Source organism: Myodes glareolus, chromosome 9 (genome assembly GCF_982192425.1).
Source record: "Myodes glareolus chromosome 9, mMyoGla1.1, whole genome shotgun sequence".
Lineage (NCBI taxonomy): Eukaryota > Metazoa > Chordata > Mammalia > Rodentia > Cricetidae > Myodes > Myodes glareolus.
The window spans coordinates 73831247-73973186 of NC_142034.1; the positions used below are offsets into that span (position 1 = coordinate 73831247).

The 141940-nt window shown below is 45.8% G+C and overlaps 5 protein-coding genes across 13 annotated transcripts in view; 3 read left to right on the forward strand and 2 right to left on the reverse strand.

Annotated features, from left to right (window-relative positions):
- The first annotated feature begins 1860 nt into the window (after nt 1–1860).
- On the forward strand, nt 1861–30875 carry Zfp2 (ZFP2 zinc finger protein). 8 transcript variants are annotated; one of them, XM_085694902.2, is made up of 6 exons: nt 1861–2302; nt 2782–2866; nt 3462–3686; nt 4813–4939; nt 5695–5749; nt 8012–8149. In XM_085694902.2, the coding sequence occupies exons 2-5, from the start codon at nt 2834–2836 to the stop codon at nt 5736–5738; spliced, it is 429 nt and encodes a 142-aa protein (XP_085551028.1). In that variant the 5' UTR covers nt 1861–2302; nt 2782–2833; the 3' UTR covers nt 5739–5749; nt 8012–8149. The 8 variants fall into 8 exon arrangements, with proteins under 8 accessions (XP_085551028.1, XP_048307597.3, XP_048307606.3 ...); XM_048451640.3 differs by having other exon boundaries at nt 2150–2302; nt 5654–5749; nt 8012–12995; XM_087910676.1 differs by lacking the exons at nt 1861–2302; nt 3462–3686; nt 4813–4939; nt 5695–5749; nt 8012–8149 and adding exons at nt 18967–19109; nt 20701–20827; nt 21080–21172; nt 23816–23887; nt 28125–28262 and having other exon boundaries at nt 2847–2866.
- An 11610-nt stretch (nt 30876–42485) lies between these two features.
- Nucleotides 42486–57483, forward strand: Znf454 (zinc finger protein 454). Of its 2 annotated transcripts, XM_048451707.3 has the most exons (5): nt 42486–42674; nt 43605–43738; nt 45352–45478; nt 45808–45897; nt 55850–57483. In XM_048451707.3, the coding sequence occupies exons 2-5, from the start codon at nt 43706–43708 to the stop codon at nt 57181–57183; spliced, it is 1584 nt and encodes a 527-aa protein (XP_048307664.3). In that variant the 5' UTR covers nt 42486–42674; nt 43605–43705; the 3' UTR covers nt 57184–57483. The 2 variants fall into 2 exon arrangements, with proteins under 2 accessions (XP_048307664.3, XP_048307655.3); XM_048451698.3 differs by lacking the exon at nt 42486–42674 and having other exon boundaries at nt 43608–43738; nt 45150–45478.
- A 6697-nt stretch (nt 57484–64180) lies between these two features.
- On the reverse strand, nt 64181–78288 carry Grm6 (glutamate metabotropic receptor 6). The gene is made up of 10 exons (XM_048451763.3): nt 77803–78288; nt 75431–75647; nt 74755–74890; nt 73078–73232; nt 71722–71862; nt 71420–71620; nt 70199–70344; nt 69485–70108; nt 66072–66383; nt 64181–64507 (listed from the first exon to the last, which is right to left on the reverse strand). Exons 1-10 carry the CDS (start codon nt 78286–78288, stop codon nt 64310–64312), a joined length of 2616 nt encoding a protein of 871 aa, XP_048307720.1. The 3' UTR covers nt 64181–64309.
- A 7604-nt stretch (nt 78289–85892) lies between these two features.
- On the forward strand, nt 85893–108536 carry Znf879 (zinc finger protein 879). Its single transcript, XM_048451685.3, is given in 8 exon segments — nt 85893–86132; nt 87189–87252; nt 89228–89354; nt 89763–89858; nt 92634–94042; nt 103246–103253; nt 107498–108354; nt 108357–108536. Coding segments are annotated over 7 exon segments (2571 nt in total). The 5' UTR covers nt 85893–86132; nt 87189–87219; the 3' UTR covers nt 108398–108536.
- A 7152-nt stretch (nt 108537–115688) lies between these two features.
- Adamts2 (ADAM metallopeptidase with thrombospondin type 1 motif 2) overlaps nt 115689–141940 on the reverse strand; it is a 201100-nt gene continuing 174848 nt past the window's right edge. Inside the window, exons 11-22 of the mRNA XM_048451945.3 lie at nt 139770–139915; nt 137624–137799; nt 134664–134797; nt 133855–133978; nt 132889–132969; nt 132192–132358; nt 130793–130952; nt 128250–128382; nt 127337–127544; nt 124992–125121; nt 124022–124111; nt 115689–119006 (exon numbers count right to left, since the gene is read on the reverse strand). Of these exons, the coding sequence (XP_048307902.3) occupies nt 118546–119006; nt 124022–124111; nt 124992–125121; nt 127337–127544; nt 128250–128382; nt 130793–130952; nt 132192–132358; nt 132889–132969; nt 133855–133978; nt 134664–134797; nt 137624–137799; nt 139770–139915 (2010 nt within the window). The 3' untranslated portion in view covers nt 115689–118545. The remainder of the gene's footprint in view (nt 119007–124021; nt 124112–124991; nt 125122–127336; nt 127545–128249; nt 128383–130792; nt 130953–132191; nt 132359–132888; nt 132970–133854; nt 133979–134663; nt 134798–137623; nt 137800–139769; nt 139916–141940) is intronic.

Below are 141940 nucleotides of genomic sequence, written 5' to 3' on the forward strand. Positions count from 1 at the left end.
AAATAAAAACTCAAAGTCAGGTATCGATCAAGGGTGTAAACTGGAAGATCAGAGAAACAGAGCAGCCAGCCCCCAGAGACTTCTCGCCTCTATGAATCCTTAGACTTAGACCAAATGAGGGCAATTCTGTCTCTGTGAATCCTCAGACTGAAAGGGCTGAGATCCTGTCTCCACCCACTTTATATTCCTGTCTCCACCTCCCTCAACGCTGGGATTAAAAGCTTGCCTCCCAAGTACTGGAATCAAAGGCATGAGACCCCAAGTGTTGAGACCAAAGGTGTGAGCCACCATAGCTTGGCTCTGTTCTCTTTTAAATTGGTTCAATCTTGTGTAACCCAGAGTGACCCTGAACTCCTGATCTTCCTGCTTCCTCCTTGCAAGTGCTGGGGTTAAAGGTTGGCCCACCACTGCCTGGACTCTATGGCTAACTAGTGGTTCTGACCCCCAGGCAAGCTTTATTTGTCAGAACACAAACAATATATCATTAAACAAACCCCAAATGGACTTGCTCCAGGGTACTGTGACACTGAAACCCTGCTTCATTACCTATATGGAACACCCTCTAAAAACAACACTTAGACTCTCTCTGTGCAAGCCGAATGGTTCACACTTACAATCCCCAAAATTGGGAGGTCAAGGCCAATCTTGTCTGTCCAACAAATCTGAGGCTAACTACTTGAGACACTCTCTCAACTCTTATTAAAATTGGATGATGGCGGAGTTCGGATTATTACCAGAACTCAGAAGAAAATGTAGGGGATACTAGAGAATTGAAGGCAATTAAAATAATAGTTGAGGTAGAGAAAACTCAAGGTTCAGCAATAAGAAGAAAGATCCTAGAATTTAGTCTTGAGCAATGCTAGCATTTCCTGAGCAGGGAAGGGGGCCCATGGGAAGACAGTTCAGCTGCAGGAGAATTAGGAAATGCCCGTCTCTGTAGTCAATATTACAGTATGTTAGCAGTAGGGATGCAGAGTCGGGGCTAAAAATATTCACTCACACTGGCATGTGTGCATGTTTGTATGAGTGTATATGTCTAGTTACACATGAAGATATACATATGTACATGAAACATACTGTATTAGCCTGTTTTCTGATATTATGTGATAGTGGTTTCATGAGACTACATTGGAATCTAGTGTTTTCTACCCCTAGTTACGGAGCTTTTATAAACTGTAGCACATTATTCACACTTTTGTGGTAATCACGCCTGTGTTTATAGTCACACAGAAGTGTAGCACTTATAATCACAGTGTGTTCTACTGTTTAAATAAATAACCCATTTCTCAGAAATGTGCACCTGCCAGTAAGCAAAGCGTGACTGTATTCGATTCTTATCTTTGTCCTGAGTGCACTGTATCTATATCAGAAACAGAGATAAATATGTGTGTGTGTGTGTGTGTGTCAGAATCTATTGAATAAAAATCAACTTGCAACATATAGCAGTTTTATTGGCAGCAGTTTGCCAAGAAGTCCCAGTTTCCTCGATAGCCAGATGAGGCGCTCCACCACCACCCCTCTCTCTCTCTCTCTCTCTCTCTCTCTCTCTCTCTCTCTCTCTCTCTCTCTCTCTCTCTCGTGTGTGTGTGTGTGTGTGTGTGTGTGTGTGTGTGTGTGTGTGTGCTGCATTGCGCTCAGACCAACGGCCTCTTCCTCTATCATTCTCAGCTTTATTGATTGATTGACTGATTGATTGATTGTAAATCCCGGAGCTTCAGGTTTCAGCTAGCCTGCCCTTCTTTTGCTTTTAATCTTGTAAAACCCTCGGAGTCTAAAGCAATATATAACTCTTTGCACAGCCCGGTGTCTACTCTTTATCCCACTAAAAAGCACTGCAAACCAAATGATGTTCCCTTTTGTTCTCTAGTTTATTTCAAAAGCCTTACAACGCAATACGATTTCAAGTAACAGCGGGAGAAGTGGATCTTTTCAGGACAGTGTCGGCTGGCCTCACCATCATTCAAACAAATGCAATTACGATGCATTCCACATCCAAGACTCCACAGAGCTGCTGAAACTGGGGCCCTTTGCGGGGCCTCCACTGCAGCTGCGCACCAGAGTGGCAGAGCCGGTCAACTTCAAATCCCAGAAACCCTGGGTCCCGGAGTGGACTACATTTCCCAAAGGCCTGCGCGTCCTCAGTCCTCCAACCCTCCCCACCCCTAGCCCCGCCTCCCCTGTGAGTTTCAGCCGGCCGCTGGGCTTCTGTGCTTGGCTTTGAGGCTTGGGGCAGAGCTCTTCGGGGCTGAGTCTCCACGCGTGACTCGAAGCCTTCATGAGGCGTGGCGGAAGCCAGAGGGAGGTGAGCGGCGTGGCCAGGCTTGAGGACATGGAGGCCTATGGCGGCCCCAGCTTGGGCTGCCCTGAGCCACTGGTCCCCTTTCTGGGGTTTTCTCTTGGGTTCTGGAAATTGACCTTTTGACAACTGCGCTGTTGGGTGGGCAGCACGTGGAGTGGAGGAACACCGTCCTAGGACTGTGTCAGACCTGAGCAGATGGAAACGGCTGCGTCCTCACAGTGACTCTGGCCTCAGTTTCCTAACCTGAAGGGGCCGGCGGTGCCAGCTGAGCTGTGGTGAATAGTGATGCCTGGCACTTGGGGGCGCAGTGAGTCCCCTCTAGGATGGAGTCCATTGTCGCCTGAGTCTTCTCTGATGCCCATCCCCAGCTCCTGCTTCTCTCTCTGGAGGCAGGAGAGCCAGGCTCAGCTGATGCTGATGGGACACATTCGGAGATGGTGCTTCTGAGGGTGCGAAGTAGTCCGACTTTTTTCTTCCCTCAGATCACATTTTTGGAGACTGTACCCATCCTTGAGAAAAGCCCAGAAAGAGACCATGACTCCAGAGCAAAGGGAAGGGAAGCCTCAGGTGAGCGCGTTGCCATCTCAGTTCTTAGTAGAAGGTGGGTTTTGTATGGTTTTGTTTTTCCTTTCTGAGTGAAGCCCTGCATTCAGGATTTGGTCCTTCCTCGTGGGTGATTTATGTAGTGAGCACACCGCATGTCTAGCCTTGCTGTTGACTGATCCCAGTCTGCTGTGTACTTACTAAATTGACAGTGACATACAAGTGCCCTTTTGTTTTGTTTTTGTTTTTCAAGAGAGGGTTTCTCTGTAGCTTTGTCTGTCCTGGAACTAGCTCTTGTAGACCAGGCTGGCCTCGAACTCACAGAGATCCTCCTGCCTCTGCCTCCCAAGTGCTGGAATTAAAGGCGTACCACTCTGCCCGGCTGCAAGTGCCCTCTTATCACTAGGGACACATCTGGGGAAAGTTCTTCTGGTCTCCTTCCTTCGTGTAGGCTTCTCTCAGCCCTCACTAAGAGTGCTCGTCTATTTCTTTTTGCCCTTGAAAATACTTACGATGCCCCCTCAGCCTTCTCCAGCCCATAGCCCGCCCCCCACTCTTTGGAACCTAAGTTTTGATTGGAGCATTTGTGTGAAAACTAATCGTGACCTGCCATTTTAAGGTGCAGGAATTTAAAGGATGCCCCCACCTAGATGAGACATCACGTGGACAAAGGAAAGCCATGCGGCAGGGGACACAGTTTCAGGAGCATGACTCTGAAAGCAGGGAGACAATGTCTCAAGAAGCCATGAAGAAAATCAGTGAGCACAGAGGTCAGGAAATGAGATGCTCAAGACAGCTGAATTTTAACCCATCTCCTCCATTACCATTTGTGGGCCTTGGGAAAGTAAGTCTAACTCTCTGTGTCTCAGTTTCCTCACCAATAAAATAAAAATAACAACCCTTGTCCTCTTCTATAATAGGTCAGAGAATGGCATAGTTAGTTGGTGGAAAGTGTTTAGATCAGGCCAGGCTCATAGTGATGACCCAGCCTTAGATACTGTGGCACCAGACTACACTGTATTAATAATACAGGTTATCTTTGGACCCATACAGGGCTGGGATTTGGGTAGCTCCATTTCCGTAAGCCTTCACATTCCATCTAGGAGAGTCAAGTTTTGTTCATGTCCTGAACCTTCATCCCTGCGTGTGTATGTGAACCCTGTCCTACATCTTGCTTATCTTCTCCCCCTGTGTCAATACTACAGTAAAAACAAAAACAGAAATCCTCAGGGTCCAGAAGTTTAAGACCAAGGAAAGAACAGAGTAGGTTCTGTGTTCACGTCAGAAATCTTCAGTTGTGGTGCTGCTATCAGTGGTAAAGCCTGTGACATTCGGTTTTGGCAGCTGCTGACCTCACATTCTTGTTTCTGAAGTGAGGGTTGAAGCAGGAGATTGGAATGTTGAAATTATTTTATGCATGTTTCTATGCACTGATTAGAGCAGAAATTCTTTAAAAGCAAAGACCATCTTTTGTATTCTCTTCATAGTAAATTATTTTTTCTCTATAGGCATTGCAAGCATGTGGAAATTAAGAGTAAAGAATCTTGCTGGCCATGGTGGTGCATGCCTTAAACTCCAGTACTAGGAAGGCAGAGGCAAGCAGATCTCTGTGGGTTTGAGGCCAGCATGATCCTACCATATCAAGTTCCAAATTCATCCAGAGCTATATAGACCCTATCTCAAAAACAAAAACAAAATAAAAAACTCAAAAGAACCTTTATCAGAAAATCTTCTAATTACCATGATGTGCACTAATGGTCATACTCCCTGTACGCAAAGCCAGACTCCTACCCACCGCTTCTCTCTGTGTACTTGTCACTGGTTGAATTGATCATTAAATGGGTGATCCGGCCCCTTTAGAACCTTCAGTGACATCAGCAGCATTTCACGATGGCCTGTCCACCTTCCACCCTGTCATCTCCCTCATGCTGTATGAGGCTGGGCCTAGAGTTGGTGACTTTCCCTCACAGCTGTCAGTGACGTTCGAGGATGTGGCCGTGCTCTTTACTCGGGATGAGTGGAAGAAGCTGGACCACTCTCAGAGAAGCCTGTACCGGGAGGTGATGCTGGAGAACTACAGCAACCTGGCCTCCCTGGGTAAGGGCGCTCCCTGGGGGCGTAGATTCAGAATGAGACCTAGCACCGCCTTCCCTGAATGAAAGCTGTGGTTATTAAAACACCCTAACTGGGTTTTGCTGTAGGGCTATAGAGATCAGATCTCTATAAATATTGGAACTGTTTGCCACTTGCAGGTGTTTAAGTGCCCAAAATAAGAGAACAAAGGGGGCTGATACTGTCTGTAGTTTGGCAGTAGAAATCCTTTCAGGGTTGAAGCTGCATTTTCATATTATATTTATTCTGTGCTGCCTGTAAACAAAGACTTCCCTCAACCCTCCTTGCCTACCTCTTTCTTGCCTCTCCCACTTCCTCTTTTGCAGTCAGGTAAATGCTATATACTTTATCCTTTAAAAGGGATAAAATTGTGTTTTCCTACTTTAAACAGGCTACTTGACACCTAATCTTTTTCACAGATACCTGCTTATAAGTTTTTATTCTGCCTGTACACCCAACGTTCCTTTTCTAGAACTGCCTGCTTATCGTGTTTCCATAGTGTACAGTTAGTTCTGCCAGTCATGTCCTATGAGCTACTTGGCCTCTGCTCAACACATCCCATCAGATGGCAGGGAACAGCCTAAGTACCCTATAAAAGTGTTCTGTGCCATCTCCTGAGCTTCCCACACAAATATGCAATGTTTGTTCATGTTAAAACAAAACTGAGCCTTTTTTATTGTTAATTTTGTTTGTGATCAGGATTTCCATTTACCAAACCAAAAATGATCTCCGTGTTGCAGCAAGGAGAAGAACCCTGGAAAGCAGAGAAAGAAATTCATGGTGACTCCTCTCTTGGTGAGTGGGCGGGCCTGAGATACCCCAGAATCTCTACAAAATCAGAATAGAAGGTAGGCTCAGTGACTGGAGACTGCCCTAGACCAGCGGGTTCTTTAGTAACAGGGCTGTTAAGGGGGAGGACCAAGGATGAGAAGATAAAGAAGATAGGAAAAGTGGGTCAGGAATGTCTATGGCAAACAAGTTTATTAAGAAGTACAGCATCTGCTAATCTATTTGTCGTGCGAATGGGAGAGTCAGCGGAAAGCTATCAAGTGGGACGATGCCAGCAGGAAGCTAATCAAGCAATGTTACACAAAGAAAACACAGCAGCCTTGGGACTGCGAACCTCAGCTCTTTGGTGTTAGAAGAGTTGTGTTCTCGTGATCTGAAGCTGAAGCCCCCCAAAGCCCTGCCCACAGGCCATTACTAACTTTGCCAAGCATGTTCCCTCTTGGATCAGCCTATTCTCAACAGATTTCTTCAGGTACTTGATCCTCAAGGACTGAGAGGAAATGGAAATCCCAGACTCCTAGAGCCTAACTTCCCCTCCTGCCTCTGGTGACTTTTTAAATGAGTATCTCAAAATCTCTTGTTCTTCCTGAGGAGGCTGCATTTCGTGCACAGTAGTTCAGCATACTTAAGGATATATTGAAAGTAGTTCTTTCTGGCTGTGCACAGAGTATGTGTAGGAAGAGAAGACAAGGAGTGAGCTTGGAAGGCCTCACTGTGTTTTGGTACAGTTTTGAGAGATTTGGACTGTCCTCTGGATAATAGGAATATCTAAGAAGTTTAAGGAGAATTTTATGATTCCTGATGTTTTAGTGGAGAAAACAGATCTGGTGCAGAAATAAATGCACCAAATAAATACACAACTAAAGAAGCTCTGACATATCCTCACTCTGGCTTGTGTCACCCTGCTTAAGATGAAAGAACACACTGATGTGCACAGAGCCCCAAGACAGGCTGAGGAGTGAAAAGGCTGCAGAGTTCCGTGAAGATGCCACACCATCTCCGCTCAAGAAAATGTGTTGTTTGCATGAGTGATACCTGTATAGGCAGGGAGACGTGGGCACGCTGTCACTGGAAAGCAGGAGTTGCTTTGGGAATGCATCTGTAAAGAGGGACTTATTCCGATGTGTAGTTTCTTTCACAGAGACTGTTAACATTCGTGAAGTCCTTATGTGATTGGAATTCAATAAGACTGGCTATTTTGGAAACATTAGGAGGACAGATGCAAAGTGAGGCAAAGCTAGAGGTGGGAAGCCTCCTGGAGCCACTTCAGAAGACAGTAGGGGATGGAGAGGCTGCTTTGGGAGTCAGGGAGGTGAGAAGGAGTCTGCTGCGTGAGAGCGTAGGAGTTTTCTGTGGTTTCCAGTTGAAGCACTCCGATAGTTGTTCACCCATAGGTAGGTAGTTGGGACCCACATGAGACGTTAGATCCCCTCATAGACACATGAAAGTGGAATTTGTAACCTTGAGTTGACTGCCGAGGGCAGAATTCCAGGAACGCCATTGCACCATGTTTAAGAGAGAGGAATCAGAGATGAGGAGAAAGAAATGGAAGAGGTGGATGTTTTGGCAGCTGAGAGTTGAATAAAGGAGACTCCCTGACTTGAAAGCAGGACTCCCAGCTTGGCCCTATCCTCTGACCATGTCCTTATCTAAATAAGCTGGTTACAAGTAAGACAGCATCAGGCAGGATGGGACCTGGTCCTGCTCTTGTTGTGCAATCCAGTGGGGACAATGAGAGTGAAGATGCCAAGCACACACAGGACAGAGAATGACGGTCACACTAGACACAGGGAGTCTAGTGAGGACTAGGGAGCAAAGACACAAAGCGCTGTGAGAGCGTAGGCCAGGAGCTTCCTGAGCATGTGGAGTCCAGTCTAGGAATTGTCTAGTAGTGGTCAGAGGGAGCCAGTGTTGACCCAGGAGAACGGTAGCAGAAGCCAGGAGACAGCAGTCGGACTAGATCCTGCTGCGGCCCATCAAAGGATTTGATCTGAGGATTTGAGAGTCTTGTACAGGACTGAGGCGTCATAAGTAGCCTGGAGCTGGGCCCAGCCCCCCATTTCCCTTCGGAGAGCAGCCTCCTTAAATGAGTTTTGTTCATTCCAGTTGTTTAGCTCTCGTCCATTGTTTTATAAAGTGGTATTTTCCATTTTTTCCTTCTTGCTAGTATCTTTAGGCGTATAGTATTTATTTAGGTATCATTAATATTCTTTCTATAAATTTAGTCTTAGCTAATTATACCCACCACCAGCATTTTTTTTCTTCCAGGATGCAACAGCAGTCTTCAAACCACAAAATCAACTCAAACTAAAGATTCGTCATTTCAGGGATTAATGAGGAAACAACTCAAAAGAGACAAGTCCTGGGACTTCACCTCAGGAAATTTCTGCAGATCTGGCAACAGTTTTAAAAAGCAGGACAAAAATGAGAGCTTACAAATAATTCCAGTCACCCATACAAAAATCTTTACTGTAGATAAAAGCCATAAGAATTTTGAATTTGGTCCAAACGTCGACCTGAAGTCAGTTGGTAAACGAAAGATCGCTAGAGAAAAAACACAAAGAAATGGCCTCAAGGAAAATTCAAATTCACTTAATCAACCAAAAATCAAGACTGCAGAGAAACGCTATAAATGTAGTACTTGTGAAAAAGCTTTCATGCACAACTCATCCCTTCGAAAACATCTGAAAAACCATACCGGAGAGAGATTATTTCAATGTAAAGAATGTTTGAAAGCTTTCAGCCAAAGTTCTGCTCTTATTCAACATCAAAGAACTCACACTGGAGAGAAACCCTACATATGTAAAGAGTGTGGGAAAGCCTTCAGCCATAGTGCATCCCTTTGTAAGCACCTAAGAACTCATACTCTGGAGAAGTCTTATACATGCAAAGAATGTGGAAAATCCTTTAGCAGGAGGTCTGCCCTTTTTCTGCATCAAAAGATCCATGCCCGAGAAAATCCTCATAAATATAATCCAGGTAGGAAGGCATCCACTTCCCTTTCAGGATATCAGAGAATCCATTCCAGAAAGAAAACCTACTTGTGTAACGAATGTGGCAACACCTTTAAGTCTAGCTCATCCCTTCGCTATCATCAGAGAATCCACACCGGAGAGAAACCTTTCAAATGTAGCGAATGTGGCAGAGCCTTCAGTCAGAGTGCATCACTTATTCAACATGAAAGAATTCACACCGGAGAAAGGCCCTACAGGTGTAATGAATGCGGAAAAGGCTTCACTTCTATCTCAAGACTCAACAGACACCGAATAATTCACACTGGGGAGAAATTGTATAATTGTAATGAATGTGGCAAAGCCTTAAGTTCCCACTCAACCCTTATTATTCATGAGAGAATTCACACTGGAGAGAAACCATGTAAATGTAAAGTCTGTGGGAAAGCCTTCAGACAGAGTTCAGCTCTGATCCAGCATCAGAGAATGCACACTGGAGAAAGACCTTATAAATGTAATGAGTGCGGGAAGACATTCAGGTGTAATTCATCCCTCAGTAACCATCAGCGAATTCATACTGGGGAGAAACCGTACCAATGCCAGGAATGTGGGATGTCATTTGGTCAAAGTGCAGCTCTTATTCAGCATCAGAGAATTCACACAGGAGAGAAACCCTTTAAATGTAACACGTGTGGGAAGAGTTTTAGACAAAGCTCCTCCCTTATTGCACATCAGCGAATCCACACTGGAGAGAAGCCCTATGAATGCAGTGCATGTGGGAAGCTCTTCAGCCAGAGATCCTCCCTTACCAATCACTACAAAATTCATATTGAAGAAGACTCCTTGAACACAGATTTGCATGAGTAAAAGCAATTAACCAAAGTTCCTCAGAGAATATATACTTCATATTGGCTTCATAAATATAGTGAATATGAGCAAACTTTCAATTTAGTCCTATGAGATTAAAATTACAAGGATAAACCTTGGCTATATAATAATTGAGAAAGTTTTCCTACCTTTCAGTCACCTTTTAAGAACAGATACTTTAAAGTTATAAACATTAACATTGACCATTTGTAAGGTAAAAGGAACACTTTTATTTTGTCCATATAATATATAATATGTGCAATATATAAACCCTAGAAAAATCTGAGTTTAGAAGTGCTATGCTGTTGTTATTAGCAAAAGAAATATCAGCTATTAGCATATTTACTACAACTAATATTTTAATAGTAAATAACTAAAATATATGCATTTTTTAAAGCAAGGGACCAAACTTTAAAAAAAAAACTACCTCACAATGTCTGAAATTTTCCTTTTCCTATACTATTGTCAAACTGCATGAATTTTATTAAAGAGAAAGAAAAAATTTTGTGCTTCTAATTTTCTAACTTCCCTACAAACCTCGCACACTTAATATTCATATTCTAACTTTGTGCTGTGAATTATTTTCCTTCATTGCCTTGACTCATTAGTTATTAAGCCACGCCCTGAATGGTAGCAGTAAATCTTGTCACAGTTGCGTTGGAGCAAACAGCTAAACTTGCCAAAATGAGCTGTGTGAGCGATTAAGAAAGACATCTGACATAACCGGCTCTCATGCACACCACACACCTGAACCTCCAAACATGCCCGCCACACACAGACACGCAAAGGACAAAATTGCGTTTTCCAGTGCTAATAAATAGACATAATTTTTACATATGTGCCTTATTTAAGTAACCTAGTTTATTTTATGTGTGCATGCGAATTTCTAATAGTGTATTTGTAGATTCTTGGCCCTCACGATCATGCTATCTACAAATGTCATTTTTCTCTTATCAGTGTCTTGTTTTTCTTAAAATGTGCCACTACCTCTATATCATTTTAGTTTTTCTTATCTGATGACAGTGTCTTTTATTTATTTTTCTTATTTAAGCCCTGTACAACATGGTACCATACAATAAAAATAACAATACTTTCCCATTTAACATACTACTTCAGTTTGTGGATGCTTGTTCTGAAACTGACAGAACAGCTCTTGTGCTGAGTTTTATCATAAAGGAGTAGCATTTTGTTACATCCACTTCATGTATCGACTAAACATGATAGTTTTCCTCTTTATTGTTTTAAGAATAACATTGTTTCTGATTCTCACCACTACCAGGGTCTTATAACAACCCAGGCTGGCCTGGATGTCAACTATGCAGCTATCTTCCTGTTTCAGCCTCCTAAGTGTTGTATTACAGGCATGCACCACTGCACCCAGCAACTGTCCTAATTTTGATGGTGTATGAATGAAACAAATTCTTATGTGTGTTTGTGTGTAAGTCAAATTTCTTCCTTACTAAGTAGAAGCCCAACTGAAGTTACCAGGATTGTCTTTTACGAACTTAGAGCAGAAAGAAAGTAAACATTTTTATTTTATGCATGTGAGTATTTTTGCCTGCATGTATGTAAATGTACCATGTGTGCAGCTTCCAAGATCATAAGAGGACATCTGAAAACCTAGAACTAGAATTATAGTTGTGAGCTACCATGTGGGTGCTGGGAACTGTTGTGGGATAGTCTTTTTGTACAATGTACAGATGTGTCTCTGCCAAGGCACCTGTGTAAGAGGAACAGCAGGAGTCTTCTATCTATATGTTGCTTTCATTGGTTAATTAATAAAGAAAACTGCCTGGCCTGATAGGTCAGAACATAAGTAGGCGGGGAAGACAGAACTGAATTCTGGGAGGAAGAAAGCAGGGTCAAGAGAGCCACCGCTATGAAGCTGCCAGGTCAGATATGCTGAATCTCTTCCGGTAAACCATGACCTCGTGGTGATATACAGATTATTAGAAATGGGTTGAATCAATATGTAAGAGTTAGCCAATAAGAGGCTAGATATAATGGGCTAAGCAGTGTTTAAAAGAATACAGTTTCCATGTAATTATTTCGGGTAAAGCTACCAGGCGGAGGGAAGCTGCCTGCCGTTCCTTTTACACACCTGATTGGTTTAATAAAGAGCTGAATGGCCAATAGTTAGTCAAGAGAGGGTAGGCAGGGCTTCCAGAGAGAAAGAAGGATTCTGGGAGGAATCTGGGGTACAGAAAATTAATCAGTGAAACCTTAGGGAGCAGGGAGTCAGACATAGTGTGGAGGAGAGGTAATAAGCAACGTGGCAGAGACTGAGGCAACTCCCAGGAGAGGGGGCTTTGAAATGGAACTTTCCACCCAACATTCCAAAAATGGATGCCAGGGGGGTGGGGGAAAGCCTGCTAACTAAACAGTGGGACACACCTTTAATCCCAGCACTGGGACGGCAGAGAGGCTGGCAGATCCCTGTGAGTTTGAGACCAGCCTAGTCTACAGAGCAAGTTTCAGCACAGCCAAGCTTAGGCAAGGAAAGACAGAAAGCTGGTGAGGATGTGATTGAACAAATGAGTTATGTTCTAGTGTCAGCAAGCAACAGAACTTGGCAGCTGCAGCCATGTGGTTCTGGTTTTAGAGTTAAGGACAGAAGAAAGGAGTTATGGAATAAAGCCACAGAGCCCAGGCATGTGTCATGGTGTCCCTGAATGGAGGCCCAGTAGAGAGGCCATTTCATGAAGGTATGAATTAAAGCCTGGATTGCCTTAGAGAACCTACGATGTTAAAGTTGCCAGATCCGCTGGGATTCCTATCAAGGAAAGTTGCTAACAAGGAGTAAAAACAGTCCAAGAGGAAGGAGAGTGTTGCAGTCAACAAAGCTGAACAGAGTTAGAGATCTGAAGAGCATTTTTGATATCAGAGGTAGAGCTGCAGAGTTTGAAGTTTTCCCAGCTTGTTTTTGGTCTGGTTTTTGCCAAATATTTTCTCACTATGCTCCATTCCCTGCATTTGGAATGATAATGTATATGTGATCTGCTTTTTAATTTGATTTTTACCAGGGGGATTACAGTTAAGAGATTGTCATGTATCTCAGAAAAGACTTGGGACTTTGAAACAAGTTTGAGACTGTTATAGACTATGGGGACTTTTAAAGTTGAACTGAATTCATTTTTCACATTATGATACATGTATATCGCTATAAGCCTTTGGGGGCCAGGGAGTGAAATGTGGCAGCTTGAGAGAAAATGGCCCTTAAAGGGAGTGTCACTTTTAGGAGGTGTGGCCTTGCTATAGGAAGTGTGTCACTGTAGGGGCAGGCTAAGAGGTCTCAGCTCAAGTTTCCCTCAATGTGACTCTCAGTTGACCTTTTGCTGCCTTTCTGTAAAACATGTAGCCAGCACCATGCATGCCTGCATGCCCCCATGCTCCCTGTCATGATGATAATTGACTGGACCTCTGAAACTGTAAGCAAACCACCCCAATTAAATGTTTTCTTTATAAGAGTTGCCATGATTATAGTGTCTCTTCACAGCAACAAAAACCCTAACTAAGACACTGAGTAAGTGGGAGGGCAGATGTTTTAAGAATACCTCAGAGCCTCAAAGAGATCTCTGGCTTCTTTATATGTTACTACCCAAGGTGTAAGGAAGACCTTCAAGTAGATAAGGACGTCTTCCTAAAAGTGGGCCAGGTAGTATGCTCAGGACTTTCCTGGGGAAGCTTAGAAGCAGTACTCCTGGAAGAAGGCGTCAAGGATTCATAAGAAATTTTCCATAAATCCATTATCCCTAAGTTACACAACTATGTATGCATGCAACCCATGAAGATCAAAAACAAGTGGCATAGTGGTCACCATGTGGCTCAGCTTGGCTGGATCTTTGTCAAGCAGCTGTGCTGGCTTTATGACTTTTGCCATTCTCATCAGATATGTCTGCACCTTACCTCATCAAAGAATATGATCTAGAGACCAATTCTATTAAATGTGTGGCTACTTTGAAACCAGCATAAAATCATATCTATAAACCATTTCCTCCCAATCTTGGAGTAGACTGATTTATATGTGTCTATCAACTTGTTAATTTTGCTCTTCAAAGGTTGTACATTTGTGGTGATATTTTCTGGTCAGCTTTTCTATCTGTTCCTGAGCGGAGAGAATACAAGTAACTTTGGTGGAACTATGCTGGCAGTGCAGGCCTGTGACTTCAGTATTCAGGAAGCCTTGAACTTGTATCACTCCTCCTGCCTGATTCCCCAGTGCTGAAATTACAGGTGCTCACCAATCTGCCTGACTCAGGAACAGATTTTCTTTACTTGTAATTGCTTTTTGCTGGGTTACTGTAACATTTCTTGTAAACCCTCAATTTTTTTAAAAAAAAAAAGTGTTTATGTATGTATGTATTGTAGGCAGACTTTTCTTTCTCACCTGCCAGTTCCCAAATAACCAACACAAAGATGTGATATTAATTATAAGTGGTTGGCCAGTAGCTCAGGCTTGTTGTTAGTTAACTCTCACAATTTAAATTAATCCACTTATATTAATCTACATTCTACTATATGGCATTATCTCTTTCATCTTGTACATCCTGTTTTCTTTGTGCCTCACTACCGACTCCTCTGACTCCCCACTTCTTCCCAATGTCCTTAGTCTCGTTTCCCCACCTAACCTCATCCTGTCCAGCTATTACAGCTTCTTTATTAAACTGTCACAGCGTAATTTTCACAGTGTAAAGGAATGTTCTACAGAGTATGGTATGTGCATGTGAATGCAGGTGTCCGTGGAGACCAGAGGTATTAGATGCCCTGGCCATGAAGTTACAGCTGGTTGGAGTAGCCTGAAGTGGGTACCAAGAACAGAATTCCGGTTCGGTGCAAGAGAAATAAACGCTCTTAACTACTGAGCCATCTCTCAAGCCCTCAATTGGGATTTTTTTTTCATTTTCCCATATTTTTAAATAGTACAGGCAAACTATGGAGAAAGAGCCAGACACTACTACTGAAGGGCAATAAAGAGATTTCTATTCGGTATGTTGGCAATAAGGGCAGCAACTTGCATTAAACAAGAGCTCAACTCTGAACACAAAAAAAGCCAGCTAGAGATTTGTAGCCAACAAACAGAGAGCATGGTGGACATCAAGGAGGAGCTTTCTGCTAAAAGTATGTCACAGAGTTAAGACATAGAGGTGGGATTTAAAGAATCCGGTCACATATAGAGGGTGAGAGACTGAGCGAGTTTTTTGAGGTGAGTCAAAAAGTGGCCTCCAGAAGCCTCTCCAACATTTGGTTCAGGAGCCAGTCTTTGTCGAAGGAAACAGAAGATTCGCATCCTGAAGGAAAAAAGGGGATAGGGGACAATGTGTAGAAGAGGGACTATTGAGGAAGGAGGCCAAACGAAGACGCATGTGGATGGAAGAGGGTGGCCAGGGGGTGAACGTGACGCAATGCACTGTATGCACGTATGATTATGTCAAGTTTTTAAGAAAAACATTAAAAAGACACACGACCACCTTTATTTATTTATTTAGATAAGAACCAAACATTATAGTCTCTAACCTGTCTTTTTATCCTAAAATGCCACACGCTTCTCCAAGCTCCAGAGCGGCGGATGCAGCCGAAATTACCTGAGCATCCACGAGGTTGGTTTTCCACAGAGACAATCCTGCAGCCCTAAGAGCGTCTGACAGAGAGCCCCTGTCTCCGGCTCACGGTGCGCCTCGAAGTCTCTAGAACATTACATTACTAGCTTACCTCTCATGCTCCCTCATGCAAGGGGGTGTCCAGGGTCCTCTTACTTTAGGGAAGGAAAGGTTCTAAAACGGGTTTCTTTAAGGTAACATGTTTAAGGTGGTCACCGCGCACGTACATCAGAGAAACCACCCCTCGCTAGGAGCCCTCCAGCTGCGCCTGCGCCGTGGGTCACTTTGGCCAGGCCCCATGGCCTTGTGGGAAATGTAGTCCAGCGCGCCCGGCGCGGCTGCGTGAGCGGCCAGCCTCTGGTTTCTTTCGTGGCTTGGGTGAGTGCGGAGCCTCAGGCTGGTGGTCGGCGAGCGGGGAGGCGGGGGCGTTCCCACTGGGAGCCCGGGGCTGTGCCCCGAGGGCGGGGCCGGCAAGGCAGTGCGGTGCGCGGTCATCCGCGCGAACCGCGGGAGTCGCAGGTGCTCTGCTCACGCGGGCGCCAGGCCGCAGACCCCGTGACCGAGACCCCCGCTCGGCCCCTGCTGTACCCCGGAGACAGTCCCACCGGCTCGCTCGGGAGCTCTACCTAGCCGGGCAGCCCTGGCCCGGTACACGCCGCGAACGCGTAGGGGACCCGCTCTCGGAAGGCGGGGAGGACGCGGGGCCGCAGTCGGGGGTCTCCGGCCTTTGCTGCTGGGCATCCGCCCTCTGCCTGCAGGAGCAAAGGAAAGGCGCAGAGTGGGTCCTGGCTAAGAGAGAATGTGCTCTCCAGAATTCTAAATTCACTATTGGTCTACTAGAAAATCCACGAGCAAAGTCATTCGAAATCTGTTCAAAACCCACGTATTGTATTGCGTAAATATGTGTATATGTATAAATAGAGACATTTTACTTCTAAAAATAGGAATGTTAGTGACCTTCCTCCGTTCGCCTTTACAAATGGAGTTACGTACGAAATGCATCTTATAAGACGCTTGAAGTTTAATCCATGGTGCCACCACCCTGTGAAGATAGAGGATGAACTTAATACACTAATGTTTAAGGGCAGTTAATATTGTCATTTTAATGAATGGGAGGAAAAGTATGACTGAACGTCGCCAAATCTAATCCTCTCTTTGGACCTTTGTATTTTTCTATTTTAATACTGTAAATGGTACAGAGTATCTGTTTGTGTCGTTCTTTTTGGATTGCCTCTTTCCACAAGTCTTCAAGTAAAATCTCCAGGCCAATGTCACATAAAATCTTTGGGCACCTCCTGTTTTATTCTTTACAGAAAGTAGCATTATAAAAATGGTTGCAGTGTAAGAGAGACTGATGGCCCCAACCAACATGAAGTGTTAGTATTCTCTTAAGCCTTGGTGCAGGCCAGATGTGGTGGTATATGCCTTTAATCCCACAGAGCAGGGGGATTAATTTGAGACCACCCTGCTCTACATAGAGTTCTGAGCTAGCCAAGGCTACATAGTGAGGCCCTGTCTCAAAAAATATCCTAGAGCTAAACTTCAGCTTTTTTATTCAAAACTTTTACATCTGTTATGAACAAACAGGTTTCATGAATATACAAAAAGTTACGTATTCCTATAGTCATATAAACCTTCCCTCTGTGTCTTCTTTTTGCATTTTCACATGTGTGTATGCGTGTGTGTATGGGTACAGGGTATACATGTGTCCAAATCCATATGAAGACCTGAAGTCAGTGTTGGGAATCATCCTTGGTCTTCCTCCAAGCCCACAGAGATTTCATCTTCTTGCTTGTATCCTCATCCTCATGCTTGCCCAGCAAATGCCGTATCCGCTGAGCCATCCCCGGGGCCGCCTCCCTCCTCCTCCTCCGCCTCCACTGTGTTTGCAATAACTAGAGAGACCTTCTGCTTCATCACATCACAAAGATGTTCACTTATAGTTGTTTATGGTTGTGTGTGTGTGGTAGCATTTGGATTTGTTCCATTGTTCTTTCCTGTTGGTCTGTAACATCCATGAAGGTGGAGACTTTGCCTGTTGTGTTCACGGCTGTACTCCCTATGACTGACATGCTGTTCTCACAGTCAGTGTTGACAAGATACTTAATATGTCAGAGGTCCTTCAGTAACACTATTCAGCTGACTGGTTTTCTGTCACCTTGACACAGGTTGGAGTTATCCAAAAAAGAGTGAGAAAATGCCTCCATAAGACCTGACTTTAGGCAGACAGAACAAGCCATAATGAGTAAACAAATAAACAGTATTCTTCCATGAACTCTGCGTCAGCGTCACCTCCTGCGTCCAAGTTCCTGCCCTGTTTGAGTTTCTGTCTTAACTTTCTTCAATAATGAACAGTGATAAGGAAGTGTAAGCCAAATAAACCCTTTCCTCCCTAAGCTTTGGTCCTGGTGTCAGCTAACTAAGACAATTGTGTGCTTGTTAATGTCATTTAAAACTCTGGTTGGCAAGTTCTCTTTCAGGACTATAACTTTGAATTGAAATAATGTGCATATTTGTGTGTTAGTGTTATAATTTTATTATATAGTACATGGTCAAATGAGAGTAATTAGCATAATCCAAAAGCTCACATATTTGTTATTTCTTTGTGTTGGGAGCATTGACAATGCTTTCTTCAGCTGAGTAATCCCAGAACCTAGGAGCCAAAGATAGGAGTTGAAGGTCATCTTCACTTCCACAGCAAGTTCATGGACAGCCTGGGCTGTGTGAGACTCTGTCCCAAAAATGAAGGGGAGGAGGACTGAGAGTTGCTGGGTGGGTCAAAATGTCACGTGACTTCTAGTTGGTCTTAATAATAAAAATCCCAAGTCGGATATAGGGGTAAATGCTGAAAGTTCTTAGTTCTGCCTAATCCTCAGACCAAATGGGCAATCCTGTCTCTCGGAATCCTGAGACTGAATGCCATGAGCTCCTGTCTCCTCCCTCCTTATATTCTTCTCTTCCCCCAGTCATCTCTCCCTTGTCTGGGAATACACAAGCATACATGCACACCGTGAATAGACCACACGTTGTGAATGCACCACACACACACATTTGAATACACCACACACTCAAATGTGTACAAACAGCCAAAAAAAAAAAGAAAATTCCTTGCTAATTTAAGAATAAGCTAATGTAAGTTAATTATAGCTAACCTTTTGTGCTGTAGAAGGTTAAAAGGTTGTTTAACTTTATTCTTGTGCCTGATAACTATCCTCTCTCTATGCCCGGCTCCACTTCATAATGTCTGGTAGCCACTACTCCTGCTTCATTAAGATCAACTTATAGAGCTGAGAGTGTCTGGTGTTTGCCCTCACTAGGACCCTTTAAATTTGTTTTCTCTAAGGATGGAGAGGTGACTTAGCAGTGAAGAGCCCTTGCTGCTCTTGTAGAGAACCCAGGTTTGGTTCCCAGCACCCACTTGTGGTTTAAAACCGTATCTCCAGTTCCCCAGGGATCCGGTACATCTCTCACCTTCTCCACCGCAGACAGGAAATGCGGTACACAGAAAATAAATAAATCCTTTTTAAAAAAAGATGTTTTAATCACGATTAACTAATAATTTTTCTGTAATTAACTTTAAAATGTTGTCATTGTGGTGTATATACTGTCTAGGACTGTGTTAGGTGTATAGATTAAGGTCAAGGAAGTAATAGCTTAGAATCCTGAGCCAACCTACCCATGAATACAGCATGCCTCTCCATTCGTTTCTATCTGTATACCTACAAAGTAAACTTAACAAAGCATAGTTGATAGGTAAACTATTTAATTGTACTTATGTTGATGTCTCACCCTTCTTATTTATTTGTAGGTATTTTATTTTGCCGCAGGAGGGTCTCTCATGGCTTCCCTTCCCTCCCCCAGCTCTACCTCTAGAGACTGCACATTCTCTAGGAAGGCCCCACAGGAAGGAGGAAGGCAATGGCTATTTGGCCTCTACCATTGGGAGCTCAGGTGAGACATCATTGTCTGACATCTTTTATTCCCATGATGTGAATGGCCTTCATTACGAAGACAGATGTATTGGAGTATTAGAGCCTTGAGCCCCTTCAGCGTCCTTCACCTCTGTGCTGCTCATCTGACACTGGAGTTCCCAATGGTACTCAAAGGCTGGAGAAGGAGCCAAGTCCCAGGAGAGATGGATTGGTGTTTATAGGGCTTATAGGCAACCGGGAGTCAGAAAAGCCTAGGATAGGGCCAAGGGTGTGGTGAGGAGGGAGTCTGCCGTCTCAAGGCCTGGGGAAGGATGCCTCAGAGGATTTGTTGTAGTGAAGGTCCAAGTTTCCACCTGGAGTCTTGCCAGTTAAGTCACATCACTCCCTGTGTTGCTGACAGAAGTCACAGCCATTGAGTGTCTGCCATACACGTGGCATGGTTAAGTCCCATGGCACTGGCCTCTGTTTAGCTGTGGTGAAGACTGCATAGTGGATGGTATCACAGTGTCAGGAATGCAGGTGAGAGGATGATATCATGTAGGAAGGGCCAGCAGCAACTTCCCAGTAGGCCCCACCGTGTGTGTGTGTGTGTGTGTGTGTGTGTGTGTGTGTGTGTGTGTACGCTGCTGTACATGCCCATGCTTATGTTTGCAAAGGCCAGACGACACAGGTGTCTTCCTCTATCATGTAAACATTTCTATGTTTAGGCAAGGTCTCTCACTGAACCAGAAGCTTACCATTTAAGCTGTGTCAACCGTCAGAAAACTACGAGGATCTGCCATCTGTACTATCAGTGTTAGGATTACAGGCATACTGCCCTTATGTGAGTCCTCAGGGTCTGAACTCGGCTCTGCTTGTTCGCATCACTCAGCCTTAGCCACTGCTCCATCTCCCCAGCCCACCCACAACCTCTTAAACATTGTCACTTGGAGACCAGGCTTCTGACATTTGAGCCTTTGGGGTCAAACCACTTCAGGAGCCAAACCGTAGCACTCCCATGGACCTTCTTTTCCTGTCTTGTTTCCTGAGATGGTCAGTGTTAATTGTCACCGTGCCAGAATCTGGAATCCCCTGGGAGATGGGTTTTGGGGCATGCCATCTTGATTGGGTTGAGGCAAAAAGACTTTCCCATAGTGGACAGCACCATCCCCTGTCTGGGACCCTGGACTGTATACATGGTTGGGGGAGCCTGAGCCTCAGCATGCATCCCTCTCTACTTCTCAATGTGGATATCATGTGACCAGCTGAGCTCTGCCATGCTTTCATCTCTTCTCTGCTTCCTGAATGTGGATGTCATGTGGCCAACTGCTTCTTGCTCCTGCTACCTTGACTTGTAGGGTGATGGTTTGCATCCTTGAACTGTGAGCCAAAGTGAACTTTTCTCTTTTAAGTTGCTTTTGTCAGAGTATTTTACCATAGACAGAAACTGCAGCACTTCCCAGTCCACTCCCTGTGTTACTTTTTCTGGCTCTCACGTCTGCACCTATTTTGTTTTCGTCAGAATGTAGTATGTTTTCCTCACACAAACCGATGCCATGTTTCTTCCGGTACTGCTTTTTTCAAGGCTTATTGGCAAAAATCCCCTGTTAAGGAGGAATCTGTGGTTTCAGGAGTCAGTGACATTCAAGGATGTGTCTGTGGACTTCTCTTGGGCGGAGTGGATGCAGCTGGATTCTGCGCAGAGGAAGCTGTATGGCGGCCTGGTGCTGGAGAACTGCAGGAACCTGGTCTCCCTGGGTGAGAACACCCCCCCACACACACCCTTGCAACTCGACCTTTCCTCTTTAGCCATCCACCATATGGAATTCATGGGTTCGACTTGAAACCCCAGCTCCCGTGGGGCATTGTTTAGGATAGTGCCTTAGTGTCCCATCTTTCTAGGTGAAAAGTCTGTAGAGAATGGGAAAAATGGAAATGGAGGAAGTCAGAACTGTTCAGGCTGGGTGTTGACTAAGTTCAGGACCCAAACTCAGTTTCTTTCCTCCCAAGCAGGACATGAACTTTCCGAACCAGATGTGATCTCCGGGCCGGAACAAGGACTGAGCCTGAGAAAAAGAGAGCTCCCAGGTCGCATCTTTCTGGGTAAGTGTCAGGAAGCAGAGACTTGTGATGTAACATGGGGGTCTTGCTAAGAGGATGTGTGAGAGGGATCTTGGGGTCTCTGGAGGGACCCGCTCCCACAGGTGTGTACTGTATGGGGACAGTGCCACCGTGCTGTTGAGACTTGTCCTCTGTTGCCATATCTTATGTCCTGGTCTGGGGGGTGGGTGCATCGTGAGGCTTGAGTGACTACACCTGTAGCATTCGTGCATTGCCTGGAACCACTGTGCATTTGGAAATGTTTGCAACGACCATTTCCTCTCGGTCTTCATCTATGTTCAGTTACATCTGTCACAACTGAGACATCTCCTTTTACTGCCTTTGTTCCAGGCCTAACCGAATTCCTAGCTTCCTTCCTTCCTTCCTTCCTTGTTTATGTAAACATTTGAGAGCTTTCTTTTCTGGCTGCCTAAATAGGCATTTTGAATAGTTTGCATACTTTTAAAAGTGAGAAATGACTGTAGTTTTGTTTGCATTTCTAGCAGCTTTGCATCTTACATATTCCATTTATCACTCCAAAATACCCCATCTGTGTGCTCCCTCCATTCATTCCCTGCCATGCAGCTCTTAGTGCTTAATGCTTGGTCAGTCCTGTCACAGCCGCACGGTCTCTTTGGGACGTTATCACTGACTTTTCTCTGCAGAAAACACTGTTTACATCTTTTTCCATAATTCCAACCCCATTGTTTTAAAATGTACTTTTTTTTTAAGCTAAAAAGTGAGCAGGGGACCTAGAGATGGCTTAAATGGTGATGTGCTTTAAGCATGAGAACCTGAGTTCAACCCCCAGTGCCCACATAGAAACCAGACCTACAGATTACAGACTGCACCCACCTGTAATCAAGCACTAAGGTGGCAGAGACAGGCAGATCTCTGGAGCTCACTGGCCAGCAGTCTAGCCAAGTTGTTGAGCTCTAGGTTTAGTGAGAGACCCTGTCAGAAAAGAAGGTAGAGAGTAATAGCGACACCTGTCTTCTCAAAACAAAAGAATGTGTTACTATATTAATGGTGATGTTTTACCAGTGGAAGTATCATGTGATTTCTTGGAAAATGCCCTCAGGAGTAGATGCTGGGTGCCCAGGGGTAGCATGTCACACCAGTGAGCTAAGAAGTGATCTAGCCAGTATGGATATATATCACAGAGAAACAGAATAAATGTGGCCCAAGTATCTGCAGTCAGGGAATCTGGGTGAGGGTCATATGTAGTCATTGTTCTCTCATTTCTGTGAATTCAGACTTTCAAAATTAATAAAAGTACCAGGGAAGCTGAGGAGAGACTGGCTGTTATCTGACTCCCACACATGCCCCATCCTCCCTCCGGGAACCCCCTGCAGACTTACAGGCGCCTGTAATCTGACAGTTTGTCAAGGCAAGAGGAAATCAGTTGCTCTGAGTCTTGGCACGCTAGTTACCCTGAATGCACTTTCTGAAGAAAAAGGAGCTTTTATAACTTTAATAGGCACAGATAAAAGGACGTTATCAACAAACACATTCAGTGAATACCTTGGCTGGGGTTGTACATAAGTGGTTAAGACAAAGCAGGAAGGTTCTGGCTCCTGGGCTGTGTTGGTATTTCACAGTGTTCTTGGTGGGGTGATCCAGGCAGAGGTTTCTTGAGGCATTGGATGGAAATGTTTTTTGTGGTGCTAGAGATCAAGCTCCACCTCCCACCCGTAAGCAAGGGCTTCATCACTGAGCTTCATCCCCAGCCTCGTGCTTTTGGTAATGATTTCCTACCCCACTCCTTTGTCTTCTTTCAGACTTTCCATCGGGAAGGATCCAAAAGCTTCTTCACATATTTATGATTGGAATGCACACACTATTTACTTTTCTTCCTGGGTGTCTGCCTGCCTGCTGGCATGTAGGCTCACTGAACTGTCATTACTGTGCTGACATTTCATTATATGCCTACCCAACAAATGCTTGATAATATTTGTTGAGTATTGAATAATATTGGATGATATTAGTAGAACTTTTAAAGTCAGGTACAAATGTGGGGATGAGAATTGTAACCATATCTGTAGAATTCTTACCAATGGAAATTGGAGAGTTGTCAGGATAGAACCAAATGTCAAAGATGCTCTCACACAGGTTACAGATGCATGCCCGGGGTTGAGGAGGGAGCTGGCTCAAGGAAAAAAGAAAAGCAGAAAGAATACAGCAGTATTGATAAGAAAGGATAAATGCCTATGATTTTATCCTTCCTTACTTTATAAACTGAGTGATCAAGAAGCCCCTGTGACCCAGAGCTAAGGGCGTGTGCTGCGCTCTGGGAGAATGCAGAAGCAAGTACAGCCTGACATTTCATCAGGGTTAGACGGAGGGGAAGAAAGAAGAGAAGAGCACCTCCACCGTGTTCTTCATGGGACTGGATCTGTACGATCCTATAGAGGAGAAACTGGGGAGCTAGGAAGTGGAGAACAGGGTGGAGCCCAGGGAACAATGTTGCGTTGTGTAGACATTGCTCTTTCCAGATTTTCTTGCGTATCACTGTCAGTGGTTACATGGTGTCTTATTAGCAGGTAGATGTCTGACTGCACAGAGGTGTGTTTTGATTTTCTGTACATGTGTAGTGATGGCCGTGTTCAGTTCTCAAGTCACATGGGTCTTTCCTCACCTTTGCAGGCCTGGCGCATTGTCTTTTGGCATCCTGTGTCCCTGAGAGGATCTCCTAGGCCAGTTGTTAAAAGTTTGTAGGTAATCTTTTTGTTTTTCTTTTTCTTAAGAATTAAGACCTGAGAATTTGCATTTAAGTTAGGCATCTAAATTCAATAAGGAATATATTTAAACTTATCAAGTTTTGTATAGTATTAAAATAATTTGAGTTTAAGACTGTTAGCATTTTGCAGAATAGCAAATACTTTGTTCTTTTTCTCAATTGATTTTTGGAGTATATATAAACAGAAGGATTTATAAAGTATATATACTATTTTACAAAATGCCTATTCTATTAAACCTTTAATAAATTAATGCTTAACTCTTTTTCTTACATAAATAGTACATGTACCATCTAACAGATGAGGAGATTGGAACATAGAAGGGTTAAGAAACCTGCACAAGGTCACACAGCTAATAGTGATTGAAATTGGGGCTTGGAGAAATGGCTCAGAGGTTAAAAGCACTGACTACTCTTCCAGAGGTCTTGAGTTCAATTCCCAGCAGCCACATGGTGGCTCACAACCATCTGTAATGAGTTCTGGTGCCTTCTAGCATGCAGGCACACATATAGGCAGAATACTGTATACATAATAAATAAATTAAACTTAAAAAAAAGTGGTTGACTCGAGTACATCTGTAATAATTAAAACCCAAACGGATGTAGTCGAGTTGACAACCAAGATTAGCCATCACAAGGCCATCCCTTGTAATCCTGACACACAATCACATCTCCTTATGTCATGCTAATTTCCAAATGAAAGCAATAACCAGGTCATAATTCCACCTAACATGATATAACTATTCCATGTACAACTGTAAATGGACTATAGGTGGCAATGTCCCCTGAGGAATGGTTAGTCTTTTAGTGTCTCATAACTTAAATGCAGTAACCATTAATATTATCTTAGTTGATATTACATGATTAAAAAATAGGAATACAAATATCACTTAATGTGTGTGTGTATATATATATAATATATATATATTATATATATATGCACAAACTCATTCCTTTGTTTGTTTGCTTTTGTGTTTTTACATCCCAACACAAATTTGTTCTTAACACAATAAGACAGAAACACTTATGCCAGTTGGAATTTTTTTCTCTGTCACGTGGCCTTAGATGGTATTTATAGCTCTTTTCCTCTACTACCCATTCTGTGTTTCTTCTGTCCCCAGCAAGTACCTCAGAAGGTCTTGGTTATTTTCTTGGAGGAGTGACCCACACTTTCATTCCCGAGAGTCTGGACCCTTTGTCATCCTGCCTGGATTGAGCTGTTGTAGTTTCCCATTGACTTCATATGACCATGGTAGCACCAAGAGTCACCCTAAAGGATCTGCTACATTCCAGACATAATCTTCTTTACATCCATTGTGGAGAAACCATCCAATTTCTCCCTGGTGATCTGGATCAATCACTCCTCCTAACATTTATTCCTTTTTTAGACTGTTGGCCCAAAGTGGCCAGGGAGGAAACTGAACTTCCAGTTCAATAGAATATTTGTTGTCTCTCCTAGCAGGAGTGCTGCTCCATCTGGAACCAAAACCTCTAGGCCAGCAGAACTTGAGGTCATGGGAACAGGAAGCAAAAGGGGGGGCACTAGGATTGATAGAGAGTGGAATTATTCCCATTTCCATCCCCTTGATTCCTGGACCTGTGGAACCTAGCTGTGGGCGAAACTATACCACGTATTGGATGCTGATTCAATGCATATGTCATCTTCTGGAAAACCTTGTCCTAGTCATCCAGACTGCTGCCGCTTAATTGGCGCTCTAAGTGTATCTTCAAAAGGCTGTTTCATCATTCTCTAAGGCCAGCCGCTTCAGGACGATGGAGAACATAAGATCAGCGGATTTCCTGAGCGTGGGCCCACTGTTGCTCCTCTCTGGCTGTGAAATGAGTCCCTTGGTTAGAAGCAATGCTATATGGAATAACATGGCAGTGAAGAAGTGTTCTGTCAGTCTACAGATGATAGCTTTGGCAGAAGCAGTCCATGCAGGAAAGGCAAACCCATAATCAGAATAAGTTATCTATTCCAGTATCGGGTGTTCTATATTGCATGAGACATTCAATAGAATGTCATTTTAGGCTCTCTGGCAGCAGGGAGGGACAGTTTCTGGGAACCGAACCTCGAACCTCCATTCAGAAGCATATTTATTGATTGTACACAAAGGTTGTGTTTGGAGTACAGCAAGTTCCTCATACCAAAGCCCCTTCAATCTATTCTATATGTTCTCTGAAGGAAACCGTCACAGCCCGCAACCTTGGTCCTTATTATGTAGTGTTTGCAGTCCCCAATAATGCAAGACCTCCAAGTGAGCCTCAATAGTCCTGTGACTAAAGCCATGCAATGGATGGAGAAGTCTTTCAGAAAACTCTGTAAATCATAGAAAACTATCACTGTTCTCTGCTATTATTTTTCCAAGGTCTAGGTACCTCCAGCAAATACTAATACATTGTGTTGTTACCATTGATACAGTGAAAAAAGAACTATTACATTCTAATGTTTATCCTAGATACAATGACTCTACTAGATCCCCACTACAGGTAAGGACAAAGTGTTGCCCTTTGCATGAAGAAAGTAGCCTTATGTCCTAAAGTTGACAACCACATTAGCTATCGCAGCTGTCTCTCCTGGCTCTTCTTTACAGTGCTGCCCTCTGTCTGTGCTAATGGAATCACCCTCCCCTCACTTTTTGTGGATTCTGAGTAGCAATTCAAATATTCTCAAAGAATGTGAATTAGATAACTGGATGTGACCAGAGTGACCTAGGGCAAGAGACAGCTGCTAGGGACATGTATTTTGCTAGTAATTCCAGCTTAACTTACAATTTTTCTTTTTGTTAAAGCAGGTCAGCTTGGAAGGAGAAGCTCTGTTACATTTCTTGCTTCAAAGCCTTTAGTTTACTTACCCACTGTTGATCTCCGCTCTGTTGACTTTGGTCAGCCTTCCTAAAACTGACTCTCAGACTGCAGTGTCCTAGCCTCTCTCCTCACTGTGGCTCAGGCTGCAGTGTCCTAGCCTCTCTCCTCACTGTGGCTCAGGCTGCAGTGTCCTAGCCTCTCTCCTCACTGTGGCTCCTGGTCCTTTCTTCTGTGCAGTTACCTCTAGCAGCTCAGCTGACTCTCTTCATCTTGCTCTGCTCGTCACAGTTCTCAGCTTCGCAGAGAAAATGTAGGACTGTGGAAGGCACTTTAGGCCTGTTACACCTGTGAGTGGAACATTTCTTAAAGGTTAAGGAGAAAACCTTTAAGACAGCAGCCTCCTCTAAGAGTGTTCTGATCTTTGTGTTGCAGATGACGGTACTCCCCAGGGGTAGTTTACATATAGTTAGGGTCTTATTCCTTATCAGCTTATTTTATCCTCTTTTAAATCTGTGAAAGCTCAAATCCAAAGAAACCTTATGAGCCATGTTTATCTCAGTCTTGTTAGCTCCCATCAGAATGAGTTAAGCTCGGATTCCAGCCTTCAGAGACTTTTCTAGCCCAAAGTACCAAACTCTTCCACATTCTAGTCACAGATGGGTCCAAAAGCATAAGAATGACATGGTCAGGTTTACACACTAGAGGCCCCACTTCTGAGTACCAATTTCTGCTTTAGTTTTTTTCTGTTGCTGTCATAAAATACTCTGACAAAAGCAACTTAAGGGAGAAAGTATTTATTTAACTCCTAGTTCACGTTAAAGTCCATTCGTGGTGAAGAAGTCACAGTGGAAGGCGACTGAAGGAGCTATGTCTCTACAGTCAGAAGAGAACAGCGAATGCATGCAGGCTAGTGGGCAGCTTGTATCTGTCCCTCTTATGCAGGATCCCCTGCCCAAGAGAAGGCCCATATGAGCCTTCTCACATCAGTTAATGTAATCAGAATGGTCCTCCACCATTCAGCTCAATCTAGATAATCCTCACTGAGATTCCCTTCCCAGGGGTCTCTGGATTCTGTCAGTGTGGAAATTAGCACATTGTTCTGGTCTGCTTTCCCTAGCCTGTCTCTTCTGTGTATTTTCCTTAGTTCTGCATTCACTGTTTATCCATCCCTCCTGGATGAGCTCACCCCTTCTCTCTGTTTATCCAGCTAGTTGTATTAGTTCTTCTGTTTTCTGTGGACTAGTATACTATTCTTCACCTTTTGATTTCACTAAAGACTTGTAGAAATATTATCAAAATCTCTTAAAGGTCTGAAGTTATTCTACCTTTACTCTCTTATTCCCCTTTATGTAGTTTCTAGTCACTCAGCACAGAAATCAATATGCATTTGAATTATTTACTTTTTTTCAGGCTGGGAAACAAGACTTGAAACCAAAGAGTTAACTCCAAAGTCCAGCATTATTGAAAATTTGCCCTATGGGGCAATAATGGAAAAGGAAGATTTCTGGCATTCAGCTTTAGGGTCTGTCTGGGACTCCTCTTGTTGGCTAGAGAGGCAACAGGAAAGATATCTGGGCCAAGTGGCAGTGACCCAAAAGGAAACCTTTAATGAGAAGAGGGTATGTGATGGTAATAAAACTGAAAAATGTTCCATTGAGGGTTCAATGCTTAATACACCGCAAAGCATTCCTTTGACAAAAAGGCCTCACAATTGGAATTCACGTGGAAAAGATTCCAAGCAATCTTCCGAGTTAATGAAATCTCCAAGAATGTTTATAGGGAAGAAAATATATGAATGTGATGCCTGCAGGAAAACCTTCAGCCAGAGTTCCTCCCTGCTTAAGCACCAGAGGATTCACACTGGGGAGAAACCCTATAAATGCAATGTGTGTGGCAAGCACTTCATTGAACGCTCCTCCCTCACCGTCCATCAAAGGACTCACACAGGAGAAAAACCCTACAGATGTAATGAGTGTGGGAAAGCCTTCAGTCAGAGCATGAACCTCACTGTGCATCAAAGAACTCATACTGGAGAGAAACCTTATCAGTGCAAAGAGTGTGGAAAAGCTTTTCGTAAGAATTCATCCCTTGTCCAACATGAAAGGATTCATACCGGGGAGAAGCCCTACAAATGTAGCGATTGTGGGAAAGCTTTTACACAAAGCATGAATCTGACAGTGCATCAGAGAACTCACACCGGGGAAAAACCCTATGAATGTAAGGAATGTGGGAAAGCCTTCAGTCAGAGCATGCATCTCATTGTCCACCAGAGAAGCCACACCGGGGAAAAGCCCTACGAGTGCAGCGAATGTGGAAAGGCCTTTAGTAAAAGCTCGACGCTCACTCTGCACCAGCGAAATCACACTGGAGAAAAGCCCTACAAATGTAACAAATGCGGTAAATCATTTAGTCAAAGCACATACCTTATAGAACATCAGAGACTTCACTCTGGAATGAAACCTTTCGAATGTAACCAGTGTGGCAAAGCTTTTAGTAAGAATTCTTCTCTTACTCAGCACCGGAGAATTCACACTGGTGAGAAGCCTTATGAGTGCATGGTGTGTGGAAAGCATTTCACGGGGAGATCATCCCTGACTGTCCATCAGGTGATACACACTGGAGAGAAACCTTACGAGTGCACTGAATGCGGGAAGGCCTTCAGCCAAAGCGCCTACCTTATTGAACATCAAAGAATCCATACTGGTGAAAAACCCTATGAATGTGACCAGTGTGGGAAAGCTTTCATTAAGAATTCATCCCTCATAGTGCATCAGAGGATCCACACAGGAGAGAAGCCCTATCAGTGTAATGAATGTGGGAAGGCCTTCAGTAGGAGTACAAACCTTACAAGACATCAGAGGACTCATACATGAGAGTTGTCATTGGCACCCTCATCTTGAGTAATTCTTTAATAATAATCATGTCATATCAATGTAGATGCTTAATAACCATAACTAATGTGGGAACCTTTTAGTTGAAGTACAGCATAGCATATCAGATAATAAGACCATAGCAGAGTAACCATATGAAAGCTATGAACACTTTCATTCAGATGGTACAGTCTTGTTTGTATCTAATACACAAATGCTGAAGACTTTGGCTGAAGATAAGCTCTATTGTGTCATACTGGGAATTCTGATTTGGGTCTCACAGAGTTTTCACACTGGATAGAAAATGTGGTAGTACTTAACTGGATAGCCCAAAAATCTGGTATGTAGTTATAACCCCCCCATTAACTTAAACAAGTCACCCACTTTCATCCGGTCACAGTGTCCTTATGTGGTAAATGAGAGAGTTGGAATTTAGAAGGCCTGTGGGATCTGTATTAGATAAAATGTCCAAAAGCAAGATTCAGGTAAGTATTTGTGGTTAGCTTTTTTGTTGTTACTGTTTTTTGTTTTTGTTGTTGTTGTTTGGTTGGGTGGGGTTTTTTGTTTTTTGTTTTTTGTTTTTTTTTGCTGTCACATGTGCTGTGGAGATGCTTTTATTTCTTATGGTGGTTTTCTGGAATGTTCCTCTACCTCTAACTCCTATTGTCCTTTAAGTTCTTCCCTTTCCCTGAATTGATTTATCTCCTAAAATGTAGACTAGTTGCTATTGGGTGGCAGATAAACTGCATATTTTAATGATTTTAATGCCATAGCATGCTGGTTTGAATTCTCAACTAATAGTCATTAAACTGTTGTTGAATAAGCTGATTGTATTTATATGAAAATGTGACTTAAATATAATCTTTAAATTCTTAAGTATCAATGTATGTCTTTGTGTCTTACTAGACTGTCATGGAAATTCAAAGACGTGGGTTGAATACTAATTTGCTGGACAGTTTTATGTCAGTTTAACATAAACTGAAGTCATCTAAGGAGGGAACCTTAATTAATTCTTCCATAAAATCGGGCTGTAGACAAGCTTGTAGGACATTTCCTAATTAGTGATTGATGGGGCAGGACCTAACCATTATGGGTGGTACCATCCCTGGGATGATGGTCTTGGGTTCTGTAAGAAACCAGGCTGAGCAAGCCACCAGGCAGTACTTCTCCATGGCCTCTGCATTACCTCCTGCCTCCAGGTTCCTGCCCTGTTTGATTTTTCTGTCCTGACTTTCTTCAATAATGAACAGTGATATGGAAATGTAAACCAAATAAAGTCTTTCCTCTCCAAGTTGCTTTGGTCATAGTGTTTCATCACAGCAATAGAAACCCTAAGGTGCTAATAGACATAGGAATTCAGCACATTAATAAAACCTTTGCAACTCAAAACATACTTAGAACCACCACAGGAGTAGTTTATAGATCATGATAGTAGTTGTTTTATTAAATGCATATTGACTGAGTCTTAAATATGAGATAGTTATTTTGAGGGGTCACTGCAAGCTTTCTGGGTGGCAGAAAAATTGTTCATGAAGAGACACGAATGAAACTCCATTCATCTCCCTTCAACACCAGTGCTGGGCCCAAACTTCTGAGTCTGACACCAGTTCATTTATTTTAGCCGTATTTAAGTGCAGCATGATTTTGGAGGGGAAAAAAAAGGTTTTCTAATAGTAATTAACTCAGTCCTGTGAGTACAACAAAGCTTAAGACATGCTTACATAGAAGCGTGTAACGAAGTCCATAGGGCTTCTTCCATAAAGATGGGGCCTGTTGACTCAAACAGTGCTCAAGCAAAAGGTCTGTGGAGAATGACTAAGGTGGAGTGCCTGTGAGGGTCGGGATGTGGCCTGGCTTCTAAGACATAGAAGTCACTTAGGTTGTACAAATGACATCATTCATACGGATTAGTTTTATGGCCTAGAAATAATGCTCAAGGTTTGGGGATAAACCAACATCATATTTTGGGGAATATAGGTGGAGCCTGGCTCAAGAGGTTCCAAAGGATTACTCAATTGTAAACTACATTTTCCTCCCAGCATTCCAGGACAGCCAAATAGTTCCTCCCTTTGGAGAGAGAAACTGTATTCTTGGCTTCTCTAGCACTTAACTGTATGCACAAGGACCTTTTGCCCCTACAAGATATGATCAGAAAACCAAAATTAATGTTAGCATTTTTTAAGTCTCCAGAGGCTAAGAATTTGGCAATGTGGTAAAAGAATAAAGAATCAAAACCATTATAAGACAAATCCGGGGGAGAGAGGGGAATGGCAGTTAGTTAAATATGGCTCTTTGAACAAGAGTCTAGAGTGATTTGAATTTCCTGTTTGGGCAAATTGGATTTCATAATTACAAACATATAAAGTACATCAGTTTTGTGGGATAGTGATGGTCTCAGTTCCCCCTAACAATCTCCAACATCTAACTGTTAAAGGGGCTTTCATCTGGTTCTTGAACCTGAAGAAAGGTACCCTAGCAATTGATGACTCCTTAAGACATAGTTGAAGTAGTACACTTGCCTGTGTTTACACTAATTGGCATGTCTCAGTCTGTCCCCACAAACCACAGACTTGGTTTTGTCCCCCAGGCTGCAAGCTGGAAGAATGATGGGAGTGCAACACTTCCTACTCATACTTAGGTCGGCTTCATGAGTTCCAGAATGAAGAACTGGTCCCTCTGCCAAGTAACTCCTAGCTCAGGGTGTCCATGGGAATGAGCCAGCTGATGCAAAGCAACAAAAATAATGGAAAGATGGCTCTGAGAACCCAGTACATTTAGTGTGGAGGCCCAAAATTATGAATCTATTTATTTCCACATTGACCAAAGGTCAAAGAGTTGGGACTTACAAGGTTATTGTGCTTCTACCTCAAACAAAGGTCCCACCTAGACATAGTTCAGAGAGTTTTGCTCTCCCAAGGTTATTGTCAACAGGTGTGACTAATAACCAGACCCTGTACTCCAAGAAGAGGGAAGTAGATTGTTCTTACCTCAAACAGGAGTCTGAGGATCCAGCTAAGTTCCAGTTCCCTTTATGGAGATAACTTGGGATTCCACAGTGAGAAAGAAACCAGAACAGCAACAACCCCCTCCTCTCCCCTTAGGAATTTATTAGAGGGGGTGTGTATAGGCCTGGAGAATCTGTGTGCTGGGGGGGGGGCACTGTCCAGCTTTTTTTTAATTATTATTAAAAAAAATTCCACCTCCTCCCATTTCCTTCCCACTCCCCTCACTCCCCCTCCCCCTCCCTCTCCAGTCCTAAGAGAAGTTAGGGTTCCCTGCCCTGTGGGAAGTCCAAAGTCCCCCTCCATCCAGGTCTAGGAAGGTGAGCATCCAAACAGACTAGGCTCCCACAAAGCCAGTCCACCCAGTGCCATTGTCCTTGACTTCTCAGTCGGCCCTCATTGTCAGCCACATTCAGAGAGTCCTGTTTGATCACATACTTGTTCAGACCTAGTTCAGCTGGCCTTGGTGAGCTCCCATTAGATCAGTCACAAGTCTCAGTGGGTGGACGCACCCCTCACGGTCCTGACTTCCTTGCTCATGTTCTCCCTCCATCTGCTCCTCATTTAGACCTTGGGAGCTCAGTCCAGTGCTCCAATGTGGGTCTCTGTCTCTATCTCCATCCATCGCCGGATGAAGATTCTATGATGATATGCAAGATATTCAACAGTGTGGCTATAGGATAAGGCCAGTTCAGGCACCCTCTCCTCTGCTGCCCAAGGCACAAGCTGGGAACATCTCCTTGGGCACCTGGGAACCCCTCTAGAGTCAAGTCTCTTGCCAACCCTAAAATGGCTCCCTTAATTAAGATATCTACTTCCCTGCTCCCATATCCATCCTTCCTCTATCTCAACCATCCCATTCCCCCAAGCTCTCCCCAACCTCCCCTTCTCCCTTCTTTCTCCCTATCTCCCCTTTCCCCCACCCCCGTGCTCCCAACAATTTTGCCTGGCTATCTTGTCTACTTCCAATATCCAGGAGGATAACTATATGTTTTTCTTTGGGTTCACCTTCTTATTTAGCTTCTCTAGGATCATGAATTATAGGCTCAATGACCTTTATTTATGGCTAGAATTCACTTATGAGTGAGTACATACTATATTCATCTTTTTGGGTCTGGGTTATCTCACTCAGTGAAGTGTTTTCTATTTCCATTCATTTGCATGCAAAATTCAAGATGTCATTGTTTTTTACCGCTGAGTAAAACTCTTGGGGACCTAGCAATTCCACTCTTGGGAATATACCCAAGAGATGCCCAATCATACTACAAAAGCATTTGTTCAACTATGTTCATAGCAGCACTATTTGTAATAGCCAGAACCTGGAAACAACCTACGTGCCCCTCAACAGAAGAATGGATAAAGAAGGTGTGGCACACGTCCAGCTTTTTAAAAGCTACCTAGCACATGTGCACAGGGGGTTGGCATGACTAGGTCATATGCAGATGACACAGATGATGGGCTCATGCAAGGACTTAGCTGAGTCATAGTGGATATAACCATGCATTCACTCATGGGCTTAGCTCAGTCATGGTGCATGTAGCCACACATGTGCACACATGGGTCATGCTGGGCCCTTTAACATTCAGGCACTTCTGCCTGAGGGCTTGTCTGCATGTGCATGGCTCTAGAACCCAGAAGTATCAGCCTTATGTGGCTGAAATCCTTACAGGTTTGCCTACAGAATGTTTTGGTCTAGGGCATGAGTGTGACTTAGTGACTTGTTTCGTTTTAGCAACAAAATGTTTAACTATGAATGTAGCCCATAACTTTCAATTGTTATGTTCATTTCCTTGACTGCATGTTAATGCAGTCATTTGTCTTACTCCTACCTTTTGGGATTAGGGATATTTTAAGCAGTTGGAAATTAAAGGCGGTGAATTTTCAGTATTTACTGAAAAATTCCCTCTCAATACTATCCTATATATTTCTGTTTTATTATTTTCATTCACATCTTCATATTCTTTACTATATTTCTAAATCCCCACGCCTCTACAAAGGTATTTTTGTCGAGGCTGGCCCCTGGCAGTCTAAGAAATTCTGAGAGGTTGGTGATTTGAGTGTATAGCAGTCAAAGTGACAGGAGATGAAGCTAAAGGAAGATGTTGGACCCTACTACAACAAAGATCTTGTTACTGGGTTCTGCAAACCAATGCTAGGAATGAGGAAGAAGTAGCCATTCTCTTGAAGAAGTCAAATTGGTCCTACATAAGTATGCATTTGGATATCCTTAATTCACAGTGGGAGCAGGCAGGGGAACAGTTTCAGTTTCTTTCAACCCCTTTCATTCTTAGACTGGATTCAAATGACAAAAAGTTCATGTGAGAAACAGGGGTTGCCCAGGTGAAAGCTGGAAACAGTAAGTAAAGCTAGTAAGGGAGTCCTAGCTAGAGCCAGGTGGTTCGTGGATTTTATGCCAAAGGTGTCAGTACACTGTGTTTGTAGTTGTTTTAATTGTTGAGAGGGTCTCATCCAGACTGAACTTTGAACTCATTGTGTTGCCAAGGAAGACCTTTAACTTCTGGTCCTTCAGCCTCTACTTCCTGAGTGAATTACAAGTATATTGCCACCACACCCAGTTTACACAGTGCTGGGTATCAAATGCTGTTATTCATGGAAGCACTCTACCAACTACATTCTAGCCCTATTTAGAGGTATACACACACACACACACACACACACACACGGAGGAAACCCAAAAGGTATTCATTCCCTAATGACTTTCACTAGCCCCAGCAGATAAATCAGATAAATAGAAATTTCACTACTTTTATCACAAGTTTTGTTAGACATGTCTCTTCTAAGCTGGCCTGGGCAGGACAGTGTGGTTGCCTTTGCACCTCTCTTCATCAACAGGAATGACATCCTGTTTCCACCTACATCACTTACTGGGGCCATGTTCAAGGCATTTCATATGTTAATGCCTGTTTCCTCATTTGTTAGTGGTGCAAACCTAAGTGCTTTGGGTTGTGTTAGATAATAAAGGCGCTGAGGAAAGCACCTAACACAGTTAGTGCTAAAGGCTATGCAGAACCTGCAAACATCTAGAAGAACCACTAGGCTCACAAAGCAAACGTCTTAGAGGAAGGTGAAAGGAAAAGTATAGGCTCAGGAACCCAAGACCAAGTTCTCAGCATAAAAGAGATTTATTTGCTCTGGAGGGACAGAGAGCAGGGAATAAGAGACAAGGACAGGAGAAAGGGGATGAGTGAGACAGGGAAGGGGATCTATGTATGTTTCTCTTCAGGTCCTCATTGTATAGGTTCTCGGAGATTGAGAATTGTAGGCTGGTTTTTCTTTGCTATATGTCGAAAAACCACTTATGAGTGAGTATATATGATATATGTCTTTCTGGGTCTTGGTTACCTTACTCAATATGATGTTTTCTATATCCATCCATTTGTCTGCAAATCTCAAGATGTCATTATTTTTTTTTCTGCTGTGTAGTACTCCATGATGAAAATGTACCACATTTTTCTTTATCCATTCTTCAGTCGAGGGGCATTTAGGTTGTTTCCAGATTCTGGCTATGACAAACAATGCTGCCATGAACATAGTTGAGCACATGTCTGTTCAAGAGAGAGAGAAGGCCTGTCACTCTGTTGTAGGGAGCACAGGCCCTTTGGTCATCCCGGCCACCTGGCTAGCTTAACCCCCAAAATAATTACACAGAAACTGTATTCATTTAAACACTTCTCTGTTTAAGTCTGTACCCCATTTTTATTGAATTATTTGTTCTTTAATGATCAATTTCTTGAGTTTTTTGTATATTTTGGAGATCAGCCCTCTGTCCAATGTGGGGTTGGTAAAGATCTTTTCCCATTCTGTAGGCTGTCATTTTGTCTTGTTGACCTTGCTTTACAGAAGCTTTTAAGTTTTAGGAAGTCCCATTTATTAATTGTTTTTCTCATTGTCTGTGCTGCTGGGTTATATTTAGGAAGTGGTTCCCTGTGCCAATGCGTTCAAGTGTACTTCCCACTTTCTCTTCTGTGAGGTTCAGTGTGGTTAGCTTTATGTTGAGGTCTTTGATCTATTTGAACTTGAGTTTTGTGCATGGTGATAGATATGGATCTATTTTCATTCTTCTACATCTTAATATCCAGTTATGCCAGCACCATTTGTTGAATATGCTTTCTTTTTTCCATTTGACATTTTTTTTTTTTTGCTTCCTTGTTAAAAATCAGGTGTTCGAAGATGTGTGGATTGATATCCAGGCCTTCTATTCGGTTCCATTGGTCCTCCTGTCTGTTTTTATGCCAACACCAGGCTGTTTTCAGTACTGTAGCTCTGTAATAGACTTTGAAGTCAGGAACTGTGATGCCTCCAGAAGTTCCTTTATTGTACAGGATTGTTTTGGCTATCCTGGGTTTTTTGCTTTTCCATATGAAGTTGATATTGCTTTCAAGGTCTGTGAAGAATTTTGCTGGGATTTTGCTGGGCATTGCATTGAATCTGTAGATTGCTTTTGGTAAGATTGCCATTTTTACTATGTTAATTCTACCTACCCAAGAGCAAGCGAGATCTTTCCATTTTCTGATGTTTTCTTCAATTTCTTTCTTCAACGATTTAAAGTTCTTGTCACACAGGTCTTCGACTTATTTGATTAGAGTTACTCCAAGATGTTTTATGCTATTTGTGGCTATTTTGAAGGGTGATGTTTCTCTGATTTCTTTCTCAGCCCATTTATCATCTGTGTAAAGGAGGGCTACTGATTTTTTTTTTTTTGAGTTAGCCTTATATCCTGCTACATTATTAAAGGTGTTTATGAGTTGTAGAAGTTCCTTGGTAGAATTTTTGGGGTCGCTTATGTAAACTATCATATCATCAGCAAGTAGTAAGAGCCTGACTTCTTTTCCAATTTGTATCTCCTTGATCTCCTTTTGTTGTCTTATTGCTCTAGCTAGAACATCAAGAACTATATTGAATAAATATGGAGAGAGTGGACAATCTTGTCTTGTACCTGATTTTAGTGGCATTGCTTTGAGTTTTTTCTCCATTTAGTTTGATGTTAGCTGTTGACTTGCTGTATATTGCCTTTATTATGTTTAGGTATATTCCTTATATATCTGCTCTCTCCAAGACCTTTAGCATGAAGGGATGTTGTATTTTATCGAAGGCTCTTTCAGCATCTAATGAGATAATCATGTGGCTTTTTTTTTTTTAGTTTTTTTATATGGTAGATTACATTGGCAGATTTTCATATGTTGAACCATCCCTACATCTCTGGGATGAAGCCAACTTAATCATGGTGGATGATTTTTCTGATGTGTTCTTGGATTCGGTTTGCCAGTATTTTATTGGGTATTTTTGCATCAACGTCCATGAGTGAGATTGGTCTGTAATTCTCTTTCTTAGTAACGTCTTTGTGTGGTTTTTTGTATCAGGGTAATTGTATCTTCATAAAAGAAGTTTGCCAATATTTCTTCTGTTTCTATTGTGTGGAACAATTTGAAGAGTATTGGTATTAGTTCTTCTTTGAAAATCTTGTAGAATTCTGCACTGAAACCATCTGGTCCTGGACTTCCTTTGGTTGGGAGACTTTTGATGACTGTTTCTATTTCTTTAGCAGTCATAGGTCTATTTAATTAGCTTATCTGGTCTTGATTTAATTTGGTAAGTGATATTCATCCAGAAAGTTGTCCATTTCCTTTAAGTTTTCCAATTTTGTGGAGTACAGGTTTTCAAAATATGGCCTAATGATTCTCTGAATTTCCTCCATGTCTGTTGTTATGTCTTCCTTTTTATTTCTAATTTTGTTAATTTGGATATTCTCTCTCTGCCTTTTGGTAAATTTGGATAAAGGTTTGTCTATTTTGTTGATTTTCTCGAAGAACCAACTCTTTGTCGCATTGATTATTTGTGTTTTTTCTTTGTTTCTATTTTGTTGATTTCAGCTCTCAATTTGATTACTTTCTTCCATCTAGTCCTCCTGGGTGAGTTTGCTTATTTTTGTTCTAGAGTTTTCAAATGTTCTGTTAACTCACCAGTGTGGGATTCATGTAGGCATAAATCCAGCTTCTTTATGTAGGCATTTAGTGCTATGAACTTTCCTCTTAATAGTGCTTTCATAGTGTCCCATAAATTTGGGTATGTTGTGTGCTCATTGAATTTTAGGAATCTTTAATTTCTTCCTTTATTTCTTCCTTGACCTATTGATTATTCAGGTGAGCATTGTTTAATTTCCATGTGTTTGTGGGCTTTCTGGAATTAGTGTTACTGTTGATTTTAGTTTTAAGCCATGGTGATCCGATAAGATACATGGGGTTATTCCAATTTTTTTTGTATCTATTGAGGTTTGCTTTGCTACCTAGTATGTGTCAGTTTTTGAGAAGGTTCTATGAGGTGCTGAGTAGAGGTATATTCTTTTACGTTTGGATGGAATGTTCTATAGATGTCTGTTAAGTCCACTTGAGTCATAACATCTATGAATTCCCTTATTTCTCTGTTAATTTTCTGTCTGGCAGACCTGTCCAGTGATGAGAGTGTGGTGTTGACATCTCCCACTCTTAGTGTGTGTGGTTTAACGTGTGATTTAAGTTTTAGAAGTGTTTCTTTTACCAATGCGGGTGTGCTTGTATTTGGGGCATAGATGTTCGGTATTGAGAATTCCTCTTGATGGATTTTCCCTGTGACTACTATGAAATGTACTTCTTTGTCTCTTTTGATTAATTTTAGTTTGAAGCCTATTTTGGTAGACATTAGTATAGCTACACCAGCTTGTTTCTTAGATCCATTTGATTGAAAAAATTTTCCCAACCCTTTATTCTTAGGCAGTGTCTGTCTTTGAGGTTGAGGTGTGTTTCCTGTATGTAGCAGATAAATGGATTCTGTTTTCATATCCAATCTGTTAGCCTGTGTCTTTTTTTATAGGTGAGTTGAGTCCATTTATATTAAGGGATATTAATGTCCAGTGATTGTTAACTCCTGTTTTAGTTTTCATTGTTGGTGTTATTATTATGTGTGTTTTTCCCTTCTTTGGCATTTGTCGCTGTGAGAACATCAATTGTCTGTGTTTTTGTGGATGTAGCCAATTTCCTTGGGTTGGAGTTTTCCTTCTAGTACTTTGTGTAGGGCTGGGTTTGTGGCTAGGTATTGGTTAAATATGATTCTGTCATGGAATATCTTGTTTTGTCCATCTATGGTAATTGAAAGTTTTGCTGGATATAGTAGTCTGGGCTGGTATCCATGGTCTCTTAATGTCTGCATAATGCTTGACCAGGACCTTCTGGCTTTCTTTGTTACCATTGAGAAGTCAGGTGTAATTCTGATAGGTCTGCCTTTATATGTTACTTGGCCTTTTTCCTTTGCTGCTCTTAATATTCTTTCTTTATTCTGTTTGTTTAGTGTTTTGATTATTATGTGGCAAGGGGAGGGTTTTTTGTTTTGTTTTGTATTTTTTGATCCAGTCTATTTGGTGTTCTGTGAGCTTCTTTTATCTTCATATGCATATCTTTCTTTAGGTTGGGAAAGTTTCCTTCTGTGATTTTGTTAAATATATTTTCTGTGTTTTTTATTTTGTCTTCTCCTTCTTCTATATCTATTATTCTTAGGTTTGGTCTTTTCATGGTATTCCATATTTCCTGGATATTTTGTGTTAACCTTTTGTCAGATTTAATGTCTTCTTTGATTGATGGGTCTATTTCCTCTATCGTGTCTTCAGCGGTTGAGATTCTCTCTTCCATCTCCTGTATTCTGCTGTTTATGTTTGTATTTATGGTTCCTGGTCATTTTCTCATAATTTCTGCTTTCATAATTCCCTCGATTTGTGTTTTTTATTGTCTCTATTTTTTTAAATATTTATTTATTTATTATGTATACAATATTCTGTCTATGTGTATGCCTGCAGGCCAGAAGAGGGCACCAGACCCCATTACAGATGGTTGTGAGCCACCATGTGGTTGCTGGGAATTGAACTCAGGACCTTTGGAAGAGCAGGCAATGCTCTTAACCTCTGAGCCATCTCTCCAGCCCCCTCTATTTTGTTTTTTAAGTCTTGAATAGTTTCTTTCATCTGTTTGATTGCTTTTTATTGTTTTTTTAAGGGATTTGTTGATTTCTTTCATTTTTTGTTTGTCTTTTTTCTCCATTTCTTTGAGGGAATTTTTCATTTCCTCTTTAAGGGCCTCAAACATTCTCCTAAAGTTATTTTTCTTAGATCATTTTCTTCTGCTTCATCTATATTTGGTTGTTTAAGTCTTGCTGTTGTAGGGTCACTAGTTTTTATTGGTGTTGTGTTGCTCTTTGTGGTGTTGAGAGTGTTCTTACCATCTTTTCCTCTAGTTGATGCTGTTGGGGCTGTTTCTCTGGTGACCAGTCTTCCAGGTGCCAGTGGATCCAGGCTCAGATGGTTGCTCCTCATGGTGCAGTCAGGGCCATGGTTCCAGTTATCCCAGAGGTCACTTGGTGTTCCTGGAAGTCGCTCTGTGTTCCTGGAGGTCATTTAGCACTCCTGGGGGTTACTCTGCAATACCCGTGGTCGGTCCACATGCCTCCAAGGAGGTTGCTTGCTTGGGGCTGCTTCCATTGAGGTAGCTAGCTACCTTATGCCTTCTCAGGGACATAGCTGACTCATGTCTGCTCCCTAGGTGGTCGCTTCCTTATACCCGTTCCTGTGGACGTGGCTGCCTCAAGTCTGCTCCAGCAGAGGTCGCTGGCTCAGGCCTTTTATGTAGATGTCCCTGGCCTGGGCCTGCTCTCGGAGCTTCCTGCCTTGCACCTGAACCCACAGAGGTCTCTGGCTAGGGCCTGCTCCCTCAGCGGTTGTTCCCTTGTACCTGCTCCTGTGGAGGTCGCTTGATTTTTTTTTCAAAGCTAGAATTCAAGCCGGCAGATGCTATAACCCTGTGCTACCACCATCCCTAGCATCACCCTAAATCAGTTCTCCCCAAAATTGGTCAGTTTACAGATATGCGCATCTGTCCACTTCAAACTTCCAGTGCTTCCCTGTCACACACAAAATAAATCCTATGTCCCTGCCGTGGCTGTCAAGACCTCAGAATCACATGCACGTTCATTTTGAGCTGTTTTCTTTCCCTTTTCCCTAGCGATGATGCTAGTCTCGCTAAACATTAAATATACCAACTCCACTTCTTTGCAGGCAGCTCTTCCCAGGAAAGTCAAATCTGTAACTCCCTAGCAGGGCTCGACTGTCTTGTCACTCCCTGGTTCACTCTGTTTCTCCAGACCCTCTGCACAGTGCCTGGCACCATTTGCTCCCTAAGTGAGAGAAGGACACCTTGAAAGCGCCGGATAGACTCACTGACATTGCATCCTGAAGTGTGGCCAGCAGTCCCTGAATTGCCAATCCTCGGGTCATAGTTTAAAATTTAAATTTAATTGTTTTACTATTTTGCCAACAAGAACGTTGTTCTATGAATGCCTACTACATATTCAAAGGCAACTAGATGTCTCTAAAGGGAGGCTCTGGTATGTCACCCCACCCTCGCAGGCTCCACCCCGCGGCCCCAGAGAGACTTGTTGACCTCCAGAGTCTTCGCCTCCAGTCCGTTCCAACTCTCATCCCCAAGCACCTGGGTGACAGGCCGCTCCGCTACCTGAGGGGCTCCGTGCGCCCCCTGCCTGTCCGCCAGTCAGAAAGTGTGATGCTGACAGTCTTTCCAACCTTTTCCCTGCCTCTCGGTTTCTGGAACTTCCCGGGCTTTAGTCGCAGGTCGCAGAGTCGAGCTCCCTGGCGATAACAAAATCCTGGGCAGCCTCCAAAGGACCACAATGTTTCTCGCTCCGCTATCAGTGGAACTGCGGTTCAGTGCCTCCACGAAGCCTTCTGGGAACTGTAGTTCAACCCACAAAGCCGCTCTGCGCAGGCGTACAGCATCACTTTCGCCTCCCACTCTCCCTCTGGGAAAGAGTCCCAAAACCCTAGAGTTGCAGCACAGTGATTTGTGGGAATTTGGGTCCCTGGGTCCCGGAGCAACGCGCAGGCGCAATTCCGCTTTAGGCAGCAGGCTCCAGCTCATTGTGTCCTGATTGTTATGTGGCGGCTATGCTCTGTCGCCGCGATGGAGGCGCCTCGAAGGGCAGCCCCGCGGTGATCAACAACGTCCAGAGCCAAGCTACAGAGCGGTTGTCAGGTCTGGGGGAAGGGCGGAAGGGACGCCGAGCAAGGCTGAGTTGTGGTCTGTTTTAGAGGACTTGGATCCCATGCCCTTAACTTTGCAACACGCGTACTGAGATTTGACTCCACACAGAGAAAGGAGCGGCAGGATGGTCTTGTGGTGGAACTGAGGGATCCGAACATGACTACATATGTAGAAGGGTGGGTCAGGACCTCTAGCGTGTCTAGGAACAGACTCAGGAAGGCTGCTGCATCCTATTGATGAGTATATTCCCGGTGGGGCTTTGAGTCCTGTCTGAGGAACTTGAGAACCGGCAACTGCAGTGCAGCCCCTGGACTTGACAAAGCGGTGGAGGGTGACTTGTGTGAATGACCCTCTCTTCTCCCACAGCCCCCATGCACACACAGAGAGACACACCACACAAATAAACTGCCTTTGACTCCAGGTCCCTTAACCAAACCCAAAGGAGAATCCCGAGATCACACAAGAGTTTGGCCTGCAAGGTTTCTAACTGAAGATCCGACTTGCTTAGTTCCCTTCCCGTTTCAGAAGAAAGAAGTCGACTCTTTTCCCTCCTCCTTTCCTCTCAAACTGGGATCAAACTGTCCCAGGAGGAAAGAGTCTTCAGACTCCCAAGCATACCTGTAGGGGAGAGGACAGAATGAGAACTGCAGCTGGGGCAAGCTTTCTGCACGGGGGAAGTCAAAGTGTTTAAGATGCAGAATAGGCGGATTGGAGGCGCTGACCACAGGGAAGATGCGAAGGGGCAAAGGCACGGTGAGCAAGTCACCTTACAGACGAGGCCAGGACAGAGTCTCTCGAAATCAGTAGGGAACTGGAGGAAACTAACCAAAAAACTCATTGCTTGGGGTGGTACTGAGGATGCCAGGATTGGAATGTTCAGGCTCACACCCTGTGACTTTAGACCCAACCCTCTCATAACAGGTGCGCCGATGCCTCTAGTCTGAGGAACCCCACAGTTGCTAAGTTCCTCGGCTACCTTCTCAGTGCTTGGTGGTCCTCAGAGAGCTCACCGGAGAAGAAGGATGGCTGTCAGCCACCTCCCAGCCCTGGTCCAGGTGAGTGGGTTATGGGAGGACAGGAACACTCCGGAGGTGAGAAGTTAGGCGAACGACCAGTCAGTTCCTGCTTGCTGGCTGCTCACTCTCCTCTTGTTTTTATGAGCAAAGGCACTTTATTTAGAGGTTGAACGTTCAAGATTGGACAGCCATGTGTAGCAAGGGCTCTATGCTGCATTATATGTAGTAAATGGCACCACAAGACAGGAAAGAGAGGGGTGTGGGGAGAGGAAACCAGAAAGAGAGCCGGCGGTGTTGTAAGAACCTGCTCATAGCAGCCCCTGCCATCCAGAGAGACATGCCCCATTTCTCACTTCCCATATAAGCGCCACTTCTCACAGATTTCCCACCTCCCCACACATTTGCACCGACACCAGGCACACGGACACTGGAGGAGTGAATCATATCTGAGGCATAGCAGTTAAACACTGTTTATGTTGGCTGCCACTGGGCAGACATAACTTAGGGATGTAAAATGTGCCAGGTCTGTGTTAAACACCTGAGATGAATAACACTTCTCGAGGAATCAATGCCCAGGTTCACTTCAGCCAGTGTTTCTTGGCTCCCTGATGTGTACCGAGACCTTGGGCACAGGTAACAAACTTAATTAAGCTATCTTAAACTAACGGGGCGTTTTTTTAATTTCCACTTGCCCCTTCTTTCTCAGTGCACGCTAGCTCATTGTGAAGACCACACTGTGAGAGGTACTGTTTTCCACGCTAAATTTCAGATTCCCGAGAGAGAATTTCCAAGGAGGAGAGGAGTTATAATCAGAGAAGACATGGTGTCATAGCATAGAATGATCACTTCCGTGATGTGTGTGTGTGTGTGTGTGTGTACGCACGCACATTCACACTCACACAGGTGTCGGGATGGATAGATGAGCAGTCAAAGAAAAGTAAGACTTATTGAAAACAGCGGTTGTCTGCCAGCAAACGACGTGGATGCGTCCTGGGCAGTGCATTGGGAAGCTGTTTCATCTTGATGTGAACACAGAGAATATTCCTCCTGGCCTAGATGGTGTGGGTCAGTCATTCAGTCTGACCTCCTAGTGTACTCCGGAGACGTGGAAAACATGAAACACGTGAGGTGGCTGCTGGGAACACATGGCATGCTGTTCTACAGTAAAGATTTCTTGAATGTACAGGAGTATGCTCTAAAATAATGATTTAAAACAGCACAATAGGTGTATGAACGTTGTTTGCTGTCCTTATCAGGTGTTGGCTGCTGTACAATACTGTCTGCATTATGCGTCCATATTACTGCAAGTGCAGTATGCTTATCTAAACCGTCATCACCACATGGAAGTGTGTGTTGTGCCGACACTGCTCCCGCTACATTAGGGCTGTGGAGCTAGACGGGAGATGTTGTGGGCAAAGGAAACAAGTTCACAGTCTCACTATTTCTCTAGGACTGGTGTCAAAGTGGGGGACGAAGTATGCCTTCTGCACAAAACTCAACCACTAGGAGATGCTGAAGAGATAGATGCCTTGCTTGTCCCTCCCTGAACACCAGCTTCCCGCAGACGAAAGGTTCCCATGAGCTGCTGGGACAGCCAGGATCAGTTTCCCTGCCGTATCTCCTGGCCGGTAAGAAAGGGTTCTCTGTTTCAGGACTTGGTTACCTTCAAGGATGTGGCTGTGCTCTTCACCCAGGAGGAGTGGGGCCGGCTGAGCTCTGCCCAGAGGGCCCTGTACCGGGACGTGATGATGGAGAACTACAGCAACCTGGTCTCGCTGGGTAAGCCGGGCCCCCTGGACTGCCAAGGAGCAGAGTGGATTGGAGCTGGACCTGCTGATGATACTGCCTTCATGTCTACCATGTGTCTGCCCCCTTAGTGCCCCCAGAGCTCTGCTGAAGTCTTAGCTGTGATGTGTCCCAAGTAAGAGAGTGTGGGAACAGACTGTGTCAGGCCCAAACCACTCCTCCGTCCACACTTGCCAACATGCTCCCCTTCCTATCTGATCACCATTTCCAGAAAGTTCTGAGGACCAGGTCTCATCCTTACAATGACTCCTGTCTCCATTATGAACAGAGAAGGTCAATTTTTCTTCCTCCTTCAAAAACAGGACTCTCGGGATCCAACCCAGATGTGTTTTGTCACCTGGAGAAAGCAGACAAATGCGTGACAGAGGATGCTCGAGAAGGCTTTGTTCTTGGTAAGAATCATGCATGTGGGACACTGGGAGGAATGAGGTCTTCGCAAATGTGGCAGGCCTGGTCCACATTGTTCCAGCATGTGTATCCAGACTGGCATCTGTTATGGAAGTCTGTACTTCTCTGAGCCCTTCCTTCCATTGTTTCTTTTCTCTCTTTGTTTCACATGAATTAGATGTCTGGGGCTGGAGAGGTGGCTCCGCAGGTAAGAGTGCCTGCCCCCTCCAGAGGACCCGACTTCAGTCTCCAGCACCCACACTGGGCAGCTCATAGTTACCCGTAACTCCAGCTCCAGGGGGTCCAGCATCCTCATCTGGCCTCCATAGGCACACTGCACACACATCCATACACATAAATGAAAATAAATTTTTTAAAAATTAGCAGTCATCTTCCCCCACTCCTGTGTTGGAGTGACCTCTCTTAAATTCGATGTGCAGAAGCTGCCTGCACGTCTCTAGTGAGGAGTCTCCTAGGGCTCCGGAGACAGGTCTGTGCTTGTTGAAGCTCCCCTCTTTCCAGCAAAGCCCCACGCATGTCCTCACTTCCCTCTCGTTTCTCTAAGCACATGAACGTATATTCAAGTCACGTCCACCTGCCCCCTGTGCCAGGCTGTGTGCTTGGCTGCAGATGCCAGCAGGGCCAGGGCCTTCATATATTTTGCTATATTACTCACACTTAGCGCAGCGTGTGGCTGTTGGTGAGACTGGCTGCCTGGGATGGTGAGAACGTGACAGCTCGGCGACTGTCACTTGTCCTGAGGAATCACCGATGGGGATATGCCTTTCTGCTGCTTTGAAGTGTTTGACAAAGCTCCCTGCCTTGCCTACGATGCTGCAACGTTACACTTTCCTGGAGTGTGTAACATGCTGTAAAATATCTTTGGTGGGGGTAAGGGAGGCAGAGTCTCTCTCTACACAGGCCTGGCTGTCCTGAAACTTGCTATGTAGACCAGGCTAACCTTGAACTCATAGAAATCCACCTGCCTTTGCCTCCCAAGTGCTGGGATTAAAGACGTGTGCCACCACACTTGACCTATAAAGTACCTTTTAATACCTATTACTATTTTTTTCACTGCAATCCAGTGAAATAGGTAGAGGTTTATATTTTATAGTTGATTTCTATCTACCCACCTCCAATGTCTAGGACTCAATTTTTGATGGACTTTAATCAGCATAACTCAAAATTGCAGTTATTAAAAATATTTAATTTACCACTGATACAGCACAGTGGTAGAGCATACATGAAGTTCTAGGTCAATGTTTCTCAACCTAAGGGTCAAGACCCCTTTGGGGATTGAATGACCTTTCTACAGGGGTCACCTAAGACCATTGGAAAACATAGATATTTATATTATGACTCATAACAGTAGCAAAATTACAGTTATGAAGTAGCAACAAAAATAATCTCACCACAACATGAGAAACTAAAGGGTCACAGCATTAGGAAGATTGAGAAGGTTTTGTTGATTCTCACCCTCTTTTCCCCATCCCTCTGACCCCTCCCCATACCCACCTACCCTCTCCCAGCCTCCTCTGACCCCTCCCCCATACCCACCTACCCTCCCCCAACCTCTTTTCCACTTTTGTGTCGCATATGTCCTATTGCCCGCCCCTTCTCAGCATCTCTCTTCCCCTCTCACCGTCTCTTTCTTGTTTCATAGCCTATATCCATACAACACATAGAAACACTACTAGCTGGGATGAACATGTAATATTCCCTTCTGAGTCTGAGTTACCTCGCATAATATAATACTTTCTCTCTCCTTTCATGTTCCTGAAATTTGCCTTTTTCTTTATGGTTTCATAAAATTCACTATGTATAGGTGCCACATTTTCATTACCGTTACCTGTTGATGGACGTCTATGCTGGTTCCGTTCTCTGGCTATTGTGAATTAAGCACCAATAGACATGGATGAGATGTGGGATGTAGGGTGCTTTGGGTATCTCTTCTGTTCAAGCATGAGATAGCTGGGTCATATGGTAATTCTATTTTTAATTTTTTTTGAGAAATCTCCATCCTGATTTCCATATGGCTGTACTTTACACTCCCACCAGTAGGAAATAAGGCTTTTTCTCTTTGCCTGCATCTTTGCCAATTCTCATTCTTAGACAGTTATTTTTAATCAAGAAAGAAAAACATCATGATAGATGGTTTTGCTTTTAATGTTTTCTCTCCTCTGGGCCACAAGCTGACAGAGAGCGGCGAGCTAAGTGCTGCACGGGGTGGTCTGGGGTAGGCCTTTGTGCTTGCCGACACATTTAATCCTTAACGGATGCCCTCTGCAGCTGACCCCTCCCAGTGGAGATAATGGATTTGGGCTGATTTCATGCTGCTCTTGGGTGGAAGGTTGGGATTAGCACAAACCCACCTGACTCCAAAACTGTTGCGTTTTCTTCCCTTCTCCATGTTCCTTTTAACCATGCAGCATCCCAATGTAACATGAGGGCCAGCTTGTTGGGGTTTCTGTCCTGCCCAGTTCCCACAGCTGGAGAGCCCCAGAGAAAATCAACCACAGAGATCTCTCTAAGTTAGAAAAGCTGATTGACCCATTAGCTCAGGCTTCCTATTAACTAATTCTTATATCTTACAGTAGCCCATAATTCTTGTCTGTGTTAGCCATATGGCTTGGTACCTTTTTCAGCTGTCAGTTCACATGTTGCTTCTTCGGTGGTCTGGGCAGGAATGATGGAGGGAGCTTCCTGCTTTCCAGGATATTCCTGTTCTCTTTGCTCCACCTCTACTTCCTGTCTGGTTTTCCCGCCTATACTTCCTGCCTGGCCAATCAGCATTTATTTAAAATATGATTGACAGAATACAGACAATTCTCCCGCACCATCCCAAGGAAAACTACTAGACCTCAAGTGCCTCCTGGCCGTTTTTATACATCCTTCCTTGTTTATGCCTCCATGTCTCGTACCCTTTAACTCTCAATTCTTGTTTGATCTATGAATGTATTCATTTATAACCATGCAGAGTTTCACTTATAATTTTGTTTATTTGTGTGTGTGTGTGTGTGTGTGCAAGTGTGTGTGTGTGCATGTATGCAAGTGTGCATGTGTGTACAGATACCTACGTATACAGAAGCAGGAGGATGTTGAGCATCACTCTCTGCCTTATTCCCTTGAGGCAGGCTCTTTCACTGAACCTGAAGCTGGCTGTTTTTCAGCTAGTCTGGTGGCCAACAAGCTCCAGTGATTTTCCTGTCTCTGCCACTGTCCTCTCCATGGCTGGGGTTACAGCTGCTTGTGACCACACTCAGTCTTTGCACAGTGCTAGGAATACAAACTCAGGGTCTCATGGGACCTCAGCAAGCACTCTTACCCGCTGAGCCATCATCCCCACCCCCATTTATCATTTTCTTTTGTGTTTTGTCCTCTTATTCTCTGTCTTCATTGCAATTTATTAGGAATATTTTTAGAGCTGATATAATGACCTTCCACTTAGCATTATATTTTCTTTTTTGACCTTAAAATACACTTATTTTGAATCTTGTGCTCTGACTATAAAAATAGCATAACTTTTCAACATTTACGTGCTGAAATTATGTGCTACTTTGCCCAGCAAAAGTTCTACTTCTGTTTTCAATATTGGGGGTTGAACTGAGAGCCTCATACATTCTCTACCACTAACCTGTGTACCCAGCCCTAAGGAGTTTAAGCAGTGATAAAGATGCATTATTTGTATCCTGCCGCCCAGTTTAAGAAAGAGATCTATATTGGCGAATCAATCCCACACCAGTTATGTTTTAAGGGGTTATTTATTTTGGGGGGTAAAACTTACATACACCATAAACCGTCAGGAAGGGAGCCTAGTCACCGGAGCAGGAGCCGGGAGCAGGAGCCGGAACCAAGAGGGCCTGATCCGGATCTGTGTCTCTTTTTAAAAGAGAAATATACCACGCCCCAGTGGGCTGGTATTTCAGCAGCTATTGGCTAACTGTGGGCTCGTGCTTCAGCGACTATTGGCTGAGGCAGCGGAAGATACTCCCACAACAGATCTAACCCCACCATTGAAGTTCAGTATGGTTCCTCACATCTTCCTCCTAGTACACCAGAAAGCCACTAACTTGGTTTCAAATGTTGTGGTAGTAATTGGTGGTGGTGTGGGTGGTGGTTTTTTCAAGACAGGGTTTCTCTGTGTAGATCTGGCTGTCCTGGAACTTGCTCTGTAGAGCAGACTGGCCTCAAACTCAGAGTGATGTGTACCACCACATCTGGCTTTTTTTATTTTTATTTTAATGGGCAGGGTCGGGTAGCATGGCAGTGCACGTGGGTGCAGTGCTCTCAGAGACCAGAAGAGGGCATCCTGTAGCTGGAGTTACAGGCAGTTGTGAGTCCCATTCCCCGCACTACCACTGGTACCAGAAAGGGAAGTCAGGTCCCCAAGGTGCTGACTGAGCTTTCTCTTTTCAGCCACACTAGCTTTGTTTTGTGTCAGTATTTCCTGGACTTCTTTTCTGGGTCTTATTGTGTTGCTGTGGCAAAATAACTGAGAGAAATGAAGGAAGGACCTCAGAAGGAAAGTCTATTCCAGCTCAGTTTCAGAGTTTGTAGTCCATGGTGAGCTGGCTCCATTGCTTTTGGCCCCGTAGCAAGACAGAAGCACCATAGAGAAGTGGGGAGGAAACTTCCACTTCATGGTGGCCTGGAAGCTAAGGGACAAAATAGAAAGGGGTCAGGAACAAGACATACTCATAGCAACATGCCTTCTCCAGCCAAATCTTGCCTCCTCATAGCTCATTCTACTAGGAACTAAAAATTAATGAGGTTCAGACTTGGGGGTGGCTTAATGTGTAAATGCTCGCTGTGCAAACACAGGGACCTGACTTCAGAAGGCCACCTCTTGGGTAAAGCTGTACATGACATCATACATCTGTAACCCTGGCATTGGAGGGTAGAGGAAGCCACCCAGAGTTAACCTTTGACCTCTACAAGTGTTCTCGGCTACCACCCTGGCTAGATCTCTAAATTCTGCATGTGAGATGACATTGAACTTTTCATTCCCAGTGGTCTTTGAACTGCTGTCATTCTCTGCCCCCCCCTTGTAAAGGTAAATGTAAACTTTCTTTGAATAGAGCATGGTATTGAGACACAACCTTTGATATTTAAAATCACCTTTACCACTGATCCATCTCCCTGGTCCTATTCTAATTTTTTTTTAAGTAAACTGATTTTGAAGTAATGTGTAATATAGAAAAGTATGTATATTTTAACTGTATAATCCAATAAATTTTAACAACATGAACATATCTATATAACCAACATTCATATAAAGAAAAATTACTGTGACCCCAGTAACCCTTACTCCCAGTCCCTTCTCTTTCTTTTTTTTTTTTTAAAGATTTTTATTTATTTATTATGTATACAACATCCCTTCCATGTACGCTTGTATGCCAGAAGAGGGCACCAGATCTCATTACAGATGGTCGTGAGCCACCATGTGGTTGCTGGGAATTGAACTCAGGACCTGCGGAAGAGCAGTCAGTGCTCTTAACCTCTGAGCCATCTCTCCAGCCCCTCCCTTCTCTTTCTTTTGATCCAATGGTAACACATTTATTTTGTCCTTTCTTAAATTATGTAATGGGCTTGTGAGGACTTCACTCGTCTCTATCTGCCATCTCTTTCAAGTCACGTGGCATGCGGCAGCAGCTGGCTCACCCTCATGACCCTCTGTGATTTACCACAGAGACTGGTCGCAGTGTGGGGATGCTGTGTGGCGTCTGGTTTCCTTCTGCCTTGGAGGTCTTACGGAATGCTTGACAGCTGTGACCAGTTCTCCGGCTTATAGAAATCACGTGCGTGCACGTTTTTGTCCAGTGTGTCCCTAGCGAAGTAGTTTCCACAATGCTTGTGCTGACTTCTGTTCCAACCAGCAGAAAAGCGGAGCTCACGTCCTTTCACACCCTTGGAGTGTGCCGGCACTCTGGAGGGTGTGCGGAGTGTCTCAGTTGATGACGCTGAGACTCATTATAGCTTTATCTACTTAAAACGCCTAAGCATGCTACTGCTTAGAGTCTGTAAGACTTCTCTCCCTTTCTGTCTGACCTCCTCTAATGGATTTGGAGGACTGGATAGTGAGGATTTCGGTTCCCACTCTAAACAATGTTGCCGTCTGATAAACACAAGTTTTCAATGTTTATTTCAATGTTTAAGGCAGTGTGATGTATTATAGTTCTTTTTCTTTCTGTGGCTACTGCTTGTGTCTTTTTAAAACTGTATTGTGGAAGGGCAGTGGGGGAAGAGGTCAGAGGACAGCTTTTCAGGATTTGATTCCCTCCTTGGTTTTGAGGCAGGGTGTCTCCTGTTTCTGCTTTTGTATTCATACTCTAGCCTAGTTGGCCTGCGAGGTCCCGGGCAGTACTCCTGTCCCCACGTCCCATCTCCCCATAGGAGTGCTGAGACTACAGATCACTCACCTGGTCATCTCCCCACCCCTTGTGTCCCCTTTGAAGGCATCTTAACTGATGAAAGTCTATTCTCTCTCATAGCTCTATTATTTTATCTTCCATCTTTAGGCCCACAATTTGATTTTCTCTCTGGGTTTCCAACTTACCAGGATCACTTACTAAAAAGACCATATTTCCCCGAGTGTCCCTCCCCTCCCCTTGTCAGGCATACTCCGGCTGCTAATATATGGGTCAATTCCGGGTCCTGTAGTCCGTTCTGTGAGTCTGTGTATGAGCCATCATTGCACTCTGTCTAATCTCATGCTATTCTAACGCTCCCAATTACTCTGGAGTTGTAATGAGTCTTATACTCGTCAACACACGTTTTCCAGTCTTGCTGTTTATTGCATTTAGAATTTTAGCCTTGCCCATTCAGTTTCTGCAAAATTCCTGATAAGATATTGGGCAGAATTTTCCCAAATGTATAGTTTAAGTGGGGAATTTAGAGTATTCTTTTCCTTTGGCTATGGAATATTCCTACTGTTTTTAGGTTTTTGCTAATTTCTTTGAAATGTTATTGTCTGAGGAATAACAGTCCTGCTCATCTTTTGTCAACCCGTATTTACTCTACAGTGTTGATGCTTTTGATGTAAAATTCATCTTTGGGGAGTGTCATTTTTTAATTACTTTCTAATTACTTATGTATGTATTGATATACTGTAATTTTGACATTCCCTAATTAATTCTTATATGGCATTTTATAAGAATATAGGTACAGCCAGTTCTGGTGGTGCAGGCTGGTAGTTTATGCTGAAGGAGGCAGAGGATCTGGAATTCGAGGCCAGCCTGGGATACACATTAAAATAAATAAATAAATAAATAACATAATTATGTCAAATGATGACATTTTAATTTCTTCTTTTCCAAGTATTAATCTAATGGCGAATCAATCCCACACCAATTATGTTTTAAGAGGGTATTTATTTTGGGGGGTAAAACTTACATACACCATAAACCGTCAGGAAGGGTGCCTAGTCGCTGGAGCAGGAGCCGGAACCAAGAGGCCCAAGCCAAGACTTGCGGCTCTTTTTAAAAGAGAAATATACCACGCCCCAGTGGGCTACTATTTCAGTGGCTATTGGCTGACGGAGCGGAAGACGCTCCCGCAGCATTAACCAATTTTGTTTTTTATGTTTGTTTGTTTGTTTTTTGAGGTAGGATCTCATTATGTAGCCCTGGCTGTCCCAGAACTACTTCTGTAGACCAGGCTGGCCTCAAGCTCACAGAGTCTCATAAACTCACCTGCCTCTGCCTCCTGAGCCCTGGAATTAAAGGGGTGTGCCACCACTCCCCAGCTCAATTTTGATTTTTTTTTTTGAGGTAGGGTCTTGCTGTATAGCTTAAGCTGGTCTGGAACTCTTTATATAGCCCTGGTTGGCCTTGGATTTGTGATTCTCCTGCCTCTGTCTCCCCAGTGCTGAGACTCTGGGCTGGCCATCTCATCTAACTCAAGCTATTATGTGCTCATGATGAAGTTTTCCCTGTGAGGCAGTTTGTGTTGATGATTCTAAGTGTTTTGTAGATACAGGCTCGTTTAGATTTTGTTTTGTACGTTCATGTTGTTACACTCTCCTGGAAGCTTGAGCCAAACCACCATGGTTGCCATTCTGTCTCTGGTAATGTTTTTATCTTGCAAGCCTGTGTGAACTCTGTCCTGGTGCTGCGTCAACCCTTGAAGTACCGTACACTCTAAGTGGAGGAAACACAAAGAAAATCCACATAGGCACCTCACAGGAACACTGCTGGAGACTGGCATTAGTAACACAGGCTTCTTTCATGTCCTCCCTTGTCTTGTTAAAGGCATATCAGGTTTTTAAATTCTTGCTTTTTAAATCTCTTGATAGCTTGTTTTCTTTATTGTTTCCTTCTTTATTGGATTAGTTTTCTCTTTTTTTAATCTCTTGATGTTAATAGTCAGTTTATCTGTATATTTCCTGTTTGGAAGCCTTGGCTGGTATCTGTACTGACAGCTCCATTTAGTTCAAAGACTTCCCATTGTCATGGTTTCTCCTTTGACATGTCAATTCTGTAGACATGCATCACTCTCCTGCTGTTTGCTCTGGTTTGACTTTGAGTATTTTGAAGTTCTGCCCTAGGTGTACACACAGCAGGGGATTAGCTATTGTGCTCCTGGAATATCGCCCCTTGTATTTTTGTGTGCCTTCTTTGATTCATTACATTTTTTCATACAATTTATTTTGCTCATGTTGTTTTCCTCCTCCTTTTTAGATCCTCCACCCCCAAATTTATGCATGCTCTCTCTCTTTCTTTCTCTCTTTCTCTAAGTTTTGGAGACAGAATCTTCTTTCTCTCAAAAGATTTTATTATTTATTTATGTGCGTGCTCGTGTTTTCCTGTGTGTATATTTGTGTACCTGGTGCATGCAAAGGCCAGAAGGGATTAGATACCCTGAAACTGGGGTAACAGATGTATATTAGTCATTATGTGAGTGCTGGGAAATGAACCTGGATCTTCTGGAAAAGCAGCCAGCGCTCTTAACCACTAAGCCATCTCTCTATTCCCCAAATCTTTTTAAAAATTTATTTATTTATTTTACATCCTGACCATAGCCTCCCTTCCCTCCTATCCTCCCACTTCCTTCCCCTATCTGCCTTCCTCCATATTCACTAAGAAAGGGGGGATGCCTTCCGTGAGCATCAACAAAGTATGGCATATCAAGCTGCCTGTAAGATCAAGTACCTCCCCCTCTATTTAGGCTGAGCATGGCATTTCAGCCTGAGGAATAGATTTCCATGAGCCAACCAAAGCACCAGAGACAGCCCCTGCTCCCATTGCCAGGAATCCTACAAATAGACCAAGCTACACAACTGTCACATATACATAGAAGGCCCAGTTTGGTCTCATGAAGGCTTGCTGGTTGTTGGTTCAGACTTTTTGAGTTCCCATGAGCCAGGCTAGCCATTTCTGTGGGGTTTCCTGTGATGTTCCTGACCCTCCAGCTCCGACAATCCCTCCTCCCTCTCCTTATCAGGATTCCCTGAACTTGGTCCAATGTTTGGCCGTGAGTCTCTGAATGTGCCTCCATCAGTCACTGCATAAGGCTCTCTGACAACCGGGATAGTCAACAATCTGATCACAGGCATCCCCCAAACTTTACTCTTTTAACCCAGGTTAGCCTCAAACTCATCGTGGACCATCTGCCTCAACCTCTCAAATGTTGGGATTACAAGCATGAATCAAACTTGGCCTATATTAGATATTTTTGAGCTTTAAAAGATGAAATCTATTTAATGACAAAGAAATGAATACTGTTCTCAGAATTCCAACCTTTGAAATCAAGCTCCCAAACACTCCTGCCTCAGGTATAGCATTAGATAAGCCTCCACCATACTCCTGTGTTCACGCCTCTGGCTCTTTCCCTTCATATTCCCACGTTAAGTCTTCAACTGCAGTTTCTTTGTTAGCGTTATTAGCAGGCTGTTCATCTCATTCCATCAAGTTGTTTCACCAGGGAAAAAGTGACGTTTCTGTTTTCAATATCTTTCAGGGGGGATCACAATGACCACGAGTAAGAGATTTCTCAGGGCAGATACCCCTAAAAACAAATCGAATCAATGGATAATGAAGGATAGAGTCAGCAGAGGGACTCACTGGGAATGTGCTAACCTGCTAGACTGGACATTCCGGGATGGTCAGGAGGTCAGGTTGCAGCAAGTGGTCCTCACCCAGCAGGACACTCCAGCAAAGCTTTGTGGACAGAAAGTCCAGGCATCCGAGAAGGGCTGCACAGGGAACTCACTACCCATCCGAAGTCAGAGATCTCAAGCAAACAAAAAAGTGTTTGAATGCAGTGAGTGTGGAAAAGCCTTCTCTAAGAGTTCCACCTTTAAGACACACCAGAAAATTCACACTGAAAAACTCAGCACAAGTCAGGAAACGCCTATTAAAGAAAAGCGCTATGAATGTAGAGAATGTGGGAAAGCCTTTCACCAGAGTACACACCTCATCCATCACCAAAGAATTCACACTGGTGAGAAACCATATGAATGTAAGGACTGTGGCAAGGCCTTCTCAGTGAGCTCTTCGCTTACCTACCACCAGAAAATCCATACTGGAGAGAAGCCTTTTGAATGTGATGTTTGCGGGAAAGCCTTTATCCGGAACATACACCTTTCCCACCACCAGAGAATACATACTGGAGAGAAGCCTTTCCAGTGTGACGTTTGTGACAAAGCCTTTGTTTGCAGAGCGCATCTTACCAAACACCAGAACACCCACAGTGGGGACAAACCCTATAAATGTAATGAGTGCGGGAAAGCCTTCAATCAGAGCACAAGTTTTCTTCAGCACCAGAGAATACACACCGGAGAGAAACCCTTTGAATGCAATGAGTGTGGAAAGGCTTTCAGGGTGAACTCTTCCCTCACGGAACACCAGAGAATTCACACAGGGGAGAAACCATATAAGTGTAGCGAGTGTGGCAAAGCATTCAGGGATAACTCATCCTTTGCGCGACATCGGAAAATTCACACTGGAGAGAAACCTTACAAATGTGGCTTGTGTGAGAAAGCCTTCAGGGACCAGTCAGCCCTCGCACAGCATCAGAGGATTCACACGGGGGAAAAGCCTTACACGTGTCACATCTGCGAGAAAGCCTTCAGTGACCACTCAGCCCTTACCCAGCACAAGAGAATCCATACACGAGAAAAGCCGTACAAGTGTAAAACCTGCGGGAAAGCTTTTGTTCGAAGCACACACCTCACTCAGCACCAGAGGATCCACACGGGAGAGAAACCATATAAATGTGGCAAATGTGGGAAAGCCTTCAACCAGACTGCAAACCTCATCCAGCATCAGAGGCATCATCTTGAAGAAAAGTGATGTGAATGCAGCTCGTATGGATATGCTGTGGGAATGACGACATTCACTACTCAATATAAGAGAATACGTAAAGAATCGCAGTGGAGTCTTTTAATAAGATCGTTGTATTTACTGGGAGCCAAGTTTCATGATGCCATGGGTTTTGAGAATGTTAAGAATGGCAAAGTATGTTTACTCTCTTTTTAGTACTGCCTCAGTTGGAAAGTGGTATTTTTTTATTGGCCTGAATTACCAAGTATTAGAACCAAAATGAAACTTCATTAAAAGTATAAATGTCAGTTTATCAAGTGTAACATGAAAGGCTGGCTTGTTTGTTGGGGTTTTCTGTCCTTCCTGCCCCCCCAGCTATTTAGTCCCAGAGAAAAATCACCCACAGGACTCTATAAGTTATAAAGCTAATTGGCCCATTAGGTCAGGCTACTTATTAGCTAACTCTCACATCTTGATTAACCCACTTTTCTGATCTATTTTAGCCATGTGGCTCAGTACCTTTTTCAGTGGGGCAGCTCACATCCTGCTGCTTCGGTGATCTGGGCAGGAATGGGAGGAATCAGCTTCCTCCTTCCCAGAATTCTCCTGCTGTCCTTGCATCATTTCCACTTCCTGTCTGGTTTTCCCGCCTACACCTCCTGCCTGGCCAATCAGCATTTATTTAAAACATGATTGACAGAATACAGACAATTCTCCCACACCAATCAAGTTCACGGTTTGTTAAGATAATTATAAAATTATAAAAATTAAGGTTGAGAAGCAAATGAACAAAAATGTACGAAAATGGTCTATATGCATTTTATTCTAAATGTTCTTCTATAAGAAAGTTGCCATCAGTCACCCACGCTTGAGTGGAGTCATTTAAATCATTCTTCTCATGAATCTGCTTCTGTTTCAGCCACCTTTGAACCCACCTGCTCACTCGCTCCTTATCCGTGTTCTTCTGGGGAGGTTCATTTGAATCGCATGACCCTCTTCTGACTTAGTTCCAACTATTATTGCCATGTTCCTTGCTATCACCACCATGGTCATTATTCATAATGCAGATCTGAGCTGCAGAACTAGCAGTGTCCGTTATACTAGACTTTGCACTCAAATCCAGCTTCCAGAACTCAAGGTCTCTTTCTGGAGGCAGAGAGTCATCAAAGGTATGGTACAAGACCTCAGCTCACTACGATGCCAATAATACCTAAATAAGGACTTTTACCCTCTGGCCGTTCCAAGCCATTGTGAAGTTATACTGTCCACAGGAGTCAGGGGCTTGATCGACTTCACTGGGACAGTCCCTAGCATCTAGTTGTGGTTGATATGCCTGGCCACTTCCACTTTGATTCTCTCCATAACAGCTGACATGAGAGAGGGCCTCTAAGGCCAGTTTTCAGATGCTCTGGCCCATTACTTGTTCCCCATCAGTTCTTTGTACCTAACTACATTAGAATGTATCTGCCTCTCTCATATTATTGGTCTTCGTCGAGCTTTTATCTGGGTTTCTGAAGGTATTAATTCTATGGTCTATAAAAGCAACATGCCTCTAATTTCTCCTTATATGTTTGAAAGGTCATTTCTTCTCCTCTATTGGGGCATCTTACCACTTAAAGACTCCATTGTTCTGACAGTGTTGAACAAAATATCAAGCAGTTCCATGGGTCCTGAGATGAACAATAGCACCATTGACATTCTCTGGTCAGGGCCAGACCCAGGCCTAAAGGCTGTGACCGGCTAATCCTACAGGCAGGTCTTTTGCCACCATTAATCCCTCAATATTGTTTTTAGACATCACAATCACAACCATGCGTCTTCCTGTATGCAGGCCCTGGGGACAACTTCCACACCACAAGGACAAGGGATCAGTACCACTGCAAGGTGGTACGTACTCCACAATGAAGAGGGAGGAGCCAATAAACTCATTCCAGGAGGGACGTTCCGGGTTCCTGGTTTGTGCAAGTGTTTATGAAGCTGGGTTCTCTTGTCCCCTAAACTCTACCCTCAGTTAAAGAAGAGGAAATTCTATATTGTGTCAGACTCAAGGTTGTTACATAGACCTGGAAACTTTGGGCACCTCAAAACCTAAGTTCAGTTTTCAGCCATGTGGGCAGGCTTCTCATGTTAAGTGACTGAAATCACATGTCCTCCATTGTACATCTAAAGGGGCATTTCAGGAGGTTATGTGGCACTCCCAAGGGTGTGTACCCACACAGCCATCTGCAATCTCACATGACTGGACCTACAGACTGTGTATCAACCTGCAGCACCTTGTTCCCTGGTAGTGACGCCTGCTGACAGCATTCCATATGACCTTCTGGGTCCTGACTCACACAAACCCTCCCTCGCCTTTATCATGAGTCTCTGAGAGTTTGCAAGTTCCTTTTTATTTTGTATTGGTTTGTTTTGTGACAAAGGCCTTTGTAAGCCAGGCCTGTCCAAAACTCACAAAGTCCAAGACGACCTCAAATTTATGGCAATCCTCCTGCCTCAGGCTCCCAAGTATCCCGCTTGAGAGTCACATATCTCATTTTGCCGTTCATCTTTTTGCTAATAACAAAGTTGCCACCTCCAAATGGTAAGTACTGCATATATGTCAGGGAGACTGTCCCCTTTATCTTAGTGACAGCCTAGGAGAGTAGCTGCAGTCTCCTTTTCTCTGAGCTCATTTTCCTCAGGTGTCGCTCGTGAAATTATACTCATTTACTCCTCCCTTTCTGAGAAACAGAAAGGCATTAAATAACCTGATAAATATACCTGGGCCAACTTGAATGTCTTGTAGTGGTACTTGGCCGGGTGTTCTACCAGATGGTTGACTGTGTGTCATCCTGTCTTGACTAGGAGAGCCATTGCCTGGTCACTCTTCTGTTCTTTTCTAATCTGAAGTAGCATGAACTGTCAACATGGCTGATGGGACTACCCCAACGTCACCTTTGACCCTTAGTGTGCATTTTCAGGAACCTTGAGATATCTGTGTTCTCAAGCCAGGAGTGGTGGTGCAGGCTTTTAATCCCAGTGCTCAGGAGGTAGAGGCAGGCAGAGCTCTGAGTCTGAGGGCTATAGAGAGAGACCCTGTCTCAAAAAGTTTCTCCCACGTGCTCTCTTCTGATCTCCTTAGTTTTAGACAAGACATCAGGCTATTGAGGACTTTTCCCCACCCCCTGCTAGTCAGGTTAATTTCAAGGCAGTTGCTAGGAAGAGCAATTTCTTGCATCTCTAGTCTTACTGATTGGCTACTTACGTACCCTAACCATGGCAGAAGGACCAGTGCTCGGGACCTCTCAAGATTACAGTTTGAAGCTGTCCATGGCTCATCCTCCGCAGCTTTCTTCATACATCCCATTCACCCTCTGAGCTCCACACAGTGCAGAGATGACTCCCAACACTCATGATACTGTCTCCTGGCAGCCTGTCTGCCTGTGGCAGAGGAGATACTGAATTTGCTTGCAACGTCCGTCTCCTCAGTCCCTCATCTGGACTATGGTGAGTTAAAGAGCCACCTCCCTTCAGAGCTTTCCTTCTTCCTGCTGAGCTGCCCAGAGGGAAGACACATCAGAAGTGGCAGTGTCATAGTGCTCAGGGGAGGCTTGAGTGGTGTTCCTTCCAAAGCTGTTTCGTGTCTGTGGACTCCCACAAACAGCCACTGAAGCTCTCTGCCCTTTGGAGGGAAATCTCCTCTTTCAAATCTCCTTTTTTGTCAGGACTTCCTCAACTTCCCGATTTTATTCTTGGGTCCCCTCCCCCTGTTTACCTAAGATTGCCTGGCCCTGGCAATCTTAAGTTGCATGTCTCAACCTGTCACCTTCTGTATCCACTGACTGCTTTCAAGACGTGGCTGGAGGTTAGCTCAGAAGCTGCAGGCACCTGCTGCTCTTCCGGAGGACTGGAGTTAGGTTCCCAGCAACAGTTTCACATGGCTCACAGCTGCCTCTAACTCCAGCTCCAGGGGACCTGATGCCTCCCAAGAGACTGCAGTGTTGTTAACTGTGAGAAATGAGTTATCTTGGCCAAAGTCACCCATCTAGTAAGGGGTAGAATGGACCTAATCTCATGTTTTCTCTGTTTGCTATTTATGTGTATGGGTGCTTTGCTTGCATGTTTACGTGTGTATCTTGCACTTGTCTGGTACCTGTGGAAGCCAGGAGAGGGAGTTGGATCCCCCCCCCATGAAGTTACTTCATTGCCAAAGTACTAATGAAAACAATCAACATTTCATTTCTGTCCATCTAAATACTCAAAGCAGCCCCCACCTCTAAGCCCCAAGAAATGAAAACTATTTAGGAAAATTTTTACATTTAGAAATAAAAGCATTCAGAGTAATAAAGAGTATTTCATTTTTGCTGTTGATTTCCTTTGTTTGTTGAAATAGGGGTCTCGTGTAGTCCAGGTTGACCTTGAACCAACTATGTAGCTGAAGCTGACTTTGAACTCCAATTCGCCTGCCTCCAGCATGTGCCACTATGCCAAGCAGTTACAGGTGTTTCTGAGGATCATTCGTTCTAATAGACGATGGAAGAAATTTATATACGATTGAACATTTTATTATATTTTAGAAGAAATTTTGCAAACTGATAACCAAAGAAGCAACAGAAAACTGAAACCAAACATTTGGGGAGTGTTGTATTTGTTAACTAGGATTCACTCAATAAAATGAAAAAGCAATGTGTGTAATGCATTGTTGGGGGTAAGTTCCCAAGAAGCAAGCTTGTCATACATGTGACAAAACTAGAATATGTGTGACAAAAATTTCACACCGTTGAGAAAATATAAGTCTATTATTAATATAAAAAATCTCTTACATACAAGCTTCAGTTCCATGGGAGGAAAGGTTATGAACAGTGAATGAAGCTTGATCGAGGGGCAATCTTTCTCCGATTTGAGCAGCTCATGCTGGGTAGAAAAACTAATCATAATAAAGCTGGACTAGGCCTCTGATCCAGAGCGCCACATCTGCTGGACCCTACAAGATGTAGCAGGAGAATTAACTCAAGGGCAGGGGATATGATAAAGCCTTCAGATACAGTCTAGCTTTTATTCCACAGGGAGAAAAAGACCATACTAGCATAATCTCCTGTAAGATTCACAAATGTGAAGGAAAAAAAATCACAAAACTTTATTGGGGAATTCAGATTGATGGACCTGATATCTGGTCATTCAAAACTATGAAGGGAACTCTTGGGGAGTTTCCAGTCCCCCAGTGAGCTCAAAAAGGAAGAATGAAAGAACCAAGGGGAGGAATTTCAGACGAGAGGCCTCTTGTTTAAGTCACAACTTGGGTACAATGAAGGATTCAGAAAGGACAGAAACCTCACGGATGTATTAAATATGACAAGTTCTGCCACTCTACACAAAGTCAGTCATGAAATGGAGAAAACAATGACCAAACGCACATGAGAGCCCTGGGAGGAAGGTGGAACTCATCGTGAATTAAGGACTTCCCACCAGAGGGCAAGGACCAGAAGTGGGGTCTCTGGTGGGAGGCTAGGATTCTAGTCAGTAGCCTCAGCTGGCGAGGAACCCATGAAGTGCAGTCAGTGGAAAACACTAGAACTCATTCTAACTCGAAGCCTGAGGGAAACCACATGAATGGCAAAAGAAAAAAAAATGGTGGAGAAACTTTCAACTAGAAGTCAGAACTCACCACAGAGAAACACAAATCAGTCGGTACAGGACAATCTTTATTCAGACCGTGGCTCACTGAGTCCAGAAGAGATCAGTCACATGGGCAAGGCTCTCTCAAGAGGACACATTTCACAGGGACAAGGCTCTCTCAAGAGGACACATTTCACACTAGGGACTCAAACAGGACAGAAGCTTTGGTAGAAGCCTCAGAAAGACTTCTGCAGGATATGCAATACCACACTTTGAATTGTGAGAAAACTGGGAACACATGAGGCAAGGAAGGGGAATCCTATACAGCAGAAATATTCTAAAGATAAGCCTTGTCGGTGTCTTCAGAATGCTAAAGTATTGTACCTCGAGGTCAAAGCCCACTACCTTGGAGCATCTGTTTATTGAAGTGCAGCTCACTTTCAAAAATTAGTTAAATACCTTAGTTAAGTACCTTAAATACTGGAGCATTTGCAATGAGTTAAAACAGCTAACTCAACACATTTAAAAGACAGGGGAAACAAAATTCCCTAACTAAACACCAGCTCCGTAAAAGAAATATTAGTAAAAAAATGAAAGCCCATGCATGGTATTTCAATAGCTTCCTCCATATGCCTCATGCCCACCTCTCGGAGAGAGAGAGGGGCAATCCAAGAATATATACGGGAGAGCTTTTATAGCCATCCTTATAATTTAATTAAGCTGGGCATGGTTACACATACCTTTGATCCCAACACTTGGGAGGCAGAGGCAGAGGCAGAGGCAGAGGCAGATGGACCTCTGTGAGTTTGAGGTCAGCCCATTCTACAGAGTGAGCTTCAGGACAGCCAGGGCTACATAATAATAATAATCCTCGCCACAGAAACAAGACTGTTCCTGGACCCCCACCCCCAACAAAGCCCAGCTGTTCTTCATTCTCTCACACACTAATGTGTTGGCATTTCTTCTTGTTGGAACATACACAGCAAAGAAACACTGCCAAACTTCTGTAGATGACCCTGTGGAAAGAGCGAAAGGAAAACAACCTCACAGAAGTCTTCCCTGTTCCCTGTCCGCCCCCTCTCTCTGCTGCAGACCCACCCCGGCACCCAGGACTCTCACAGGTTCTAATCTTCTGTGTCAGGAAAATGAATGCAGAACCCTCAGGTTTCCTTTTGTGGTGGTTGCACCCTGGCCAGCCCCAAGGTTATGCTGTTGGATTAAGATAAATCTCACCCCAACCTGACAAGCCCTGGCTTCACCAAGGTCTTTGAATGCCTGACTAGAAGGCATTAGTTTAGTTTTTGTCTTAAGGTAGAAACCTGGAAGTGAGTATTGTGGGTAAGAAGGACCGAATGATGAGGTTGGTATGCCCAGGAAAGAGGAAGTCCAACATGGCTCAGGATTTAGCTCTTTCTGAAGGCACGTCCAGACGTGCTGGGCGTGGTCTTCACACATTTTCAGCCTCTGGTGGTCACTGTGGAGCCTTTGCAGCTTCCACTGTGAAGCCAGGAGAAGCAAAGAAAGGGCAGGGAGCTACCTGTGGCACCCACACTCCATCCTGCTACTTGGCATCCTCTGTGTTCTCACTCTTGGGCGGGGCCGCTATCGTGGACGTCGTCTTGAGGCTGCGCTTCCGCTTCTGCACATTCTGCTCTGGATGGAACAGGATGACGTAGGTTTTGGGCACGTAGAGCATGCCGAGGGACACCGACGCACTCAGGCTCAGAGACACGGTCAGTGTGGTCGTTTGGATGTAGATCTAAGCACGAAGGAGGGAACAAGAGTGAGCTTAGCCCTGTTTTCTCTAGATCCCACGGCCTGTAGACTGGAGGTGAGTTACTTCTGTTAGGTGAGCAGGAATGAAAACAATGGAAAGGTTAACACGAGAAAATCAGGCACAGTGTGGATCTGGTGTAGGCAGGAAGACGGGTGGAGTTGAAAGACCCCCCAGAGGGTGTCTTTAACACTTGGAGACCCTCGCCCAAGAACCAAGTCCAAGCCACTGGATGCAAGAGCAAAAGGCAATTTTATTGTTCACACAGGGCCTGTGGGTGCTGTAGTCACGTGGAGGACTGAGCAAGCCGGGCTGGGTTTTGGGGCAGATTATATGGGGTTGGGGTAGGCAGAAGCAGGCGTACAGAAGCAGATGCCTAGTTACAGGGGTCTCATTGGTCAATTTTAATGAGGCCATGAGGTCATGCCTGAGACAGGGGGTTGGCTCTCCCTCCGCTGGGTGCCTGGCAGCTTGGGGACTTTCCGTTCCTCCCCCTTAATCTTTCTCATGCGGGTGGCATAACTCCTGGTGTCTAACCACAGGTATCCTGTTTATACAGACTTGACAATGTCATCTGTGACCTTATTATGAGCCCCAAGACCTTAGTATGAGCCCCTAGTTCTTGGTTCAAGCCTTGCTTATAAAATGGCATTACAGCAGCTAGGCCTGGCAGGGGTCTTTCAGAGTGACACAGACTGAGTGGGCTATTAAGGAAGAGAGCCGACTTGAGAGGTGGCTTAGTGGTACAAGCACTTGCCATCCGTCAAGCCTGTAAATCCAAGTTGGATAGAAGAGAACTGATTCTCCAAAAGTTGTCCTATAATCTACGCAATTTGTACTGTGGTACATGTGCATGTGCTCATACAACACGCACACGCACACATACACACACATACAGAGAGAGAGAGAGAGAAAAAGAGAGAGAGAGAGAGAGAGAGAGAGAGAGAGAGAGAGAATAAACATTTTAAAATTCCCTTTAAAAAAGGAAGAGGGGCTAAGAGATAGCTTAGTGGTTTAGGAAGACATGCTGCTCTTGTGGAGTATATGGGTTCAGTTCAACACTAGGCAGCCTACAACCACCCATAACTCATAACCCCAGTTCTAGGGGACCCTATATCCTTTTTTGGCCTCCAAGGGTGCCTGCATGTATATGCTATACATATACACCAGCAGGCATATGCAAGAAAAAAAAAAGATTTTCGAATTCCAAAAAAAAAAAAAAAATGAAGAGGGTGGCACTTGGGCAAAGACTCCCACTCCTAAAGAGGCAGAATTTATTAATGAGCAAATGAATGAACATGTTTTCAAATATAGAAACGAGAGAATAGACAAGGGAGAGAAGAATGGATGAACAGACTCAGGCTCGTGAGTGCAGAGAGAGAAGAATGAATGGACAGACTCAGGGGCTATAAGAGAGACAAACGAGTGCATCCCACCCACAATCATTCTAATGAGGCATCAGGATGGGTGGTCCAGCTCCTGGACAGTAGAGCCCTTCAGTAGGGGGTGGAGGGATGGGCAGAAAAAGCCTGCTGGGGCACTCAGTTACCTTCTCAGCTGACTGGGCTGTGCCAAAGAAGATGGGAACAAAAGCCAGCCAGATAATACAGGTGGTATACATGGTAAAGCCGATGGGTTTGGCCTCATTGAAGGTCTCAGGCACACCTCGGGCCTTGATGGCATACACTGTACACGTGACCATGAGCAGGAGACTGTAGCCCAGGCATCCAATGAGGGATAGATCAGACATGTCACACTTGAGCACACCTCTGGCCTGTTCCGGGTCCACCGTCCTCTGCTCCTCATAGTCAATCACGCTGTGTGGAGGTTGGGCCCCCAACCATGCTATTACTCCTACTACCTGTGGGAACCAACACAGTATCAGGGACATATTATCTTCTAGTGAGGAGTCCATTGCGGGCCCTCACCTGGGTCTCTGACAGGTCAGATTCCTTATCATGTCCATGGCCTACTGAGTTGGATGCTCCGTCTTGAAAGACTAACCGTGAAAAAGGATCGCCCAGGGATGTGTTTCTACCTGTGATGGGGTGGGTGGACAGGACAGTTGTGCTCGAGGCACGTGTGGACCACATCGGGGCTGGGTGGGGGAGCAGCAACCTGACCACCCCACACTGGGCTTTACCGCATGCCACACCCCTGAGCACCTTCAACGCTCTCCAACCTCCTCCTCAGTGTCTCCATATGCAGACTGGAAACCCACAAAATCTGTCATGAGGACATGATGCCTTCTCAGAGGAACTGGTGCCACCAATGAGAACCAGTCCCCAAAGGGATGTCTGTCCTCACATCCACGCTACTCCGTAGGTGTGAAGGTACCAGCTTGCACACAACTAGCAACGTGGCAAAGCTGTTTCCAGGGACCCCCTTCCTTTCCTCTCCAAAGCGAGATAACCTTGGACAGAATGCCATGAGCTTATGGGTGAATGTGCAGTGGAGCCTAGCGTGGTCCCATCATAGGCCAGAGGCTAATGCCCGAGCCTTAACTGGGAGAAAGTGGAGCTTCAGCTGCTTCCCAGTGTCAACAGACAGATCCTAAGCCGAAGGAAACTGAGGAATGAGCATCAATATGTCTGCATAAAAGTGAGATCCTGAAGGGGGTGACCCATGTGTCAGTTCAGGCTGTTCACTAATGTAAGAGTGTCAGATGGAAGGGTACATGGGGTTGAAGTCTAGCAAGCTATCCAGGGCCATGCCCTCTGAGGAAGGGGTCTTCAACTGAAGAGTCCCCTCCATCAGATTTGCCTGTCTGCATGTCTGTGGGGGACATTTTCTTGATTGCTGATTGATGTAGGAGGGCCCAACCCACGGTGAGCGGTACCATCCCGAGGCAGGTGTACCTGGTCTCTATACCAAAGGTAGCTTAACGTGAGCCCAGGAATCAGCCAGAAAGGAGCATTCCTCCGTGGTTCCTGCCTTGACTTTGCTCAACGATGGACTATGACTTGGAAGTATTAGATGGAAAAACCTCTTTCCTCACTAAGTTACTTTTAGTCGTCGTGTTTCTCGCAGCTGCAGAAGAGAAACTGGGGCAGTGCCCCGTAGTAACTTGTGCACCCAGAAGGCACACCCTTCTCCTGTAGCCGCAGCTCAAGGAACTGGGGCCTAATGAGATAAACCTTCCCCATCCAGGCTGGCAACATTGGAAGCTTCTCCTCGGTTAGGGGAAATGTCACTCAAAAGAAGCTGGAGCCTGCGGCTGATGGTACACAGGATGACCAGCAGCCACAGCGTACTCATACTGATGGTTCAACCCACGTGCCTGCTACAGAATCAGCAGCCCATGTTGTAAAAAGCTTCTATAAAATGAACAATGACTAGAAACTGGCAGTGCAGAGAGGAGACTCCAAGGGCCCAGTCACAACAGTAGAGGAGCATTGAGACTGGGTGTGATGGCCATGCCTTTAATCCCAGCACTTCAGAGGCAGGGGCAGGTGGATCTCTGTGAGTTCCAGGCCAGCCTGGTCTACATAGTGAGTTCCAGGCCTGTAGGGTTGCATAGAGAGACCCTGTCTCAAAAAAGAAAGAAAGGAAGGAGTGAGGGAGGGAGGGAGGAAGAGAGGGAGGGAGAGAAGGAAGGAAGGAAGGAAGGAAGGAAGGAAGGAAGGAAGGAAGGAAGGAAGACCACTACATATTCACTATATTGGTAGAAGCATCCAGAAAAGCTGAAAGTGTGGAGAATCCAAATTCATGAGGCAGAACAGATGAGTGTGAAGGGGATGGGGGAACACCGAATGTTTCATAAGCATCTCCATCCAAAGGGTGAGGGTTATTGCACCTTCTCAGGATGCTTGGGGCATGGTTTCTAAAGAAAGATCCAGCATCTTCTAAGCATAGAGAATCCATTGAAGTGGAATTGAAAACAGGGGATACAAATCCAGAAAGGAGGAAGGTCATCTGCCCAGGACAGTGTGCCTTGTCAACATGGGCCAGGCTGTGTCGGCACCCAGAGAGCATGGCAGGGTATACTCTGTCATACCAGTCACGGCAACCCCGACTCAGCCCATTCGTCTTAGTCCCCTCCCCATAGAAGACACCCAGTCTGTGGAGTTCTGTCCCACTCTGTTAATAGCTGCACTTAAGGAGACACTGTGGGAACTTTGAACCCCAGTTTTTTCATCTTTGTTCCATCATGAGATGTTGGCCTCAGCAGAAAGAATGCTGCACTCCACAGCAACTGCGACCTCTGGGACACATTTTTGCCCTATTTTCACGTGGGAGCTAAGCTGTGGGAGACCCCATTTAACTTCAGCAGATAACAACATGGCCGAACAGTTGGATGCTCCATTTCCTGTACATATTTAGCAATGGAAATGGGCTGTTTAAAAGTGAGTTGTGCTCATTTTGAAGAAAAACAGTGCAGTGTTCTGCTGGTTGCTTGGACAGAGTCTCACTGTGTCATCTGGGCTGGCCTCAAACTCACAGAGATCCTCCAGCTTCTGCCTTCCAAGTTCAGGGATTAAAGGCATGGACCACCACACTTGGTCTGTCCTTCTAATTTTTTAAACACAGGGTCCCAAGTGGAAAAAGTTGACTCTATGAAGCCCACTTCTCTGAAGGCTTTATTTTTTTAAAGACAGAGTCTCACAATGTAGACCAGGCTGACCTAGAACTCTCTATGTATCTAGCACAGAGAGCTGTCTCCTGAGTACATATTTAAAGATGTGTGCTACTACACCTGGCCAGAAAATTGCTGTGGACACGAGAATGGTTTTGAACTTCTGATCCTCTTACTTTCACCTCCTGAGCACTAGGGTGACAGACGTGTGTCACCATGCTGGATTTATGCTGTGCTGGGGAATCAAACCCAGGACTTTTGCATGCTAAGAAAGCCCTCTACCAATTGAATTGTACCCCTAGTCTCTTATTTTCTAAGTTCCAAGGTGGAGGAACTTAGGCATCCCTCATGCACTCACCACGTTACTGAGAAATCTGGGGACCCACCTGCAGAGAGGTGAGGCAGAAGGTGATGACCAGCTGTGATGTAGGGCTGATGAAGGGTGGTGGCGTGACAGAACGTTTCCCTTGCTCGAAGATGCGGTAGATGCGGTTGGTCTTGGTGAGCAGGGCCGAGTAGCTGAGGGTAGTGCCCAAGCCGAGCAGGAGTCTTCGGGCAGCACAGACAGCCGCACAAGGCTCAGCCACCATGAGGAAGGTGATGGCGTAGATCAGGAAGATGCCAGTGAGCAGCACATAGCTAAGCTCGCGGCCGGAGGCGCGGACTATGGGAGTGTCATTGTGGCGCATGAAAGTGACAATGATGGTGGTGGTGGCCATGATGCCCAGTACAGCCAGGAGAAGGGGCAGCACAGCCCACGGAGAAGACCAGGTCAGGCGGACCACAGGTGTGGGGCGGCAGCCAGTGTGGTTGGGTGTGGGCCTCATGTCCCCTGGACAGGCCTCACATGTGAACTCATCCACCTGGAAGCGGTACCCATCGCAGGCTTCACAGTGCCAGCAGCAAGGGACACCCTTCACCATCTTTTTCCGTTCACCAGGCCCACAGGGGAGGCTGCATTGAGAAGGAGGCATCTCATGGGGGTCTCCTGACCACTGCAGGGCTTCCATCTGGGACAGAGAGAACACAGGCTGCTGACCACTACCACCAGGAATTCAGAGCCCTTCACCACCACCCAGAGCTTAGTCCCTGACACTTACATCCAGCCTAAGGGCCTCTGCCCATTGGCCCACAGCCTGATACCCGCCACTGCTGGCACTGCCATTGGTTGCCTGGTACTGGAAGATGTCATAGCGCCCGGGGGCATCTCCATTCTCATTGAACATCACTGGGGTTCCTGCGCTGCCTGCAGGGAGAGGCCAGTTGTCTCCAGTTGCTTTTCCAGCCCCAAAGCCGTCTTTTGGAAAGCCTCAAGGAACAGCCAGGATACAGGAAGAGCTTGACCGGCTCCTGGCAAGATGCTCAGCATCACTCATTAGCAGTGATGTAGCTTCAGACAAGGCGATGCTGCCTCCCAGCCATGAGGAGGACATGGGACAAAACATACCTCTCAGAGCTGGAAATGGCTCAGTGGGTAAGAGCCCTTGCTGCTCACGCATGAGAACTTGAGTTCAGATCTTAGCACTCACTCCCAGTGCTCAGGGGCAGAGGCAGGAGGATTGCTGGCTCTTGCTAGCCCCCACCCTAGCTCCAGTTTTAGTGAGAGACCCTGACTCAAAGGAGTAAGGTAGGGAGAGCTAGAGTAGAGCACCCGATGTTACTCCACAGACAAGCACCCAAGTGTACAAACACACACACACACACACACACACACACACACACACACACACAACTCTCGCCAATCCTAAACTGCAGGCATCCCAAATATCTGGTGGAGAGTGTACAATTTTATGCAGGATAGTAGTTGAATATAACACAATTCCTGCAAGCCCCATGCACATGGGGACTCCTTTGGGTCTGTTCAGATACATTCCTTAGAACCTGGACTTTACGCAGGTTCTGATGGTGCAGGGATATGTCAGACCTGACTGGGACTACATTTGGAAGTCTGTGACTCAGAGTGGGCTTTCCATCCACAACAGGGAGCTTGCTGGGGTCCGTACTGGACCCCGGGCCCAACACAGAGCCTGGGTCTTCTAAGCAGTGTGCAGTGGACAGGGAGTTAGTTCTATGTGACTTGTCAGGCTTGGTAGATGGGTCAAGCAGCAGTTCCCCAACATCGAATTCTGCCAATTGGCTCTGAAGATGAAGCCCCCAGAGGGTTAAAAAGCAGAGGCTTGCACTTGCATCAAACCCCCAGGAATCAGTCCTAGTGTCTTCTCTTCCATCCTGCCTTTTTTCCACTCTGAATTGTCCCGGTTGCTGCAGATCAACCTGTGGAAGCTGGCTTCCCCACCTTGTGGGGCCAGGCACCAACTCACCATTGAAGCGGACTGCTCGAATGTAGTTCAACAGTGTACGGCCATCCGTAGGCTCCATGGCTGGGCACAGACCTGTGTGGCCTGGGCAGAGTGCTTGGTGCATGCTGTGGAGTGCGTGGGCGATGGCGTACACAGCATCTATCACGAACTGCACCTTCCCCTCCTGCTCATAGGTGGAGTCTTGGCCGATGCGTTCCTCACCTGTCCTAGGAGGCCAAGAGGAAGTGTGCCTGGCCCCTAGACACCAAACCTGAACGCCCTATCCTCTCCCCGTCGTCCTCCCCATCCCGGGTAGTGCTCACCTGTGCATTTTCGGGTGGAATCGTCTGACTGACCCCCTGAGCTGGTTAGTTTGCAGTTAAAATTCTCTTCCCAGAACTCGGCAAACCAGATGTTTCTGCGGTTGTTCTCCAGGGAACGCGTCATGAAGTATTGGTCAAATCCTAAGAGGCGGGAGGGCGGTAACCTTCTGAACCAGGCGGACTTATCTCATGGTCCTTTGTCACTGGCCCACATTCTTTCCAGGAGTAGTCCTGTGATCAAGTTCTAGATTCTGAAGGTAGAGATTGGGGTGGGGATCCCCAGAGCAAGGTGCCTAGCAGGGCTAGCCATATTGGTGATCTCTGGGCTGGATTGAGTAACCCTGCCTTGGTGAATAAGGTGAAGAAATAATTGAGGATGATTCCTGACATCAACCTCAAGGCGCCACATGTACGCATACACATGTCCATCCTGTATTCACATGCACACACATACATGTGCATCATGTACACACACACACACACACACACATGAAAATGGGAGAAAAAGGTGAAGATACATGGGACTTCCAGGGTAAAATCTGCAACCTTAAAGAATTTATCACTGCCCATTCTGTCCCCATTAGGGTGTTGCTATGGCTACGTAATTAACAAGACTTCACTATGTATCTTGTGACCATGAGGCCAGAGACAGAAAAGAAACAAAGCTTTAGAAAAGAAGGGCAAGCAGACCCCAAGATTCTGAGAAGACCATTGGCTCACTGTTCCACACCTGATACCCTCCCCCGCTTCCAGACCTCTTCTGACAAAATGCCCTGATTGCTAACACTCTGCTCAGTCCAGTTTCTCCACTTGGCATTTATTTAGCATTCTAGCTAAAAGAATGGATGCGAAGGTGAACACCCCACTAAAGCTGGAAGCTTGTGGGAGACGGTGCTCTTCTTCCGGGTTCCCAAAGCCTGTCACCAATGCTGCATTTCTGGTTCAGCATTCAGAGATATGGACAAACATCTCACAAAGTGAACCTCACAGATGGAAAGGGAGCTGGTGGGCAGACAAACTAGACCTGGTCTCATCACTTTGATCAGCAGGATATATATTCCACATCCTTAGTTTCTCTCCCTCCAACATTCCCATTTAAATTACCTTTGATAAAACCCAAACTATATGCATGATGTTTAAAAGCAACAGCAGAACACCAGGGGTTCTTTGCCCTACACACTGAACTGAGTGTCCTTTCCCTCATAGGCCACATTCAAGCATGCTTGCTGGGATATAACCAGAGACTCTCAGAGTCATAGCATCTGGGACTCCTAGAAGAGAGTTGTTCCTACAAATATGGAAATGAGCATCCCAAAGAGGAAACATTTGGGAGGATGAGTGGGGTGGGGGACTTACCATCGATGGAAGCCCTTTTGGGTAGGATGGTGATGGCCCCAACAGCCACCTCCTCTAGGTTCAAGATGGGGGAGATCTTGGATCCCCAGCTGTCTGAGCCAACCCAAAGGAAGTGGCCAGTCAGGTTGGCCTGGCGTGTGGCCTCCAAGACCCTCCTAGTAAGAGCAGAGCTAGAGGTAAGTCACAACCTAGGATCTTTCTCCAGTTTGCTCTTGGACACCTCCCATCCTGTATTCCTCCATCCTACTCCACACTGATCATCACATTCCTGTTTATCAGGGCTCTACCCAATGTGTGTGTGTGTGTGTGTGTGTGTGTGTGTGTGTGTGTGTGTGTGTGTGTGCATGTGAGTATGTGTGAGTGTGTGTGAGTGCATGTGTGAGTGTGTGTGCGCATGTATGTGTGAGTGCGTGTGCATGTGAGTGTGTGTGAGTGCATGTGAGTGTGTGTGAGTGCGTGTATGTATGTGTGTCGGATTGTATTGTGTGTACACGTGTACATGTGTGTGGTGGCCAGAGATTAACTTTAGTGTCATTTCTCAGGTTCCATACACCTTATTTATCTACCTATTTATTTATTGGAGACAAGATCTCTTTAGTGGCCTTGAGCTTGCTGATTTGGGTAGGCTGACTGGCCAAGAAGCTCCAGGAATCCTCCTACCTCTGCCTCCCCAGCCTCAAATTACAAACAGAGAGCCCCTGGGGATTGATTGTGGATATCTGGACTTGTGTTGCAGGCACTTGGCTGGCTCAGCCATCTGCCTGGCCCTCTGTCCACTCTAACCCACTGTACACTGGCCCTCAGATGATGCTGTGGTTTGGATTTGGTTTGAGTGTTTCTGTCTGGTGGAAGCTTGGACCTCGGTGTAAATACTGGGAGGTGATGTAACCTTTCAGACACTGAATGTCTTGAATCTCAGCACTTGGGAGGCCAGTTTGGTCTACATAGCAAATATGTATATTTGGATATATAGTGAGGCCCTGTCTCAAATAAATAAATAAATAAATAAATAAATAGGAGGTGGGGCCTAGTGCAAGGCTATTGTAGCCCCGAGGACGTTGGCCTTGTCCTCTGAGGTAGTTCTGTCAAAGTGAGTAGTTATAAAAGAGGAGCCCAGCCCCTCTTCTTTCTTACATTCTGTCTCACCATTTGTCGAAATGCAATGCAAACTGGACCCTCAGGGGAGCTGCTTTCATGCTGCTTATATGTTGAAAACATGTCTTTCCCTAATAAATTACCCAGACTTGAAGATTTTGTTAGAATAAGGAACAATGAATTGATGCAGAGAGCTCATTTGGGGAAACCGAGCAGCCATTTCACCCACGAACGCCTCTACCAGTTTCACGCCCAACTTCCTGGTCTGGGAAAGCCCCTTAGCTGGCTTTGGACAATGTAAGTGTCAGGGTTTACTGGGAGTGTACCCTCGTGGTACCCACCAATTCCCTCTCCCACAGTGAACGGTAGAAATAGCCATGTTTTCCTGTGTTTCCCAGGCTAGGCCTGTGACATCTCCAGCCAGTCAGGCTGGATTCATACCCTGAACACAAGACAGCAACAGGAAGCGCTTGGGCAAAGGAGGGGAGTTGCTCATGGCTGGGAGTGCAGAAGGCAGAAGGATAAGGTCTCACAAAAAAAGCCTCAAGAGAGCATGGTGACTGAGTGTGCCACCAGTCCCACCTGATGTCATCCTCGTTGGCAAAAATGATGATGCCCCGAGCGTTGGGTGTTTCCATGAGTCTCCGGATCACTTTGTGGAATTCTCCCGGCTTTGGCTCCCTGGGAATCTTTATGGATTGTGCAATGCAGACACCTCCTGGATGTCGGAATGCCAAAGTCAACCTTTGTCTCACCTACCCTTGCACATACCCACCTGGCTGCCACTTCTGTGACTGATAGGGCTTAACTGAGGAGTCTGGACACTAGAGAGCTTGCCTGGACCCTACCTAGCAGGCCATCAGCGTGACCTGAATCCCTTACGGCTGTGGTTCTCAACCTGCGGGTCAGGACCCCTCTGGAGGGGCTGAACAACCCTTTCACAGGGGTTGCCTAAGGCCACCAGAAAACACAGATATTTACATTATAATTCTTAATAGCAAAATTACAGTTTTGAAGTAGAAACGAAAATATTATTATAGTTGGGGTCACCGCAACTGTATTAAAGGTTCACAACATCAGAAAGGTTTAGAACCACAACCTTACAGGGGCTCCGCCTGCCTGGGGCACCATTCTCTGGGCTGCCATGGGACCATCCCGCTGCCACCCCACCCCAGTCTGTGTCCCATCCAGCGGTTTCTGGCTCTCCCCTTCCTTAGCTGACTGTTCCCTGGGACCTCCATCCCAACTCCCTACTCACCGGCCTCTCGGGAAATCTGCACAAAGGCCTCAACCCCACTCTCGCCATAGTTGCCTTCAGAGGCCAGTGTAGATACGTAGTTCCATCCCAGCGCCCGCACAATGTCCACCATGGCCTGAGCCTGGTAGGAGTCAGGGGGCACCACTCGGGAGAAGAAGTCATAGCGTGTGGAGTCACTGAGCTCTGGGGCTGTGGAGGCATAGCTGATCTGGGGTATCTGAAGCAGGAAGGACAGACAACTAGGCTGTGGTTGGAGGCTCTATAGACCAGGGTAGCAATGGGAACACAGGACATGGGCCATAGACAAGTTGGGAATAACTCTGGGAGACAATAGGAAACTGAGACTCAGATGAGGCCAACTGGAGGGGCCACACACATAGGCTAGAAGTATGGGACTAGTGGGCAGTCTACAAATGGATGTGATGGCTGGAAGGTTAGGAAGGTTAGAAGGGCTTAGAGAAGTGTCACCAGTGAGCTTAGGGAAAGAGTGCCCTGGTCTGGGGGAAAGGGTGCTCTGTTGACCCTTTTTCCCAGAGTGGGGGGGTAGTCTTTTTCAGTAGCAGCCCCCTGCTAGGATAAGAGCAAAGCGGAGCTGGAGAGGAGGGTGGTGCCAGACCAGACAGTCTAGGGGAAAGGTTTGTGGGAAACTAGGTTTCATCTATGACCATTAGAGAGATTAGTAGCAGGGATTATGGGCTGAACCATGTGTCAGGAAAGTGGGAGCTGGGCCGGAAAAGGATGGAGCACAGAACTGAGAAGACAGGGAAAGGAGGCTGAAAGCCTGGGGAGGGGAAGCAAATGTGACCCTGAATGAGATAAAGAGGGACTAGCAATCTGCACAAGGTCTGGCAGGAAGTCTCGGAAGGAGGGGCTGATGCTGCTCTAGGGCCCTTTGAAGGAGGGTGAGGTGGCAGTGCAGGAAAGGTGAGTGGGAAAGAGAGAAGCAGAGAAGGAAGGTGGGAGGAAGAGAAGAAAGAGGGGCGAGGCTAAGAAGTATCTCTTAGACGAGGAGAGCAGACAAGGGAGACAGAAGATAAACAAGAAAATAAAAACCAGAGGAAAGAGCACAAAGAAAGGCCAACTGGTTGTGATAGAACTGACGCCCTCTTCAATGCTGTAAACCCCACCCACGATCCCCAGGATGACTGCTGTAGAGAACCCCCAAATTCTAATGCCAGAGCCCCCCACCCAGTTCCAGGGTGCTATGCCCCCCCAATCGCTGCACCTTTTCCTGCAAAGAACACAGTGCCCCCCAGCGATGAAGACGCAGAGTCTTGCTGATGAACACTATAGCAAGACAAGGGAGCTCAGGTAGTCTTTAAGAACCCCCTGCACCAGAAGGGATAAAAGGCAGGCATTTTGAAAAGGAATTTAAATGATGATCAAAAGGTTAAAAGAAAGAAAAAGGGAAAAAAGGAGCAGTGGGCACTTTACCCCTCAGAGTTCTCTACCCACTAGTGTAGCTCAGGGCAACTTCCAAGGGTGTTTGAAGAAGGGCCTAATTCCCATGAAATCTCAGGAGAGTCTGGGACAGGAGCGCCGTGAAGGGCTGTACAGGGTGTCAGCAGAACCCAAAGGAGAGGGTAACTGGAAACTGAGGTCCTATCTGCCCTTAGTCTGCTTCAGGCCTGTCATGGTCAGGTGCCAGCTCAGACCCTAAATTATTTCTCCAGGACCAGAGGGGAGGCGTGGGAATAACTGAGACAACTCACATGGCTTTATCGGGAGGGAGAGTCTCAGTGATCCCTCATGAAACCCTGAGTTCACATCCTGAAAACTCCTCTGCGTTTATTCTCCAAACAGCCTTACATACCAAAACATAAACTGAAGGGGAAATTCATTAGCATTCTGTTCCTAGGTCACCAGGTGATTGTCTCTGGTCTCGTTCATGTCCACACCTTTGACCACACCTTTCCATGCCCATTTTGTCACGTCTTCCTATCTTCCAGCTCTGTATGTCTGCTCTATCACATAGGCCTGAATTAGCATCTCTACCCCAGGCATCCTCCAAATTACAAAGAAGGAGCAGAACAACATTAGCATATCCCGACCCTTTGTTAGGGAGGTGACCACCTCCTGTGTGGCAGGTGCAAGCTATGGCCTGGGATTCTGGTCGCAACACCAGGTAGAAATATGGGCCTAAAAGGCCACAGACTGCTGGGGAAAAGGATACCCTTCACTGAAAGATACCACTTTAGGACAGCCAGGCGGCAAAGCAGACAGGTAGGCCAAGCTGGGAAAGCTGATCTGCTCCAGTGGGCAGCAGCTTTTTAATCTGGATGAGCTGGAGCGCTCAAAACAGATCCTTCCAGAAGGAAGTTAAGGCATCAGACATCTGGGAGGGAGCACGGGTGGCAGACGCGGGCCCTCACCGCAAACAGGCGCAGGACGTTGGCAACCATGATGGACACGGAGCTAGCCGAGGCACCCACTACCGCCACCACGCGCTCTGGGGGTGCGGCGCGCAGCGGGGGGACGCCCCCGGGGCAGAGCACGCTGGCCTCGTTGCCATCACCGCGGCCTCGGATGAGCGCCTGCACGAAGCTCAGAGCCTGCTCCAGCGCATAGGTGTCCCGGGAGCAGGTGTCGAGCAGCCGCGCGCCCAGCCGCACGCCGGGCAGCAGTTCTGGGTCGGCATTGACGCGGTCCAGCGCGTAGAGCATCGCCTCCAGCCGGTGCACGCCCTGCTCCTTCTTCAGGGCCCCGCACGCTCGCCCTGCAGCTCCCCGCGCGTGCACGGGGAACAGACCGCCCAGCGTCAGGCTTCCCGCCAGGCGCACTGAGCCCTCACCGCGCGCCACTCTCGCCTGCGACAGCCACCAGGCCAGCAACAGCAGCAGCACCCGGAGTCGCACCATCTGCTCACAGGATGTGGGAACCGGAGATATCAGGACGTCCCGAGCGCTGGCCGACTCAGCTGGGAATCTGGCCAGACGCAGGAAGGCAGGAAAAGTTGGTGACTCGGTGACTCGTGCTCAGGCAATTCCGCCGACTCTCCAAGGCCTCCACAGGGCTGTTGTCAGCCTCCCTGAAATTGTCACCCAAGTACCCCCAACCCCGACGGTCTTCGTGGCCGCGCCCGCCCAGTCCTCTCTCCCCATAGTTCCGGGCACCTCTTCCTCTAGACCCTCCCCAGCTCACTCTAGGATCCCTCCCCAGTGGTACTCACCTGAGGCAACATTTGACCAGTAGGACCGGTCTCCAACTGCTGTAAAACCAGGGCTTCAGCCTAGAGGATTTAAGGATTCTGGGGAGGGATAAGGGGGTGAGCAGAGATCCCCTCCAGAGCTTTCGAGTGGAGGAAGGGCTCTCTTTCCTCTCTCCCTCTCTGGTTCCCTGGGTCTGTTTCTCCCCTAGACTGTCTCTAGATTGTGTCTGACCCAGATTGGTTATCTGAGCTTCAGGGTCCAAGCCTGGATCCTGGCAACACCCATAAGCTTGACCACTCATCCTCAATGTGCCAATTAGAAAGACAGCTAATAGTAAAATTCGGAGAAAAGAGATTTACATAACGTGTCTGGCCTCACCGAGAAGAGGAGCATAGAGGTCCTGTGCCCCACCCCACCCACCCCCGCCCAAGTTGATTTTCAGAGCCTTGGGTTTAAAAAGAGAGAGATGCACAGCTAAGTGGTTCCTGTGGCTGGGATCCAGTCTCTCTTGCAAGGTGGTCTGACAAGCTATGAAACGGGGACATCTCTTCCTGGGAGGCAAGCTCCCTCCAAGCTGCTCCAGGCTTCAGTCTTTGGCTTTCCCAGCTTAAGACTCCTGGGGAGTTTTAATTCTTCAGGGTCTGATAGCAGAAGGAAGCAAACACAGGTGTCTCCAGAACACCCTCCCCTGACAAGAGTGTTGCTGACACTCTGACACTGCCCTTTCCTCTGTCTTCCTGTGATCTTGATTTTCCTACCTAACTAGCTGTTGTTCTCCACCCATCACTTAGTATACTCCCTCCCTACCGCCCCGAAATCCTCGGATTCTCCTTCTGTTTTGACCACTAGAATCTTTTTCCTTTGAAACTAATATTTTTATATAGGTATATGTATGTGTGCGCGGCACAAGTGCACACACGCACACATGCATGCACATGTGTACAGAGGTTGGTTCTCTCTTTCCACCATGTGGGTTCTGGGGACTGTGTGCAGGTTGTGAGGTCAGGCAGCAAGCACTTTCACCAGCTGAGCCAACTCACCAGCACCCAGTGGTCCTTTGGAATGCAGTTGTCTAAGAACCTCCCAGCTTTCTCCTGGCAATACTTGCCACAAACCTATAAGTGGCAGATGACAGGAGCAGAGGGTGAGTGAGTCAGAGAGTGCCAGCCCTGTGAATCTGAAGGACAGGTGCACGGTGAGGCTTGATAAAGTGGGGAGAGGAGAACAATGCTGAGCTTCCACATCACCAAACATCCAGATGCTCTACAGAGAGACTCTCCCACCCTGCAGACTGGGAAATAGATCCCTCAGGGAGTGATTGATAGCCCAAGGCCCTGCAGCTGGTTTCATCAGTAACTAAATAGACATTCATAGTAGTGTGAAGCCATCAGCCCATCCACTAGTCTTGGAGGTAGGACTGATTGACCTTGCGGGCCCCCATCTGGGTCAGGAGCCCTGAGCTGTCCTCCAGGATATTCTTAAAAGCTACCCCACTCTCTGGAGCTGACTCACACTGTGAAGCTGTTTTTATTCAACTGTTGGACCATGGTGAGGGGCTTTGGTTCAAAGATACTTTCCCATCATTGCCAACAGAGGACAGGATTGAGCTTTCTGAAGCTGGACAGCAAAGGCATCTTGGAGACAGATGCTGAGCCTCAGCTTCGGGAGATTAATGGGCTCACCGAAGAAGAGCCTGAACCAGCTTGCACTCCATTAGTCAGAGTGGATTAGGGAGGCAGAGAGGTCTGGCAAGGCTGGTGGGGAGAGCAAGCAGCAGAAAGATGCTACCATTCTCTGAATTCTCTTACCCCCACAGTGGTTCACTCTCTCCTGTGGTGAAAGCCAGCTTAGTGGGGCTAGCTAGAGGGGGTGACACTGCAAAAGACTGTCCAAGCAGAGCATTTGTGTGTGTGCATGTGTGTGTGTTCGTGCATACGTGTGTGTGTGTGTGTGTGTGTGTGTGTGTGCATGTGTGTCCACGCATGGGCATCAACCACTCCACACATTTAACAACCAGGTGGTTTTTCTTACAGAAAAAACAATACATTTGAGGGTTCAATGAATGGAGGTGGAGAGCTGATTTTCGAACTAGGAGTGCTGTTAATTGTCCACCTTCTCACTTTTAGGGAACATGTAGGCAGGAGAGTTGGTGCATCCATCGCTGTCTTCCAGCACAAGGATGCTGAAAAGCATGGCATCTGCACCTGAGGATGTCTAGTTACTCCTTGGACCAGGGTGGAGCATGTGTCACCAAACAGTCCCATATTGGTTATGTTTCTCATTGCTACGATAAAATATCTGGCAAAAACAAGTGATGCAAGAAAAGGGTTAGTCTGGCTCACAGTTTGGGGGAACACAGTCCATCGTGGCAGGAAGGTGTGCTGGAAGGAGTATGAGATGGCTGGTCACGTTGTAGCCACAGTCCGGAAGAAAAGAGATGAATTCTGGTGCTCGCAGATAGCTTACTTCCTTTCCACTTATATTTAGTCATAGTGCCATGCACATTCAGGGCCAGTCTTCCATCCTGAGCTTAACTGGAGAGCCCCTTACAGTTACACTCAGAGATGTGTCTCCCAGGTGATTCTAAGTCTTTTAAGAAGGCAGGGAGGACTAACCACCACCACATCCCTCATCCCACTGCTGCTTTGTCTGCCTGTCCTTCTACTAGGCTCTCTTATCAATCCCAAGGCAGCTTTAGACTTCTCTGTGGCAGCAGGGTGGGTGATTTAGAACAATCCCTCATCAACATTCGTTGTCACCGCCCCTCTGCAAGCTTCTTTAACTCCAGCTTTGCACCATGGAAAAAGCTCTTCAGTATAATTGCCACATGGGCGCGATGTGCAAAGACTGGACTTGTCAGGTGTGAGCAGCACTCAGGGCTGCTGCCGCAGGGTAGCCTGGTAGCAACCAGGGATAACATCTCACCAAGAGTGAAGCACCATATAAATGGAGTTTTTAAATGTAGTGTGCACACAGCAAAGTACTAGCCAGCCACAAAGGAAGAATGAAATGCATTTGCAGCAAAATGTCTGGAACCAGAAGACATCATATGTAGCAAAATCAGCCAGGTGGAGGCACACATTGCACAGTTCTCTTGCATATGGAAAACAGTCAGTCTGGAAGTGGAAAAGGCACAACCAGGGGCTGGTAGGATTCGAGATGAATGGGCAAGGCAGATTAATATACGCTGCACACATACGAAAATGTCACTGGGGTCCCATTTACTAATATTTAATAATTTTAAAAGACTGAATCATTGTGGAATGACTGCCACACTATCACTTTGTTACCTCAAACATTTAATTTTTTTGGGTGATCAAAACATTTTAAATCCACTGTCTTAGCAAACTTTGAATTTTCGGCACTCAGTATACAGCGACTTTCACTATTCTGTGCAATTGACCAAGGGTGTAAGTGTGTGTGTGTGTGCGTGTGTGTGTGATGACTATTCCTCTTATCTTACCAAGTCTGTATATGCTCTGATTGCCATCAATTCATTTTCTCAAGGGAGAAAATGTCCTATTAACAAAAGTCTAATGTGTTGATGAGAAAATTACAGGCTGGAGCTACATTTAAAAAGAGACTCTGGATGAAAGAACAGGTCCAGCCCCCAGCTTCATCTTCTAATTATACCTGGCAGATTAGTGACTTCCCAATTGGACTCCAGCAAGGGGCAATGCCTGGTGGGGACAACCCAATCATGGGCCATAGGCCCCCCTGACAGGTTCAAGCAAACTGCTTAGACTCAGTGAAGAAAAGAGTTTTACAAACCATGGGTGAAGTGTTGAAGGTCTGCCCAAAGACATCTTGATATTCTGAATGGGTGACTTGTGCCTTAGACGACTGGTCTACTTTACAAAACGGCACGGACAGGTGACCAAACAACAGAAATTTGTTTTCTCACAGTCCTGGAGGATAGAAGTCTGAAACTAGGATAGCACATGAGCCAGGTCTTCTGAGAGCTGTCCCAGGCTTGCAGAGGATTGCCTTCTTGTAGAAGATCGCCATTGTTCTGCACAGGTGCAGCAGCCATCTCTCACTTTCTCCTCTCATAGGCTAACAACTCTATGAGATGGGGGCTGCAGGTACGGAGTCTCTATGGTCAACTTGAGCTGACAGAGAGACACTGGTGATGCACACAGCTGGTGCGCCTGTGAGAGCACTCCAGAGGGACGGCCATGGGTGACCACAACTAAACCCTAAGACACTGCCTTGAACGTGGGCGGAACCAGCAGAGAGAACGTTGGCCAGCCTGCACAAGCTCCACTCGTCTCAGAAACTGTGTCTATGGTCACTGCAGCCATGGACATCAGGTCCCGGCACTTGCCATCTTCTGTTTCCCCACGGTCACTGTCCTGTGTACATGAAGTTAAAGTTCGCCGTTTCCATTTGCTTTCTCTCAGTGACCAATGGTGACGAGCATCTTTCGTGTGTGCTTGCCTATTTGTATATCTTCTCTAAAGAGATGATGACTCAGATCTGTCAAGTCTTTTTAAGTGTGACTCTCTGCCTCCTGGTTGAGTTCTCAGTCTTGGACTTGCTAGACACAGCACTTGCAAAGGATTTTGTTTCGGTTTGTAGGTCTGCTGTTTACTCTCTTCAAAATGCACAAAATTTTAATTTTGTTGAAATTCTACTTACATTTTTCTTTTATTGTTTGTATTTGGGTATCACATCTAAGATCTCACAAGAAATTTCAAGGTCATGAAGATTTTACCTGTTCTGTCTGTCTTTCTTTCTTTCTTTCTTTCTTTCCTTCCTTCCTTCCTTCCTCCCTTCCTCCTTTCTTTCTTTCTTTCTTTCTTTCTTTCTTTCTTTCTTTCTTTCTTTCTTTTTTTGTCAATTAGACACAAGTTCCACAAGTTCTGGGAAGAGGGAAACTCAGCAGAGAAAATGTCCCCACAAGATCGGCCTGTGGGACATTTTCTTGATTAATGGTTGATGTGGGAGGACCCAATCCACTACGGAAGGTACCAAGCCTGGGCAAGTGGTCCTGGGGTCTACAAGAAATCAGGCTGAGCTACCCACAAGGATTAAGTCAATAATTCTGTTTTCCCATAGTCTCTGCATCATTTTCTGCCTCAAGTTCCTGTTCTGACTTCTTTCACTGGAACTTGAGAGTTTGAAGCTGAAATCACCAGTCTCCTCCCCAAGTTGCTTTTGATTGGGGTTTAATCACAGCAACAGAAACCTTAATTAAGATATCACCTATGTTTTATTTTTAGTTTTTTTTATGGTTATAGCTCTAACATTTAGATTTTTGATCCACGTTGAGGGAATTTTTGAGTATAATATGAACGTTAAACCATTTGCATGTAAATACCCAGCTGCATACACAGGAAGCTTCCACGGTGGATAATGTTTAGGCAGAAACCTGAATGAAGAGTATGGTAAAACAATGTTCATGTCTGGCAGGTAGAAAGAACAGCAACTGGAGACCAGGCGAAAACAAATATTAAAATAACAACAACAATATCAAGAAATAAGAATAGATGTTCTTGTTGAAAAGTCATCTGTGAAACTCCAGAAGAAAAACAACTTCAAATATGAGGCAGATAAAACTAAAACAAACCACTAAGCCATAAGCAGATCCAGAAGCAGGACATTAATACAAAACAAGATCCTGATTTCAAAGAAAAACGTAGCAGGCTGGGGCTCTAGCTCAGGGGAAGATGCCTGCCTAACATGCACAAGGCCTTGGGTTCCATCTCAGCACTGCAGGGAAAAAATGAAAGGATCACAGCATTTTTCAGAGACCAGGTAGCACAGTGAGTCAATGGGGGAGAAAAGACAAAGGGATACCAAACACAGCTCTCCTTTCTCAGGTTGTCTGCTGTCTGTCTATGTCAGCTCACCACATGGACGGTCTTTCACTCAGAATAGAAAATATCCATGTGAAGCCTTCTGTGGTGATATTTTGTTTGTGCTCTATCACAGCCTTCTACAGGACACCAGACTAACCCATAGCACTCAGCAGTGTTGCAAAGGAATTTCTCTGCTCACTAAATATCACACATTTGCAGACGATGACAACACGTGTCCTGAAATTAATACATAGGTCGAATAAAAAACGAAATAAATGTTCAGGCCAAACCAAGAAGCAGAGAGACAGAAAGACCCAGTCCAACATTTACAAACTGACAGAGACAAACCTGTCGCAGCCAGTCTTGTTCGTCCCAGAGATGTACTTCAGCGGATTAATGATTTAGGAAATGTATTTCTGTAATTCACTACATTAACAGATTAAAGGCAAAAACATGATTATCTAAATGGATGCAGAAAAAGCATTTGGTACTATCTAGTAGTGTTCATTCATCATTTAAAAGTTTAACCATCTGGGCATCTTCTGCTTGACAAAATGATCTGCTAAAAACCTACAGAAAGTCCTGCACCCAGTGTGGAGTTAAAATAATCCATATGCTAAAGTGGTATGTTTGAGTATGTATGTTGGATGCTTTGTCTGTTGGTGGGTTGGTGTTTGTTTGGATTGGGGTAGCGCCATTCCTTCTGGCATACTTTGACAGGAACAGAAGTAGACAAAATCTTACAGCATTTGGTGACTTTGAATCTTTGCGGGCTTCTGAAGATGAAATTCTTCCACTTTGGTTCAGCAGAAGTCCTTCAAGCTGATTCCTTTTGTTGGCTTTCTGGCTTTCTTCCTTCCAGACACTGTTCTTATCTTAGGTATCCCTTGCTGTGGACTTCTTTAAGGAACTCTTTGTGTTAATTGCTACCTAGAGACCATAATTTGTATCTAATTGTGTGGTTGAATTGCTATTCTTCAGAATCTTTACAGTGGACAAAGACAAGGTCAAAATTTTGTAAAAAGAGCTAAAAATGTCCAACTCAAATAATGAATTAATTTTAACGCTACCTTTTTGCTTCCCTGAAAGTCTGGACTGCCAGATTATCAATAGCTAATATGACTAAACTAAGTAAAATAATAAACTACAGTTTATTTGCTTTATATTTGCTTGAAGTATGAGCCAGCAATGAAAAATGTTACATATTGTTTCTTTTGTAGGATACAAAAAGCATAATTTTCTATTAAAATATGAAAGAGGACAGTTCTCTCGCCATCTGAAACTAAGCAGCCAGCGCCTTATTCTACATTTTTAAAATTCACTCATTTTGCCCTTTTTGGTAGTGTTACCATTGTAATTATGAATGAAACGTGCATAAAAGCCTGGGAGGTGATGACTTTTAGCCTTTAGGCGCCAGTCTCCCACCGTGGCATAGTACAGAGTGTCGCGGTGCCTTCTGGGAAATGTAGTCCGTAATGGAAACCAGGGTCTGCGCGCACGCGCAGTTGAGCCCGGTATGGTTCCTTCGTTGGGTGTTGGAATTCTTTGGTTTGTAAGCAAAGCGGTCGCAGCTAGGAGCCCACGGGGTGGGGCTGTGCTGTGGGAACTTCTTCAGCCAATAACCTTTAAGATACTGGCCCACTTTGGGCGTGGTCACATGTACTATATACGCAATATGTAAAAGCGTGTGCGGGCCCTTGGCTGCTGGAGTTGGTTCCAGTGTTTCCCCACGCTGAGGACTGCTGATCTGTGAGTCTGCCCCTAATAAAGAAACCTTTATTATACTCCATTCTGGGCTAGTGTGGGACTACTTTATTATAAACTGCAACAGGGCTGCGAGCGGGTTGGAACGCGCAGAGGCCTCGGCGGCAGGTGCAGGCCTTGGCCCTGACTCCAGGTCGTTCCGGACCCGCGGCCGGAATAGCGGTCTAGGAAGCCGCTGGCTTCAGGCTTGCGAGCCAGGGCGGTTGAGCACAGAGCCTGCAGGTTTCTCGTCCCGGAGCCCAAACTTTGTTTATTCGTTCCTGTTGATCTTCGGTGTTGGATAGTGTCTTAAAAGTGAGCCCCACAGTTCGTATTCTTTTTTGGTAAAGTTCTGTTCCTTTGCTGTAAGGTTTTACTGTTAGAAAGAAGTGGAAGGATGCTGAACATGGAACCCAGGACTTAAATATCATGCGCTCTTACATGAGCTGCACCTCCAGCCAAGCCCCCTTTTCTCCAAAATTTAAATTCAGTACTAGCTAGCGATGCTGTTCCTTGAGTGTGTGTGCGCATGCGTGCGTGCGTGCATGTGTGGTGAGGGTCTGGTTAATATAAGAGACTTCGATAATTCTTTTGACCGAGGCAAACATCCACGTGGATGAGAGGACTGGTTTCTAGTTGGTGGCTTCCGAAAAGGGTAAACATTCTGCAGTCCCTTCTTTCATGTAGAGTGGCCAAGTTCAGGTGTGTCCAATATTTATACCTTCTCTTGCCTCCAGGAGTTGCGTGCCATGGTCCCTCTTACCTTGCTCATGGAATCGATAGCTGTAATTGCTCGATTCGGTTGTCTTTATTCATATTCTCTAGTGAAAAGATCGCAGGCCCAATATCAAGGGGTGCTTGTTGCTTACTTCCGTCTTTGGCAACCATATGAGGTGTGCTTTTTGCTTGCTTCTGGTTTTGGTGGTCATGCCCAGGTTCCATCTTGCTTGGGGAAGCTGGGCTGTGCAGATGCCCAGCGGGTGGTTTCTAACCTGGTTTGATCCAGTGAGGACTGAGAGCAGTCAGAATGCGTGGACCTCACAGTCTTTTTCTCTGCCTCAGGTGTCTTCTCAGGAGGAGCCACAGAGGGAGAATGGTCAAGAGGTTGCTGCCAGCCCCAGTTCAGGTGAGTAAAAGCCACTTCTTTTTGAGCTGCCTTTTGTCTGCGGAAGAGGTGAGTTCATTTCATCCTTTCTTGAGCTTCTCTGGGCTCAAGGAGGAACAGAAACTGCTGAAAGGTGAGGCCATAACTCCTGAAGGGCGATTCTTCCTGTCTCCATTAATCAGTTCCATGGCCACTGACCAGGAGTTAACTGGCATCCCTCACCCCACCTACTGAGCAGACATCAGACTGTCAGGCTCTTAGATAGTCCCCGGGTTCTTGCATTCTCTTGAAGAAGATTTCAGCAAGACATACAGAGCCTCAGAGAGTAAGGTGTTCTTAGAGCTTAGAGCAGGAACTTACTCGCTCAAGCAGAGTAGCTGTCCAAGAGATGGAATCAGCCCATAGGGTGTCAGCTACAGTTCTTAATATCTTTTTCCAGTGAACACTTCTGACTAGTGGAAAGCTTACCACCCATGCCTCCTCAGTGTATGTTAATCTGCTTGAGGTCTTCTGACCTGATCGTCAGATCAGACTAGTCTAACTCTCACTTGCCTCCTCAATGCTCATGGCTCCGATATCCTTTGGCCATAAAGCTAAGATTAAGCAATAGAGCTGTTGTTCCCACCCCAGCCCCCACCTTCATACTCATATTTAACGTCTGCCTGATGCCTAGAAGTGATTCTGGGCTATATCCAAAGGAACAGAAGGACAAGGTGACGGGCATAAATGCAGAAGCAGAGCACAGAAACCGGTAGGTTCAAGCTTTGTTTATTTAGACTTAGAGACCCTGATAATGGGTGCAAGCCATGCTCCTTCAGTGCTTGATTGGCTGAACTTGTTCTATTTTTTAAGAAGCCTAGAAATGTTTTGCTTTCCTAGTCTAAAGGCATGTTAGCGTCTGCCATGATTCATGTTAGCATCTGCCATGATTCTACTCAAAGAAAGGCGTGTGTACCAGTTTCGGGGGAAGCTTTTCTGAGTTGAGATTGACAGATGACTTAGCCATTAAGAAGATTCACAAACTGTCTGGGAAGGAGGCTCCATTAGTAATCTACTTGCTGCACGAGTCTGAGGACCTAAGTTCAATGCAATGCATCGACCACAAGCAAAAAGGCCAGAAGCAATGGCATACTGCTTGTCATCCCAGCCCTGGAGAGGCAGGTGGATCCCTGGGGCTCATGGGCCAACTGGCCTAGAGAGTCAGCAAGGTCTAGGCCACTGAGAGACCCTGTCTCACAACCAAGATGGAGAGCATACTGAGGAGTTTGACACCTGAGGTTGGCTTCTGGTTCACACACACACACACACACACACACACACACACACACACACTCACAGAGTCACATATATCTAAAAAGGACAGAGGTTTTGAAAAGGAGTAGGGGCTGGGGATGTTGCTTGTAGGTGGAGTACTTGCCTGGCGTCCTCAAGGCTCTGGATTCGATTCTCAGTGCTGCAAAGAAACAGAAGTGGTGGCACTGTCCCTTCCTTCATTTCCAGGGAGTCAAAGCACTCATATTTCACTTTTGCCCTTTCAGAGCAGGAAAGATGCTAAGCTTTGTGAGCAGCTTGGGGTCGTGGAGATGTGCCTTTGGCTTGGTAAAGAAGTGAGCTCCTAGCGGTTCCACCGCAGCAGTGCCTCGCATGTTGTGCGCAGATGCCCCGCCCACGATTTGTAGAGTATCAGAAACATGGAAGCCACCGCACCATCTCCCTTTCGATGACTCATACCTGTCTTAGTCTCAAGTTCGGTCCTGTCTTCCTGATTTTGTTTTGTGATGTCAGGAATTCTCTTGTAGGGTGCTGTATTTGAGCTCTCTTAGGGCACAGTGAGTCACTTGCTGTAGGAATGTCATAAATCCCATGCTGGCTAATGAAGCTGTTGTTCAGAGATGCTTGCTTGGCTTGAAATACTCAAAAACCCTCGCAGAGTTGCTTCTCACTCACACTGTGTGGGCGTGGTCTGGGCTGAGCAGGGATGGGTTTGCTGTTCCAGGAGCCTGTGACGTTCAGGGATGTGGCCGTGTTCTTCAGCCAGGATGAGTGGTTGCGTCTGGACTCTGCACAGAGAAGCCTGTACCGGGAGGTGATGCTGGAGAACTACAGCAACCTGGCCTCCCTGGGTAAGGGGTTTGTTGGGGTGCATAATCTGCAGTGGAAACAAGATCCCTATCCTCTACCTGGGAGGATGTGGGAAGGATTTGGTTAGGTTTGGCCTGTGGATGGGCCCAGTCATGGCTGCTTTTTCCCTCGCCGATTGACAAGTCTGAATATAGCTGAGTTAATAAAGAATATCTTCTCTTGTGTTTTTCCCGGCTCTCCAAACCCAGCTCTTTTGCTGGGTCCCCTAAGCCGTCCTACCAAGGGGAAGAGCCCTGACTCATATCCTGAGGCTAGCTCTGGACATCCTCTAGGAGCCCAGTTTTAGGTTGTTGTTTCTCCTCCTGTGCACCGTACCCCCATACCTTGGGGTCCCCTGGACCTGGACCTCCATGCCAGTACGCTACTCATGTCTTCTTGTTCATGAACAGGGATGCTGTTTTCCAAGCCAAAGATCATCTCCCAGTTAGAGCAAGCAGAAGACTTCCAGGTGGTGGAAAGTGGAATGCTTCAAGGTGTCTACCTAGGTAAGTGGCCGACGGATCAGGACTTGAACTTGGCATTTCCTCCCTTCCAGGGACAAGGGGATTATGCTCAGAAGACACTGGCCAGAGATCTCCTTTGATGTGCCAGCATATGGAGATTGCTGGGAAGGGCATGTCTCCCCTCTTTGTTTCTGGTCACCTCGTCCATCGGGTTCAGAGGGAAAGGCCAATTCTCTAAGCATAGATCACACTTCGTCAAGTGCTGCTCGTCATTGGAGAGCACGTGCTACAGTGTGATGTGCAGTAAATGTCTGCCGGTCTCGATTCTTCCACCCTTCCCTTCACGCTTACTGCACTAACAGCCTCTTTCACTTCCGTGGTTTGAATATAGCCTTCATGACTGTAGTGCATCCCCTGTTCCACCTCTCACTTAAATGCATCAGTAATAGCCTCAGTGCATCCAAAACGTGTTGGTGTCACATTAAGGAAAATAAATCAGAGCCCTTCCCCTTAGAATGGCTTTACCAAGGACAAGCCCAGTTTTAAATTCTCTACTTCTTTCTTCCCATGTGTTCCATCTCTCCTGTCTGTAATTTGTCTATTATGAGTCTAAATCTGTGCCTACCCGAATGCTGTCTTAGGAATGCTGTCCCTGTGCCCACGTGTGTTCGTACTAAAGGTCTTCTGCTCTGTATTTATTGAATGTCACAGGACTGTGGGGAAAGAATGAGGGATATTTTACAGAGATCTTTAGCAGAGTTTTACAAGGGATGAAACTTTACTGACTCAACTGACCCAGATAACAAGCAGATGCTATCAGGCAATATCTGAGTGCTGCTTTCAACATTTATGGCGATATTCATCTTATAATGTTGCTTTTCAACATAGTTTTTGCTTTCCACAAGTGACTGCCACATCGTGCATGCATACACACATGCATTATTCTCTGGGTCAAGGGCATGGAATTAGATTACAGTTATCCATTAGCTTAGGTTGTAAAAGTTGGTTACATGGAAAATCCAAGGCAAGTAAGGATGGTCATTACATTGCTCTCATAAAGGCAGGTTAAACAAACAGACTGAGTACATAGTAGGGTATCAGTCTTGAATCTTAAGTGATCTCAAGGTGTATTATTAACTTTGGCTGTGAGGTCCAACAAAAGTTCCAGACTGTTTGAATTTTCATAATAACATATCGCCACACTGTCTTGGGCTTTTGCTTTGACTTTGTAGCTCAATATCCATTGTTAAGAAAAAACAACAGAAGAATATGTACATGTGCAAATGCACGAGAGAAGCTAGGTGTGCCAATTTGGTGACAGGACTTAAACAGGTTTGCAGACAGTCATCAGGCAGTTCGTAAGCCGTCGACAGCAGGTGCTGGTTCTGCATGTCTGCTGGGTTTGTTGGTTCGGATTGCCACATGTGTCTCCTCTCTCTTCTGCTTTGGATTTTGTCTTTGTTTCTGGTACAGAGGATGATTCTCTTGGGTCCTGCTGCTTACCCAGAATCACTCCTCTCTGGCAGTAGCTGGGCATTCTGAGTCAGTTTCATCTTGGATTGCCATTCATGAACTGTCTTAGATTTTCCTTTATTTTGATGAGGATATTTTCCATGAATATTTTTTTCGGAGTTTATGTGTACGATGTACATATGTGTCTAAGTTCTTTCTTCTCTCATTTAGAAATAGGCTTTGGGGTAGAATTCTGGCCTTAGATTCCTTGCTCCCTGTCAGCAGTGTCCACACATGTCTTTACACAACAAGTGTTGAGAACAAGTCCCAGTCTGATTCTGTTTCTCCTATTTTCTGGAAACAGGTGACCTCTTTTATAATCAAGAGTGTGAAAGCGCCTTTGTAAAATAAATTCATTTCTTTCAAATCAATGATTTCATTTCGTGTAGTGTTTCCTAAGTACCTTGGCTCTTATTTAGTTTTTATGTTTTATTTATATTGATTTATTTTGTATTGTGCAGAAGGAGTCTTGGGGGATAAGCCATAGCTTGAGTGTGGAGCTCCGAGAACGGCTTTCAGGAATCAGTGCTTTCCTTCTACTGTTTGAGTCCCAGGGATTGAGCTCAAGTTGTTAGGCTCAGCAAGCGCGCATCTTTACCCACCCCACCATCTTGGGCCCTAGATTTTATCTTCAACTTCATCTTCTTATCACCCAGCTTAAAGTGTCAGGGTAGTTACCACCACCGCACAGTGCCTTTGGTTTTGTTTGTTCTTAGTTTTCATAAGGTCCTGGTTACTTCTTTGGCAGTTTGGTTGCTTGGCTATCAGTGGAAGCCTTGCTATTGCCTGTAATTCCAGAGCCTTGGCCTTTGCATTGTCTATGGGAGAATGCTCATTACAACATTATCTCTCTGCCAAGGGCCAGAGTGGCGCTGCTGAGACTGAAACTGAGAGCAGAGGCTCCTCCTTCTCCTCCCTTCCTTCTCCCCTCCCTTCTCTTCCTCTCTACAGTTTTCTTTTGGGATTTCCCTAGGTATACTGACACCTGATCCGGGTGATGAAACTGAATAGGAACACAAGCTCCTCTCAGAAACACCTGATGATCCAGGTGTTGTTGCTAAATCAAGACTGGCACCCCCTCCTACTGGGAGAGCTGCCATCTGATGTCCTCAGCCCCCTCCCCCACACACAGTATCTTCAGACCCTTCCTTTTAGGAACGTCTATACTCCTATTTCTTTTCCTTTGTCCTTGTTCCTAACCTTCCCAAAGGTTCTGAGTTTGGATTTGTTAGCTGTGTTCGTGAATTTGGTATCATTTTCCTTTATTCCCAGTGCAATAGTTCACTTGCATTTTGTTTCATTTAGGATGGAAGAGCTTGTTTGAATCCATAGTTTCCAAAGAAGAAAAGAGAGAAATCTTGAAAATTCACAGAGTTGATGATTATTTTGACCTCGTATTGGGGAAAACATATGTAAATAAGGAGCAGTTGGAGGAGCACCAAGACAACAAGGCCAAACTTTTCAGCAAAATGCTACTTTCCATTAGAAAAGACTGTGTACAAGAGAGGGCCTTTACAGGTGTGGAACGCCTGAGAAATCCTGAGATCAAGTCTCCATTTACTAGCAAACCTGGAGTTGTCTCCAGAGGAAGGAAGACCCGCTCACAGCAGCACTCAGTTCTGTTCAAACAGCCGGGAGTCAGCACAACACGCAGGTGCTATAAGTGTAACGTCTGTGGCAAAGACTTTCTCCACAGTTCTTCCCGGAGCAAACACCAGCGGATCCATACTGGAGAGAAGCTCTACAAATGTAAGGAATGCCAGAAGGCTTTCAGCCAAAGCTCGTCCCTGACACTGCACCTGAGGGTCCATACTGGAGAAAGACCGTACGTGTGTAGTGAGTGTGGAAAGGCTTTCAGATTCACCACCTCGCTCATTGGGCATCAGAGGATGCATACTGGAGAGAGACCCTATGAATGTAAGGAATGTGGCAAAGCCTTCAAAGTCAGCTCGTCCCTTAATAATCACCAACGAATCCACACTGGAGAAAAGCCTTATCAGTGTAACGAGTGCGGGAGAGCCTTTAGTCAGTGCTCGTCTCTTATTCAGCATCATAGAATTCACACGGGGGAGAAACCATATGAATGTAACCAGTGTGGGAAAGCCTTTACATCAGTATCACGGCTCAGCAGACACCGCCGTATTCATACTGGAGAGAAGCCCTTTCGCTGTAATATGTGTGGCAAAGTGTTCAGTTACCACTCAGCCCTGATTATACATCAGAGAATTCACACTGGAGAGAAGCCATATGCATGTAAGGAATGTGGGAAGACCTTCAGCCAAAGCTCAGCACTTATCCAACATCAAAGAATCCACACTGGAGAAAAGCCATACAAGTGCGATAAATGTGGGAGGGCCTTTTCCTGGGTCTCACGACTCAACGTCCATTACAGAATCCACACGGGTGAGAAGCCTTTTCAGTGTAAGGAATGTGGGAAAGCTTTCAGCTGCCACTCTGCGGTCAATACTCACCGCAAAGTCCATACTGGTGAGAAACCCTACAAGTGCACCGACTGTGGGAAGGCCTTCAACCAAAGCTCGGCCCTTATTCAGCACCAGAGAATTCATACCGGAGAGAAACCATTTAGCTGTAAAGTGTGCGGGAAAGTCTTCAGACAGAGTTCCTCACTTATGACACATATGAGAACACATACCGGAGAAAAGCCTTATAAATGCAGAACATGTGGGAAAGCCTTCAGCCAGAGCTCATCTCTTGCCAACCATCAGAAGACTCATTCCTGAGAAGAACCATCTAAGTAAGATGCACCTGGTAAATCTGCCAAAGGACACCTGTTCCATGCTGACTGCAGCAGGAGTCGTCCTGGAGAGAGAGGGATAATAGTTGGGGGTGAGCATCAAGTTAGACTTCAGCAAACACCAGGTGTTTGTGATGCAGGATAAACTTGTGCGTGAAAAACTTGAATGTTTTCCACATGTTCTTAAGTTTTACTGACTAGAGTTGGCTCTAAGATTGAAGGATTAATATTTTCTTTCTAATGATTCAGATTCAACAGCCACCAGCTTTTGTAACATCACGGGGACCTGCCGATGTAGGTCAAAGTGGAGCCATGAATCACCAGACTTCGGATGAGCCTAGGATCTGTGTTGGACAAAGCCTTTCAGTGTTAATGCAAAATAGCTGGATTAGGAAGAATGAGAAAAGAAATCTGCATAGGTAACTTGTAGCTACCTCATGGTCACTAAAGTTTGGTTTTGAATATTCTGAAATAAGTTCTTGTTTATCGCTCAAGCTTATGGTTCATTTTCCCTTCTCTGAGTCACTGACCTGAGAAGGAAATCACTGCGAGCTACGCAGGTATATACTGCCCTTTGCACTGTCTTCCCACAATTTACCTCCTCTGGTTCAGACCTAAGGGCACTTTAACTACAGAATGCATGGTGTCTCCACTTGTTTTTCTCAGAAAGTAACTACCTTTGCTGTATTAAATTGAGAAGTAAAGGCTCTTTAGACAAATGCTATTGAAATTTAATTTACACATACTCACAGTTATAAAGGAGAAATATCACTGTGTAGCCACGGAGAGCACAGCTTGTGGCCCTGGGCTGTGCCTGTTTCCTGTGCTCCCTGTAGCGACTATGCACTGCTTATCTGAACTCCTGGCGTCTGCTTCGTAAGCCTGAGAGGTTTCCAGAGGCTCCCGAGTCGTATGAGCCTCCTTTCTCTTATTTCCATTAAAAGGAAGTTCAAAGCATAGATCACTACCCCTCCCTCCATTCTGCCTCTTCTGCAATGTTCTCTGTGTCTTGGCATAATATAGATGTCTGATTATTTTCTCCCACTTATGGCTGAGCATTGGATAGAAATGCTGTGGCAACAGTCCTTATTCTCGGTACCATGCTCAGTTGTGACACCATAATAACTACCCCCCTCCCCGGGGAGGGGCCTTTCCCAGGTTAGGAGAGATTACAATCCCATGGTTAACTTTTGCAGAAGACTCTGGTTCTATTACAGCACCTATTCTGGGTGATCCATAACCTCCTGTAACTTCAGCTCCATAGGATCCAAGGCTTCTGACTTCCATGGACATCCTGTCCCATGGGCACACACACAAACACACACTTAAAAACTAAAGGTTTCCCCCTACAACCAGTGTTAACAGCAGCATAATCACAAATGTTTTGAAGGCTTGTAATACTTATTCAACAAAATAATAGCAGTAGCCTCCCCATACCAATGAGCTTATCTTCCCTGGCATACTCATGGCGTTAGCACACTCTGTCCATAGCTGAGCAAGACTGTTGGCATCAGGTCTCCCCCCAGCAGTCTGCACAGTGCTTTTCAGAACTATGAAAGTGAGTTAGCATGGGGTAGGGAGTCTTCCAGCCAGATCCAAGCCTGATTTCTTCATGTCCTGCAACTAAACTATGTAATATCTTCAGCAATAGGGACTTCCACGTAGTTTTTGGATGCAAACACCCATAGAGACAATAAAGTTTGTAGGTTATAGGATAATAGGGGCCAATAATACTCTGGCCATTAATACCGAGAGGCAACACATTCCTGGAATTAGGATTTTCACTCAACAGCCTATGGCTTCTGAGAATGTCTCACTTCAGCCATTGGGAAGAGGGTATTTAAACATGTCACTGCTGTTTTATTGTTTTCTAGATGGTTTTCCAAATCAGAAAGATGCTTGAGAGAGTTAGCATTATGTATGTCTTTAAAAAACAAAACAACAAAAAAACTAAAGGATAGGGATGGGCAATCTCTTTGAAGGTCCATTCCTATCTGTTCCAACCAAATGGCAATTAATCTTAGGATTCAGCAGCTACCTGGATTTAGATAAATACGTAAAAGGCTAAGTGTGTGTATTCAATCAAATGCTTTTACTTTTAATTATTCAGCTGTTGAAACCATCCTGGGCTGAATACCAAGGCCCTTGCCTTGTCATGAACAAAACAAGCAAAAACCCTGAAACCCATGTGCATTGTTTTCTGTGTACTGTTACACGTTAAAATGACTCAAATTATGATTAGTGGTATAGACTACACAGAGTCTTCTAGGACTTTTTGTCTGTTTTTAGACATAACTCTCGCTATCTAGCCCTGGCTGTCCATTAACTCCATGAGTAGTCAGCAGACTAGCTTGGTACTTAGGTGGGGGTGGGATCCTAACTCCCTCCCAAACACTAAATTCCGAATTTGTCTTGTCGTATCACTTTGCCCGCCAAGAGAACAGGTCTGAGGACTGACTGAGAGAGCCTGGCCGGGTCTGCAGGGGTTGCCAGGTTTGTAGTGCGCACCCCCCCCTCCCCCCAGCCCTACATTACAGCAACCTGAACACACGGGCCAAACCACAACTACACTCAGCGATTTCTTGGTCCCTGTGCCTTCTGGGAAATGTAGTCAGAGAAGCCCTGAGGCATGCCGGGAGTGGTAGTTCTCTGGGCTTTCTCCTGGTGGCGGGGCAGCTCGCGGCGTTTTGGGGGGCGCTCGTGGCCGAGGTGATCCTGACTGCAAGGAGTGCGCGTCTGGGGCAGACATCCTCGAGACCGCTCGTGCTGAGGGCGGCTGGGGCGAGCGCCGACGTCCGTGAGTGCGACGGAATGGGCGGGCGGGGCGTAGCGGGCGGTGGGCTTCGCGGCGGGCCTGGCGCGGCCTGGCTTCTGCTCTGCGGCCTTTGGGTTGGGGACCCGCCGGCTGGCTCGGCCCGTCACGGAGAGCGGCGGGCCCAGACTGCGGGGGCCGGGGACCGGTGCATCTTCTGTGGCATCTTAGCGATGCAGGTCATAAAAGCAACAGCTGATACCTAGCAGTCTAGGCCAACTTGATGAATAAGCGCATCTAATACCAAGTTATGGGCCCCATTGTGCCCGCGGTGCAGATGAAGAAACCAAAGCATAGTGTGGCTGGGGCATTTGCTTAGACTTGTCTAGAGAGTTGGACTGGAAGCAGAATTCCCTTATCTGTACGCCTTGCAATGTCTTGTCACTTTGGGCAGTCTGGGAAGCCCTTGGCTATCCACCTCAGCCACGTCGGCAGCACAGCCCCTCCTTTGCTGCACAGAGGATTGGTTCCAGGACTTCCCAAATGGCCAGCACTCAAGTCCTTTAGGTAGACTGGCATTGAATTTGCAGAGAACTTGAACACATTATCATTTGTACTTTAAATCAGGCATATCCAACCTTTTGACATTGCCAGTTTTTGTACTAGGCGCTAATAGACCTGTAGGTGGGCGTGGAGGGACGAGTGTAAATTAGAAGTGTAGTTAAGGAATGAGTTCTGACAGAATGGTCAGCATTCTTACCATTTGGTTTGCGTTGTTTATAGGGGATAGCTTTCTTGGGAATCTCATGACCATTATGGGTGTGTTTTAAAAATTAAATTATGTTTATGTGTCTATGTTTGTGTGTGTGTGTGTGTGTGTGTGTCCGTGTCCGTGAGCACAGAACCTGAGAAGGCCAGAAGAGGGTGTTGGATCCCCTGAAACTGGAGCTTTGGGTGCTGATAATCAAACTCAGGTTCTCTGCAAGAGCAGGAAGTGCTCATAATCACTGGGCCACCTCTCCAGACCTTCATTGTGGGTGGTTTTAACTTCCTTGCTCCAAGCCTTTCATTGGTACCAGAATTCTTTACCACATTTTTTTCCCCTTTCCAGGCATACTTTGTCAGCACTCAGCTCTCCTTGGCAGGAAAACTAAGAAAGGAAATGGCTGTGGATTTGCTGGCTGCTCGAGGGACAGTAAGTGAAGCTTGTCTTTGCATAAGTTGCTTTCTGACTCAAAGATGTGATTGTGTTTCCCTTCTTAGCCCCTGTTACTTTTCTCACTTGCAAAATTAGATTTTAACAGAGATATGCAAAGTCCAGTTTGAAGCTGACCCTCAAGGAAAAGGTACAAAAACCTTACACTTATCAAAGGAGTAGACCTGGGGACAGAGAATTCTGCCAGGTCCAAAACAGGTGTTGTCCTATAACCACCATCTTACAAAACCTCCCAGATGCTTTTCTAAAAGAAAATAAAAAGGTGGGGTAGGGGATCCTCTAGATGGAATGTCTATCCCATTTTCTTAGCCAAAGGAGAGGTATGGGGTCATTCATTATAATTTAAAATGCCTTCTGTTGCCAGGGAATTTGGTCCCCTCTATTGGGTTCTTAATTTCATTAATAAAAGAATTTAGAAATGTACTCAGAAGGAAGCTTGAAGAAAATGTTACTAGAGTTTGAGAAAAATAACAGGGCAGACAGGTTGTAAACTTTGACAGCTGCCAGGAGGAAGGAGATGGAAAAGAGGAAGAAAGCCATGCCCTAGAGTTAGGATCTGAGAGGCAGGTTCAGCAGCGGAGGTCACAATACTGCATAGTAGGCAAAAAGTCGTGTGGTAGGGGAAGTAGCTTCAGAGAAGTCGTGAGAAGCCCCAGAGCGCCAAGAAAAGCGTGCTTGGAATTTTGTTCAATAGTTGAAAAAAGGAAAGGGTACAAAGGAAAAGTTACAGTTTTCTGGGTAACTCTGGAAATCGGGCAAGCTCCAAAGGTTACATGATGGAAGCTTACAAGGCACTACCCAAAGGCTTCTGGGAAGGATAAATACATTATTTCATTAAGGGACAATTAGTCCTCCTTCTTCTTAGCATATCTTAAGGTGAATCAGATTTTGGTGGTGGAGGAAGCAGGGAGAGGCAAATTCCTCGCCAGGTAATTGACAGGCCCCACTTGATTAACTCTTTAAAATTTTTGAAAAATTATTATTTTTACTTTGTGTGTGTGAATGTTTTGCCTGCATGTTTGTGTGCACCATGTGTGCCAGGTGCCCATGGAGGCCGGAAGAAGTTGTCAGATGCTCTGTAACTGGAGTTACAGATGGTTGTACGACACCATGTGAGTGCTGGGAATTGAATCTGGATCCCGTGAAAGAGCAGTCAGTGCCCTTAGCCACCGAGCCATCTCTGCAGCCCCTGGATTAACTTTTAAAGGAAGGACACAGAATATGTAAAGTTCTGGCTAGTTTAGAGTGTCAGGACTCCATCCAGGGCTAGAGGTAGAATTTCTGTCCTTTTTATCCAGAGGAAAGAACTGTCTCTTAATGAGTCTTAGTAAAGCCAGAGTACTTTCCCTTTTGGATATTTTAAATCCTGAGGAATAGCAGAGCTGATGTCTACCTTTGTAGTGTTATCAGAAATAGGAGGTTGGTCCAAAGCCAGCTGAGCAGGATGGGTTCATCCTCAGTAGCCTCTGAAGCTCTGAATTCCTGTGAATCTGCTTAGCTCAACTCGTTTCTCCCTGTAAAGTCAGTGCTATGGTAGTGACAAACACCAGCAGAATACAGTGCCTAACAGTTCTTACTCTGGCCTGGGCTGTCCTCTGTCCAAAGGTGGGGATACTTCTCTGTGTGTCTATATGGACAGACATTTTTCATTTTAGGTAAGAGAAGTTATGGAAGAGTTTGTACTTGTAGTGTAGCTATTTCCTTCTGGCACCATCACGAGACACAGAGTAAAACTTGGTGACCTTCAGAAGATCTTGACCTGTGATGGCAGCAATGAACTCAGGAGAATAGTACAACAGAAAACTAGGTCTGTGGTAATGAGAATGTCATGGGAGGAGCAAGAGGGTATTCATGGCCGTAATCTGGGATTCCGATCCCCACTCGTTCCTGCCCTAGGTGTGTATGTGTTAGGGACTGGGTAGCTGGTGGTGTGAGAGTCTCTCAGAGGTGGGAGAGCGACTCTGGTTGGAGACGTTTCTGGAGTTACTCTTGCTGGGGTGGGGCATAGTACTGTAGGAAACCCCAGTCAATGCACGGGTTTGCCAAGCTGGAGGTACACAGAATTGGTGCCTGTCTGTTGGTGCCCTCTCTACCTGGGATGAATGGATGTTTCTGTATGACTCCCCTGGAAAAGTTGTGCTGCTGCTACTGCGTGACTTTCCTAGGGTTAGTCCATGGCCATCATTATAAGAAGTATGACTAAACAGACAGGAATAGCACTGGAGCAGTAGCTGAGAGCTCCGTCTGACCCACAAGATGGAGGCAGAGGGAGAGCCTAGGCCTTTCATGGGGCTTTTGAAACCTCAAGGCCCACTCTCCTAATTCTTTCTAAACAGTCTACCAACTGGGAACTTGTAGACAGATTTTTCTTTGGGCTGCCAGCTCACAAAACATAACACAGAGACTTGTTAATTATAAAAGCTCAGCCTATAGCTTAGGCTTGTCCACTAGCTGAAGCATGGTTAATAAAAACTCAGAGACAGAAATTGGGGTTCAACCTGAAGGTCAGAAAAGCAAAACAGTCAACCACTGACTCTTAATCTCTGCCTCAGTCTGAAATGGCAATCCTGCCTCCAGGTATCTCAGAATGAGACTGTGTCTGAGAGCTGTCTCCTCCCATCTCCAGCCATGTAGGGCTGGGATTAAAGGCTTGCACTGCATGGTTTCAATGGCAATCTAGTGTGGCTATTGAGATTAAAGGTGTGTGTCACCACTGCTTGGTCTGTAAAGCTGACCAGTGGGACTGTTTTACTTTCTGATCTTCAGTTTTGTTTATTAAAATATAAATGAAATATCACTATAGCTCTTATGTAGGTGGCGGTTTCCTGTCCCAACCACTTGCTCCCAAATCACGACACAGAGACTAATTATTAATTATGAAAGCTTGGCCGATAGGTTTGTTTTTAGCTCTTATACTTAAATTAACCAGTGTCTATCTCATCTACGTGCTGTCCATCCCACTTTCCCGTTTCCTCTGTACCTCCTCGCATCTCTGCCTGTCTTCTTCCCAGCATCCTCTGTGCCTGGAAATCCTGCCTCGCTATTGGCCATTCAGCTTTTTATTAAACCAATCAGAGTGATGCTTCTTCACAGTGTACAAAAGATTATTCCACAGCAACACACGTATGCATAGATAGAAATATATGCACATACATGTACACACAGAAAGTAAAGACATAAATATCCACCCACCAGGAATGTGGTTATGTAACTTACAAAATCTAAGGAGTGAAATGTATTTTGCAGTTGTAAAGGAAAATTTTGAGAGAAGGAAGTTTTCATAAGAGTCACCCATCACTGGCAGTAGTGTGTGAACCATACATGCAGTCCAAGTGTCTAAATATTAAATACAGGAGCAAGTAATCTAATGTTTTATTTAATACACTTTATACAAACATTATTTTGCATGTAACCAATATAAAATTATCAAGGTACTGAGTGTTTGTGTGTACATGCATGTGTCTTTATGCTTACATTTATATATATATATATATTTATATGTGTGTGTGTCTTTACACACACACACACACACACTTAGTGAACCAATCTGTTAAATGTTTAAATACACAGCACATATCACTTAGAGAAGCCACAGTTTGTGGTAATGGCCATTCATGACTGCTGTCCATCATATTGAACTGAGCAGTCATAGGCAAATTACAAAAAACAAAAATTTGAAAGCAGACAGAGAGAAATGGTGACCTTTGACTTTTCATCAGAAACCAGAGACCAGAAAAGATCAAATGGCTTTCATATGTAGACAGAAACTGTCACTCAGTCTGTATCCACTGAAGACTGTCTTCAAGAAGGAAGGCAAAATGAAGACATTCCCAGACACAAGGAAATTTAGCTTGCTTGTTGCCAGCAGAACAAGAAAGACTGTAGAAAGTTCTGGTAGCTAAGAGGAAGTTGTGCTAGCTGGGAATTCAGGTTAGAGCATTAGAAAGGTAACTGAGTAAGTAAGAGTTCCTCCTTTGAGGGCTCCCCAACCCAAGTCGCTTCACACAGATCCAGGGATTCTGGTGTAAGGTCTGTGTGTACTGTTAAGGAGGATTGCAGTGGAATCTTGGCCTCCTCACTCAGTCTTGCTGTGCTGTCTCTTTTGCTTCCAAGTGAAAGCTGTACAGGAGTATGATTGGTGCAGCCCTGTAAACTGGGAAAACCCCATAGCCATAACATAAAGAAGAGATGGCGATGTTCTCTATACTTTCAAGTTTCTGCTACTCTTTGAAGAATGTGTTTGCTGTAGAGAACAACTAAGAACGTCGTCATTCTCAGAGAAACCACTTCTTTTCTTGTCGCTACAACAAGATGCCTGACAGAAGCAACTTAAAAGAGGAAGAATTTATTGACTCACGGTTTTAGGGACTATAGTTCATCATGGCAGGAAAAGGAACAGCAGAGTAGATTGGTCTCCGACAGTGGTAGTGCTGAGTAGAGCTTCTTCACATCTGGATAGATCTGAAAGGAGAAACCCTAACTGGAATGAGATTTCTCCAGGGCCCACCCTAGTGACCCACTTCTGCTGGCTAGGCCACAGCTCCAAAATTCTACAGTCTCGTGAAACAGTGCCCTAGGCTGGGGACCAAGTGAGTGTTGAGACACATGAGCACGTAGAGGACATCTCACACCCAGACCATAGCAAGGCACAATAGAAAAGCTGGTTTAGAAATTCAGTTAGATTCTGGCTATTTTTGTGGTTACTGGGGACTGAACCTAGGCCCCATGTATGCCGGACAAGTAAGTACTCTGCCACTGAGCTAAATTGTATCCTGAAATAATTCAGAGGTTAAGGGTGTAGTTCAATGGTAATGCTAATCCTAAAGATGTGAGGAGAAAGACTACTGACCCAAATCATCATGACCAATTAATTAAAACAAGCAATTAATTAAAGCAAGGTGTTTTCCTCATGTACAAGGGATGCCACTCACTAAGGCAGAGTTTGAGAGGTCTGCATTGGATATGGAGAAGAATAAGCTTTTATAACTCAGGGTAGGAGGTTTCCAAATAGGTGATTTGGTGGTCAAAATAGGCGGGGTTACAGGAGCAGAACATAAATATAACAAGTTAGTCCCTCATGAACCAAAGACTTGGTTGCAAGGTGGGCAGCATAACAAGGTAGTCATGACAACAGATAGTCATAGCAAGGTGATCATATAACCTTTCGAAACAAAGACATGATTGCCATTCCTAGAACAGGCAGTACAGACCCATTGATAGTTAAGGTTACAGGTGGGGCATAGCCAAGTCCTTGAGAATAAGAGGTTAAATCATAAATAGGAATAAACCTAGTTTGCCTAAATTATAGGCAGACTGGTTCTTCAGTAGAGTGTGTATTTAAAATGAGTGAAGCCCTGAGTTTCATCTCCAGCACTGAAAACAAATTTGAAAGAAAGGTAGATACAAACATATAGAAAAAAATTGTGAGGATGTTAAGAAATTAATGAAGGACTGCTTTTCTGCCATTCTCCACAAACACCAAAAATAATTAGGGAAGTGTTCCAGGTGTTTTATGTGTACCCTGCATAGGTGTATATATGTATAGAGCTTTACAAAAGATTGCTTTGTAGCAGTAGTATATTAAGATCAAATCTAGTGTCAGGTGTCCAGATTTACCCCATTCTGCTAATGACTATCTATTTCATGTAATATGTATTATCATTTGCCTTTTTATTGCCTTATTAATAAACATGTAGGTTTCCCTTATCCTCTATGGTTTTTTTGTTTGTTTGATTTTTGCTGTGTAACATTTTACCGCTGATTCATTGTTTATAACAGCACAAGTTGATTGCCTCACAGTTCTGAAAGACAGAAGTCTTACTCTGGTTTATTGTCAAGCTGTCGGTCTACTGGGCTGGTTGTGGGCAGATACTGAAAGGGAAAATCTGTTTCCTTGTCCTTTTCACTGCCTAGAAGTTAGTTCCATCACCACCTCAGCCTTGGCTTATATTATCAGATAGGCTTCTCTTACATCTGAGTCTTTTCCTTTCTTTCTTTCTTTCTTTCTTTCTTTCTTTCTTTCTTTCTTTCTTTCTTTCCTTCTTTCTTTCTTTCTCTTTTAAAGATTTATTTATTTATTGTGTATACAGTATTCTGCCTACATGCATGCCTGCAGGTCAGAAGAAGGCACCAGATCTCATTACCGATGGTTGTGAGCCACCACGTGGTTGCTGGGAACTGAACTCAGGACCTGTAGACTAGCAGGCGGTGCTCTTAATCACTGAGCCATCTCTCCAGCCCACTTTTCTGTTTTTTTGAGACAGGGTTTCTCTGTGTAGTCCTGGCTGTCCTGGAACTCACTCTGCAGACCAGGCGTTGAACTCACAGAGATCCACCTGCCTCTGCCTCCTGGGTGCTGAGATTAAAGGTGTGTGCCACTACCGCCAGACTGAAATTACTTTCTTAATGACAGTCTGACATCTATACAGTTTTACAAATCCTATGGTTCTTTTGATTTTCACATTGAATAGAAACCTGAGAGTAGCTTAGAGGTCTGTTTGCCCGAACTCGAACCCTAGTTCTACCTTTTTTTCTAATGTTCTCTCGGGAAGGTTACTTGACCCATTTATTTATTTATTGAGTGTGTGTGTCTGAGTCACAGCACAAGTTTTGGGGTAAGAAGACAACTTGTAGATGTTGGTTCTCTTCTACCATGTGGGTTCTCAGCATCAAACTCTGGTTCTCAAGTTTGGGAGGCAAGTGCCTTTACCCACTGAGTCAATTTCCTGACCTAGGTTATTTAACCTTTTTAGATATGTTTTTCCATTTGAAAAATGCTGTAACTATAGTCTTGTCCTTAAAGGATTTTCATAAGATTTAAAGGTGATAGTGTTTACAAAATTCCTACTGTAATCCCTAACATACTCACTAAACTATGTTTTAGAAGAAGGGGTTTCTTAGTGTTTGGTTGGTATTTTCCTCAGCTTTCCTGCACTGCTCTGCATGTATTCTGATTTATACTGTTCTTTCTGTTGCTTAGATTTTGAGTGAAAGAAGGCTGCGCTTGCTTAGAAACACTATAAAATTTTAGGTTGGGGTTTTAATTCCCTACTGTCAGGGACTCTGCCCCCTCCGATCCCTAACCTCCACAGCTGGTGTCATATATCTTTGATTCTAGTGGGTTCTTAATAAATACTTGCTTAGTAAAATAGTTAATAACTATTACCCAGAAATTACATAACTAGATGATTCAGACTACTTAGTATTTTGAGATATTTTGAGATAGGTTCAGAATTTCTTGGTATGCACCCAGTGTTACCTTCATCCAGATGATGAAGATGATGGTCTATGACAGTGCTTCTCCATCTTCCTGATAATGCAACCTTTAATACAGTTCCTCATGTTGTGACCCCAATCATAAAATTATTTTTGTTGCTACTTCATAACTGTAATTTTGTACAGTTATGAATTGTAATGTAAATATCAGTTATGCAGGATATCTGATATGTGACCCCTGTGAAAGCAATTCAGCACCCACCCCCCAGGTTGTGACCCCCAGGTTGAGAACTGTTGCTCTAGGGTAAGCAAGGATGGGTTTGCTGTTCCAGGAGCCTGTGACGTTCAGGGATGTGGCCGTGTTCTTCAGCCAGGATGAGTGGTTGCGTCTGGACTCTGCACAGAGAAGCCTGTACCGGGAGGTGATGCTGGAGAACTATGGCAACCTGGCCTCCCTGGGTAAGGGGTTTGCATCTTGCTCCCAGTTTTCTGCCACAGGCCAGTGACTACATCCCAGTTTAGAGTCTGAAATTCATCTAAGACATTTAGATGTTATTGGAAACTGTACAAGCATATCCTGTCTCAGAGAAGTTCATTTCCAGAACCATGTAGTAATTTTGAATTGGCCCTTGCTTGTTGCCCCATGCCCTAATCTTCATTGCCCTTGGGAAGTGATTACACTGTGTGTCTCACCTTCCAAGACTGACCTTCCCTGCTGTTGAGTGGTATCTGAAGAGTCTCTGAGATTGCTCTTCAGGCCATTCATCCCAATTCTGTTCCCTTTCTCATGAGCAGGGATCCAGCTTTCAATACCTTGGGTGATTGGCAAACTGCAAAAAGGACAAGATCCCTGCATAGCCAGAAAAGATCGTGAAGACACCTGCCGAGGTGAGTGAGCCACTGGGAAATGGAGACACAGGGATCTGCATGAGTATGTCATGAAAGGGCAGTGCAACAGTGGCATTTTGTAAGTACTGAGCCCTAGTGTGGTGTTTAGGGCCTATTGGTTTTAAACATATGGCTTGTTGACATGCAGCCATCTAAATGCAATGATGTAACATTAATCCATTTTCAGTATGGATTGAGTAAAGAACGATGAATTTTAGTTCAGAGTTCTTAACATGAACTTAAACTAAATCTTTTCACCTAGAGTCAGAGCTGAACTTGAGGTTGCCCTCAAGTGGCATACTCAGACCTTCAGGATAAACTGACTTCACAAAACTCACAGATTTTCATTATTCTCATAAGAGTCCTACAAAGAGATTATAGTCTTCTGGCTCCAATTATAGAAGAAATGAAACTGTTGCAATTTCTAATATCCAAATACCATCTTTTTGGCAGAGTTCTTTTCCCTCTCTCAGGCTGTGATGAATGTACAGTTGAATATAAAGTCACAATTTTAAGAAAAACAGCCCAAACATTTTTAAATTATTAACTGTTTCAGAGGTAGTATGGGGGAAGAAATGCAATAATGCAAGTGACGTGTGAGTAGAAGAAAGTAAAGGGAGCTACCTGCCTGCCTCCTGTGTTTGCAGAGGAGGAAGTGAGGAAAGCCTGAGGAGTAAATTCCATGGTTGCTTACTTCAGCCTGTCACTTCACATTGGTCCATATCCTTCTCTGTTCTGTTGTGTCTTTCCCTGTCTCTAGAACTGCATTGATTGGTCCAGTTTATTCTCCTACCCTGCTTCTTAACCGTACATTTAGTTCTTGCCATCCTATTTTCCCTCCAGTTTCAAGTCCATGTTTGGCGTCAGGATGCAGCAAACCTCCTTTATGTGTGTTGCTGCCAATCTCATTGGCCTTCTCATGCATCTGTGTCTCTCTTCCAGCAAAGGAAGAATTAATTCTTCCAATTCTTTTCAGATTTCCAGATTTGGCCAGAGTTAGAAACATTGCTTCCCAAACGAGATATTTTTATTGAAGAAGCATCTCATGGACTAATAAACCATGACTCCACTGAGAGTGCTCACTGGAAAACCAACTTTGGAAAAGTTGTGAAATCTGAGAGCCTAACAACACAGGAGCAAGAAAAGAAAGTTCATGAGCAGGGGGCAGCATCACCCAAGGAAACTGTCAGTGAAGATGGAAATCCCACAGACCCTGAGCTGGGGAAACCCTTGCTTACAGATAAAGCGCTTGTCTCACAAGAGAGTGACTCCCTAGAAAGGGAACCTGATATGTATCACACTTTAGAGAAGGATTTACCACAGGATTTTGATTTAATGAGAAGCTTCCAGATTTACCCAGGACAAAAACCTTATGCCTGCAGTGAATGTGGGAAGAGGTTTACCCAGAGTCTTCATCTTCTTGAGCACAAGAGGCTTCACACTGGGGAGAAACCTTACAAGTGTAGTGAGTGTGGGAAAAACTTCAGTCATAGATCTTCCCTCCTGGCTCACCAGCGAACCCACACTGGAGAGAAGCCATACAAGTGTAGTGAGTGTGAGAAAGCATTCGGCAGCAGTTCCACACTCATTAAACACTTGAGGGTGCACACTGGAGAGAAACCTTACCGTTGCCGGGAATGTGGGAAGGCCTTCAGCCAGTGTTCAACCCTCACTGTGCACCAGAGGATTCACACCGGGGAGAAGCTCTACAAATGTGCCGAGTGTGACAAGGCCTTTAATTGCAGAGCAAAGCTTCATAGACATCAGAGAATCCACACAGGGGAAAAACCCTATAAATGTGCTGAGTGTGGGAAAGGCTACAGTCAGTTCCCATCCCTAGCTGAACATCAGAGACTCCATACTGGAGAAGAGCTTTGCCAGTGCTTACAGTGTGGGAGAACCTTTACACGCGTCTCCACCCTTATTGAACATCAGAGAATTCATACTGGACAGAAACCATATCAGTGCAATGAATGTGGGAAGACCTTCAACCAGTATTCATCCTTCAATGAGCATCGCAAGATCCATACTGGGGAGAAGCTATACACATGTGAAGAATGTGGGAAAGCCTTTGGCTGTAAGTCCAACCTTTATCGACATCAGAGGATCCATACTGGAGAGAAGCCCTATCAGTGTAATCAGTGTGGAAAGGCCTTCAGCCAGTATTCGTTCCTCACTGAACACGAGCGTATCCATACTGGAGAGAAGCTCTACAAGTGCATGGAATGTGGGAAAGCCTATAGTTATAGGTCAAACCTCTGTAGACACAAAAAAGTCCACCTGAAAGAAAGGCTCTACAAATGGAAGGAATACGGGACACCTTTTATCTATGGCTCATCCCTCACTCCATATCAGAAATTTCTGAGAGGAGACAAGCCTGAAAATTTTAATTCATCCCTCTAATCCAAGACAGCAACCAGAAGAGTAGTAACTAGAGTACAAATCAAAATGGATTTCATCTTTTTTACTTCTACAACAAATAATTACTACTAAGTCATGGACAATTGAACAGTAAAATACAAAGGATGCTGGTGTCAAACATTTAAGAACTACTACAAAAAGATTTTTAAATCTGTCATTTTTTTAAATTCATAGAAAAAGTTTGAAAGGCCTCATTTAAAAAACAAGACACATGAGTAAGTTGCTTATGTATAAGCATTGTTTCATGAGATAGTCATCTCTTTTTAAGAACTTCCATGTATGAATTTTCTTTTCAAGATAGTCTCTGAAATAGTTGGTAATGTGAATAATTACGGGGCCTTAGTCCCTAAAGTGGTGAGCTGGTATAGGGAGACCTCCTTTTCATAAAGAACCATTACAGAGGAAAAGAATAATTGTTGTGTATAAAGCTTTTATGAAGTGCCCCTTATACAACATATGTGTGTATGTGTATGTATGCATATCTATTCATATATACACATACATGACTTTTATCTGTATATGGTCATGTCACTTAACTGGGGATACAGTTTGAAAGTGCTTCATAGGCAGTTTCATATTTATAGGAACATCATTGCACTTGCACAACCCTAGAGGGTCTGGGTCAGCCAATCAGTGTGCTCTCTTAAGGTGATAAACATACCATACTTTTAAAAGATGTTTTTTTAAGATTTTAATTTAATTACAACATTTCTCCTTTCCCTTTCTCCCTCCAAACCCTCTTAATTCCTCCCTACTCTCCTTCAAATTTATGGCCTCTTTTTTTTACTTAATTGTTATGCATGCATGTATCCATGTTTTTTATAGTATTTTTTATTGGTTTATTTTAGATAGGGTCTCACTATGTAGCCTAGGATGGCCTTGAGCTCATTATGTAGCCCAGATGGGCTTTGAATTTGCAGTTTTTAGGGATTACAGTCATGAGCCATCATGCTTAGTGTAAATGTTATTAGTAGGATATGTATAAAAGTATAGTATAGCAAACGAGTAAACTAGTAATGTAGTTTGTCACCATCATCATGTGTCATGTACTGTACATAGTTGTATGTGCTGCGATGTCATCTGGCTGCCAGCAAAGCGGGTTTGTTTGCACAAGTGAGTATTACATTGTGCCTAAGGTGTTATAATGGTTATAAGGTCATGGCAGCTCTGATGTCATTAGGCAAGTGGGAATTTTCCAGGCCAGTTATAGTCTGATGAGACCACTGTGATATATGTTGTCTATCATTGACCAAAGCATCATCATAGGCAAATGACTGCATGTATATACTCACATATGCATGTGTTCATGTGTATGCTAATGTATATACATATACACACAAAGAGTTTAGGAATTTTTTTCTCCATAGTCTGTAATGATTAAAAATAATCAGTTTACTAATTTAGAATTTACTTTTTCAAATTAAATGTTTCTCCCAAGGGGAACTTTCTTTTGCTCTCCTGTATTTGTAGTGGATCTGGCTCTGTATAGCTGAATAGAGGCTTAGTACTATAGAAGTTGGCCTGAGCAGACACAGGGGGAAGACTGACATCCAAACAGTATATTATGTATTGTAGAGGCCAATGCTGACAGAGTCTCTTGCTATGAATCTGTTAGCACTTTAGGACCAGGAGGGATTTTAATTTATAGCCTTTCAAGAACCGAGGTCTTCATCTCTGATAATCTATGATACTTACAGGTTCATTTCTATCCTCAAGGCTCGAGAAGACTGTTTGTTTTGTAACCTGTTCAAATGTTATTGCTAGTGATGTAATCATTTATCTTTAGAGTTTCCTCTAGCTTTGATCTTAGTAGTGGAGTTGAGAACATACCTCCTTTTCTTCTGTCTCTGATTATACCTGCTTCTATAATAACTACTTAAATTCTGAAAGCAAACAAAGGTCCAGAAGGAGGTATTGCTTTGGTATGCTTCTATGTAAGGCTGTCTTTTTATTATACAACTTCTAATACTTTTTTCTTTGTAGTGCTGACGACTGAATCCAGGGCTTTATACATGCTCAGAAGGTGCTCTATCACTGAGCTGTATCTCCAGCCCTTAGGATTTAAGTATAAAGTTATAGATGAATATTTTATGTTAAACAATCTACTCATCACTTTAATATTTTATATCTCCCCTAGTCTAGTTCCTTACTGCATTGGTTTGTCATTTTAGAAATTGCCCTAAGAGCATTAATTAGACCCTCTGTCTGAGGAAAGAATTAGAATTAAGCAGGCATTAGCATATGTTTCTTGATTGACTTCTTTTGGCTCATCAGAGTAGTTTTATGTCTTTAAGTGTGTTTGTAAGAAAAATAAGGCTCCAGATGAACCTTGGAATTTCTTCCGTTCCCTAGTGGCCATGAGCATGCTCAGTGCCCACTTTTTGATTTGCAAATGCCATTCACCATCAAAAGGATTCAAGAGTCCTTGAAGAAATGACTGGTTGCATGTTTGGTACAAGGAGAATATAAATGCACCTATAGTATTTCCTTATAACAAAGCATCATTTTAGAATTACTGACTTGAAGATGCATCCTTTGGTCAAACTTAGGATGCTTCAAACATAAAAAAAAAAAAACAACCCAGAATTGGATGTAATATTTTCAAAAGGCTATGGAAAAAAAAACTTCATAAAATTATTTGAGGAAATCCATCTTTTAAACTATATTCAAAACCAGTAAGCTTAGAAAAGTCATTTAACAATTATTATTGTCATTAAATCTGGCAAAAAAAAGATTGATTGTAAAACCTACCTACTACATGAAAAAAATTTAAGGAACATTGCTGAACCACAAAAGAAGATCCTTTATTGATCTGTGCAGAAGAAGCACCTGCTTTCATATTGAGCTCTGGCAGGCAGAGTTCCCCTTCATGTGGGCAGCTACCATTGTGGCTTCTGCCAAGGCTGTAGAAGCACACTGTTATTTGTGATACACTGCCAAAACCAGTTAGTAGAAATCTCTTTATCTACACTTACCTTCCTGTTTACAGAGAATTGAGAGTAACAAGTTGGAGTATATAGTCATAGAACTAGAGTTTGAGACATTGGAAATGATCATTGAGCTGCTCTTTTCAAATAGACAGTATGTTAGAACAAAAGTGGGCTTTTTTTTTTTCCCCAAGACACCCAAGACAGCCACATACAAAGTGTGATCCTTTTTGAGAAATGTAGTCAGGAAAAAAAAACTGTAAAAGACATTTGGGGGATAGTTAGGAAAATACAAAAATGAAAATAGGTATTAGATAATGTGGTATGCTTATTTTTCTTAGAATAGGAAAGATTTTATGTTTCCCTATCGTGCATGCAAAAGTTTCAAGTTGTCAAGTCATCCTATCTGCGGGATATTTTAAATTGAAAGTGTAGAATTGATCAATGATTGTTGAATCTTCGTGGTGGATATAGAGTTTCTCATCACCCTTTAAACTTGTCTGTATGTGTGCTTAAATTTAATAAAAATTGAGGCAAAAAATGATTTATAAAGTGATAAATGTGAAGTTTCTGTTCCGAATCCTTTCCTGTGCTCAGAGAAACACAGGTTTGATAGTTCATCTTCCATGAGTATGTTTGTAACCTGTCGAGATGGTGAATTTGGCTTCCCTTTAAATGACGTAAGCACACCCTACCATCTCTCTCACTACATACAACTGATAACTAGGCCAGCTCTTCAGATGCCCTCAGAAATAATGGCAGTGGATTAGAGAAGGAAACGCATTGAAACAGAAATCTGGCATTCTGGGCATTTCTGTGGAACATAGCAGGAGCTGAGCAGGCCAGTCACATCTTTGTGCTCTGACCCCTCTCTCTGACCAACGGTGGTCAGCAAGGTCTTCACCAGTTTATTTCCACTGTTTCTTTCTACTAGTGCTTGATGTGGATGTGACGTGAGGCAGAGAAAAGAACCTAAAACCTTGGATTTATAGTCAGGAGATCGGGGGACCAGAGACTCTTGGGATAGAATGTCAGAAAAAGGAAGCTTAACAAAGAGATCTATAGATTTGTCCATAAAGTCTTGGTGGTCACCATGATCTCTGTATACGTTGGTCTCCAGGTATGTAGTCCATTTGTATTAGGGTTTTCCAGAAGCACAGAACCAACAGAGTCGGGTCTATATTCAAAGGGAATCATTAGACTGGCTTACATGATATCAGAATTGGAGTAGTCCAGCAATAACTGTCTCACACCAGAGAGGCTGAGAACACAGCAGTCCCATGAAACTGAGTGCCTCCACCTCCCCACCCAGGCACCAAAGGTCTAGAGGATTACTGGAGAGCCACTGGTCTTTGGTCCTCATTGGAGAATCTCAGATGCTTTCAAGCTAGCTAAGCTAGACTTACTTATACAGCAGCATCAAATGAGATGTCTCAAACAAGATGGAAGGTGGGGACGGATACCTGAGGTTGCCCTCTGACTTCTGCGTGCAGGCTGTGGCTTGCACATGTGCTCCCCTTTCCCCATATTAAAAAAAAGTACCTTAAATTCTCTTGAGATTTTGACCCATGCGTAATTTAGATGTGCATTGTTGAACCTCAAGGTATCAGAAAGACATTCCCAACTGATTTCTAGTTTAGTTCAGTTTTTGGTTTAAGAGTTTATATTATGTCTGTTCATTACTTGCTGGGCTATGCTTTGAGGTTCAGAATGGCCTGTCATGGTAAACAGTTCATTGTCAGTTTAAGAAGATATATATTTACTTATTTTCTCTTTGTCTGTCTCTCCCTCTCCACTTTCTCTTGTTTTGGGTTTTGCATCTGTCATCTTTGGGCTTTGATAATCTTCCTGTAAAATTTCAGATTTGCAGTTGCCAAGATCTGGGCTCTGATGTGAGCATTCCTTTCCCTCCTCCCATCCAAACACCAAGCAGACCTGGCCCTGTTTGTCTTCCAAGATTAGACAACATTGGCCACATTCAGGATAGCATGGCCATATACTATCCTCTTCTCATCAAAGAGAGGAGACTTGAAGAGCTGGAACTGTCTGGTGATCATATTCTGGTTAAAAGTTTCCAGTAACACCTTGCTCTTGGGGACAAGCTTTAGTTTCAGAGACCAGGTTGGGGGCATACCTCAAAGTGCTGACCTTTCTCCTCCCTGCCAGAGCACAAGGAGAATTTTCTTCTGTTTTCTCTGTGTCTTAGTTTCTTTTCCTGTAACAACTTAGTGGAGAAAGGGTTTATTTTTTCTCACAGTTCAAGGGTACAGCAGGGCTGGAAGCAGCTGGCCACATCCACACCCTGGAAGCAGAGAACAAGGGATGCTAATGCTACGCTCATCCTCCATTTCACACAGTTCAGGACCCCAGCCCAGGTAATGGCGCTGCTACTGTCAGGATGGGTCTGCCAACCTCAGCTAAGTCAGTCAACAGAATCCCTCAAAGGCATGCTTAGAGGCTAAATAATCTCTCATAGGTGTCTTTGGAGAAATGGGCAGTGGAGGCAAGTTGTGGGATTCCCCTCTGTATGCTGTGAATACCTTTGGTTAATAAAGAAGCTGTTTTGGGCCTGTGATAGGGTAGAGCAGAGCTAGAAAACTAAATGTAATGCCGGAGGAAGAAGGTAGAATGAAGAGAAGCCATAAGCCATGTAGTCCTGCTGGACACAGACACCTGAAATTTACCCAGTAAGCCACAACCTCGTGGCAATACACAGATTAATGGAGATGAGTTAAATTAATATGTAGGAGCTAGCCAAAAGGAAGCTAGAGCTAATAAGCCAAACAGTAATTTAATTAATACAGTTTCTGTGTGGTTATTTCGGGTCTGAACTGCCGGATGGTCAGGAAACAAACAAGCAGCCCTTCTACTACAGGGGAGCACATGGCCAAAAAGATAAGAAAGGAGGGAAAAAAGAATGGAGAAGTGTACACAAGAAGGAAGAAATGACCTTGGTGTCAATAAGGATTTTGATGGAAAAATGTTAGACTGATCTGGATGTGGGAGCACACTCCTATAACCCTGGCAGTTGGGGAATAGAGGCAGGCAGATCTCTGTTAAGTTTGAGACCAACCTTTTCTAAATGATGAGCTCTGGAATAGTCTCGAAATGAGGGCTGGAGAGATGGCTCAATGGGTAAGAGTGCTTGCTGCTGTCCCAGAGGACCAGAGTGTGATTCCCAGAACCCACACCAGGGGGCTCACAATAACCCTTAACTCTAGGTTCAGGGAATCTGATGCCCTCTTCTGACGTCTGTAGAAGCCTGACACGTGGCATTCACACACATACATAAGTAAACTTTTTAAAACAAACAGCTGGTGTTAAACACTGCACAGCTCATACTAAATGCCTAGGTTACCTCATCACTGAATGATGTCACCAGGAAGGCAGTATCAACTAGATATTTGCATGTGTCCCAGAGTGACCCTCAAAATAGTGAAGTGGACTGTGATTTTATAAAAAAGATAGAAGTTGACAAAACTATAGAAATACAAACTAAAATCTACAGTCAGGAGTTATTAAGAATTATCAATTTAATATAAGATATTATTAGAATAACAAAGCTTTTAAAATATGGGCATTCCTAGTATGTAGCACCCAACAGCTGACAACTATGTATTCTTTTCACAGCCACCCCCCAAGGATTTTACACAATTAGAGGAGTCTGCCTTTCAATTCCCTACCCTACTCCCCAATACTGGCTAGCACACAAGTGGGTGAAAGCGAACACTTCCTAAGTGCAATGCTGCTAACAGGTTGACTGCCTAAACTTAGAAAATACACATACAAGCCGTTCAACTAAACTTGAATTCCAGAAAAATTTTCTTTTTTTTTTTTTTAGTATGTCTCTTATTTTACTCTAAAAGTGTTTCTGTTTCTCTGGATTTCAAATTTAGCTCAGTGACTAGTATTTTCTCCCGGAAAGCCTACTCATAGGAGAAAGGGTCACAGTAATTGGGTTGAGGTGACTCTTGGCTAAGTCATATCCCAAGGTAAGTTGGAAGAGGATGCCCCTTCTCCCCCATGGGGTGCTGATTTAAGCAGCCATAGCCAGTGTTCTTAGATGTCTCCCTGCCCCAGGAGTCTGGGGCTCATTGCCAAGATTGGCTTGCCAACGTGACACGTCTCTCCTTCCCAAGTTTAGGCTGGGGATGACTGTAGTCAAGGTAACAAACCAACACGGTCATGATTTGCAAAACCACAGATGCTTTAATAAGTTATGAAAGTAAAGAGTCAAGTTTTACTATACAGAACAAAAACACAGCAATGGCTGTTGTCAGATAAAATGTTGTGATTTAAGTTGAGCACCGTGTTTGGCTCCATTTGGTGGCCACCTGTCACACAGGAGTAAATAGAGTCAGAATGTTACCTCGGACAAAGACATTGCTATTGAGTACCAGTTATATACTTAAAATAGACCCCAAAAGACAACTCTTAAAACACAAATGTGAGGTTTATATGCGAGATTCCACGGGATTTCCTAGGGACTTTCTTCAAATGTGGCCTGATTCTCCCTAAGAATAAAAAATGACTCCCAGGTGCCTTGGGAGTTCTTTCTGGGTGACGTAGGACAGTCTGGGTGATTACACAGTGCTGAAAACTCCTAGAGGACACCTACCTGCCTCTGGGGCTACAAAAATGCCTCAGAGGTAAAAGCTGCTTTGAATGCCTAGGGCTGCTTCTAAGTCCATTCTCCAGATAGTCCTATGCTCAGGAACTCGCAGTGTCTGAGCCCAGTGGGCACTGTGTTCCCATGAGCACCACTAGCTCCATAGAGGCCTGGAGGCCCACAGCCCAAGACACCAAGGATGTCATGTGGGACCTCATCTCCCTCAGGGCATCTGACTTGCTGGGGCTGTCCTGCATGGGGCATCTATGAAGCCCTGCTTTACTGGGATCGGACAATGGAGTGTTACTATCCTACAGCCATTAGAATGGGTAAACTCAATCATATTTTGGCTACTATAAGTCTAAACATTCCTCTGCATTCTACCGAAGATGGGAAATACTCAGTTCTTCAACCCGTGGGTAAACCCAGCTGACCTGGATTCAACAAATGAGGGCCAGCCACAGAATTCATTCTCTGCTTCAAGGAGGCAGGAAAGCAGAATTGTTCTTAACTACATCCTAGGAGACATTCAAAGGAATTTTTCCAGTTTGGTTCTTTGGGAGCTGGGCAGTGAGTAGTATGTGTGGGATGTGGAGGCAAGGAAAGGGTGGCAGAGTCTGTCCACCCTCTGGGAAGAAAGTTAAGCACCGTCTTAAACATTAGTCCAGCTGGTCTCTATGCGCCGACTTCTTTCCACAGGCCATCCATAGACACCCTGCCCCCACACACGCGCACATGCAGATTTACACAAGCACGCTGAGCACCTCGAAACTCAGTGGAGGATGAGCCACAATGGCATCAACTCAAGTCTCAGGATTCTTACTCTGATTGACTGGGGCAGGGGGATGTCAATAAAAGAAAATAATCTAAGATCTACAATTGGTGAGAACACAGAACTTCTAGAAGTCTCAGGATTATGGTCAGGTTAGACCCAGCTAGGGAGCTAATGTGCCCTGGGTCTTTCCATGTGGGGATGTTGGAGTGACATGCTCACAAAATGCCAGGGAATAAGAGCCAAAGCTCAGCACCTCCTGTCATCCAGCTGCTCCCTTTAAATTCCCCCTTCACATCTGGCTCACCAAACACTATTCTACCACAGACAAAGTTATCTGAGCTTCTGAAGATGAAAGGTAAAGTGGGGCTCCCACCTCCCACCCTATACTTCCTCTGGCAGACAGTGCTGTTGGGTTCTATAACCTCTAAATGTTGGAAGTGGGCAAGGCCAAGGTCAGACTACAGGCAAAACCCACCCTCTTAACCTGAGGCCTTAGAGCCTGGTACCTCACCACCCCGGTGGTGGTACTGGGAGCCCAGGAAAAGGAGAGTCCTGGGCCTTGGGTCACAAGCTGGGTCACCCCAGCAGAGGACATCCTTCCTCTCTGTGGCCTTGGCCCAGGCTGGCCAGGGAAGAATACTGGGGCTCTTACACCAAAGCCTGGGAGGCAGCAAGCAAGGCCAAGGTGAGTGGAGAGGAGAGAATCCTTGTTGCCTTTGACCCAATGGCTCCTGTTTGCAACTGTCCTCATATCCCCATTATAGGAGTCTCATCACTTTCCTGGAAAGAACTAGATAGGTGCACAGCCCATGCTCGGCTGAGATCAAAACACTGTACACCATGAGCACCGGATGTCGAAACTGCACCAGATAACTAGGTAATAATTAAAACAAAGACCAGCGGTTATAGCCTGGTGGGTGTAGACCTAAAACTCCCAGGTCTTCTACTACTCCCACCCCTGCAAGTTAATATATTTTGAGTACAGGAAACCCAGATGGCTGGATGTGCAACATAGGACAAGGCCAGGTTGGTAAGGCAGAAACGTCACACTGGCAGCTAGAGCTGGACACTACCAACAGCCCTAGATAAATGCCGTGCTCTGGTTGGTTGGAGCGTTCCAACAGCCCTAGATAGATGCTGCTCTCTGGTTGGTTAAAGTCCACTTCTAGCAGCTACCACACTTATTCACTCATCTGCCTGGCCTTTGAGGTCATTTTGGCTCATGACCCCTACTTCAGTGTACTCAACCTGGCAACTGATCTATTAAATAAGGCATCATGTCACTTTATAGTCCCCAGTGGTCTCATGCCTTGGGCTGGGGACTGGTCATCACCAAGGAAATGGAGGTTCTCAACCACTGCTTAGTAAGTTGGAGCCAAGTTTTTTTTCTCTCAGAGGTATTCCTCTTGACCTCCCAACATTGACAGAAACTAGGGACCTTGGATATTCCAATCTAAACCTAAGACCACCACAAAATTTAGGTCATTCCTAGCCTGGAAAATACATGCTAGGCTGATTGTCACATGCCCACCCCCCTCCATATATATCCTTTCGTACTATTTTCCAAACCTTTTGGAAGCACAACACAGGATTTGCCATCCCATGGAATATAGCTATAAGCAAGGGGAAAAAGCTATTGATGCGAATCTTTCCATTTTATTAGAACTTTCCGGCCTTCTCTTTTCTCTGCACTGCATTAATGAGCTCCTGGATCCTTTGGTTCCTCGTCTTTACATTCAGGCTCGGCCGTCGAGGGATCAGGTTGGTAGACTGGACCTCTTCATCCACACCATGGATCTTGTAGGGGACATCCACAGCATTGGTTTCTGGGTGGTCCTCCGTGGCATTGATGCTGGAGGCATTGAGGGGGGCCTCCAAAGGAGGCCCTGACAAAGGCTGCACCTGTGTAGCTACAGTGGGTCCCGGGAGCGTGGGCATGAATACTTCGATGTCATTGTGCTTCCCCGGTGGAGGTTCCACGCCTGCATCCTCTATGAGGCTGAGGTTGCCGGGCGGGTTGCAGGACTTGCAGCAGAGCTTGTTGTAGCTGGGGATGGAGCAATAGCGAGACAAGACTTCCATCCTACAGAACATTGACTTGTCGCCTTGGCACTGGTCCTCTGAAAGAGAAGAGCGGGAGAAATAACCAAAGGACAAGGTGAGGGGAACAGGTACCCATTGCCGAGTGCAGATTGCTGGAGGAAGCATGTGACAGAGTCCAGAGGCAGCACAGAGGCAGTGAGCTTGTGTGGAGAGTCAGTGTAATCGCAGGGTCCGAGTCTCTGAGCGGGGTGGCATCCACAGACCCCCACCGGCAGTGCTCCCCTTCTGCAATCAATCACCAGCTGACCCTGCCTTTTCGGTGCATCTCAAACGTTCAGACGGACATGAGACCTTCTGTTCTTAGAGACTCCAAGTTCAACCTTAAGGATGGGACTTAACCGTATCCCCAATATAATTTTGTGGCAGGATTTGACTCTATGGTAACTTACAAGTAGTAACTATAACAAAACCCAACTGGAATGAACCAACCCCTAAAGCTCAGCTCCCCCACCCTCAGCTAGAGCCTCACTGTGAGCCACCTGTCCTGACCTGACCTCCCAAGGTGTTTCTGCCAGAGACGGAAGACTTGGGCTTGTGCAGGTCTTTGGACACTTGCTCAGACTTATCTGATGTATCCTGTCCCTGCCACTGCTCCATCCAGCCATGGTACTGGAAGCTGACCAAACCCAACAGCCATGCCAATTTGAGGTTTGCCTATAGAAGTCAGAAAGCTATATGGAGCCATGGGCCAAAGGCATCATTCTACCTGATTTTATAAAGGAAGTTTTATTGAAACACAGCCACATGGATTATCGTCGATTACCTTCCCACTGTAACAATCGTGGCATTGATGTGACAGAGACCAAATGGGCTCCAATGCCTAAAATATTTGTTGTCTGGCTCTTTGCAGATAATGTTGGTTAACTCTGGGTCAAGGGCAGCCCTCCATTAGTGGTTGGCCAAAGATACTGTTCAGTTGACTGCAGGATGCCCCCCTTCCACTTGGCGTACCAGGTAGACTTCTCTGTCTGATTTCCTCTGACTGAACTACATGACTTCAGTTTTGAAAACTGCCAGTTTTCCAACAAACCAGTAAGTGAATCAAAAAGGTCATGGGTTAAGAGCTTGGTGTATGAATAACAACCAAGAAAAATATATCAGTCAGCCCTCTGTGTCCACAGGTTCTACATCCTTGGATCCAGTTAACCATGAGCAGGATTTGGGAGAAACACTGTATTAAACAGGCTCCTTTATGGTCATTATTCTAAAAAAAAAACACACAGTAAAACAGCTATATGTGTGTGCTACATTGTATTGGGAATTATATGAAATGGGGGGGGGGACAAAGTGTTTGGGAGGATGCACACATCATATGGAAATACTAGACCATTTTATTCCAGGATGTAGCCATCTGCACAATCAAGGGGTGGTTATAACCCTTATTGAAAGCACTCCAGTGGTGTGTCTTTTTAAACAATTCTGCTGACCAAACAGCTCCCCTAGATAAAGGAGCTGTCCATTACACTCCCTGCAGGCTGAGCTGTGTGTCCCGAAGCTCTGGCGGATGAAAGGCTGCCAAGATAATTTTAATTTTTATGATATTTGATTTTCCATTCCATTCCCAGTGGCAACTAAATAGCAATAACTCTTGGATTTATTTTTAAAGATAGGCTTTCACTAGTAGACCAGGCTGACCTTGAACTCTCAGAGATCCACCTTCCTCTGCCTCCAAAGTGCTGGGATTAAAAGCATGCACCACCATGGGTGACCAAAACTATTGGCTTCTAAGGAATGATGCTAAATCATTGAGAGCATGGCCAATCCTCGTTAGCACTTGGATGGGAGACATTAAGTTCCCCGTGTGCCCCTCCCAGAATCTTAGTGGCATATGAATTCCATCTGGATTATTGATTGCTTCCTGTTAGTAGTTTTCTTGAATGCCTTTTAAAAGTTATCGTTTATTTTAGGAGAAAATTGATCCTAGTGTCATTCATAGGAGATACGTACCATGGACAGCCTCAAATGTGAATACAGAAAAAAGGCAAAGTCACTTTCAAAATCACCAATCTCTATTGGAATCGTCCTGCAGAGAATTCTGAGTTACAGAAAAAGTAAAGTGTGACAGATGTTGGGAAAGGCACAAAGCAAGAATTTCTCTGATGTCATAAAGGGTAAAGAGAAACAGGAGGGATCCCTTGGTGGGAGCAAATACATCATGAGTGGTGGGCTCACGAGCCCATTTCATCATTCTAAACCTCATGAAACTCATTTATAAAATGAGTGGCACCTTCCCCTCCATCATAGATCTTAGAAGTGCCCTGTGCAGGTGGCCCCCTGGGTTCCCTTAGAGGGCAGCTAGTCATGACTCATCTCTGGAGAGATGGACTGAGGGACACAGAGTTGTCCACACGACTATCCTGGGGCTCCTGTTTCTCTTCAGCTATGATTCCTTTGATTGACAAGCAGAGCTATGGGCAGTAGACCCAACCATAGCTCCTGTGACACTGCTGGAGCCTAGAGCCTAGGCTGCCAATCCTATTTCTTAGGTGCTGGGCCATCTCCTCCTATTGTTCTTTCTCATTACCTCCTGGCCTTTCTTACTGTTCCCCAGCACTGAGGAACATGGAGCAGGAGTCCCACCCACAGGACAAGACAGGCCTCAGGTGAGGAGGTCCCTGCTGGACTCTGACCCACTGCCTGGTTGTTGTGGTAGGTGAGAAGACACAGGCCCTGTGACTATTAAGAGCAAAACTTAGGCAGTACAGGCAGGCAGGGATGTGCACATGTATGTACACACACACACACACACACACACACACACACACACACACACACGACCACTGCCCTGCTTCTCCTAAACCAACTTTCCCAAGACCACACCCCTCTCCCATTCTTGGGTTGAGAAGAATCTACTCTTGATGAATAGGTATCTCAAGGCGGGGCAAGGGCCTGACAGTGACTCAGGAGACATAACCTGTACCCCACATTTCTGCTCTGACCCCAAGAAAAGAAGAAGCCAACCTAGGCAGCACCAAGGAGCAGAAAACCTAGACATCTCTGCAAGGTACTCAGCACCGGCAGCTCAACACTCAAGGCGGAGTACAACAGCCCTACTTTGAAATTTTTTTGGTATGTGTGTTAGTGAAAAATGGGCTCTAAACATCTATGTTGGGCGGGGAGGGCACGAAGTCACTGGAGCCAGAAACCAGGTGATTAGTGCTACTGGATGGTGCCACATGGCACCTCGGTGCTGCCTGCCAGGAAGGCGAAAAGAACAAGCCGCCAGCTGACCAAACCCAAGCTCCCAGTTGAACTGAACTTTTATTGAGTTTATTTGTGGGATGCATGACAAGAGGTCTTTCCATCATTAGTAAGAATAAAAGGTCGTTTTCACAGTCACTTTGGCACACACTAATGTCTCATGGAAAGGAAGAAAAAGAAAAAAAAACAGAAAAGCAATGACGACAACAAAACCTACATAATACGTCATTAAGTACATACAAAATACTAATAAAATATCCCTGATAAACCAAAGTGCGTACAGACAGGAGGCAAATGCCCAGGACCATGTTGCACCATCTGCAACCACACAGGTCACTCACATCGCCTCGTCAAAGTTGGAAGTTAACAGTCGTGAGAGGATTAATTTGCAGTTACACACCAATTATTTACATAACAGTAATCAGTGCCAGGGGAAGGAGGAGGAGGCTTGGCTGCATGGTCCAGCAGGAATTAGAGTTATTAACAGATGAAGGTGGCTGGGGCCAGCTGGGGCTGGTAGGACTGTCAGTTGGGAGTGCTACATTGGTCACGGCTAAGGACCCAGGTGTGTCACCCTCTGGGTGTAAGGCCGCGCTGTGGGAGCTCCTTGTAGGAGTCTCCGCAAAACAGTCCGCGCCAACTGGCTAGGTGGGCGTCAGAGGAGGACCCCTTATGTCAGAGATAGATGGAGGGCCTGCTAAGGCCCTTCACACGCGGATGGTTCAGAGAGGGAGCAAGGCCCTCTGGACTTAGAAACCTTACCCTTGGCAAAAGGTGGGCAAAATGGGTGGGGTCCCCCTAGATCTTCAGTGCCTGCCTCCTACCCGGATCACATCCCCCACCTGAGGCTGGAGTCAGCAGCCAATTCTGTTAGCTTTCAACTTTAAGGCATCTTCTACATAGTGTTTCTAAGCAAAAAAGCAATAAAAATTGAGGTATTCTGTAGTTGTTCACACTGGTAGGTGAGGCACATCCATATCTGTCAATCAGTCAATCATCAATCAATCAATCTCACTTTCAATCCTCTGAACGGGTTGTATGCACACAACAAGAAAAAGGCCATTGGAGCAAATGGACCGAGAATGGAAGTGGTGGTGTGTCCATGACATCCCATTTCAGGGACCTGTCTCCCTGCCTCCTCCTCCATATGAGAGGACAGGGGGATGGGGGCCGAGGGCCGTGTAGATTGGGTGCAAAGGCCGGACGGAAGCAGGCCATGGTTTCACAAGTCAGAAAGGACACACTCAGCGAAGGGCAACAGCAGCAGTGACAGCAGCAGCAGCCGGGAAGCCCCTGACACCGCAGGAAACTTGGGGTCTGTCACCCCGGCACAGGAGATGCAAAAAAACGCACACCATAGAGACCCCTGTGGTCTCACCTCAATGGTGGTGGCGTCTGAAAGGGGATGGGGCTGGCTTCCCCTTGGAGTTGACCCGCAGCTTCAGCCTGGAGGGATGTGGCCCAATGAGGCGGTCGCCATGGCGAGGTGGTCACACTCGCACAGTGGCCTCAGGCCCCTCCGGCACCACAACAGATCTTTGCCCCTTTTTCAAGCCATCGCAAAACCAGGTCCTGGCCCCCCTACAAGAGGCCAGTGTCCCCAGACCAGGCCTCCTTGAGGCTGGCCCTTGCTTGCCGCCACCAAGCCGGACAAGCTCAGAAGGAGCAGGCTGAGCACACAGGCCCAGCGGAAACAGATTCACCCAGAGAGCGCTCAGCAGGAGTCAGGGAAGCTTTCCATAGAGAGAGAGGAGGGGAGCCCAAGGCAAGCTCCACAAGGCGCAGGGCATGCACTGGAGGGCAGAGGCAGAGTTATAAACGGGTCGGTTACTTGACGAGATCTTCCGGATGGGTGAGTCAGGGTCAGGCCGGGACAGCCACTGAACCACGTAGCTCTTCTTGGAGGGATCCGAGATGTTTCCTGGAAGGAAAAGAGGAGGCTGCAGCTGCCAGGGCACCATTAAGGACCACCACCACAGCATCCACAGCAAAGCAGCTCGCCTGCAGGCATCCTGGGGCCCAGGGCTATAGGGAAGCAAGGTTCCTATTCCTGAATAAACTGGTCTAGTCTCCTGCCTGTCTGTGTCCTGGGACCCAGCAATGTCTCTGCAATTATCCACTTTGGGCCTGTCCACCTACTAATTCATGTCCTGCTCCTTCACCCTCTTCACCCCACCTTACTTCCAGGGTTCCTTGTAACTCAAACTTGTCACTGGAGAAACATGGTGAGGATGACAAATCCTGCCACCCCTAACAGGACCTCTTGCACTCTGTCCTCTGTAGAAGAGAATAGTGGAGATGGGGTTCTAGCCTTGAGCTGCGGTGTGGACCAAGATGTTGAAACCCATGTGATACTGGACCAGACATCTGCACAGTGTTCTTGGCTGCTGTTGTCAAAGAACACAGGGCACCCTCTACTCACATGGGCATCCCCTTCCTGCATTGGCATCTCTATTGCATAGGCCACACTCCTGCTGTGCTGTGGTTCACTGTGGGTCATTGGAGTTTAGTGCTGTAACATCATACCATGAAGGCAGGGTTGGGCTGAGACTTCTCTTCTGTGCACACCAGGACCTGCCTAAGGACGCTCATGTGTCAACCGCCAACCACCCCAGGCCCCATCCTATTTCTTTCTAGGGAAAATCTCAGCCCTGGCTGGGAGTGCTCAAGTTCAAGTTCACCCACGAACCCATGACAAGCCCAGCCATTTTGGAAGAAGGGTAGAATTTAACTGCACCAGGCCCCCACTTCCCCTCTCCTAGGCTGTTACATGCTGGGAGCCAGGGGTGCACAGGGCTTACGGGGACAGGGTGCAAGCCTGCAGATCCTTGCTGTCTCGGGCCGCTCCTCCCGGCAGACACCGAAATTATCATCTGCGGTGCGGCAGAGGACTGGTCGCTCCTGGGTACCGTTGCCACAGGTTACCGAACACTGTAGGTACAGAACCATTAATCAGGGTTATCTCCCATACTGGGCCTCATGCTCCCGGGGCAGTGACTGGTGACCCATGGGAGATGGTGTGGGTCTTGTCCCTTGGGGGCTCTCCTAGAATGCATATGCCCATTCCTCAGGGCTACTGTGATGCCAGCACATTTGGGTCCTCCCTTCCTCCCATAGTTTGGATATAATTTAAACATGTCATTCCAGACATGTGTGTTGGCAGCTCTGTCCCCAAGGTGGTGATAATGGGGGGGCAAAACCTAGTGGGGACTTTTCTTGACCTGTTTGGACCTTGGCTGCCTGCTTCTTCATGGGCTCACTCTCCCATGTAGCCCATTATGGTGCCATATGTCATAAGGTCCTCCCTCATAAGGGCAAAGTTGATAATGCCAGCACCATGGCCTAAACCCTTCAAAACCATGAACTAAAGAAGCCTCTTTATAAGGTAGCCAGAAACCCTCTACACTGCCATAAATCCCTATGGAGAATCAGTCCCCAGGAAAGTAAAAACAGAATTGCTATCTGGCCCATTGCTCCTGCGTCTATACCCAAAGGACTCTAAGTCAACATACCACAGAGGTACCTGCACATCTGTGTTTATATCTGCACTAGCCAGGAAATGGATCGAGCCTACCTGTCCACCAACAGATGCAAAGAGAGAGAGAAAAAAAGTGGTACACATATGTATGTGTTTGTATGCGTGGGTGCATATATGATGGGCAGGTGTACATGCATGTGGAGGTCTGAGGCTGGCATTCAGAGTCTTCTTGGCCACCCCCCCCCCACCTTATTCATCGAGTCAGGGTTTCTCATCCAAACTCTGAGTTTGCGGACACAGCTAATCTAGTTAGCAAGCTCACTCCTGGGATTGCATCTCTTACTCTGAGCTCAGGAACTACCGGAAGGCTGTTATACCTAGCAGGCATTTACATGAGTGCTGGGGAATCCAAACCCCAGTCTCTGTGCTTGCACAACAAGTTGCTTTAACCATCAGAGCCATCTTCCTAGATCCCGCGTGATGGAATTTTATTCAGTCATAAGGAAATAAAAAATCATGGCACTTGCTAGAAAATGGACACAGTTAGAGATCCTATTAAGTAAAATAATCTGGGCTCAAAAGGACAAATTCTGTTTCTCCCCTTATGTGGAACTCTGTGTGTGTGTGTGTGTGTGTGTGTGTGTGTGTGTGTGTGTGTGTGTATGTATGTGAAGATCATGACACTCTTGAGGGGTACTATTTGGGGACAGGAAAAAGGGAGAGAGCAACGGGAAAGGGAAGTGAATTAGAACACGTGTGTGAAGACGCCATAATAAAACCCTTTACTTTGTATGCCAGCTTCAGAGCAGAGATAGGATAATCTAGATGATGGAGGAAAGCAATGCCATTATAAGGAGAGACTATTAAAGTGCGTCTGCCCACAACCTTCTCCACAAAAGGCTCTCAAGCACCTCATTATGCTAAAGGAAAATGGTTTAACACACTTCTCTCGCTAAAGGATGCTGAAGGCCCAGGAAAATCTGTATTAGGCTGGGGCTCCTGCAACATCTCTGATCCAGTCCTGGAGCCTTTGGCAATCTCTCCTCTAACTTCCTCTCTACACACAGGCTCCAGTACCTTCTAGCTCCCCACCCCACACTTCATGTCCCCGAGGAGGAACCAGAAGTCCACTCATACCCCAGCTCCTGGCACTGTGACTCATTCAACCCAGCCCTGCACCCTTACTGGGAATCTGGGGAAGAGTCAACTCAGCAGACTTGGGATTCTCAAGCTCCTCACATCCCCAAGCAGCAGCCTGTTTTGTGGAATGACTCTTGTGCAATTTCTGGGGACCTAACTCATGGAAAGTTCTATCTGATAAAGATTAATAATAATAATAATAATAATAATAATAATAAAGTTTCTGCATGCTTAAGGCCTTGGGGCAGGCTGGGGCATGCTTATTAGGTAAATTAAACCATCAGTGCAATTTATGCATGGTAAATGTCTGCTCTCTGTTCTTCTGGGATCTGAGGTCCCTCACTCCATCACTATGTAGCTGGTTCCCTGATGGAAGGCCTGGACTTCCATGCTATGGCTCTCACTGGTGCCCTGAAACCTGAGCTGTGGCCAGGGGGACAGGAGTTGTAGCAATGGAATGGCTGTCTAGCTCAGGCATTTCCAAGCTCAGTTTGGGGTCAAGAGCATGGGGTCAAGAGAACAGCTTACCTGGGACCAGGACCCAGCCCGCCACCGCCCAGGGCAGAGCTCACGGTTGCAGGCCCTACGGCTCTCAGGACGGTGGTCGTTGCAGTGTTTGGTGTGCACAGAGCGGGTGGTGTTGTTGTGCAGGGGTTGAATACAGCGTACGGAGCGCACCTGCATGCCGGTTCGCCCACAGCTCTGACTGCAAGGCTCCCACTCACCGGTGACCCACCTGCCGGGTGGAGTGGCAGGTGGTCAGGAAAACAGTCTGGCTGTGGCCCAGGTGGGCAGTAAGAGCAGAGATGTCAGCCCGTGCCCTCCGACAACTGAGGCTCTCCCTCGATTCATAAAAGCGCCTGCCATGTGTGCAGGCTTATGTGGAGAGGAAGCTAAGCCTCAGATACGCCCCTACCTATCAGAATCCAACAGGTTCTCCTGGGGCTAGTGGCCTAAAGTGTTCTGCCACTTGTCTGTTCCCTCAGGGTCCTTATCCTGACCACGGTTTCATCATCTGAGGGCGTTATGCACCCTCCCCAGCAAAGCTCAAGGGCTCTGTGGGCTCTCTGAGCCCCTGTCCCTGCTTGTCCTCTATTCAGCCACCTTCCCTGACCTGGGCCCAGAAATGCAGCTTGCCAGTCCGAGGGTCTGAGAATCAGCACTGTTGCTTAGGAACATCTAGGACAGCATCGGAAGTCAGCCCAGGCCCTCTGGGCCTCAGTTTCCCCACCTAAGTGTTAACAGTTTTTGTCTTTTATGAGATGCACATGGAGCTTCCATTTAGTGGGTCAGAAGTGGGCCTGCACCTTTAAGCCATGGTGTGGTGGGTAAAAATCCTAACACACCATGAGACACCAGGCCAGGGCTTCTGGCAGGCCCAGTTTCAATCATCCCCTCCCCCGACAATGTACCTGGGCTGTGGCCCTCTCCCACCACTCACACAGGCTGGGAGCACTCCTGAGGGTTGCAAGCTCGGCGGATGGCTTTGGGCTTGGCCAGGGCACTGCAGAAGGCTCGGTGCACCATCTTGCTGTCCAGCCTCCGGCGGCAGCCATACTTGGTGAACTGGGACCCTGAAGATAGAGAGCTTGAAGGGGCTCAATGGGGCAGTGGGACCCCCAAGGGGGCTGGAGAGGTTGGGCTTCCACCAGCAGTGTTAACTCCACTCTCCTTTCGCATCTGCTTTCTTTCTATATAGTCCAGGTTAGCACTGAACTCATTCTTTGTCTGGTATTCCCTCAAACTTGTAATCCCTCTGCTTCAGTCCTCCAAGGGCTAAGACGGCAGACAGGCTTGGGCCACCATGCTCTATTCCTCCTTGCCCTTAAAATGACTTAGAAACCGAGGCAGGAGCCTTGGGGAATCTAAGTAGGAACTCACCTTTCACCCCTTCAAAGGGAGGGCAAGAATGCAGGCTCTCTTGATGGTCCCCTCCATCACTTAGCCATTTGCTCTATCTTGGGGTCTGATCAACACAGGGCACCTGGTCTGCGTGGCTCCTTGTTGTCACTGACGCCTACAGTCTTTCTCCATGTGGGTGCTGTTCTACCCCAAGACTCCTGGGAAATATCTAGGGTATCTAGTGGCTAGAGGCTGGGAGTACCGCTCAACCTCCTTCAATGCACGGCACCCTACCCCAGGACAGAGAATAACAGAACCTGAATTTCCATAGTACCTAGTGAGTCTACAAGAGAATCTAAGCACAGCCAGGCAGTCTGCCCTAAACTGGGCATCCAAAGGAATCTTGGGAAGCAGAGGATTAAGTGGTGCTGACCCGCGAAGAGGGGTGGAGGAGACAGTGAGATAGCACAGATTTCCCCCAGAGAAGCAATGTGTGTTTAGGACAAGCAGTTGCTGTGGATCAAGCAAGGATATGAAAGGCCTGGTCTCCATCCTGCAGGGCTATCTGAAGGGGGTGGGGCCTGAGCAATCACTGAGGATGTGGTCTTGAAAGCCGGGACCGGAACCCAGCCCTTTCTTCCCTCTCTCACCTGCTAGGCTAAGGTAAGGTGGAGAGCTGCTCCTTCTGCTGCCTATATGCTCCTGTTATGATGGGCTGCATGGACACAGCTCAGAGCATTGGGACCCATTAACCATGGGACAAAGCCTCCAAAATTGTGAGTGGAAATACAGTTTTCTTTTTTTATAAGTTGATTTTCTCAGGGGTTCATTACAATGACAGAAACCAAATACTACACCCGAAGCTGGTATGGCCAAGTTGGGAGGTAAGGCATAGAACATCAGTGTGCCCAGATGCCTGCCTGGGCCTCAGAGGCCACAGGGAGAATTTTGGCTTTGGTCTCACAAAAGGAGGGAGCTACTGGAGGTGTCACAATGCAGGACAGGGAAGGGTCTGGTTCATGCCTTTATTTTAGTTTTTCATATGTATGTATGAGCGTGTGTGTGTGTGTGTGTGTGTGTGTGTGTGTGTGTGTGTGTGCATGTGTGCACTCTGTGGAGGCCCGCAGATGATGTTTGCAATCATCCTTGATTCCTCTTCCATTTCATTGATTGACACAGGATCTGACAATCAAATCTAGAGCTTGCCACTGTGGTTAGTATCAATAACCAGCTTGCTCCGGGGATTCCCTGATCTCTGGCCTTCCAAGGCTGGAATTATAGGCGCGCTTCCATTCCCATCCTACTTGTACACAGTTTCTGGAATCTGGTACTCATCCTTGCAAAGGCAAGTATGTTACCCACACATCTGTCTCTCCGGCCCTGATTCATTAGAAGGTCATTCCGGGACCTAGAGTGGACCCACAAAGGCCAACAGGATGATGGTGCAGATAGAGCCTTGGCAACTGCAGCCAGAATCAGAAGGGCCTGCTGGTGAGATCCAGGTGGGGTGGGAAGATGGTGCACCATGGAGGCAGAACAGAAAACTGAGAGTATTATAGCTCAGGATGAGGTTTCCCCGCCACCTGACAAATTCTTTGATGTCAGCGGAGACCTCTTTCTCTCTATCTCTCCCAGTCCCCAACTCTAGATTGATCAGGTTTGTGGGGGTTTTCTGAATAGACTTAGGGGGCTCCCCAGAAGTGTCCCCCATGCTTCTGGAGTCTTGCTAGTACTGCTGCTTGATCCACTCACACGTCAGCCTCTCATCAAGCTGCCTCGCTCTATGCCTCCTGATGCTGTCTGTGATGTGACCTACACCCTACAGGCCATTCTGACTACATTTTACCTGATGTCCCAAGCACCTGCCCTTCCCAACTCACGGACCTTTCCCAGCCTAGGCTAAGCCTTTGGTCTCTTCAGTGGAGGTCACTGCTGTGTCTTTCCCCCACATCCTTCTCATAGTTGTCAGGGCAAACTCCCTGGCCTCAGAGCTGTCGTCAGGAGGGCACTGTTGGCCCAGGACACTTGACTCTCAAGCCCATTCAAACAGCCCCAACCTCCTCTAGGCTCACAGAGAGTCTCAACCCAGGGGTGCCCACCTCCGATCAAGGCCAAGAGCCCCAGCAGTAAGAACCTCCTCACCTCCACCGCAGGGCTTGGAGCAGGGAGACCACTTTTTCAGGGCCCACTCATGGCGCACAGAGTCGTCTTCCAGGACATTGTTGTCGTCGACATTGAGTGAGTCCTCATGGATCATGTATTTGTATGTCAGTGAGATCCGAGAGTCTCCTTCGGGGATAACCTGGGCCCACCCCAACATGGTCATGAGTACGGCTGCTCAGCTTCTCATCCTTCCTCTATAGCCAACTCAGAGGCATCAGGCAGACTGACAACCAGGGGAGACAGACAGTCCCTGACGGTCATCTTGAAAGGTTTTTCAACTTTACAATGGCACTTGGAGCCTGAAATTTGGACCTTTTCCCTGGCTAGTGGGATGTGGTGCAACTCTCTAGTGATCCTGACGGTGGCAGAGAGTCCTGGCCGTAGTTTAGGTGCAGCCAAAGCACTTTTGTATGACATGTTTACGGGCTAATGAGGATACAGCCACAAAGGAGAATCTATATAGAACTAGGACCTCACAGTCTGCCGGTCACACCATTTAAAAAATTTAAATTAGCTGGGCGGTTGTGACACACACCTTTAATCCCAGCCCTTGGGAGGCAGAGGCAGGTGGATCTCTGTGAGTTTAAGGCCAGTCTGGTCTATAGAGCAAGTTCCAGGACAAGCTCCAAAGTTACAGAAAAACCCTGCACCTGCCCTTAGAGACCTGAAGTGGGTGTCGAATCCCTCAGAGCTAGAGTTACAGGCATTTGTGAACTGCCTGCTGTGGGTGCTGGGGTACAAGTTCCAGTATTTTTACCTTGAGTCACTAGCCCTCCCACTCCAGCTCACACTCATTTTTGAGACAGAGTCTTGCTAAGTTGCCCAGCTGACCTGGAACTTTCTGTGTAGACCGGTTACCCTGGAGCTTGCTTTAATCTTCTTGCTTTGTCTCCTGAGTGCTGGGATTGCAGATGCATGACACCATGCATGCCTGGCTCAGTGTGTTGTTTGTTTGTTTTGATAAACAAACTACATGATTCAAGCAATTAATTAGAACTAAAAAATTTAAAGTGACTTGAAAATCCAGCCCCCTCAGGACTCTGCATTACCAGGAGCAGCCTTGTGATCCTGCACCCAGGGGACTTAGAATCCAGTACCGTTTGGACACAAAGTCCAGTGTGACTGGTCACTGGTTTCTGATCTCTTGGGTATGCGAATTTCAGTACAACAGCAGAGATTAATGTATCTGATGTACACCAGCTGTGAATGTATGAGACTACCTACAGTCAGTAAGAGCTAGTGCAGGAAATGCCCACTCATGACTGACTTGGAGGGAAAGAGGCTGAAGCCTGGGAAGAACGCAGAGGGAGCGTGGGCATCCCAGAGCTCCCATCTTTTCCTGGGGCCATGCGCACCCACGGACTGGCACGGCACTCACCAGGACGGTGATGGTTCCGTGGAGCGGGCCCATGGTCTGCAGCGTTTCCCTCTCATCTTCATTCCTGTATTCCCACTCCACACCCATGGCGATGAAGGTTCTAGAATTGGGGTCCAAGTGATTCTCTTCATTTAAGATGAACTTGCCTGTCTCCAGGTTCTTGACAGCTGAGAATGGTAAAAGGGAGCACACAGGCGCTCCAGTGTGCTGCTGCTAGTGGGGAGAGGGTCATACGGTTTTTCCCAGCTGCCCCCCCCCATAGCTGCCACTGGGTGGTCTGTCCTCGCCAATAGTAGCCCAACTTGCTTTGAAAGTCACACCCTGCTCTTGGTCGCTCTACCAAAACCAGGCTAACGTCTGCATGGGTCCAGTGCCCCCTGGACAGGGTGGTCTTCCACGCTTCTGCAAACTGAAGGGGTATGGCCTGTCTGGGACACAGGGCTGCAGCTGCTGCCAGAGGAGCCCTCTGGTCTCAAGCTCTGACCTCCCCAAGAAGGTGCATGTATGAAAGCCCAGGAAGTGAACTGGGCCAGGTGGACTAGGGCTGAGGCACATCTGTCCATCAGGGCTGTTGATCTCAGGACCTGGCCACACAATCCAAGCCCTTGGGCTTGGGTACTCTGCTCTGACCTTTGCTACTCTGACTCCCGGAAAAATGGGGTCTCACAGGTGTTGAGACATTTGGGCTCTGACTCACACAGATGGTGGCTGGTGGTGTCGGCCTCCTGGATGAGCAGGTGCCTGGCTCCAGTCGGGATCTCAAACATCTTGATGTACTCTTTGGGGGTAGAAAGGAAGCCAGGTGAGAAGACAGGAAACCACTCCAAGGCACACGCCCTCCGAGGCAGCTCCACCATAGACACTCCCAACTGCACTTGGTAGGAGAGGGGTCAACTAGAAATCTCCTCCACTGAACACTCAGGTGGGAATCTAGCTCCTAGTCATGCTGGGAGTCTAAGATGCTCTATGTAGGAGGGAGGCCCCAGGCAAGCCACGTGGACTATCTGCACCTCAGCCCCTCCATCCGCAAACCATGTTAGAATTCCATGTGTGGGGGCGGCAAGGCCAGTGCTGAGCGTCTGACCTGCAAGACTATTCCTGGTTCAGGGCACCTCACCAGAGTCTACATGTTTGCTCTGTGGCCTTTCATAAGAAAACCAAAGAGGTGTTGCTCCATGTCAGAGTCAGACTGACAGACCACAGATGCAGTTAGCTGCTGTGGGCCAACCCATAGGCCTGGGTCATATGGAAGCCCAGCATCAGTACCAGGCTGCTGTGTTTTGGATGAGGCTTGTGGGTGCTCCCCATGTGCTAGATTCAGGGAAGTCCTGATGGTAGCCATTCGTGGACAGGAGAGAGGGAGCCAATAACATGCAGCTGGGCATCCTGGAGGGAGTGCTGAGGTGGACTGACATTTGTGGGCCCTTGACCTCAGGCTTCTGAGGTCCACCTGTAGCCCAGGCCCTGTTCTCCATTCTCCATATCTATTGTGGTTCAGACTCAAGATCCCCAATCAGGTTCCCTTTCCCCCTGACCCTCACAGCCCCAAGCCCCAAATAGTCACGGATTTATACAGTGTCCCCAGGGGTGTGGGCATTCGGGGGTCCTAGCCCCTCAAGGCGCTGTTGACTTTCCACCCTAGGACTGAAGATGGGCTCCTCACCTTGCTTCCTAGGGGACCTCGTGAACGTGCCCTTCACCACTTTACAGTGGGTGTTGTCACCTCCACACACGCCACACTTGTCCTCCTGCTTGCGGGAGCCAATTACCCCATCACAGCCCACCTTCTGCAGGGCAAAAGAGGGCAGGGGACCTTTAAGACCGCGTTCTTGCCTGAGCCCCCCATCTCCCATAGTACCTGATCCCTCCCACAGTGGGATCTGTATATCTCTTCTTAGCAGCTCCTGACATGGGGGATGAAGGATTTTGGAAAGAGGCAGATCCGGCATGACCATGATGATCTGCCTCTTCCTGCCTCAGTTCGTGTAGAGCACAGATCCTATCCTATCCTTACAGCACCTCTGCCCTTAGCCCACACTGCCCTTACCCAACTAGCACACCCCCAAGGTGGCCATGAGAGGTTTCACCCAAAGCTTAAGACGCTTTGTTCCAATGGAGCAACAATGAGGTTGGTGGAATCGTCAAGAGTCAGAACCTAGTGAAGGGTGTCCTTGACATTGTTCCTACATCCTGCTCACTCCCTGAAGATGCCTGGAGATGCTGAGGCTTGCCTCGTAAGCATGGAGAGCTTAGTCTGAGCCCAGATCCTACACTCTACTGGACTCGTCATCTGTGTGTGCCAGAACCAAAAAGTGTGTCGTGGAAGACTGTCTTGGTTGTTAATCAATGTAGGACAGCCCAGTCCACCATGGGCAGCACCATTCCCTAGGCAGCGGTTCCTGAACAGATCAAGAGCTGATTCCAGGAGGTGGCAACCTTGAGCCTTGGTCCACACTGACTCATGTCACTCACCCTGCAGTCCCCACGCACACAGAGGCTGAAGGCATCCTTGTAGGAGCAGCGTGTCCCATCGTGCACCATGCGCTTCATGGACACCACCTCCCCTGTCTCCTTGGATTCGCAATAGAGATGGCATCTCTCCTTGGCTGGAAGGAGAGGCAGGGTGTGATGCTGGAGCCTTTTCAAAAGAGCATCACACCAGAAAGAAAAGTCCCAGTATTCTTAGAGCTCATCTGCCCCACTCCCAGTCCCTGAAATCTGTGCTCTGGGAGGACACACACACAGAGGGACATGTGATGGCAACCTCCTTCCTACCTTTTCGGCTTCTGAGACTTTGACTCTGGTGCTAGCAAGCCTTAGGAAGAGATTTCCCGAGAGATCCAGCCAGGATGTGTATATACCCCACATCCTCCATCTTTACAGCCCTGCCTGAGGGAGACCTTCGACTCTGCAGAGGCAAAGCGCTCTTTGCCCAGCCTCCATCTCAAGAGCCTTCTTCAGAGCCCTCCCCCACTGTGGGCGGATTGTAAATGCATGCAGCCTCTGTGGAAATCAGTGTGGTCTTACCTTGGAGAACTAAACCTATGATCCCCATGTGCTGTACTGCACCACTCCTGGAAATACATCCAAAGGAGTCTAAGTCAGCACACCCTTAGAGACGCCTGCACATCTGAACTGCTCATAAGAGCTGAGGTATGGAAGCAGCTTAGGAATCTATCAACAGAGAAATGGGCCAGGGAAATGTGATGTGTACACATGGAGCTTTATTCGGATGTAGAGAAGAAGAGTACATTGTCTTCAGGAAGATGGGTATAACTTGAGATTTATCATATTAAACAAATTAAGCCTGCCTCAGAAAAACAAGTGTTATATTTTCTCTTGTGTTTAGTGTGGTGAGAAGATAACGGAGGACCAACATGATCAAAATATGACAGACATGTATTCTTTTTTTTCTAAATTTTTTATGTTGTTTTTTATTTTATATGCATTGGTGTTTTGCCATGGGGGTAAGGTCCCCTGGAAGTTGAGTTATAGGCAGTTGTGAGCTGCCATGTGGGTGCTGGAATTGAACCCAGGTCCTGTGGAAGAGCAATCAGTGCTCTTAACCACTGAGCCTTCTCTCCAACCCCGACAGACATGTATTCAAGTGTCACAGTGAAAGCCATTATTTTGTCTAATGAATGATGGTGATTAAAAAAGAGAAAAGAGTCGTTTTCAGTCAACCAAATGCAGCCAGACCCTCTCGGAGTCAATCTCCAGTCCCTGGCGCTTTCTTGTTCTGCATGAATTTATCAGAAGCAATTGCTACACTGGGTCGCCAGGTTGGGTATCCTCCAGCCCCAACAGCTCTGTCACCCCTCAACCCTGCATCAGCACATGTAAGGCACAGCAGGTGACTCCAATTGGTACCCCAGGCTCATGGTACCCCATACACATAGAAGGAGGTCTCAAGAGGAGCAGAACTAGCCTTTTATCATCAAGCCCTCCATGTGTGGGCTCAGCTCAAAGCAGATGAACTATTTGAGAAAGGATTGCATCTGTACTAACCTTGTATGAACATTTCTTTGTTATTCTCTAAGTAATACACATTAACAACTGTGGTGGTTTGAATAGGAAGGGCTTATCTGTTTGAATACTTGGGCCTCAGTTGGTGGAACTGTTTGGGAAGGATGAGGAAGTCTGGGGAAGGAGTGGGAAGTGTGCCTTGCTGGGAGAGGTGTCACTGCAGGTGGGGCTTTAGGTTTCAAAAGGCTCATGTTCACTCTCTGCATCATTGTTATAGATCAAGATGTGTGTTCTCCGCTGTTCTTTCGAGCCACCATCATGAACTCTAGCCCTCTGAAACCATAAGCCAAGTCGAATGCTTCTTTTTTTTAAAAAAAAATTACCTTGATCATGGTGTTTTATCATAGCAATAGAAAAGTAACTAAATGACAACCATTTTCATAGCATCTCTGGCATGCTAGGTAGTATGCACAGACACTCCACTCCTGTATACAGGAACTTGAACATTCATGGAGCTGGGTATCCTATAGGGGGCACTAAAATGGGGATGCATTATCAAGCACTTCTCTTCCTAAAGCTACTAATATTTCAGTTTTGTAAGACATAAAATAAATGTCATTTAATGCTTCACCTGTTTGGTTCAGTTTCTGTCATACACAATGGAAAGTAATGTAAGAGAGGGTAGTGTGGTGGTTGATTTCAATCACCAGCTTGACACAGCACTGAGTTCCCTGGGGAGGATCCCAGTGAGGGATGGTCTAGACTAGGTTGGCCTGTGGCCATGCGTGCAGGGGATTGTCTTCTTCGCTTTAACCAATGTGGGAAGACCTAGTCTAAAAGCGAGTAGCGCCATTCCCTGGGTTTTGGCGCTAGGCTGTCTCAAAGGGGGAAGGAGCTGAGCTCATGCCTGCCTTCGGGCATCCATTCTCTCTCTGCTCTTGACTGTGACTGCATCAGGAGCCGGTAGCCTTGATGTCTCCAGTACAATGGACCGCAACCTGGGACTGTCAACTTGAACAAACCCTTCCTTCCTAAACTGTGTTTGTTGAGGGATTTTGTCACCGCCGCAGAAAGGAAACTACCTATCAGAAGTCACTTGATCGCTTTTCAGGGTCAGCCTCTGCTCCGTCCCACACTTGTAGCAGAGTGTGGCTCTATCCTTGTTCCCTGGATGGTCACTGTGGGAGCTGCACCCTCTGAGCTTCCAACCCATATCCTACATATCCTACAACCTACATATCCAGGGTTCTGGCTCCCCTGGGATGGAAGCCACACCCCACCCCAGAGCCCTTGTTCAAGAGTAGGACCCCGCAGCCACACTAGCCAGCACTGTACCATGTTGTCAGACCAAGTGTCACCACAGCTTTGCCCTGTGCAGGACCAAAGGTATAAAACAATGCATGTCCCTGCCTGCTTCACCTGGGGTCCTGTGCTGAATCCCCCTCTGACCTCCCCAGGAGACTCACCATCCCGGTGCTCATGGGGCAGCCAGTGGTGCTGGGCATCGCCGTGCTCAAAGTACAGGTCCCACTGGCGGCACTGCTCCTCCCGGAAGTCAGCCAGGGCATTGGGGCAGTCCTGGGGGTTGCAGAGCTGGAAGTCATAGGCCAGGCCGGAGCAGGTGCGGCCCCCGTTGGCTGGGCTGTGAGAGAAATCAAAGATTCCCCTTCTTGGGGCCTCTAGAAAAAGACCTGCCCCTGGATGGCACTTTTAGGGAAACCCTTGAGTCTCAGGTATGGAAGGGGCACCTCTGCGGAGTAACAGACACAGCCCTACTAGGACCCAGATAGCTCCCCAGTCAGGCAGGCCTAGGGACATCAAGACTAGAAGGAACTGGTAGTAACCATCCCCCATCTGTGCTCTCGTGAGAAGGCATCCTCTTTCCTGGGCATGCCACCTTCACCCTGGCGTTGAAGCCCAGGACTGTTCATGAACACAGAGCTGTGACTGCATGTTAGGATTCTGCCTGCTCCACTGGACTACAAATTCCAGGATAATCAGAGCTGGTTGAGCCTCCCATCCGACCTCCGAGGTACAAGGCACACAGAGCTGGAGCTGTCGTGCAGCAGAAAACATCCAGGAGAATCCTGAAGTTGTGGAACTGCACATGCATGAGGCCCTATTGGACGTCTGGTGTAGGGCTGGGTCCGTCCACCTTAGAAAACGGGAGCTTAGGAACTTCCCCACTGTGCGGAGAACAGTTCCACCCCATCAGGGCATTTTGTGCTTCGAGCTCTCTGCTGGGCTCTAGCTCTCTTCCCAAGCAAGAGAAAATCCCTCAGCGCTGCTGAAGGGGCCACAGTGCTCCACCTTCCCGCCAGGCTCTGTGTGGGAGGACAGCCTGGGGCTCCAGAAGGCTTCTGTGTACAGACAGGGCGGCCAGACACAGGTCAGCTCTTCTTGACCTTGATGAAGACGTGACCCTTCTCCCCACAGCAGTGACTGCTGATCTTTTTGGCCCCCTGGGGGACAGTGTTTGGGCTGACAGAAATAGTGCAGCTGCCTCAGGAAACAGGGAATAGGAGTTTGTGCTGACTGGCTTTGTGTCAACCTGACACAAGCTGGAGTCACCAGAGAGGAAGGAGCCTCAGTCGAGGAAATGCCTCCATGAGATCCAGCTGTAGTGTATTTTCCTAATTAGTGATCAGTGAGGGAGGGCCCAGCCCTTGGTGGGTGGTGCCATGCCTGGGCTGCTGGTCCTGGGTTCTATAAGAAAACAGACTGAGCAAGCCAGGGAAGCAAGCCCATCAGCAGCACCCATCTATGGCTTCTGCATCAGCTCCTGCCTCCAGGTTCCTGCCTTGCTTGAGCTCCTGTCCTGACTTCCTTCAGTGGTGAACAGAAATGTGGAAGTGTAAACCAAATAAGCCCTTTCCTCCCCAACTTGCTTTTTGGTCGTGGTGTTTTGTCGCAGCAATAGAAACCCTATCTAGTTGCCTCAGTGAGACCAGACAGACTGGATATGTCTAGGGACTTTTGAGCCAGCCTGAACCTGCCTGCTTAGGGGCTGGCAATCAGTTTGTGATTTTATGCGACATGCTAGAGTGACAATATTTTCAGGTAAAGCAAAATTAAATCCCCAGATAGTCCAACACAAGATAGACAAATGACCCCACCATGTGTGTGGGCAGTCACAGAGCAGGCAGGGAAGGAGGGAAGGGCTAAAGGGAAGGAGCCTGGGTACTGGGGCATGAGTGGCAGCCCCTAACACTGTCTCTCATTTGACTACAAAGTAGCTGCTTGGCTCCCATTGCCACTGTCTAGGGTGCTGGCATCCTGTGACCCATGAGAACCTCTTTTGTGGCACCCCCGACTCGCCATCTCTGTCCTACCTTCTATTCTCCACCCCCTAGGCCAAGAATGGCAGAGGAAAGCTGTATCTAGAGTGGATTGTGGGCCCCAGGGTAGTGACCAAGAATTGATGTTTCTAGGGTGTGATGGGCTCTGAGCCAGGGAAGGAGCCCTCTCCCAGCACCCCGGCTTCCTCTCGGGGAGAAATAAACATGGGGAGGTTTGCCTTGTACTCTCTCTGAACTTAGCAGGCAGCAGTGCAATGCCCAAGGCCCCACAGAATCAGGCCCTGGGCCCCTCAGCAGTGTCAGGTCAACTCACTGTGGGTTGTCACACTGGCGGGTCCTGAACTTTACACCCGTGCCACACGTGCGCGAGCAGGAGCCGAACGGAGTCCAGGCGCCCCAATTGCCGTCGCGTTTGAGGATGTCAGGTGTCAGCCAGATGCAGTGACCTTTAAAGCAATGCTAAGCGAGAGGAAGGTGGGCTGGTGAGACGGTTCATCTGTAAAGACCCTTGCTGCTCACTGACCTGAGTTCCATCCCTGGGACCCACATGTGGAAGAAGAAAAATGACGGCCCCATGTTGTAGTCTGACTTCTGTAACACATGCCTCATGCCTCGTGCCCCAAATTAAAAACAACAAAAGTGATTACAAAGACAAGACGGCACGCCCTTGACCCATCGCCTACACCAGAGTTGCTAAAGAGGCCTACACCTCTCAGTGAGGCAGTGTCTGCAATGGCTGCCCTGGACCAGTTCTGAAGGCCTGGAGCTAGGAGCTATAGTATCTGATCTGAGGGTGGAAGAGGGGCACATAGAGTCTGATCTTCCTGTCCCTAAAGATCAGAGCACTCAAGTCAAACAGGCCTTACCTGGCCTGTGACAGAAGAATGTGATGTCCAGGCCCATCCTTCAGGGCCTTGTCCAGCCAGCTCTGAACCACCTGTGTCTGCGGCATGTCATGTTCTCAGGATAAATGCTGCCCCCCCCCATGCCTGGACAAAGATGTAGCAAGAACAACAAGCCAGAGATCTTGGAGACATATCTACATATCTAAGTAGACTCAGGCTATGGAGGAGGAAGACCAAGAAAATAGGAAGCAGAACACTGGAGGGGAAAAAACACTAAATTCTATTGTCTCTTCCTTCCCAGGGAGGAAGCTTATAAAACCCTATGAGAAGGTTAAGAAGATTCCAAAATGTAAAACAGTAGATTAGTATTTCAGAACATCAGAATCCAACAAATGGTTTGTTGACTAGAATAAGAAAGCATCACTCAAAATAAAGATAATTAACAGCAAGCACAATTACTACAAATGACCAAAACTGGAAAATCATCATTTTTTTCTACTTGTGTATGTGCATACATGACTGCATATGTTCAATTGTGTATATGTGTGTGCATGTGTGCATTGCGTGTGTGTATTTGCATGTATGTGGAAAAACACACACATTGCACAAGTGAGTATGAGGGTGAGTACATGGGTGTACTCGTGTCTCTGTGGGGCTCCAGACTATGAATGTGGAGCCAGCAAGATGGTTCAGCAAGTAAAGGTATTTGCCACTAAGCCTAATAACCTAAGTTTGATCCCTGGCATCCATGTGTAGGAGAGCCCTGACCTGAAGCCTGCAGGGGCTGCTGTTCTCTGGAGTCTCCCTCTCAGAGCTCTGAGTACGTGTCAAGGACTCCATGTAACGCTGTCAGGCCAGGCAAGCAGACACATGGCCAGCAGTTGTGACTAAGTGATCCCGGCATCTCTTTCCTGGGCTGTGGTTACTCCAGCTCTCCTGGCAAAGCTTCCCTCACTTAGACAGGGTGCGGAAGAGACGAACTCACAGACATCCGCCCATCAGCTGGTGGAGGAAGTAGAACTCACAGGCCCGGAGAGACACTGTGGACTTGATATTTGTGTCCCCTCAGATTCATGTGCTAAATAAAGCCTTAATCCCCAGTGTGGTGGTGGTGGTGGTGGGGCGCGAGGAGTTCTTAAGTCACGGCCCTCGCTAAAGGGATCAAGGTCCTTATCACAAGGGATAAGAGGAATTCACCTACACAGTGACATTGTGTAGTTCCAAGCTTGGCTGAGTTCAGAGGGGGAGGGATCCTGGCTTAAGCTCATCCGCATACACCAGGCCCTTAGAAAATGATTGGCTAAGAAGTGAGCATATTATTTCATCTGAACCAATGAGAATAGGGCCTGGAATCTGGGCTAGACAAAAAGGAAAAGAATACTTTCTGTAGACTTGTGGAGAGGGTGGGTGACCAAGCAGTAAGCGATCTTCACAAGGGACAAATCAGAGGCCCTGGGGCTGCCAAGGCTAAACCTCATGCTGTGCCTGGGAGCCACCAGGCCTCTTCATAGCATATGCTGGCTTCATAGCAAAGTGACCCACGGCCTCCCACAATGGGCAGGAAGGGATCTTGAGATGACGTCTGCTCTGGTGTGGGACGCTCTAATCTGTCCCGTGTGGAGAGAAATTAAAAGTTGGA

Excerpts from the sequence above, each read along its gene's own strand:
- Zfp2 (XM_048451640.3), top strand. The coding sequence starts at position 2,834 with ATGACTCCAGAGCAAAGGGAAGGGAAGCCTCAG. Across the intron at positions 4,940-5,653 it reads CAGCAACCTGGCCTCCCTGG|GATTTCCATTTACCAAACCA; the intron begins GTAAGGGCGCTC and ends GTTTGTGATCAG. Across the intron at positions 5,750-8,011 it reads TCATGGTGACTCCTCTCTTG|GATGCAACAGCAGTCTTCAA; the intron begins GTGAGTGGGCGG and ends TTTTTCTTCCAG.
- Znf454 (XM_048451698.3), top strand. The coding sequence starts at position 45,277 with ATGAGCTGCTGGGACAGCCAGGATCAGTTTCCCTGCCGTATCTCCTGG. Across the intron at positions 45,479-45,807 it reads CAGCAACCTGGTCTCGCTGG|GACTCTCGGGATCCAACCCA; the intron begins GTAAGCCGGGCC and ends CTTCAAAAACAG. Across the intron at positions 45,898-55,849 it reads TCGAGAAGGCTTTGTTCTTG|GGGGGATCACAATGACCACG; the intron begins GTAAGAATCATG and ends AATATCTTTCAG.
- Grm6 (XM_048451763.3), bottom strand. The coding sequence starts at position 78,288 with ATGGTGCGACTCCGGGTGCTGCTGCTGTTGCTGGCCTGGTGGCTGTCG. Across the intron at positions 70,345-71,419 it reads TCGAGCAGTCCGCTTCAATG|GCAGCGCAGGAACCCCAGTG; the intron begins GTGAGTTGGTGC and ends CTCTCCCTGCAG. Across the intron at positions 66,384-69,484 it reads TCTGCCTCACCTCTCTGCAG|GTAGTAGGAGTAATAGCATG; the intron begins GTGGGTCCCCAG and ends TGGTTCCCACAG.